Source organism: Acanthopagrus latus, chromosome 17, assembly GCF_904848185.1.
Source record: "Acanthopagrus latus isolate v.2019 chromosome 17, fAcaLat1.1, whole genome shotgun sequence".
In the NCBI taxonomy this organism is placed as follows: Eukaryota; Metazoa; Chordata; class Actinopteri; order Spariformes; family Sparidae; genus Acanthopagrus; species Acanthopagrus latus.
This window is the reverse complement of record NC_051055.1, coordinates 1,452,384-1,596,562: the sequence shown is the minus strand read 5'-3', so window position 1 is coordinate 1,596,562 and position 144,179 is coordinate 1,452,384. Positions and strand designations below refer to the sequence as shown.

Here is a 144,179-nt window from a genome sequence, read left to right as displayed (position 1 = left end):
CTTGCATGAATTTTTTTTTCCAAGAGGAACCACAGAGATGAGCAGGCAGTGGTGCATGTTTTGGTGTTTAAATGCTGTAAAACTATGCATTCAGTGGCCACCTCTGTGTTCACAAAAATGTATACATGTAAATTGGTTGGCATCATTGGTTTAGTTTTCAATGCTTGACTCACACTGTTAGCACACACAGACACACACAACTGTTTTTTTCTTTTTGGTGGCAACTAGAGCAGAGTGCTGTGTCCTATTCCCTTTAGAAGCCAGGTGCACCAGGACGTGGCACATATTTAAGGATGCCAGTCGTCTTCGCCGAGGGACATGAATGTTGCTGGATGCTCTGCTCTGCCATTTCACTATCATCTGTCCCAACAACAAATCTGCATATAAAATTTTATACGTCAAAAGGTCATACACACAGTCAAGATTCATACAGTAAAATAATGATAAATCCTTCCTAGACATTCATTTTAGAAGCTTTAAGTTTAAATCTGTGGCCTTTGGAGAGTTTAGAACTACAGCATTTAGCTTTGTTGATAAATGTACCACGGTATGTGTTATTGTGACATCACTGCGTGCATGTAAATGTTTAAAATAACTGAAATAGCTCTAAAATCAGAATGTATGCATGGTGTTCCCACCTGTGTAGGCGCATCTTACTATCTTAATAACACATACTTTAAATATCAGGAAACAGGCTGCACCTGTTACTTCAGACCAGCTTTGTGTTTGTAGTGCATCACTTTCTGCTGCCTCAAGATAGCCATCAGTGGGCTTGACCATACCTGACTTTAGGACCAACATGCCCAGGGGCACACAGGTGTGCACAAGTGCATTTTACATTAGCAAAATGTGGGTGCTGGGCGTGAAAATGACAACTGTGTTGGTCTAACTAGAAATAGCGCTTGCGCTGTGCACTGCTCTACGCCAAGCCTAAGATAGAGCTCCTTATTTGACAATTGCTGTTATTCCTTTTATTCCCATTACATAATAATGTGGAAATCTCCTTTTTCAGAGGTAGAAAGAAATATATTTGGCAAGTTAAAGGTGTAAGCAAAGCTCACTGTGCATTCAGACCGAAAGCACACAAAGAGGGAAATCTGCCTTGTCCACCCTGTCCACGCCACCCAAGCTGCTTATGTTGCTTTTGTCACCCTGTTCGTTCTTGCTTCTAAATTTAAAGGGCCCGCATGCCACTGGTATTAAACACCACCACGCAACTACTCTATCTACCGACATCGTTGATCACGGAGAGTTACTTGATGGAAAGTTACTTGATTTTATTTACGGAATGATCAACCCAAATAAACACTGATTTTGCTGAATGTATGACGAAATTGTGTGAGTTGCAACGTTGCAACTCACACTAGTATGCAATAATTTCTCTCCTTTCTTACAAACATATTACACAATTAAAAGCTCACCAGGGAAACCAACGTGTAGAGTGACCTTCTTCCATGCATCAGCCGTCTTTAATTGATTCCTATACGTGAACAGGGTCAAATCGCACAGGACCGGCTGTTCTGCTACGACAGCAATCAACATTTCCAGTGCCATCTCAGAACAAATGTTGGACTCAAAATTATGCAGTTGTTCTCTGGGACCGTCCTGACCGAGGGACGACAGCAGAACGAGACATCCCCATTGGTTATTGCATGGCTTTTCCACCTGGACATGTCATAGCTCATTACATAAAGTTGGAGTTTTACCTTTTTTTCTCCTCCTAATCCACCTATTCCACCCACCTCCACCTTTTCCACTTTTCCTTCCTTCTCCACCTGGCTCCCAATATAAAGTGAATGACTTCTGGGATCATTTTCCTTTTTATGCGCCTTTGATCTGAACGCACAGTTATAGGACACTTACCTTTACACGACTCATACATAAAACATATGAATTTTGCTATGTTAATTATTGTGTGCACAGTATGCAGCTAGCAGTTGTTTCCCACTGTTGGTTGGAGTGAGGCTGTTGATTTTTACAAAGTCAGTAAGTTGGTCACAGCCCTTGTGATGTATTACCATAACATATGGGATGCTTCAGGGTTGTGATTATCCGATGACCATGACTTTTCTTGCTAATGACTTCCATTTATATTTATTAGCTTGTTTAACTAAAATATGGATTTTTAATTTTTACATCACAGTTATAATACTGGATTTTTCCTCAATTTTGAATCAGTAAAAATCCCAATTAACAGTGTCAACCCTAGCATACAGGAGTAACTCAGTTCAGTTCAGTTAACAGTTCTGTCATGTGTGAGATGGTCCGGTGGAATGCAAGTGCAGCTCTGTTAATCTGAATGTTGAAAATGGTTAAATAGCAAAAACTGGAGCCCGACCACCATATTGTTTGGCAAATATTATCTGCTGATTAGAACAAACACAGATACATTGATAATGTGTGTATAAGTTGTCCGATATGCACCAATATAAGCCATGTTTTTTAAGAGATCATACTGTAGAAAACAAAGCTTGGGCTTTCCAATAAAGTTGTTGTTGTTGTTTCGGTGCACTGATATCAGCAGATGTATCAGTATGGGCCTTATTCACTCCCTAATATCAGTATTGCCATGAGCCCCAAAAATCTGTCATCGGCAAGGGTGCATCTAAAACTACATTTGTTATCTTGCATCACAACCTGCTGGACAGGCCTGACCTGTGTGTTCTGGTGTGCGGTGGTGTTGGGTTTTCTTTTTTTTTTTTTGGTGGAACCTTAACAGCAGCACGCCTCCAACACTTTGTTGTCTACCTTGTGTTTGCCAGAGCAATTGCTGGAATATGTCCCTCCTCTGTTGTGTCTTCATTTCTGATTCTGATCAATTACAAGTTGGGACTAATACTTAAGTAATGAAATTTCATGGAAGGATAAATCCATCTCAACTCTGTGCATCAGTGTAATGCGGTTTGCAGTTGCCTGTTGATGGCAGTGTTTTGGCAGGGAACCTGCAAGGACCCTATTGTATTTCAAATGATTATTTGGGCCCGAGCAGGGAACCTGCAAGGACCCTATTGTTTTTCAAAGGATTCTTTATTTTTGTTTTGTTTTGTTTGTTTCTTTCCTTCGGACAAAATGATTGCATTTTTCACTGCCTGAACATACCCCAAAACTCACCAAACTTGGAATATAAGTCACACCTGGCGAAATTTTCACCACTAGGTGGCACTGTTATTAAGGAACGTGCGTTTTGGCTAATAACTCCCATATACTTTGTCGCACATTCAAAAAACGTATATCCACGCATTCAGTGAATTGTGCTGAGTCTCATGGTATAGGCCACGCCCTTTTCCGCCTACCGTTTTTTTTTTCACTACATCGTGCAATGAAACTTGGCACACAGCATCTGTGGACCCTCCTGACAAAAAGTTATTAAAAGAATTTCGATAGGCCAAACAATACACAAGTTATTAAATAACAACTTTCTGCAGATTTCCTTCCAAACAGGAAGTGTTGCATAGCTCCACAACGGTGTGTTCAAATGGCATGAAACTTAAGATAATACTTTGAAATGCGTTCCTGAGGATGTGTCCAAAAGTTTAGGCGATGACCACAAGGTGGTGCTCTTTAAATACAAATAGTTTATATCTCCACATGGGTTGGGCGGATTGACACGAAACTTGGTAAAATCATTGCCACTGCCCTCTTGAGGATATCCGACAAAGGACTTATCAATCGGCCACTAGGTGGTGCTCTGGTGCCAGTTAAAAATTATATTTGGCCCTGTGCCCACACCATAACACTTACGGAAATGAAATTCATAGGGGTGGTATAGACTAGCCCCTGCAACTTACACACCAAAAATGACTAGCAGGTGGTGCTTTTTTCCACGTGAAAGCGTTTTTGGCCCATAATTCACACATAATGTGTCACACATTGTTAAACCTTATATCTACATGTTCCCTCCATTCAGCTGAATTATTTGGTTTAGGCCACACCCACTTTCGAGTTAACTTTCCATTCGCAAAATTGCAACAAATGCAAAACCTACTTTTTCGAACTCCTCCTAAGCAATTTGACCAATTTGCACTAAACTTTGCGTGAAGCATCTGTGGAACCTCCTGACCAAAAGTTATCAAAAGAACTTTGATAGTCCATAAAACGGCCGAAATTTAAAACAACAAATTACTGCATATTGTGTTGAAAGCAGACAATCTTGTCCATCTTAATCTTAACAAAATACTGTCTGATTATCACGTAAATGTTCATAATTGTGTTCCATGGACTGATGAGGCTTTGTGTAAAATTTGGTGCAAATCGGCCAATAGCTGACGATTTGGTCGCAGTCTAATTGGTTTGAATGGAAAGTAAATGGGAAAATCTTAAAATCCTCCTCAAAACTCATCAGCTTTCAACCTCTTGTTGTGCTTCATGCTTTGAGCTACAGATTCCATTCCACCCTTTAAAGAGTCAGAAGACCTTGAACTGTTTTCAAACCATTACAGTTTTGGTTTTAAGGATTTTTAGGCCGTTTTGTGATTTTATAATGGGTGTGTATTGCATGAGCTAGAGTGCGTGACATCATCGCAAGAGTGTAGAGCAGCTGCAAGAACTGGAGAAAAAATTCTCTTCAGCTACTGGACGATGATACTTTCAGCTTCTTCCTTAAACCATTTCATCGAATTATGCCTCATGTGGACATTTTCGTCAGCCAGCTCCAGAAGCGGAGTCTTTGTCTGGGGAATCATGCAGCAGTACACACACTTTTTCTGACTTCAGCGTATATTACTTAATACCAGTGGGAGCAGGCCACCAAATTATACAGAAACAGCTTCTTCAGGGCGTTGCATGCGGAAGCCCTGACGGCAGCATGCCCCGAGGTGCGTGGACTGCGAGGGCCGTCCAACGCTGCTTGCAGCTTTTATTTCCTTTTGTATTTTGTTTTGAGTTAGTAAACATAGAGCTGCAGCAGTTCATTAATCAACTGGCAGATTAACAGAGAATTAAGTTCTGATAATCAGTTAATTGTTGAAATACCATTTGTCAGTTCCAGCTTCTCAGTTGTGAAGATGTTTCTCCTTGTCATATCTGAGAATGTTGTACTGTTGCTTGAACTGTGGGCTGTGGGGAATTATAACAGCCATTTTCAGTATAATCTTCACAATTACACAAAAGTAAAAAAAGAAATTGTGAAAATAATCGGCAGAAGAATCAATTGGAGTCATCTAATTCAGCTACCTTCCAACCATTTATCTTGTGCCGTGGTGTTGGAGGTGTGAACTATTTTTCAGTTGCTGTAAACTGGAGCTGTGGACACAGGATTCGGATTGTCTGAATTGGAGACATCTAGCACTCTTTCGTGGCCATGGTACCCCTGTTTGGAATTGTCTGTAACTCTGTTAATTTTTTCCCCTGTGTCTATGTACAATATGCTTTGTATTTGTACATGTCCCTGATCCAACTGTTTTCTTTCAGAGCCCTGGAGACCAACAAATACAACCACATTACAGCTACATACTACCTGCTAGCAGAGAGGATCTTGAGGGAGAAGCAGGAGAAGGACGTCCAGACGCGCTCGTCTAGCCCCAGCAATATCAAGGCACAGTTCAGGTAAAGAACAGTATAACCTTGCAAATCACTGTCACTGCAATAACAAAATGCAATGGCAGAGCCTGACTATTATAGCTGGACAGGGACAGACCTTTTCTGTGTTTTGGTCTGTGCGGATTTTTTTTTTTTTATAATGATGACCAAGTAAAAGACTCGAGGAAGAAATGTCATTGCTCATCATCATAATAACTATTTGAGTCGTAGTATGAGCTCAGGAAAGGGTAATTGACCTGTCTCAGTCCACCATCTCACGCAGCAGCTTGACTGGCGCCACTGTGCTGAGCCCAGACACACTCACTTAAGAATGGGTTAGATCTTCAAATTTTTGTTTTCATCTCAATTTTCAGTTTCATTTCCATTTCTGGGTTCACTGGGCCTCCACCTCCTGGGCCAAGGGGAAATGGAGCAAAGGGAAATGTTTGAACTATCAGCCAATTCAGTCTTTTCAATCTGGGTCTGTCTCGAATTTCCATCATTGTTCCAAAACACTCTAGTGCTTGACATTCCTCCCATTTCCATCTAAGGTAAGTGATGAAAGTGGCACTCCAGTCTGTCATCATCATAATAAAAACTACAAATATATATTATAGTTTCTCCCTTAAGCTATCTTTCGTCTTTGCTTCCTTGCCAACATTGTTTCTCTTCAAAGAAAGAGGAGAGGTGAATACATGAATTCCTTTTGTTGAAGAAATGTGTTTTTTGCTTATTGCCAGATTTAAAAAAAAAAAAGTAAAGTATTAAAATGTTGTACATTATTTTTATCAAAAATAAACCTCTCGTCTCGTCCAACTGGGCCTCGCACTGTATTTTGCTGCCCAGTTGCATTAATGCGTAGGGATACAGAGGTTCAACGGTTGAGAAAATTTAGTGCCAAAAGAAAGGGCGGTCTGACGGCAATGTAAATCGGTTTGAATTTTCTCTATACAACGTACACTTGAATTGATGTAGATTTTTTAGGTGAGCCTTGTTTTAGGTGGTTAAATTTCGCTTTTAGTCTGGACCCCGTTCACTGCAGTACAAAGCTGAGCGTCTGGGCTGGAGCGGCTCACTACTTCTCCAAACTGAGGCTGCACTGATCGGTGATTACGGTAGGGAACAGATCAACTCTAGATATTTACTTCATATGACCCCATTTTAAGCAAATTAATTTAAGCAAATTACTTAGACCAACACAATTGCTTAATGCAGAAAGAAAGTCATTAAATTATGTGGAAATACTCTTTACGATATTATTAATTCCAATCTAAGAATTATTTTTTGATGTAAGGTCAAATTGTCTTCTGATGTCTGAAGAATTGAGGGCTATGATTATGGCCACCTCCTCTATGTCTTACAGAGTGCTTCTTCGAACACCCGTTCATTTACATTACAGTGCAACTGTGTGTATAAAGGCTTATATACACTGATCATGACCACCTGCCTAATGTTGTGTTAGTACCACTTTTGCTGCCAAAACAGCCTAGACCCATCAAGGCATGGACTCCACTAGACCCCTGAAAGTGTGCTGTGGTATCTGGCACCAAGATGTTGGCAGCAAGTCCTGTAAGTTGCGAGGTGGGGCCTCCATGGATTGGACTTGTTTGTCCAGCACATCCCACAGATGCTAGATTGAATTGAGATCTGGGGAATTTGGAGGCCAAGTCAGCACCTCAAACTCGTTGTGCTCCTCAAACCATTCCTGAACCATTGTTGCTGTGTGGCACGGCACATCATCCTGGTGAAAGAGGCCACAGCCATCAGGGAATACCGTTTTCATGAAGGGTGTATATGGTCTGCAACAATGCTTAGGTAGGTGGTACCTGTTAAAGTAACATCCACGTGAATGGCAGGACCCAATGTTCCCCAGCAGAGCATTGCCCAAAGCATCACACTGCCTGCGCCGGTTTGCCTTCCTACCATAGTGCATCCTGATGCCATGTGTTCCCCAGGTAAGTGACATACACGCACCTGGCCATCCACGTGATGTAAAAGAAAATGTGATTCATCAGACCAGGCCACCTTCCATTGCTCCATGGTCCAGTTCTGATGTTAATGTTCCCATTGCTGGCGTTTTCAGTGGTGGACAGGGGTCAGCATGGGCATCCTGACTGGTCACAGCTATGCAGCCCCATACGCAACAAACTGCGTTGCACTGTGTATTCTGACACCTTTCTATCAGAACCAGCATTAACTTCTTGAGTAATTTGAGCAACAGTAGCTCATCTGTTGGATCGGACCAAGCGAGCCAGCCTTCGCGCCCCACATGCATAAATGAGCCTTGGTCGCCCATGACCCTGATGCCACTTCACCACTGTTCCTTCCTTGGACCTCTTTTGATAGATACTGACCATTGCAGACCGGGAACACCCCACAAGAGCGGCAGTTTTGGAGATGCTCTGACCCAGTCGTCTGGCCATCACAATTTTGCCTGTGTCAGACTCGCTCAAATTCCATTTTCCTTTGCTTCTAACATATCAACTTTGAGGACAACATGTTCACTTGCTGTCTAATCTATCCCACCCACTAAAAAGTGCCATGCTGAAGAGATAATCAGTTTTATTCACTTCACCTGGCAGTGGTCATAATGTTATAGCTGATCGGTTTATGTACGTGGTTGTCAGGCCTTGTCCAAGATACAAAGGCTGGATTTAAACTAATCCTCAGTCCACATTACACAAAAAGTTTGAATTGTCCACATTACTCAATTGAACTTGAAAACAAGGTATTTCAGGGTGGATGTAGTCTTTCACTGTAGTATATATGGCTGCTGTTGATGCACAGCTGATGTAGACTTTTTGCTCCCCTTTAATTTAGAACTTTAGTACAGCCAATTACACAGCGCAGGTGTTATCATTCATCTATATGTTCGTGGTTAAGTGGTTGGATGACGTTGCAGCATAGAAGATAATCAGATGTTTCCCTGCTACAGCTTCTGTTTCCATCCTTGTCTTCATTGCTGTAATGCATAATTCAGTTATTTGTTAATTTGTGACAGATGATGAAGTATAGTTTTGGTCTATTTCAGATTTGTTTTATCATTTCTGCACAGATATACTAAATATGTTGCAAGCAACCAGAAAACCAGGCATAAATGAAACCGTTTATTCAGATTTGTCCGTATTAATGTGGATGTCTGTTTGTGAGATGTGCTTTCTATGTAAATATGAGCTTGAGTAAGAGAGAGGACATTTGTTTGTGTTAAGCTGTTTGCTATGCCTTTTGTAGGATTCATCTTTTTTTTCAGGCCCTGCTGTGCAGTGGATCACTCGATCTCATTAGCCCCATTCACACTGCAGTTTAGATGTGGGGATCCTGTGCCAATTTTCCGCCTCTGTGTGAATGTCGCAGAGGTGGCGAGGGTTGAAATTTCATCCCGGATAAGGAATGGATGAGGCAGCTGCACGTGTCCTGGGCGTGTCGGTGTGACAGGCTGATAACTACTCAGGTCCCTCACACAACAACAAAAAGAGAAAAGTCCCACAAAGCAACATTATATGACCAAACAACAGTAACTGTCTTTGGCAACTTTTATGAGGAAAAAATTACAGTAGTTAAACGTGGAGAAGTGTCTGTCCTCCTGTCTGTCCTCCCGCCTGTCCTACCAAATCCTCATCACATTTCTGCCCGAACAACAACATCTGTCAGGGGCAAAAAACTTAAATTCACCAAGTGTTTGTGTTGGAAAAAAATTCACAGCAACAGTCAGCCCTCCCAACCGAGACTTAAGTGAACTTTCCCCCAGAAAACAGCCTCCCTTCCTGGAGTCAAACAGTGTTGTTTACTGATGGCAGTTATGTAATTATATAATTTAGAGTGAAAAACGTAATGTTGACACTTTCCAGGATGTTTGGTGAAAAAATAAAAATAAAATAAACTGTCCGTGGTTTTAGATTGACAGGAAGACATTGGGGAAACACCTTGAAAACACAGACGTCATCATCATGACATGTACTGCCATGCCTCTTTAGAAGCCACAGCGTGAGAGCCTGCTTGTCTCTGTGAATGACCAAAAGCGGAGAATTGGTGAACCACCCCTGCGGCAATAATGCGGCTTCTCTGTATGAAAGGGGCTACAGTTTGTTCTTGTTCTCTTTCTCTTTCCTCTCAACACAATTCCAGGAGTCTGCCAAGCTGTAGAATTGTTTTTGTCATATCGAGTACATTGGTTAATTACATTTTGATATGGATATCATTGGATGCCATCATTATACATGCTCTTCAGTACTGAGACCAAAAGCACTTTTGCCAACATCTTACTGCACTGAAAATACTGATGTTTCTTTCGTTTCACAGCCAAACTAAAATGTATGCATTTTCTTAGGAGGGATGCAAAAATACACATGACAGTTTGTAGAAAAAAGAAAGGACACTCAATTCAGCTTGGCATGTATTGGTAGCTTAATGCTGCCACAATGTGTCAGTGTCAGTCTATATGTTACATGAAAGGATGTGTTTGAGGTAATTTAGAAACAGTGTCCACATTACATTGCTGGTCTACTTGAAACATTGAATATGCAAGCTCATCAAAATTTCAGTCTAGAAACCTGTCCATCCTAAGGACAAAACACCCAGACATTCACAGAGTGATGTAGTTTATGCTGTTCAATGCAGCCAGGACTGCGCAGATTTGTACATTGAAGAGTGAAAACAATCTCTCAATAAACAACAATCTCTCAATAAACAAACGGCAAAACAAAATCCTCAGGTCAAGACCCTGCTGTCCAATTACATCTGAAGGAGAAAATCATTCCTTTCAGGACAACAATGGGAACATATTGTCCAGAGAAGACAAATCGTTTGAAAGAGGAGTAAAATAATCAATCTATGTTAAACTGGAACAACCGTCTTTGAACAGAGGAGGTGGACTAAGACATCACTTATCACCCACCTACAATGCTTACCGAGTTCTCTTCCAGACAACTTAACAACCATTCACACCTGGGCTCATCTAGCCTCAGCAACCCACATGAAGGCCAATTGGGTCAATGATCCACAAGTGGCCTGACTGACTATGTATGGACACTCCCACACAGAGTTTAAAAGCCTGCAGCTCCTCCAGTTAGTTAGAACTGAAGAGGCCTCTTGGATGAGTGCTGAAACGTCTTCATAAACTGAAGCAAGTCTAGTTGCCTATGATATAGCGCTTAGAATTACCATGACCTGGATGACTGAGAACCTTTATCAACACTGTACCAGTGCATTGCCCGTAGGAAGCATGTATTCCTATAGAAATTTCATGGATGGCCAAATGAGGCTGTGTTTGAAGGTGGGACATCAGGGATATAATTGGCTTTTTTTGACTACTTTTGATTTTAGCATTATATTTCACCTTAAAATTATTTACCTTGCCTTGTTTGGTGTCATTATTTTCAGCACAACCTCACATGTGGGACTGTACAGTTATTTTTTCATTTTGACATACTGTATTAACACAATGGACCTAAAATCTCTAAATAACATAAATCAGAGCAGGAAAAGGTTAGATTTTTTATTGTGAAAACCACAAATGTGTTTAACAAACCAATTGTATTAGTTACAATGCAAATATAAATTGTTGTTTGCTAAATTTGTGCCTAAGTTTTTGAAATTTACAAAGTTATATGTAACTATTTACATTCAAATGCAGGCAACGCCTCAGGCTCAGGGCTCCTCAGCTCATTCCTGCCTGTTCCACATTCAGCAGTCTCCTCCTTGTTTAGACTCACAACACAAAAAAACTACATTACACACTAAACACACTACACTAAACACTATATAACTTACTAACTATACACTCCAAACACGCTATATGTCACAAATCTCTCAACTCTCAAAACTCGCCATCTCTGTCGCTGTCTGTATCACTGCCGGTGTCCCTCACACAACTTCCTGTTCCTCAGCAACCAAACCTGCTGCTTGCGGACACTTTCGTGACAAAAGCCCATATTTACCGTTTCTTTCTGCACCAAACACAAAGCAAATGTGATGACAATGTTGGCAAAAAAGCGTGGCGGACATTATTTATCACAAGTGCCGGCGCATCCGTCAACTCAGGAGGTGGGCTGTGGGGGTGGGCTAGCAGCTAGCTACACACCAACATCCACAGATTCTGATTCCAGTTTGTTGTCCTCGAGTATTTGGATCTCCTCAGACCCGAACAGACTCCACAAGTTAGTTTAGATGCACAGAACAGGATCAAACTGCCGGCATTATCCCGGTCCCGCTTGCACCACTGCAGGTGTAAATCCACTTGTTTCTTAACATGTGTCGTGGAAGTGAGCTCTGCAGTGATTGGCTCTGGTGCGCACGTGACTATGGTGGCTACGGTTGACAATGCTAGCGGAATTCGTAAAGCATTTATGAAATAATGTATTAACGGTATCATTGTAGTCCAAACAAATGCGACGTTGCACACCCTTGAACCAAGCAGCAGCCATGTTGAATTCTCAGGTCAGTCTGATCCTGATCTGCAGAGATATTTGAGGCACACATACACAGACAGAGATTCCTTGCTTTTATAGAGAGATGTGTAGTAATAATGTGATGATGATCCTCTTATAAACTCGAACACTTTGTGTAGTGAGGTACTTGAATGTAACACGCTGGAGTGGACGTATGTATGACATCACTGAGGTGAGACGAGGAGTAGTGAGAAAAACAACGTTGTGTGGAGACGTGTTCAGGTACGGCTGTTAAGCTAAGCGAAGCTAACTAAATAAAGACTGTGTTAATACCAAGTAACACTGGCTGGTGATTAATGTGACACTTTGTGAACTACTTTCATTTATCAGGATGACACTAGTTTCATTAACTCACTAACTGGCTTTACAAATTCTATTCCTTCTTTCTTCCAAAGTCTAGGCACACTGTTTTCAATTTGTGCATCACTGTCAGTTAGTGAATTGAGTAGGTGCAGTTTAACTAACAATAAACACATCTACTGAGTATGGCTCCATTAGACAATGACAGACACTGAACAAAGCACAGACATAAATTACCTGTAATCAGACTCACCTCTGTTGGACTGATTAGGTCATGAGTCCTGATTTCCGTCTAAGAAAATGGATGGCGATGATTGTGGTGCATGTTTTTACGGAGGATGGAGTTATTTTTCTCACTTGGGTCAGAGAAAATGTTGTAACATTTGATATTTGAGTGGAACAACTTACACACTGCATCTTTTGAAGTTGTGTGCAATCTCCCTCCAATATCTGCTCCCTTGTAAATTGTCTATATTTGTCTGTATAATCTACCATAACTAACTGAGAGAAGGTCTTTACTTGCTGATAACTTCAAAAGATACTTGAGGTTGGAATAAATAGAAAGTAAATCTGTGTTCAAAGTCTCCTGCCAGAACCGATAGAAGCCTTTTAATCACCAGAGACCTAAGAAAACTTAAAAATGCATGAAACTCCAAATGGACTCTCCTCTGTCTTATCCGTACAGGCAGTCATGGCCCACCAGAGTTGACATGCACCAAGACATAGAGGACAGCCTGGCAGCTTCCTCCATCTCCCATGCTGGAGGCCCTCAGTCCCCAGCCCGCAGCACAGAAAACCTGCTCAACGGACATCGCTCAAAAGGCATGATGGAGCTGGGCCGACGAGAGGAAACAGCAGTGACTGACTCTCCAGGACCACCAGCACAGGTACACTCATCATCAGCACCCTTTTCAATTTCCAGTGGGGAAAAAGAAAAAAAAAAAAATTAAATGAGTTTAGCTATATGTGGCTCAGTTTGTTTCAAGGATGGCTAAAGTCTATTCATGCATGATTTTGAGTTCTGCTTCTAAATTAATACACTTGATACTAATCACCATCTTTTAATTTATTTTAATGCATGTGGCTGGTCTCATGTTTTTTTCCATTTCATTCCAGGGAGCCTGTGCTGCCCCCTCGGGCCAAGCTCCTGGGTCTGCTTCTGGAACCATCAGGGCACAGACTCCATCCACCTCAGCAGCAGCCAAGCAGCGAACCTGCCTGTTCAGGTCTGACAAATATGGATTAAGTCTTTGGAACTGTAGTTGTTTTTTTTGTGTGTGTGTTGTTTTTAGAAAAACATTATTTTCATTATCACTGAATGAAAAATAAGTAACTGACACAACTTTGGAACCAGAATAGGCATCAAATGTAAATAAATAGTCTATTTTTTTAAAATAGTTAGTCAATTTTTTGAGGAAACAAGCTTCTCAGACGCAAAGATTTGCTTAGTTTCTGTTTTATATCATCTGATCTGAATACATCTGGGGTTTTGAACTTTGACTTAGATAAAATAAATTTCAGTCCTATGAACTATGATTTACTTTCCACAAAGTTTTCGGTTATTTTAAGGCCCAGGCAATCCAGCGATTATCAGGGGAAGAAGTGGAAGTCAACTGTTGCAGCCTGCTTGACCAGATACCATTGTTTTAAGAGCTGCAATTAAGGATTATTTTCATTGTTGATTTTTTTTCTCTATTGAGCAATTGTTTGTTCTATAAAATGTCAGAAAATGTTGATCAGTGATCAACAATTGATTAATTGCTGCAGCTGCTGCCTATCTGGTATGTAATGTCAAATCAACCGTATTCTTTCAGGGTGGAGGAAGATGAGGAGGAGGAAGAAGAGCAGGACCCATCTCCCTTACCAACCCAGGTGATTCTGCGCCGTAAGCCCCCCTCGATCACCAATCGCCTCACCTCCAGGAAGAGCGCCCCAGTGCTCAACCAGATCTTTGAGGAGGAGGGTGAGTCAGATGATGACTTTGACATGGATGAGGGCCTGCCACCCAAACTCAGCCGTCTCAAGATGAACATGGCTGGAAATACTGGCAACCTGAGCTCCGGGGCTGGCTCCTCTTCGTCCCCGGGCTCCACGCAGAAGCGCTACCATCGGCGCAAGAGCCAGGGGAGGGGTTCGTCATGTTCCAGCTCTGAGACGAGTGATGATGACTCAGAGAGCCACCGGAGACGTCTGGATAAAGATTCTGGCTTTGGTTACGGCTGGAACAGAAGGGACAGCAGCGAGGGGCCACCTGGAAGCTCTGGGGGCAATGGGGGAGGCAGCAGCTCAGGACAGAGTAAACCTCCAGGAGAGGGAGGGGGAACCTCTGGGCCAGACAAGGGGAGTCCTCCTGGAGGGGGTGAGAACAGAGATGGAGGGGATGGAGCGGGTGGAGGGGGTGGTGGGGGTGGAGGAGGGGGGAACAAAGGACAAGACAGCCCATCCAGTTGTTGCAACAACAGTAGCACTACTAGCCCCACCCTCAGCTCTCTGTCCCGCTCCTCTCGCTCGACCAGCCACTCCACTGAGCTGGTAGAGAGCCTAAAGCTAATGAGTCTTTGCCTCAGCTCCCAGCTGCAGCACCACCGTGGGCGGGGGGGTAGAGGTGGAGGTGGTGGTGGAGGAGGAGGAGGAAAGTTCATCATAGACCCGTGCAGCCTCTCAGGAGGGAGCGTGAAAATCCAGGAGAAATCAACCTGGAGGATGTGTATAGGCTCCACCGGGAGTCTGGACACCATCACTCTCCCCACCACGGCTACCACCCTCCCTCGCACCCACGTTGTGCAGCACCAACACCGTAAAACAACGCCTCACAGCCTCCTGGGCAGCAGGGACGCTCACAGCAACCTGAGCGCATTGAAAAATGGCATGCTTCAACTACCTCTGTGTGAGAAGACCATCTCTGTCAACATACAGCGGGGCAGAGGCTCCAGGGATGGCCTGCTCTGTACCTCAGCTCCAGCCAGCTGCTGCCAGGTCATCTGAAGCCCCCTGACCCTCTGTGGACCATCAGTCCCCACCCACCACAACCAGCTAAAAAAAAAAACAAAAAAAAAACAGGCTTCTCCCTCCATGTTGACCTCTCCACCTTTTCTCTGTCCCTCTGCACACTCCTCCTCATTTTAACTTCATCTTGTGTTTTGCTGTAGCAAACTGAACTGCTGCTTTGGTGTCAGTGGTTTGTGGCTCCGATGGATCTCACTGTCATTTTGTATGATGTGTCCTGTGCTCTGCTCACTATTCATATGGCTGAAGTATGTCATTACATTTATCATTGTGTTTAGTACGTTTTTCATTTTGTTTTTTATTTCAGCCTTAGTTTATGTCCCCCTTACAGCCCTTCAGATTAGCCCCGACTCATCTCTTACAATCTAAATACAAACACAGTGGTAGAATTTTTTTTTAAAGAATAGAGTACTGTGTAGAAAAAAAAAACAACCAAAAATCTCAATATTTTGAGAAAATGTTTTGATGTTTTGAGCATCAAGTCAAAATTATCCAAAAATAAGTTGTACCAACTAGTAGTAATTAAATCAGACAAAGTCTACGCAATGTAAGAATGAGTAATTAAAAAAGACTAAAGTTTTAACATTTTAAAGTTGTAACTTCCCCAAAAAAGCTTTAATGGTTTAAATTAACATAAGTTCTTAATAACAAGTTACAAGTAAGAAATACACATTTATTATTAAGTTTAATGTTAAAATAAGTCATGTATGACTTTTTAGTACAATTCTGACTTAACTTTTAAAATGTGACCTTTTAAAGTCAAGGTTTGTGATGTTATATAACTTTTTTCCCCAAACACTATGGTTTTCTCAACACATTTTGGTTCTGGAAATGTCTTTTTTTTTTTTTTAGCCAGAACACTGTGTTGTACTTGGCTTTGTGCAGAGTGCAGATGAGTTAAAAACTGGAGCACTTGAACTCAGATGATGAGGATAGTTGCAGTGTTGCACTGTAGCAGCAGCTGACATGAGGAGGACACAGTAACTTTCCTGCCAACACCATCCTTCCCTCCTTCACCTCACCCTCTGAGTGTTAGGTTGTAGCAGTGAATCACGTACAGTGGCTTTAGAAAGTGTTCAGACCTTTTAACTTTTGCACGCTTTGTTTTGTAGATTTAATTTAAATTGATAGAATTACCATTTTGCCCATCAGTCTACATTCATTATCCCATAATGAAGTGAAAACATGTTTGTGGCAATGTTGACACATTTCTTCAAAATCATTTTACATAAGCATTCAGACCCTGAATTTAGCAATTTGTAGAAGACAATTTGGCAGCAATTACGACTCCCAGTATTTTTGTATGTATTTGTAAGTATTTATAAGCTTCACACACCTTGATATGGGATGTTTATCCTTTAAGCTATGTCAGTATGGATGGGAAATGTTCCAAGATCTCCACAGATGTTCTGTGGGGTGAAAGTTAGTTCAATCCCCTCAGTCAAGGGGATTGAACTGGAGACCACAGGCTCACTTCTCTAACCTTTATGTTTGAGAAGCAAGCTTCTAAAAAACAAAAAAAAGTTTTCACTTTGCCATTATGGTTTATTGAGGGCAGATTGACTGACACAAATGCAGTTTTATCCATTTAGAGATAAGCCTACAACAAAATAAATTGTTCAACAGGTGAATGGGTCCAAATAGTTTGTGAAGCCACCATGCGGGTATCTTTGACCACTTCTGTCACTGATTTTATTTAGACTCCAGGCTGGACTCCATATTGTAGTCAGACAATCGTTTTATGTTGCTTTTATGAAAAGAAAAGATATTCATTAGAATCAGTTCAGCTCCATACATTCACAACTGCAACAAATACTCTGTCAGAACCCCCTTTAAATCTGGACGAGTATCTCTTGAGGCAGCGTGTTTTGGCTGAATAAATGGGACTGTAAGAAATGGTTTGTTAAAGCGTGTGCACTCCATTGTGGTAGCAAACAGGTGTTCTATTGATTCTGTAGCAAGACAATGCTAAACACCGACATTTGAAATGTTACTGCTGACCATATATTTCAAATAAGATTCTTATTTATTTTATTTGTATTTTTTTTTCGATGTGTTGCTGATAGAGAACATTACAATAGTTGTGTGTGGCTCTCTGGAAAAACACTACCAATACCCAAGTAGTCTGATCTGTTTTGACCTCTGGTTTCTTGACGTCCCATCTGCACCCACATGTCACCCAAAGTGCACTGTACATGTGGGTGCAGCATGTTGAGTCATGTATTGAGTATGTATATACATTATGATGAAAAGTAAAGTTTATTTTTAAAACTTGTACATTTATTTTGAGCAATCTGCTGTTTGAAAATGTGGACAAAGGCCTTGTGAAGTCTCACTAGTTGAAAGGAAGTGTGTGTGTGTGTGCACCAGGTAAATCAGTGTGACCTCACCTGCGCACAAGAAAAAGCTTGTGACTTGTGACAGCCCTAACGGAGCTGGCCAAGAGATGAACAAACGAAAGAAAGGAAAGGGTACATGGGGAAATTCTTTAAGGGCATTGGCAATAAGCTATACTGTGTGTCGCAGCTATCTGTACAGAAACATTTCATTAGTTGTTTTGTTTTTTTAAATTCCAGACATGTGCAGCCTTACAACGGCCACTTGTACTGAAAAGAAAAATGGAAAGCTATGAGTTAAATATTTTTCCTCTCTTTGGTTGTTGTCTGAGTTTTCTTTTGAATAACCAAATGTGCATAGAGTTGTAAATATGGTGCTCTTTATCTAGAACAGCAGAGTGAACTTTTTGGTGCATAGCTGTACAGTAATCTAGCCTTATGATAATAGTAATACTGTATGGGTGTCTCAGCTAAAAATAAAAGCCGTGTGAGAAAAACAACACAATTCAATACTGTCAGGTCTCTTGACTGTTGTCTTACTCAGCTGTATCCAGGTGAATGACGTGCATGTGTTTCAATGTTTGACATTCAGTGACACAGGGCAGCCACAGAAATGTTACTGGACCAAAACATAAAATAGGAAGAAAAAGGAAATAAAGATGAGCTGGAACTGACAGAAATATTCAGTGTATTATTCTGTAGTTGATACCTGTTGTCAAAATTTACATATAGCTATGGTAATATCCAAAATAAAATGTGGAATACTGTCTCATACCTGTGGTCTATTGGGTCTTTATTTCAAAAACTGATTTGTAGGCAGGTTAGCAGTGTGGCTTGATGGATAGTTATTTATCATTTATTCAACATACAGTTGGAAACCACTAGTCAACATATTTTGCATTTGTTTCAAAGTATCACTATTTTTTATTATTACAAATGATGGTATCTTAATTTTGAGTGAAAAGTTGAATCATTATCCTGCTGCAGAATGAATCATTCCCCACAAAGATGCGAACCAGAGTGTGTAGCAAGTCTCTAAAGAATGAAGTTGTGCTTGGTCGGGGTGGAGTCACATCTATACTGGTGTCTAAATCCGGTAAGCAAAACTTCCAAAGTCTTGAATATTCACACCACATTTCACTGTGGGTTTGAAACGCTGTTCTTTCCCCTGTTCATCTCCTTACATACACCCTTCTGTTACTGCCATTGATCTATAAACTGGATTCATCAATAAACAGTACTTTTTCCTCCAGAAGTGGTTTAGAAACTGCTATTTGTCCTGTGAGACAGCCTTATCTTGACAACACTTGCTGATTGGAGTCTTGTGTTGTTTATTAAGCAAATTGCATATCTGTGATGCTTTTCTATCTGACAGGGAACTAAGCCTAATCTTCTGATGGTGTGGACACTTGGATTCTGCCCGATTGTGGTTTGGACACAATTGGTCCAGCTTATGTAAAATGTTTAGTTCCATGCACTGCTCCCTTATTAAAAACCTTGAGTTTAGCATTTATTTAACGCTGATAAAGAATAACAATTGGACGCAGACTGTTGGACCCACTGTATCTATATCAAGTTTTGGATGGAGAAGTTAAGCTCGAAATTTGGTGTAGACATTCATTCCCCCCTTAGGATAAATTCTAATTGCTTTCGTTTGGCTTTTCTGTCTGTCGTTTCCTTCAGGGGATTTCTTACAGTTCGGTCACAGACATCTGCTGTATCTCAATTCAGGCTCTGCATCCCTCTTTGGAGGCGAGTCCTTTGGAGGGACCTTGTTAACCTTATCAGCCATTGTTAAATGGGACGGTCTAGCCTTTGTATGGAATTAGATTTGTGCCAAAAGAAACAAACAAAACTTTTTAAATGTCAAACGAAAGCAGGAATTTGACAGAACATATAACTCATTTCAAAAATAAAACTTAGAACTTGCAATTAAATAATTTGTCAAATAGTGTAAAATACTGGTCTTTTACTTTTCTAATAATGCATTATTTTGTTCCCTCTGCTGGTCTCTCTCCGCTCAGACTTCTGCGCTGACTCGCAGCTTTGCAGTCTCTCTCTAGCTCTTTCCTGTTTGTGCTCACTGACTTTTTGTTTGCAGTTTTGGCACAAACCTATCGGGTAGGTGGGCCTTTTCAGCAGAACGTCCCCATTGGCTAATTAGATTTTGACTGACACAGCTCAGTATCTATGTGTAGATAGCTAGCTAAACGACGCTAAACGACCCCATGTTTTCGTTTGACATTTAAGAAGCTTTGTTTGTTTCTTTTGGCACAAATCTAATTCCACACCTTTGGAGCATTTTCTGGTTGCGTCACCAGATGTTTTACCCTTATGTAATGATTTCTGCTGACCAGGCCCGTGAAAGTGACGATCTACGATCTAATTGAGACACAGCAACTGGCTTCAGTTTCCGCCCATGTGTTCCTCATTTGTTTTTTTGTACATTTTCTATTGAAGATATTTCCCTTTCAGTTTTCCATCTTGACACTTTGATGTACAATGGCCCTGAAGTGCAAATCACAATGGCAAATCAGAAAACACAACAACATTAACCAAACCATAAAAGGTAGGTACCCTACATGAACCATCGCGGATTGTACTGGTCCATCCATGTAAACCATGTCTTTCTGGCTCAAAGGACGGTCCAGTCCAATTTGCTGTTGTGTTTTCTGTTTTGTTGTTGTGTTTTCTGATTTGCCATTGTGTTTCCTGATTTGGGCCTGAGCAGGTCTTGACCTGCAAGGTCCCTATTGTTTTTGGAAACAAAATGATCGCATTTTTCACTGCCTGAATATACCCCAAAACTCACCAAACTTGGAACATACGTCACACCTGCCGATTTAAAAAAAAAAAAATCTATTGTTGTCCTCGAATTCCACCACTAGGTAGCGCTATAATCCCCTGGAATATTAAAGGTCCCATATTATATTGTTTTTTATCAATTTCACACAGCTGTCAGAGGTCCAACAGCTCTGTATTCGATATGCATTACCCCAAACCTATCCGTGGTCCTGAATTTCAGCTGTCTAAAAGTCGCTCTACAGAGCTCTATTCAGAGCAGTCTGTTTCTGTGCCTGCACCTTTAAATGCAAATGAGCTCCATCTGTCTATGCCCACTTGGAGAGCCCTGCCTGCTACCTCACTCTGAGGGAGGGGAAGCCCCGTGCGTTAGCAGTAGCATGCGCTAATGTTTATGGTGGATGTATATATGTATCGCTATGGCTCGCGGAGATTTTTTTTGTTCAGCTGAACCAGTTTGACCCAGAATGGGACCCAGAAGGAGAGGCTCCTGAAGAAGAAGAGACTCTGTGGCTGCAGCAGGACGTTCCAGGGTGGTTAGTGTGCCTGTATGATGTTAGTTTGTTCGTATGTGTTGTTACAGTTAATACCATAGACATAATATGGGTAGACGCCTCATAGTGTGCTAGAACATAATCCTGCGTCGCCGCCATCTTGGTTGGGCCTCCTCACTGTAGGCTAGCACCAGAGTCAATCGGAACCAACGGAGAACGAGCAACTATGACCGTATTTTGTCCAGTTTATCGTTTCAATAACCGGCACGGTGTTGTTACCAGATAGTGGGAGATTACCTTTCACAAGTAAAATTTTTTTTTGTAATAATTTTTATGACAGCACCATGTATCATAACTAAATCTCTGCTCTGCTGAAACTCCAGTAAAAATTAGGGGGATTACGATTATTGTAGTTGTAGATACACCTTCCTCAGTAGAAATAAATGCAAGTGGGTCACATTGGAGACCCATCCAAGATGGCAGCCACACTGATAGGTTAGCTCCAATAGGCAGCGTCAGTCTATGAGGCGTCTACATATATTATGTCTAATGGCTAACAGCTAAAGAAAACTGTGTTTGTTTCCAACTCAGTCTCCAAACTCTTGGACACTGTTCACATCGTCTCTGTCTCCAGTCTGCACGTTTCCAGACTTTTTACTGTGACAACCAAGCTCTATCGTACGGAGCCCCCCCCCCGGTGACATAATGCGTGGCCACGCATTATTTTTTTCAAAGTAAAGGATGACGTGAGGGAAGAAAAAAAAATCCGAATACACCAATAATAACATATACATATACTTTTAAATAATCTTATAAATCTATCACTGTGAAATCATTAGCTTTTATTAATAAGGATTTCACTACACTGCAGTGTGAATTTTGAATGACTTTTTCATCCAGTGTACATTAAACTTGCTTCAAATGCCATTGCATAGCGGACTGAAGCAGAGCTAATTAGTTAGCCAGTTTCCAGCTAACTTCACCATACTTGTAGGCAGCTGTAAATACTATCAAACCGTGGTGACACTTACCTGTGGCTCGGGTGCAGTTGCTGGGTCGGATATGGTTGGGACTGATCCTTTTACAAGGGTCAGCGTCGAGGCAAAGCCAGCTTTGTACTGACCCTCGTTACTGAAGCAGTCCAATGTGAAGCGATTAGCACACACACACACAAGCTCACCGTAGCCGGCACATTGTTGTTAAAAATGAAACACAACCCTGTCCCAATTCAAAGTGTGCTCCAAATGCTCCGTACGAATGCCTCCTTCTTGTGCCTGCTCCTGGAGGACACGCCGCTACTATCCTTCGTGGCTAAAAATTGCCCAAGATTCATTGACGTAACACAAACATCTTTTACACTTCATTGTGTTTTAGGGAGCAAACAGAGAGCTTCATCTGTCCGAGGTCAGAACAACAGTAGTTCACAGGGCAAAACATTCCGCGGCTGGATGGAAGAAAAGCAATAATATATAATAATAATAAATAGCCGATTCATCAGTCCTGATGTCACTTTCTGTAAATCTTTGCATGCCTGTGTTAATGTGATCTTGTGTTGACCCTTTCTCTTGCTTCGAGGAGGAGGGAGGATGAAGGAGTACATGAGGCTGCAGAGAGGATGGAGAGGCTCTTCTCTGCTCCAGAGGACAATCTTTACATTATTTCTGTTATTTAATTAATGTATGGGTTCTTTTTAAATTATTTGTTAATAATTGTTCATTTTATATCATTCATGAAATAAAATATGGTTTTATTGTTACACGTTGTCTATTCCATTCTCTATTTACAACTTAAGTACAATTTATAACAGCAAATGGCATCAAGTGCTACTTTTCAGGGACAACAAGGGATTGGATGTTTTCTTTTATTGTTAAGGTCTTAACATTTACAACTATTGACAAAATTACAGCATAAATAACTATTTGCAGATTATTATTCACTATTAATAAAAACAATTATTATTAAAAACAGTATTAAAACAGTTACAGATGATGTACAGTAACAGGCTGAGCAGGAGTCCCTGCAGTGCTGCTGGGCTGGATGGTGTCAGTGGGACATCATCTGGGTCGGTACTCAGGGTGTTTGGGGGTCCAGTCTCCTCTGTCCACCACATCGTCCATCAACTGGGTCTGCAGTTCTGACTCCATCCACAGCTGCCATGTCACTAAGAATGTTTTAAGAGGCAAGAATGATAATTTAATAATAATAATAATAATAATAATAATAATAATAATAATAATAATAATAATAAATTACAACAAACAAAACTATCTACCAAACCTTTTCAATACTATGCCTTTAAAATGAAAATAAAATCATATGTGGCGATCAGCAGTTTATGTCAGCATTAACGTAATGTATCGGTATGTTAATTACCCCAAACTGTTAGCTAGCTTATAATGATAATATTGATAACATTACTGTGGGATCAATAAGAGGTTTACCTCTCCACGGTCCTCTCAGCCCGAGATAAACCAGCTGCTTCTCCTCTTTCTCCACAAGCAGGAGGATTAAAAAGGAAATCAGGAATTCCTGTAGCTCAAACAGATCTGACAGTCAAACTTTACTCTTGTCACTTTCACGGACCTGGGCTGCAGAAATAGTGATGTGCGGGTAGGGGCGGGAACAGTTGGTGACGCAACCAGGAAATGCTTCGAATGCTAGACTGTCCCATTTCACAACCGGCTGATGCGGCCTGCAGGTCTCTCTTCCCTCCTCTCGGAAGGACCCTGCCTTTGCTGGCGGCGAAGGATGCACTTCAGGGGCCACCATATTGATGTCTTTCTCGGTCTACCACTATGCTTCCCCTTTACAACCTTCCTATTTTCTTTGTAGTCGGTCCAGATTTTAGACACAGCTTTCTCTTGTTGGAGCCACAATTCATGTCAATCCAGCTCTCCAAGCTGTGAGCTCTCAGTTCTAACTGCAGGCTAATTAGCAGATGTAATCTGATGCAGGTGTTTGTTTTCAAAACTGCAAATTACAGCTCCATAATACTTTCCTCAGAATCCAGTGATTCCATAATTGTTTTCACTACTTGATCTAAAAGAGCAATTGTGACCAACTACAACAATTTTCCTTCTTTTTTTTAATGTTTCTTAAAGCCTGAAGGTTGTGATTTTGAATAAAGATAGTTTTGTGGCATGTCTGTGATTTGTGACTTTTTTTCTACATTTTTTAAGTTAACCAATTGAATGAGAGTCCTCCAAGAGTGGTGATTCCATCATTTTTGCCAGCGATAGTATTATTTGCTGAGCATCTGGCATAGTCCGTTTCTGTCACTTCAGCAAAAACAAGCTGCAAACACTAGTTGATATGTTACCAGTGGCCATTCATGCGCTTCTTTTTTGGTCCATAACAAGTGAAAATAAAATAATCTGGCTTCATGTTCACCAGCTAGTTACTAACTGTGTCTGCTGTTCAGTGCTCAGAATGTAGTATACTGCTGTTATAATATCTGCTGCCTGATGCTCCTGGACAACGCTGTGCAGTGTCAGGAAGTACATACTCTGCCTTTAAGGGTCACTGCAGTATGGAGCAACAGATTTCTACCCAATGGCCACTAAATTCAGCTTGCAACAATTTGATTGAGATACAGTCAGCCATGTGGGTTAAAGACTGTGATCCAGGTCATTGAAGGTGTTGAAATGCAGTCAGTGATGTGCTACATGACACGTTACTCAAGTAACCTGGAAGCTCCCAGAACAGATGGCACACTGCAAGTCTATTCAGAGCTGATCTTTCTATGAACTTTAGCCCTTTATTTCACAAACACTGTGAAGCTTCACCCATGAATGGTTTAAACTGATACTAAATTACAAACATAAAGCTGGACACATTTTAATTCCTTCTTTATACATTTATTTTAGATGCAAAGAGCCTCTAAGGGTTCCATCCACTGTATTGACCACAACAGATTCAATACATCAGACAGATACCAGAGGACTGTGTGTGCAGAGCATAGAAAAACAAATATTCAGATAGGCATTGCATTTCAAGGCACCATGGGGTATTATAAGAGTGCATGGTTTGACTTCAAGTCAGTTAACAGACTCATATTATTACTAACTGATACTAATTAGATGACTAATAAGATGATACGTCACATGCTAGGACAGGACAGCCCAACAAAATCAATACTTGTCATGATCTCATGTCTCTGGAGGTAAAAATAGAACACATCATTTGAATGTTGGAAGCAACTCAATTTTCATTACTGATTTCATCACATACTGAATACTTAATGCTGAAATGTAAAGATTTAATATGTAAGATTTTAAGTTTGAAACACAAAGAAAACAACCTAAAATTATCAGGAAAATATGTGAAAATGTGTTTAAGTTTTGTGTTGGAGACATTTCTACTGAGGTTAGCATTCCAACCAGCTCACACTCTGCCCTCTTGCTGGTCCAAAGCTCCCACCAACTATCTTCTGTTGTTCCAAGCTGGGAGTTCAGTTCGCTAGCTACATTGCTAAATGAGCCAAATAAATAAGAGCAATAAAAGTTAGCAGCAGTTAGTGACTACTCTTGTGATAGCTTTTGTTTGAAGTGTGAATTTGAAAGGTGGCCAACCTTTAATATCAGTACATGTAGGACATTTCACACTTTACTTTGAAAACCATCCATACGAGTGAAGAAAAGGTGATTTTATGTTTTGCTAAGTCAGATATAGCTCGGGTACAAAAGTGTCCTGGTTTACAGCCACTTGGACTGATAGAATGGAACCTGATTGGACAGAGGACTGATGGTTCACTAAGGCTGAAGTACTTTTTATTGGTAACCTCCTTCAAGTTTTATGTGTTAATCTTGAGTTTTGATTTAGATAACTTGATTTTCTTGTTTGGGTTTGAGTAGTATTTAGTTGTGAATGAAAATTACAATTCTGTGTCTCGAAATTTAAATATGAGTACTGAACTCAAATTCAGAATACAGTAAAACAATCAACTTGAATACTGAAAGATAGTGATCATGAGTTAGTGACATTTAAGCAAGTAAGTTATTAGCGGTAGAAGCTTGTTGACTGCTTACACCATTACCCTGCCAGTATATAACTCAACCTTTCAAGTGTAGTTTTGGGATTCCAAAACCATAGTACTGATTAAACCCAACCCAGACCATCAGGAATATCAAATCAATCTTGGCCACAGAATAATATGTCATAATACAGCATGGTTCTGTGATTTGAACACCTGGATTACCACATTTGTTCTATTTATCCCACTACCCCTGTATAAAACCTCAGTACAGTATGTCTCATCTATAGTGCAGTACATTTAACAACCAACATAACACACCCAAGACACACCAGTGTATCTAAAACTGTGGTCTCAGGCTCAGCCCCTTCAGTGATGCAGTGAAGACATATAGCACACATAAACTCCAAAATAACATGTTGTTTTGTATCAATACATACATGTGACTGTGTGTAAACAAGAGTGTGATCTGTTAAAGCTGCAGTCCATCAGTATCTGTAGGCCTTCCTCTGCTCCTCACTCCAAGGTCTTTCTGAGGTTCGAGGTTTCAAGCATTTTCTGAAACATGGAGCAGAAACAGAAACACCTTTATGTGAATATTCCACTGCATAAATGTGTGCGTGTGTGCGTGAGGAAGACAGTATTATGTATTATCCATCTTTCAAATCCCATTAAAATGTTTCAAAACTTTCAACTTTCTTTGAAGCTGAGTCATATCTTAATTGTAATGGAAGTCAGTTAGAAATCTCTTAAAACCCACTCATTTCCCAAATCTTCTTACTCCATACATTCACAACAAAACTCCATTCAAACTTTTAAATGTTCACACAGAGTAGACTTTCTCATGTTCAGCTTTTTCATAGCATATGTACTTTCAGCACAGTCTCAGTTCTAACTCAGCTCTAACATTTCATGACCCTTGTCTTTAACGCACTCTTGATGCCACAATCTTCCCCTCACCTTTACTGAAACACCTGCTTGTAGGAAGAATCAAGCCTGTCGCAACAATATGACTGCAGCAATCAGACCAAAACTTTGTGCTTAGTGGGCATTTAAATGACAGGATTGTGATGTTAGGAATCGATATTATTGATTATTAATTAATATATTATTAATTAATTAAAATTATTATAGTTGATTAATGAAACCTAGGTTACTATGAGTCATTAATGAATATGGGGAACCGCCCTGAAATCAGGGATCAATAATCGAATGATTTACCTTTTAGTCTCAAAGCCTGAAAATTAGTCAAATTGTCAATTTTATAAAAATATCAATAATTTGACAAGAGGGAAGGTGTGAATCTGAGCACTGACCATCTCAATCAGCAGTTATTACTATATGAGATTGTGGAAAATAATCACAGATGCTGATGAAAATCAACAGTGTTTATTAAAGCTTCCTTCCAAAACACAAACCGCTGGACACACTGAACTTCACCTCAGGGATGAACGTCCCCTCTCAGATATCTCCTATCACCGTGCAGAGGAGGCCGGCCTATGATAATGACTCCTTTCGTTACATAACGACAGGAGTTGAATCTGAACAGCCTGTAGGAGCGCTGTGTTACCAGTGGGTGGGCTGCAGAGACCATGCAGGAATCGCTTGTTTTCCTCATTCTGGGAGTTGGCAGGCTCAGGGAGGACCAGCTTATATATGTAGAGACCAGAGAAAACATGTTTCTCATAATATGGGACCATTAAGTGATAGCAGTTACTGACTTTCAGGGAGAAGCATAATAATTTGAGGTGAGCCTCATATCATTGTTGTACTAATCAAGAATGATATAGGCAGACTTCAGAGGTACTCAATACAGACCTACAACATGCATCATTTAATGTTGAACCACAATGTATAATTATTATTACTGTTATTATACTATTGTTGTTATATTTACATGAATGAATGGGAAAAAAGTAGTGTGACATAAGGGGCTTTTTAAACAATCCTGCAGAACTTTCAGTAAGATAAACGATTTCATCTCATAGTGATTTGTTGCACGTCAAGCAAACTCATGGAAGCAGAAGCAAATATCCAAATGTCATTATCCTAGCTAGTTCTACACAATGTTGTGATGCTAACCATGTAACTTTATCAGTCTTGGCTGTTGCATTTCACTGAAGACACCATGTGGTCAAATGAAGTCTTTGTCTAGATTTTAATCAGCATGTCACGCAGCCGACCCACAGCAGGGGGCGCACCCTGGACCTGGTCATAACCTACGGCCTGTCCATTGGTGCACCCTCTGTTGTGGACCTGGCTGTGTCTGACCACTTGTGTGTTTTTTACAGTCACCAGTTTTAACCAGCGGGAGACCCCAGTGAGAACAGTGAGGAAACACTACCTAACTTCTGAAGTGGCTGCAAATTTTATCCAGATTTTACAGAGCACTCCTGCAGAAATTTTACCAGCACCATGTGATTTTATTGTTGACAGTTTTAACCATGAAATAAAATCAGCGCTGGACTCAGTGGCACCACTTTTAATAAAAAACATTAATACAAGACCTATTAATACAAGAGAAACTGCAGGAGTGCTGAGAGGAGATGGAGAAAAACAAAGTTAACCGTTCACCATGAAATTTTATGTGGACACCTCAAAACCTACAATAACGCAGTCAAACAGTCAAGAATCTCTCATTTCCAAAAATTAATCGACCAACATAAAAACAACCAAAAATTCCTCTTCTCCACAATTGACTTTTTAACAAACACAAATTTTAATAGATCCTCCAAAACACCAACTGACGCCCTTTGCGAGGACTTTGCAGACCAATTAGAAGTAAAATCAATGACACAAGGACACTTGGTCAAGTTTTCTCCCAAGTAAAGCCCACGACCTGCCTATTAAACCCAATTCCCACACCGTTTTTAAAACACTTTGTGGATTTTTTGAGGATCAGCTGTTATATATGGTGAATTGCTCTCTTCAGACGGGTGTCTTCCCCGCCCCCTTTAAAACTGCGGTGGTGGTGAAGCCCCTTCTGAAGAAGAGCAACCTAGATCCCGACACTTCTATGTAAGTATGGATACATGTTCCTCAGAAACCCACAAAATAAAGTGTGGGGTTCCCCAAGGGTCAATTTTAGGTCCAACTCAACTTTTTTTTTTTTTTTTTTTTTTTCAGGCCTTTTCTGGCTTTATTGACAGGACAGCTGAAGAGTGTGACAGGAAACAGGGTAAGAGAGGGGGAGTGACATGCAGCAAAGGGACGCAGGCCGGGAGTTGAACCTGGGTCCGCTGCAGAGACTTGGCACATGGGTCGTGCACACTACCAACCGAGCCCCTGGTCCAACTCTTTTTATTCTTTACATGCTTCCCCTTGGGGACGTCATCGGGAGTGACAGCATCAGCTATCAAAGTTATGCTGATGATACGCAACTGTACATCGCCTCGTCTCCTGATGACACAGGGCCTATTGATGTCTTTTTTAACTGCATTTTAGATATCAAGACATGGATGGCACAGAGGTTTTACTCATTGGTCCTGAAGGCCAGAAAAAGAAACTTGTACCAAAGTTAAAGGATTTTAAACCATCACAATCTGTATGTGATTTTTGACTCTGAGCTCAGTTTTATTCCACACATCAAAAATATAACAAAGACAGGTTTTTACCATCTTAAGAATATAGCCAGAGTCCGCCCGTTTCTCTCTCAGGCCAGCACGGAGGTGCTGATGCGTGCTTTTATCTCTTGTTGCTTAGACTACTGTAATGCCCTGCTCTCTGGCCTTCCAAAAAGAGTATTTTGAATCTACAATTATTACAAAACTCAGCTGCACGAGTGCTGACGAGGACCAGAGGGCGGGAGCACATTACACCGGTTTTAAAGTCGCTTCATTGGCCCTCTGTGCGTTTCAGGATTGATTTTAAGGTTCTTTTACTAGTTTTTAAATGTCTTAACGGTTTTGGGCCTTCTTAGTTATCTGACCTGCTTTTAGTCTATCAGCCCCCGCGGACCCTGAGGTCCTCCGGCACCGGCCTTTTAACCACCACAGGTTAGTTCAAAAAAGCACGGGGAGGCGGCTTTCAGTTGTTATGGGCCCTGACTGTGGAGCAGCCTGCCAGAGAGCCTCAGGGTCGCAGAGACCCACCTTTTTAACCAGGCTTTTAATTGAAGTTTAAATTATGCCGTGTTAATCAGAGCACTTGTATTTATTTATTATCTTTTATCCTTTTTTTACTGTTTTAATCTCTCAAGTTTTAGCCTTATTTTACTGTTTTAGTCTGTCAGTTTTTAATCTCCAGTGTTTCCTCATGGGGGCCTGCCGGGCTGGGGGTGGTCTCTGGTGTGGCTGTGGGGGGTGCTGTCCCATGGACGGCTGTGGCCCGGGTGACCAGAGGGCTCTGCACCTTGGTGTGGGGCCTCCTGTCTGCCTGGGTTGGGGTGGTCTCTGTGGTGGTGCTCCCTGCAGCCTTGGACCAGGATCTCTCCCGGTGTGGCTGACTCCCCAAAGGTAGCTTCTTCCATGCACCAGGTCTTACTGCCCGGCCATGTCTCTTTAGTGACAGCTACTGTATGGATGAGTGTGAGTGTGTGTGTGTCTGCGTGTGTATGTGTGAGTGTGTGTATGAGTGTGTATGTCTCTGTGCAGTCTGAGGGGGTGGGAGGGTTGGGTTCTTTTAACTATCTTCTCTTGACTTTATTTTGCTGTTTCTCTTTTTCTGCTGTTGTTTGTTTATTTCTGTGAGGCACTTTGAGATACTTTTTTCTGTATGAAAAGCGCCATATAAATAAAGATTGATTTGATTTGATTTGATTTGATCAGCTGTCAAAGCATCTGACCAAAAACACAGCCCTATCAGAATCATGGAGAAGCTGTAGGGATGACTGATGATATTAAATATTTAGGCCTCACTTGAGACAGTAACCTCTGCTTCACCTCCAACAAAACAAACATAAACTAAAAGACTCAAAAACATCCTACAACCTCCCCTCCTCCTCTGACAACAAGTCCTGCATTAAAGGCACATTTAGTAAAATCTGGATATTACTGAAGTTTAAAACATAAAAAAAATGAACTGACCATATCAACAGAGTGTGAAGAAAGCATAGTTCTGGTTTTATATCCAAGATACCTATGTACTGCATTGCAGAGATGTCCACTGCTAAGCAGCTGAAGCAGCCAGGACGGTCCGTCCCTTCTGTAATACATTCTGCTATAATATCTCTGGCCGGAGAGGCGATAGCGAGTCACTGTAGCTTTTAGTGTGCCGCAGGAGAGGATAGAAAAGTTGAGCCACCCGGTGGAAATTGCTACATAGAAGTTTACAATCTCAATTAGTTATTTAGTAAAAACAAAGACGCACAAGCCCCAGAAAAATTACTTTCATCATCATCGCACACAACAGCTCCTGAAAAGAAACCACATCCACAGCAGAGACAAGAAGTGACATAAAAAGAAGCTAGACAAGAGTACATTTTGCCAGAGCTGTCCAATGCTGGAGACAGCTATGGGAGTAAAAAGAACTTGAAATGTTGCTTTAAACTGGTAAGTAACATCTAATGTTGGCCTTTTATAGAAACATATCTTTAATAACAGCAAAAACTATAACAGTGTAATGTGAATTCGATTACCGAATGCAGGAGAGTTCCACAACTCCAGGATGAAAATGTATGATTATTACTCCATGGAACTGCAATCAAAGTTCATTCAGGGAAAAGAACAGAATTGAGCATTTCAAACTGTCAAGACAAACTGTAATGAACAGCCTAATACTAAAGTAAAATCGCCAGCACACAACAATTAAAGTGGGTGGAACCGATACGCCTGCCAAGTTCCACCCAGGGCTTTAGAAGGGCAAACAGCACCAGAAGCGAGGAACAACAGAAGTTGACGTACAGATAAAAACACGGTCGGCAGCGACATACTCTGTTTAACCCTTAAATGTCAGGACGTGTGTAAATGTGTGCAAAATACTACTGGTGTTGGCTTACGAAAAAGAAAGGGTGATGGTAGTGTTTGTTATCTGTGTAAAGTCCATCATGCTTCAGTGTGGCAGAATTCATAGTTTTTCACCTGCTAAAAGACTAACCTGCTAAAAACCTTAAGACCCACCAAATCCAAATGCCTTCAAAGAAATGGAATAAAGTCGAACTGCCAAAATCAAAGGAGGAAAAATGGAAAAAGAAGTGCCTTGGTAATAAAAAAACATAGGTGGCTTGACACTAACTGCACTTGGTAATCGACTTGTCAGGGCTTCCCCACAATGAGCAAGCTGCTGCAGGAGAGTGATGAGCTGTGTTCTCTATTCAGGAGAAATCCGGCAAAGCTAGCAGATGTTTGATGCCTTGAACTATGTGCTGCGACCCTATTTGTCCTGTTGCTGAAGTTTGGTGCTGTTCTGAGCATTATTTGAAGCTATGAGTGGATTTTTGATGGCGGTTTCTTGGTTTGACGCATAGACTGCAGTCTATTGTTATCGTGCAGTCTCTTCTGAGGTTGCTAAACCTACATAAGCTAGTAGTCGGAAAACTTGATCTCTTGAGGGGGGGGGTCTTACTCGGTGTCATGGTGTGTTAGACCATGGATTAAATTTACACCAGAATATCCCTGTATTAGTTCTTTTTTTTTTTTTTTTTGAAACAAAGTATATTCTTTGATATGACTCGTACAGGCAGCGGAAGTGTGTGAGACGCAGCCCACGCTTGGCACCTCCATGTCATCCACTGCTTTTTTCATATTCCTTACGCTGTCATGTAAAATGACGTGGACGTGTTGCTTGTCTATTTCACACGCGCACAGCATCTCCTCGATTGCCTGTTTTACATGCTCTGCTGTATGAGACCCACAAAACTAGTGTGCATACGGCACGTTGTAACTGAAGAAAACCCTGATCCTCTACCACTGAGATGAGCTGGTTATCCAGAGTGGTGAATTCAGTTGCCTTCTGTGATATATTTTTGGCCATGTCGCTGTCTCGAGGATATTTCTCTTTCCTTTTGAGGTTGTGAGCAGTGTTTGCTGCTTTGGTGCATTTGTCTACATAACTTGAGTGAACTCATTGTATAATTTTGAGTTTTTTGTTTTTTATGTTTTGAGTATTAAATGCAGCTCTTTTGATATGCCCTTGTGAAACAGTTGTACTGCAGATGTTACATGTCGCCGTCGGTCTGCTTTCACTTTCTAATTTAACTAATTTACAAACTGCAGACATTTTATCCACAGGTTTGCCAGAGTAACGTTACGCACACGACTGCATTCTGCCACAAATTGTGCTCTTACGTAAAAAATAATCAGGTTTGATTTAAAATTGCCGATCCTGATCAGTGAAACAATGCTCATATCGCCTCTGATCCTGATCCTGCAGATCTCTTCACAATAGTAGTATTGGGATGTCTAATTTGATCAATTACTCACGTTTTGATGGTCTTTCTGTCAACCATGCACCCGCCTTCAGACTACTCCATGTTACGCATCTCGGTCTTTATGCTGCACATATGTGGAAATGATCACGCCGTAAAAACGAAAACAGTAAAGAGCGATAAGAGAGAGAAGAGCAGGGGTTAATTTGTGCCGGATCCTGTTCCATAAGAATCCGGCACAATTTAACCCCTGCTGGTTCTGGCTTGCCTGTGTTTCGAGACTTATTTGGGCAGATCCGGTACCTTTTGAACAGAAAAAAAAATAATGTAAAAAAAAAAGTTTTTAAAAAATGTATAAAATTAAAAATAATAATATTCATAGTTTAACTTACAGAACAAATCCCAAGAATTTTGTGTTGTTTAAGATTTAATGTCATTTGAAAGAGTCAGAGATCTGTTGATGCACTGAAAAGCTTACTAGGTCATCAAACTCTGCCTCTGACACAAAAAAAACTTTTGAAATTTGCCGCATCTGGGAAGCAAGTACAGGTGGATTTCATTGTTGGATGTTGATATTCAGTTCCCATCGGCCAAGTTTGGCTGGAAGAATCGTTTATGTCGTTTGTTCGTTCATTTGTTCAGTTGCGCTTCCGGTACAACGTTGTTTAGCGGTGAATCATGTAATGCACAGTTCTCAGCTCCTCGTTCTCAAGCCATTGTGCTAACGGTCAACGTAACACTGTAATTCAAGGCAAATACATAGCTACAACTTCATGATTACGTGTAGCCTACTTTTAGACAACATATGTAAGAAATTACACAGTCTTTCTGTCAGTAATCAAATGTGCAGTAAGGACAGGAGGAGGAAGGGAGAATGTCATGTTGCTTGAGGTGTCAGAAGAGCCACAGGTGGGGGCCCATCCCCCACATGGGAAGATACAGAAATGCAGATAAGAGGACATTTGCTGTCCAATCTGTTGCATTAAAGAGTCACTGTCCTGGGAGGGCCAGGATACACTCAAACATCAAAGAGTCATTATCATGTAAAGAAAATATATGATCTTTATTGCTGTTGTAAATGAAGGTGCCCTCCTCTCTGTTTCTATACTTAAGGGGTAACATTTTAGAGTTTGGGAGAGAACTCTTTTGCCTTCCCTTCACGCTGCGTGTTATTAAAGAGATCTGATTCATACGCGGAATTCTGAAGTTCTTCGGGGAGACTTAGCAACTCTCTACCTCACAGAGGAGAATTTCTGCGACACACAACAGTTAACAGCTAAAGCCTGCTAGCCAAGAACAAGTGACTGACTGAACGAGAACGCCAAGAAAGGAATCAGTGAACAAACGGGAACGATTAGCTATTAATGAAATGAAATGTTTTTTTTGTTGTTTTTTTTCATGGAAACGGTTGCTATGCTTTTCTGTTTCTCAATGGCTAAAATTCAGTGTCCTAGACTCAGCATACATTTGGCTGGCTCTCATTCCTCCTCACCACTCTGATAACCTAACAGTGAACAAATCAGCGACTGGTCTGTGAAAACGAACGAGAGCAAAGTGAAACAGGGAATCACCTCAGTTTGTTTGCGTTACAAAGTCGTTCCTTCGAACTGATTCACTGGTGACCGACACATCACTGGGAGCAAGCAGAGAGGAACAAAGTTACTATTTCAGCGCAAACATGTTGCATGATGCTTCAAAAGGAGTCAGAAAAGCCTCGACAAGCGGCAACGAGGGCAGTTGCAGCGGTCATGTTGACGTGCAAAACCGGCTGCAGCAGGAGGCTAGCGCCGCAACAGCTAGCCAGGTTCACCAAGAGGTAGCCAAGCTGGAGCAGGAGGCAGGTACCGTGGCAACAGCTGGTCAGGTTCACCGCTAGCCGGAGCCAGAGCCAGCTACAGTGCTAGCATTCAGCCAGGTGGCCCACCAACAGCTGGAGCAACAGGCGGGTACCCTGGCATCAGCTAGCCCGATACAACAGCTGGAGCAACAGGCAGGTACCCTGGCATCAGCTAGCCTGAAACAACAGCTGGAGCAACAGGCGGGTACCCTGGCATCAGCTAGCCCGATACAACAGCTGGAGCAACAGGCGGGTACCCTGGCATCAGCTAGCCCGATACAACAGCTGGAGCAACAGGCAGGTACCCTGGCATCAGCTAGCCTGAAACAACAGCTGGAGCAACAGGCGGGTACCCTGGCATCAGCTAGCCTGAAACAACAGCTGGAGCAACAGGCGGGTACCCTGGCATCAGCTAGCCTGAAACAACAGCTGGAGCAACAGGCGGGTACCCTGGCATCAGCTAGCCCGATACAACAGCTGGAGCAACAGGCGGGTACCCTGGCATCAGCTAGCCTGAAACAACAGCTGGAGCAACAGGCGGGTACCCTGGCATCAGCTAGCCTGAAACAACAGCTGGAGCAACAGGCGGGTACCCTGGCATCAGCTAGCCCGATACAACAGCTGGAGCAACAGGCAAGTACCCTGGCATCAGCTAGCCTGATACAACAGCTGGAGCAACAGGCAGGTACCCTGGCATCAGCTAGCCTGAAACAACAGCTGGAGCAACAGGCAGGTACCCTGGCATCAGCTAGCCCGATACAACAGCCAGAGCAAGAGGCAGGATTTACTGGCTTGATATTACAGCAGGATGATTCAGAAATCAGTGTACTTGAGGCCATGTTGGATCGGCCAGGGTGCTACACTGAACTGAGTTTGAGGGGAATTGAGGAAAACTCTCTCCATGGTGTCTCACTGAATGGAGGAAAATCAAGAAACACTCGACCTGAGGCAGGTTTTCCTAACTGTGGCTAAGAGCTTGGAGGACCGTATGTTACCTCAAGTGGGCCAGTTGCCAGATAAAACTGGATATAACAAGTTCTTTGAGGAGTTGAATGTGCTTTATGCACAGTACTGGCCTGAGGACGCAGGTGCGCTGTATGGAGAGACTGAGGTTGAGTTACTGTGTCAGCGCTATAACATTGCCAACCCATGCGCAGTCATACGGGCCTACAGAAAGTACAGACACCCAGATGGAAAAGACATCCCCCATGAACTGATGGAGTTACTTGTTGCTGTCAACAGAATTCCTGTTGCAAGTGCTGAATGTGAGCACGGATTTTCTAAAATAAACTTGATTTGCACATGCCTCTCTGCTCACATCCACCATATCATCTTTACTCTTCCTAAATCTTGTTGGACCCCCCGGCTGAATTCAATCCAGTCCCGAATGTGAGGTCGTGGGCGGCCAAAGGACACAGAACTGCCAGAAACACACGCAGTAAAACAGAGAGCAGGAGGAGGTGAATCCGGACATGGGAGTGATGTGGGGTGTTTTGGACAACTAAATATGGTAAGCATACTGTCTATTAATAGGCCGCCGTGCATGTTTGTTATGTTCTACAAGTTAGACCTGTTGAGAAATGAATTGCTGACTGTGTACTTTAAGTCTCACCTGTGCTGATGTGGGCATTTGCCTATGCTGTGCATAGTATAGCCAAATCATTGTAAATTATTGTCATAACATTTACACCATGGATATTATTATAAACTGAGGCTTGTAGGTCCCACAGCATGGTAGGTGGACATGTTGTTCAGAACCGTTTCCTGTATGCGTTCCAGGACCTGTGCCCGTCTCCTCATCCCTGCACTGTCTTATGTACTTTGCGTTCCGGCCCCTTGTGATTTACAAATTAAGCACTGGAGAAGAGATGAAGTGAGAGAAATTAAGTGAATATACGAAAGCAGGAGTTTATTTCAAAGCTGCCAAAAGCTATCAAGCCTGTTTACAGGAATTGTGGTAGCAGCGGGACTGTTGGAGGAACGAGAGCAGCGGTCTACACTGTTTGCTTGCACCAGTAACGTTACAGCTGAATCTGTCACAGATGACAGTATCGCTCCTGTCAATCCAAATAGCTCCAAAACCTCTTTTCAGCATTTTAGAAATACTAGTGCATTGCCCGTAGGAAGTATGTATTCCTATAGAAAAGTGGGAGGTTAAGTAGTTTTTTCATGGATGGCCAAATGAGGGTGTGTTCGAAGGTGGGACATCAGGGATATAATTGGCTGTTTTTGACTACTTTTGATTTTACCATTATATTTCACCTTAAAATCTATTTACCCTGCCTTGCTTAGTGTCATTATTTTCAGCACAAGCTGACATGTGACTGTACAGTTATTTTTTAATTTTGACATACTATATTAACACTATGGACCTAAAATCACAAAATCACATAAAATCTGAGTAGAAAAAAGTTAGATTTTTTACTGTGAAAACCACAAATATGTACAAACCATTTTTATTACTTACAATGCAAATATAAATTGTTGTTTGCTAAATTTGAGTTTTTTAGATTTACAAAGTTATATGTAACTATTTACATTTAAATGCAGGCAATGCCTCAGGCTCAGGCCTCCCTCGGCTCTCCTGCCTGCTCAACATTCAGCAGTCTCCTCCTTGTTTTGACTCACAAAACAAAAATGACTTCATTACACACTAAACACACTACACTAAACACTATATAACACACTAACTATACACTCCAAAGACGCTATATGTCACAAATCTCTCAACTCTCAAAACTCACTACCTCTGTCGCTGTCTGTATCACTGCTGGCAACTCTCACACAACTTCCTGTTCCTCAGCAACCAAATCACGTGGTTTGCCATACAATTTTGTAATTGGTTGGTGTGGTGCCTTTTTCCACCAATAGGAACATATTTTGTTGCTTGCAAACACTTCCTTCTTGCGGACACAAAGCAAACACATGACAGCAATGTTCACGAAAAAGCGTGGCAGACATTATTTATCATAAATCTGGTTTTGGGACATCCTTCGATTCCAGCTTGTTGTCTGTGGTTAACAATGCTAGCGGAATTATTAAATCATTTATGAAATCATTTATTAACGGTACCATTGTAGTCCAAACAAATCCAATGTTGCACACCCTTAAACCACGCAGCAGCCATTTTGAAAATCTCAGGTCAGTCTGATCCTGATCTGCCGAGATATTGAGGCACAGGCACACACACACACAGACACACACACACACACACACACACACACACACACACACACACACACAGACACACAGACAGACAGACAGACAGACAGACAGAGATCCCTTGCGTTTATAGAGAGATGTTCATACACGTTCAGTTAAATATTACATTACTGTAAATAATGGTCATTTCCTTGTGTAGTGCATATCATGCATGGCCCTTTATGAAATAATTAATAGTTGCATGAAAGCTAAGGAAAATATTTGCTTCTTGTGAGCTGGTAGATGTCTTGAAGAAGGTGCATTTGGATTGCTCAAGCATATCTTTACTAGTATATAGCTCTATACCACCGGATAAATCAGTCTGCAAGGTATAAACTGCAAGTAAGGAGACAGTCCTTGTGTTTTTCAATCTCTTTTCTTTTTTTCTTATTTAACCCTGGAATGTCAAGTCTTTACTAATATTGTATAACCAAGGTCATATGAATCTTTGTTAAGAGTTGAAGAGGCAAGATTATCTTGTCAGGGAGAACATGCATTAGTCAGGGATTGAAGAAGGTCAGGAAAACTAAAGTTGAAACAAATTCGTCATCCATGCCTTAGGACAATATGAGAGTTTGCAATATTTATAGAAAATGATGTTTAATCCAATATGGATTACACTGGCCGAGTATGATGGAAGAAAGGAAGGATAGTGACTTTTGTTCATCCCTTGTATGGAGGATCTCATTATGCGATATAAGGAACATTAGACCTGTAGATGCAGGGGCCCCCAAATGAACTAAGGATTTAACAGGAAGGAAAAAACTGTGTGTGCAGCACTCATCTGAGTGTCTGACTTTATCTTCAGTGGTACTGGGACAAACTAGAATAGTGTAAGAGCTATTTAGGGTCTGGGCAGCTACGCTGCCAGGATTGTGGCATCACAGCAAGCCTCTAAATTAAATAAAAACAAAAAGCTTGGAATGGACCATGGGTGAAAGCTAACCAAATTTTGCACACAGGTCCAGCCTCATGCCAGATTACCTCAGCTGTAAACCCAAGCCAACAGTTCTGATGGTGGCACTACAGCAAGCATCTAAAGTTCAAAACATTGAAAATTCATAACAAATCAACCCGCTAGAACTTCACACTTTCATCAAACTGTAGCCCCAATACTAAAGAAACTTTTGTACATTTAAACATATTAAAAATTATGAGGTCCATCACTCTGTTTTTTTTTTAAACTGTAAAATCCTATCTCCTCCCACAATTTTTGCCTACAGTGCATGAACATGTTTGACTGTGAACACTACTGTAAACGAATACCTGCAAATTGATAAATAAATCTTCAATGTTCATGAAAAAATTGAACATTTTTTAGAGTCATGGTAGATGATGTTTGACAAATATCAGAATTTTACCTAAAAAACTGAATTTTTGAGAACATTTTGAATTCTGCTCTCATGTAAATAATTGCAGTCAATGCAAGCACCATTTTTAAACATCAGTTATTCACTTATGGAGCAAATCAATCATTTTTAAAAACAAATGACCAACATCTCCATGCTGCAATATGTGTATTTTCAGATTTTTGTCTTGATAACTGAATTTTTTACAATGGTTTCAAATCTGCCTGCACAACAGTGAATGGCTTACTCAATTTGTGAAGCCACTGTTGTATTGCCACTTGCCAATTAGCTCAGAGCGATAGGTGACAGTCGTTGGTTCCAGAAGGTGTGAGTTCGAGCCTCAAGTGGTCACAAACGAACATTGCTGTCAAGTCGCTTGTCTTCCTATTCTCCTGTTTGTTACTCAGAATTGCCTAAATTTGTGAAAAATAGCCCAGACCCGACCCATCGCTGATAAAAACTGTCCTGTAGAAAAAATTAAGAGGAAACTGAAATATGCTGATCATCCTTGGATCACAAAGGATCCAAGGAATTCTAACTCCGAAGGCGTAGAACTCTTCTAAAATTGTACTGGTTTTTTATTATTATTATTATTATTATTATTATTATTATTATTATTATTATTATTATTATTATTATTATCATCATTATTATTATTTGTTGTCTGCTGCTTGAGCTCAAATTCCCCTGAGATGGAATGGGCAAGAAACTTGAAACTTCCCAATGATTGGAAATGATGTGCATCAACTTTTATTAAAATATAAGCCCAGTCAGCCAGACAGATGGTGGCGCTGTAATTAAGGCTTGAAAATGCATTTTTGGGAAGGCCACGCCCCTCACACCATAAGGCTGATTGACTTGAAATTTGACACACAAGTCCAGCTCCATGTGCTCCACAAAAAACCATGGGGACCATGAAGCTCCGCCGAACCTATGTTTTGCTAATAAGCATAATGTGAAAAACAGTAAAATGAACAGAACTTTTGAAAGATTGACTCTATCAACACTAAATTTGGTATTTTTGGGAGATGAAAAGACAAATTTCTACTATAAATGAGCCAGATTGGTCAAAAAACATGGCCGCCACGGACCAATGTATTTTCACAATGGGAGGGGCGTAGAACTGATTGGTCATAACTCCCACACCGTTTGCCCTATCATCACAAAACCTAGTGGGTAAGTTGACAACGAGACTGGGAATCTGCCTACCAAAGCATGTTGAGCTCAACCTATAGGGGGCACTATAAATGCCATTTGCATGTAGCTGAAAACCCAATTTGGAGAAATCTGGGGCTTACCATGGCTATGTGTTGCACAAATCTTTAAGGAACATGGCAGCCGATGTCATCGACTGCGGGGTTCAGAGTCAGGGTGGCCGGTTTGGGGAGAAAAACGATTAGAATCTGCGGATTGCCCCTTGCGGCTATATTTATTATTATTATAATTTGTTGTCTGCCGCTTAAGCTCAAATTCCTGTGAGCTGGAATGGGCCAGAAACTTGAAACTTGGCCCAATGATTGGAAATGATGTGCATCAACTTTTATTAAAATATGAGCCCAGTCAGTCAGCCAGATGGTGGCACTGTAACTAAGGCTTGAAAATGCATTTTTGGGAAGGCCACGCCCCTCACACGCAAGTCTGATTGACTTCAAATTTGACACACAAGTTCAGCTCCATGCACTCTACAAAAAAAGCTTCTTGGATCATAATGCTCCGCCCACTTCGATTTTTTTGCTAATTAGCAAATTGTGAAAAACAGTAAAATGAATAGAACTTTTGAAAGATTGACTCTATCAACACCAAATTTTATATACAGCTTCGGGGGATGAAAAGACACATATCACTTCAAATGAGCCAGATGGACCAATGTATTTTTGCAATGGGCGGGGCTTAGAAATGATTGGCTATAACTCCCGCATCCTTTGTCCTATTATCACAAAACTTGGTGGGTAGGTTCAAAACAGGACTGGGAATCTGCCTAACAGATGCCATTAGCAGGTAGCTGAAAAAACAATTTGGAGAAATCTGGGGCTTATCATGGCGATGTGTTGCAAAGAACGCAGCGGCCGATGTCATCGACTGCAGGAAATGAGGGTCAGGATGGCCGGTTTGGGGCAAAAGAGGTTAGAACCTGCAGAATGCCGCTTGCGGCTATATTTTCTTGTTTGTTATTATACTTATATAATGTAATTTCACATTCTGTTAGATTACTGCTAGACCATGCCATCAGGTGCATGCTGAAATCCAAGAGCAAACTTATTTTTTGCTCCAGTGAAAATGTTATTTTTGAAAGGCTTTAATTCCAACAAATATGGATTGAAGCAGAATATTCTAGTAAAAAATGTTGTGGATTTTGGAAATTATAACATGGGTTTATTTTTTTCAATATATTACATTACATGCTGCCTGTACCCACTCTTTCTCTGTCTAATGAAGTCAGGGTTACAGTCTGAAGTGATCTTTTGCTGTGATTGATCTGCTCAGATGGCAGGAGAAAAATTCCCTCTCCACTCTATCCTCCTGTGTCTGCATGTCGGTGTACACTTTATTCAGCTACATAAGACATAATAATATTCTATAGTACGATGTGGGGGAAAAGGTGAGTTTGTTGCTTTTTAATCAAACACTCCAGTCTATTTTTTAAATGTGATGAAGAGAGAATGGTAACTCAAAGTGTCACTGAATGACGGATCGTTTGGCTGTTTATCAGTTCAGGGAGTTGGAGAGCACAGAGCGATTTGGTGAACAAATCTTTTGAAAGAATAATTTGAATGAATGGATTCTAGAGATTCAGTACAGTAAAAAGAAATGCCATTCCCATCGCTACTGTGAACACCACAAAAAAGGAAATTATTAATCAAAACAGCCCAAAGACAAAACTGCCAAACATTTCTGTTCAATTGTGTTATTTTAGTTTCAGAATATTCTCCAACCATCTGAACTACATGTCTGTCGACTTTAATCAAGACATTTTTATGTTTTGCTTTGGGAGGCATTCTAATGACCTTGATTCAGCGCTAACTCAGTCTTAATGCTTTTCTGTCTGATTGCCTGAGGTCAAGACGACTGATGGGAAAAAAAGGAAAACATTTAGGAACAAAGATACTTAATCTTCAGGAAGTTAAAAAGTATGTATGGTGTAATGAGGCCAGCATTTATGCTAGAAACTGGTTTTAATCTTGATTATGGCTATGGAAAAGCTGATCTTGCAAAATATCCAAACTTTTAAACAGAACCAGTGTCAGGTCAAAGTCACAAACAAACCATCCGAGTGAGGAGATTAGATGTAAGTTAACACTGTCAATCAACCCCATAATGTCACTCCAGTCTACAAATCAGTATCACCCAAACTCACAGAGCTACTCACCCTCCAAGGAGCTGTCTCTGCAGAACCAAGAGACAACAGAACAGCACAAATCAAACCAAATATCATTCACTGATAAAATAGAAAACAAAAGAACACACCAGTCCAGGGCGAGCACCTCATTAGGACTGCAGCCTTTGCATTAAGGTCAACAAACTGTAAGCATGTGTGGTACACTCAAAATGTGCAATAGTTTTTAGTTTAGATAGTTTATTCCGAATATGTAAAAAAACAAAAACAAAATTATCATACCCTAATGGGCAGTCATAAAGGAAAAAAGAGAGAAAAATTAAAATAACAATTTGAAAATAACAAATTATAACAAAGTAAACATAAACTAAAAAATTATACATTCTGTTTACATATCCGAAAGGAGTGGGAAGAAGTATAAACTTATTTTATTCCACCCCCTTTTGATATATAATACCACTGAAATATTTTGCCTTCTATCAATATAATAATAATAACAATAATATTAACTATTCATTTCTATAACTTCCATTTCTATTCTATTTTCTTCTATAATATATAATATACACACATACTGAAGATAACACAGAGTACAATATATTCATATACAAACATAAATACACACAGACCTACACACACACACACACACACACACACACACACACACACACACACATACACATATACATACATACATACATACATACGTACATACATACATACATACATACATATGACATACACACACATACTGAAGATAACACAAAGATACATAAATGACAAAATAAATAAACAATATACACCCAGTGATAATCATCCACCCTCCTCATTTCTGTACCTTGTAAAAATCATCTCCTTATATATTTTTTTTAACTGGTTTATGTTTGGACATTCCCTGAGCGTCCCCTCCAGACTGTCCCATTATTTAACCCCACAAATAGAAATACAAAATGTTTTTCCTGTTGTGCGTGCCTTCAGTATTTTGAATTAAAATTTTCCCCTTAATTTATAACCCCCTTCCCTTCCAGTGAATAGTGTCTGAATGTTTTCTGGTAGCAGATTATTTTTTGTTTTGAATAGTATTTGTGCTGTATGAAAATCCACCATATCTTTGAATTTTATTAGTTTTGACTGTAAGAATAGTGAGTTTGTGTGATCCCTGTATCCTGCCCCATGAACGATCCGTATTGCTTTCTTTTGTAAAATTAGAAGTGGATGTATTGTAGTCATGTAGTTATTGCCCCGAACTTCTACACAGTAAATAAGATATGGCAGAACTAATGTACAATATAGAGTACGTAGTGATTTATAATCTAGTGCATGTTTTGCTTTATTTAATACTGAAATGCATCTTGATATTTTTGTTTGTACATGTTTAATTTGTGATTTCCAACTAATCTTCTCATCTATGATCACCTCTAAAAATTTGATTTCATTTATTCTTTCAATACTTACCCCATCTAGTTGTACATTAGTTCTGTGTTTGCCAAAAAGTATCAGTCTTGTTTTGCTCAGGTTTAATGATTTTTTTAATTTTTGTCCAACCATGCTTTTAATTTATTCAATTCAGTATTAATCACTTCTGTTATAATTTGTAGATTACTACCAGAACAAAACATATTTGTGTCATTTGATATATATTGATATCATTGATATAAAGTATAAAGAGTTTGGGGCCCAACACTGACCCCTGAGGGACGCCACAGGTAATGTCCAAACACTTTGAACAAGCGTCACCCAATTTCACAAACTGCTTCCTATTTGTTAAGTAGCTCTTTATCCACTCTAATGCGTTTCCCCTGATGCCATACCGGTCTAGTTTCTTGAATAATATATCATGGTTCATTGTGTCAAAAGCTTTTTTTAGGTCTATGAATATACCAGCTGTATACTCTTTTTGATCTATTGAATTTGTAATTTCCTCAACTGAATCGATTAATGCCAGTGATGTTGTTCTGTTGGATCTAAATCCATACTGACTTTCAGTGAGTAAGTGGTGTTTATTTATGAAACTGTCCAGTCGGTTATTGAAAAGTTTTTCTAGAATTTTAGAGAATTGAGATAGTAATGACACAGGTCTGTAGTTTGTGAATTGGTGTTTGTTCCCAGTTTTGTATAGAGGTATAACCTTTGCTATTTTTTTTATTTTGTCTGGAAAAGTGCCTTTTTGAAATTATAGGTTACAGATGTATGTTAATGGTTTTGAAATCCCCTCAATCACTATTTTCACAACACTCATGTCAATATCATCATAGTCCTCAGATGTCTTATTTGCACATTTGGTTACAGTATTTATAATTTCTTTCTCATCCACTGCTGTGAGGAACATTGAGCTCAGATTCTGGTCTATTAAACTGTTACTCTGCTCCTCAGATGTTACTGGATCTGGGATTTGTTCTGCTAGGTCAGGTCCAACACTAACAAAGAATTTATTAAAGCTTTCAACCAGCTTTGAACCTTGATTCATATCATGCTTGTCAGTGTTATTGATAATAAAATACTTAGGATAACTTAATTGTTTAGAGCTATTTTTATTACAGTGTTCAGTATGTTCTTATAGTATTCTTTCCTAGCTATTCTTATAATGTTAGTCAACTTGTTCTTATATTTTTTTATATTTATTTTCCTCCTCCTTGGTTCTCTGTCTTATACATTCTCTGTACAGTGTGTTTTTCTTTTTGCAGGCATTCTGCAAACCCTTTGTGATCCAAGGATGATCAGCATATTTCAGTTTCCTCTTAATTTTTTCTACAGGACAGTTTTTATCATATAGTATTTTAAATGTTTTTAAGAAATCATCATATGCACTATTTATATTATGCTATTGTATAAAATATCCCAGTTTTGCTCCATTAGGTTATTTTTGAATGCTGTTATTGATACTTCTGTTCTCACTCTCCTATATACAGTTTTATTGTCAGGTAGAATAGTCTTGTAGTCATTGTCATATATTGTAAAAACTGGCAGATGGTCACTGATGTCACTGATGAGTGGCCCGCTTATTGTATTGTGAACAATGTCATCTGTGAATATATTGTCTATCAGAGTTGCACAGTGGGAAGCTATCTTGCTGGGTCTGGTGATTTTTGGGTACAGGCTAATACTATATACTGTGTTAATAAAATCATCAGTCATTTTGTGTTTATTTGGATTAAGGAGATCAATATTGAAGTCTCCACAGATAAAAATAGTTTTATGACTCTTATTTGTGAACATTTCCTCCATCCATTCCTTGAACAGATCAATATTTGAGCCCGGTGTCCTATATATACAACTAATGATTAATGATTAATGAATATGTTTTTGTATTATTCTTTATTGATATTAACATTAAGTCTTTACTTTTCACTATTTATAAAAACACAAAACTTAAGCCTAAAAACTAAAATGTTTCTTTCTATCTACTATCTATGGGAGAGAAAGCCCTAGTTCATGAGAAAAAATACAAGTGGAACTATAAGCATAGGTGGTGTTGGACAAAAGGGTAACGTTCATTTAAGATTTTGGTGAAACTGAGGAAAACGAGATAAAAGCCTTGGCACATTCCTTCATCCCTCTCAACTTTCACCTGTGTTTTCTTTTTAAATTCTATAGATGTTCTATTAACATGGAACAATGACCTTCAGTGGTAAAAAATGATTTTAGTAATTCATGTATGTGTAATCTGTATTAGAAGGACAACATCTAGTGCAGCACCAGAACAACAAAAACTCACAAGAGAGAAATGATGAACCAAAAGACAGAAAGCTCATTAGAGAAGCACTCAGCCCTGTCAGTCCACGTCTAACAGAAGGCTGTGGTGCAAAGCAATCTAATGCTTTATTGAGGAGCCATATCAGTACTATAAACATAACACACACCATTTCTCTTCAGCAAAGTGGTCTGGGACAGGCTAATGAACATATACAAGAGATCTCCACTCTGTCCACAATGTGTGGACTTAAAATGTGTGGATTTAAAAGAGGATACTGAGTTTGCCTGCCTGACATCTCGAGGCAAGGAGTTTGGTGCCCAAACAGCAAAGGCCTGGTCACCTTTAGAGACAAGTTGAGACTTTGGAACCATTAGGAGGGCCCTGCTGGAGAATCTCAGGCGGTGATCAGGTTCATAAGGAGTCAGCAGATCACAGATATAGGCAGCCTGACTCATTCAAGGCTTTAAAAACAAGCAGTAAAATCTTAAAATCAATTCTAAAACTCACAGGTAACCAGTGAAGGGCAGCAAGGATTGGTGTAATGTGGTCACATCTCTTAGTACGTGATAAAAACCTAGGAGCAGCATTTTGTATCAGCTGCAGTCTTTGAATGTTTTGCCTGCTGATACCAGAATAAAGTGCACTGCAGTCGGCCAGTCTGGAGGAGATAAAAGCATGGGTGACTTTTTCTAAGTCTGCAGAGGACAAGAATGACCTGATCTTCTTTAGCTGTCTCAGTTGGGCAAAGCAGGACTGCACCACTTTAGTCACTTGAGCATTAAAAGATAATTCTGAGTCAAAAATTACACCAAGATTGTGGGCCTCTTCTCAAACATTGTTAGATAAGGTGCCAAGTCTAGAGGAGAGATTGTTAATGCTACTAGTGCTGGGGCCAGAGGGGCTCATTATAAGAATGTCTGATTTGGAGTCATTCAACGGCAGAACATTTTCAAAATTTTTCATTTTTTTAAAAAAACTCAGCAAGGCAAGACATAATACAACAAACATCCGTTTTACTTGGCTGTAGTGGGGTATACAACTGTGTATCATCTGCATAGCAATGGAAATCAGTGTTGTGTCTACGCATGATTTGCCCAGGGGCATCATGGGGGATTAAGACATCATGGTCCACTGTGTCAAATGCCGAGGTCAAGGAGAATTAATATTGAATACTGTGTTGGCTGCAAGTAGGAAGTCATTGGTGACCTTGACCAGTGCAGTCTCAGTGCTGTGCAGGGAGTGGAAACCAAAATTAAATTTTTGGAAAATATGATTGTTGTTCATAAAAGAAAATCAGTTGAGTGGAAATGTTTTTTTCTAAAATCTTGGATAAAAAAGGCAGCTTTGAGATTCGTCTAAAATGACTTAAAAGAGAGGGATCTAGAGGGGGTTTCTGTGAAAGACGGTAAACGGTGGCATGTTTAAAATAGGAGGGGAAAATACCAGCAGACAAAGAGCAGCTAATAATGGCTATGATGTCTGGACCAACTGTCTGAAATACAGCTTTTAAAAAACCAAGTGGGAATGCAATTTGAAAGGCAGGTGGAGGATTTTGAAAGTGCAATAGTACGTTCCAGGGTAGATGGAAAGATTTCACTGAAGTGGATTAACAATGAGACTGGGCAGGAATCAACTACCATCTCTCTGAAATCAGTGTTAAAAAGCTGCCGAATCTCCAGAAGAAGAAATTCTTCACATTTGTCAGGGGATTCAGCTGGCTGGCTGGGTCATCATGGCAATAACGTCATCTCATGTCATTGTCTGTAACCACTTATCCCTTTCCATGGTCGCGGGGAGCCAATCCCAGCTTTGTCTCAGGGTGAGGGTACAAGTCACCAGCTAATTGCAGGGCCCTCACTGATGAGCAATGTGGGGTTCAGTGTCTCGCTCAAGGACACTTCAATATGCCCTGCCCAGAGCCGGGATTTGAACCAGCAACCTTCCGATCACTAGTCAACCTGCTCTACCCTGTTTGGCTCAGAAAAATAGTTGTTTCTCTGCTTCTCTTGCTTCTCTGATTGTAAACTGATAGGTGAACATTAGTTCTTTTAGAGAAACAAGGGAGACACTGAGTTCATTTTTCCATTTTCTCCCTGCGTTCTGCATTGTCTCTTTAAAAAAACGTAGTTCTTCGTTTAGCCATGGCAGAGAATGAGGTTTCAGCTTTTTCAGTCTGACTGGAGCTATAGATTAATTATCATATTTTTTATATAATTAATTATTATAAATTATTTGTGCAAGAGCTGTTAAAACCACTGACAAGTTCATCTATGGTGAGGTTATGTTGTTCACCTGTATAAAGTACTGTGCTTGAGGACATAAAAACTTGGCAGAAGCAAGAAGACAGTGAATTTAGGGGGCGGGAGTGAATCAGTGTGGGGGGTTTGGGGTCAGGATAGAAGAGCTGAACCCAGAAAAGCACTGCATTGTGATCGGAGATGGCAAAATCAACCAAGTTTGAAAAAGTATAATTTTCTTATGGGTTATGTATGCGGTTTATGGGGGAGTTGTTGGAGTGCTTGTTGCTCTGGGGCTTCTACAGGCAAAAGTTCTACATCCTACATCTGAAATAAGACCATCAGCTAAAAGCCGACAGGATGTCCTACATTTCAACGTATATATTGTCTATGTGAAGTAAAAGATATGGGATCCAAATCAAGTTAAAGAGAATTTTTTGTCATCTTTTTCCAGCTGCTCTACACTCTAGCGATGATGTCATGCACTCTAGCTCACGCAATACACACCCATTATAAAATCAGAAGATGGCCTAGAAATCCTTAAAACTAAAACTGTGATGATTTCAAAACTGTTTAAAATTTTAAAAAGCTGAATACATGCCCTATAGTTCAAAGTCTTGTTACTTCTTCAAAGATGGAATGGTGTCTCCAGCTTAACGTATGAAGGACAAGAGGAGGTTGAAAGTTGATGAGATTTGAAGAGGATTTTAAGATCAAATTCAAAAAGTTCAAAAACTATGGACACCTGTAGCTTTGCTATAGGTGTCCATAGGTGTCCATAGTTATAGTGTTATATAGTGTTTGTGTAGTGTGTTTAGTGTGTAGTAGAGTGTTTTTTTGTTTAATGAGTCAAAACGAGGAGACTGCTGAATGGTGAGCAGGCAGGAAAGAGCTGAGGAGCCCTGAGCCTGAGGCATTGCCTGCATTTAAATGTAAATAGTTACATATAACTTTGTAAATTTCAAAAACTGATGCACAGATTTAGCAAACAACAATTTATATTTGCATTTCAAGTAATAACAATGGTTCGTTAAACATATTTGTGGTTTTCACAGTAAAAAAATCTAACTTTTTCCAACTCTGATTTGATGTTTTTTTTGTGACTTTAGGTCCATTGTGTTAATACAGTATGTCAAAATGAAAAAATAACTGTACAGTCACACATGTGAGGTTGTGCTGAAAATAATGACACCAAACAAGGCAAAGTAAATAGTTTTTAAGGTGAAATATAATGGTAAAATCAAAAGTAGTCAAAAACAGCCAAACACTACATCCCTGATGTCCCACCTTCAAACACAACCTCATTTGACCATCCATGAAAAAGCTCCTTAACCTCCCACTTTTCTATAGGAATACATGCTTCCTACGGGCAGTGCACTAGTATTTTAAATGTATTGTCTCTGTTGAAACTGAATACCTACAATCTGTACCTGTTGACAAGTTAGAGCAGTTTTGGCTGCACAATACTAAGCAGGGGGTTTTAATGGTGTAGCTGATCACAGTGTTTGTGTGTGTGTGTGTGTGTGTATAAAGTAATTGACAATGTGATAAAAATGTGTGATAAAAGATAAATCTAATTAATAATGCAATTGGGTCAGACAATATATTCTATTTACATTAGGATCGCTATGTGTGCATATGCAGTATTTATATAGCTACTTATAGATTAAAGGATTAAATGTAACAACACACCTTAGCAAATCAGGCCTAGTCATCATGACATAAGCCATTTATATAGTGTAGTATGTGTACTACAAGCTGATTTTAAAGGTTGCACCTGAGAACCTTGGTTAACATGAGCAAACACAAATGATTATGCTAATTACCAACCTGAAAGCAAACAAAACAGCAGCAATAATAGAGGTGTGTGCAATATTGCAACCAGTTTTTCTTATGATTAGTTTTCCCCCAATGTTAAACACTTCTTCCGCTGTGGAAGTAATGTCCCTCACACAGGACAGAGATACTCTGTGTAGAGTGACTTCATCATTAACTGGATAATTCATCCTGTTTTAAACAATGGATCAAGGACATCATGATGTTTCTTCAAAATGAAAAACTAAGATTCACTTTCATTAGAGCTATCCTTTCCAGCAACCTGATTCATAAGTAGACATTATGACTATTTTAACTTATTTATTATCTATTAACGGATATACTGATTTATCTATATAGTCTTTATATTTATCATTGCTTTGATCCTTCAATCTAATGAGTCCACTCCAATATAAAAGGCTTGTCTTGTCATCACAATATATGAATGGACTCAGAAACTCTAAACACGATGAGTTTTGCAATTGTCTAATCATGTTTTTTTCTTTTTGTCATTGCTGTTAGAATGGTTATCACTGTCTTGTTGAATAAATAAATGATATAGTGTTCAGAGTGTCTTTCTGTTCAAGCTTGCCTCTGCCCATACAGATATGTGGTCAGGGTTTACCTTTTTCTTGAGGGCCTCCAGTGATTCAAACTCCAGGCGGGCCAGTTTGATCTGGATGTGTTTGGGAACATCTGGGATGAGGAACGTCAGGATGAACTTGAAGGCCAGCAGCATGTGCTGAAATTAGATGACAGCAAACATATTTAGTGTAAGTTATCTTCAGGTTTTATTGGCATCATTTACAGAAAATATAGTATGGATGCAAACAGGCTTTGGGAAAGAGATTGGAATAAGTTGATTATGATATAATGGGATGATGTCTTCATGAGATACTGAGTTTGAGGACAGAAGAGGACAAGGGGGACAACATGGTGAGACAAACAGTATCACAAGAATTGAAACCATTTGGTTAAACAAAACAGTCAGTCTGTACTCTGTAATGAAACAATGACGGTGCATATTCAATTTGGGTCAGTGTCTGTGGCTGTCTGCTGATGTTTCTGGCTTGAAGAAAATGCAGACGCTTACATCATACCCTGGTGATGCTTCTTGTCTGAATTACACTTGTGAAATGTGAAATATAGTGGAATTATGACTGGAATAGTATTGAATGATGCAAGTATATAAACTGCAGTTGCAACGATATGAGATTTTTCTCATCTTCATACGCATATCAGAAAATACCACAGTTTCAAAGCATATGGTATTACAGTTATTATCAGTTAAAATCACACTTGCAGGAATGAAAACAGTATGTATTTATTTCAACCAGAAGGGTGCTTAACATACAGTGTGCATTATAAAGCAGAATCAGCAAAGTGTTTTCCCATGAAAATGGCATGACACATATGCTTACACTTCCATGGCCGCTGAGAAAACAAAGTTCTCAACTGGCCACAAACACACACACACTTTACCTCATCCTAGTAATGGACTTGTGTTCTAAAGTAGATGGAACAAATGATGTTGGACTGAGAGCTGACAAGAGGACAAACTGATCCACAGAAATGGATGTCATCCTTTTTGAATTAATTGATTTGAGTGACAGGGATGATTAAGATCTTCAGGTAGACATTTTTCAGGGGCCGTATTCACAAAGGATCTTAAGGCTAAAAGTAGCTCCAAACAGGTGAATTTAGGAGCAACTCCTAAAATAAAGGGCGTGTCAGTCGTAACTTTAGGACTCCTAATTTTTGAAGTAGTCCAGAGGACTCCTAACTCGCTAAGACCTAGTCACAGCCGAATGTGTTGGAGATGCTAAATGAAAGGGAATGACTAAAACGATGTCGGATGGACGGCGAAGGGATTGAAGTTGTGGTTGAGTTGGTGAGGGACGCAATAACGTCCCCAACCAACTGAAACAATCCTATAAATGCTTAAAATGTGTGGCTAAATGGAAAATGTAGCTCTTCACATGGGACTAGTATTACCTGGGGACCTCAAGTGATTTAGAAATGATCCCACCACGTCTCTGTTTGTGTGGCGCATTTGCACAGGATAAGCAAAGTCTGTGTTTTAACTCGAATTTACTGACATTATCCCCCGAGTTGATCACACTGGAGCCCTTGCTGGAGCAGCACAATGGTTAGATATGGATATTTTTAATATAATAACTGGTGAGCCTGTTGATAGATGGAAAAATGTTCCTTACCGCATGCTGCTATGCATGTAATCCATCTAATCATCTTTAGAGATTTCGCTCTTCTGATGAGCCTCCTTAATTTGCACCCAAAAAAACTGTCAAAACTTTATAATTCCCAACGCAGCCTCCATAATTCTCGACCGGGAAAAGGGCGTGGAAAACACAAAAAACCTTTAGAAAAACAACAAACGACCCCAAATCACAGCGATGCCAATTTGCACAGGACTAATATTATCAAATGACCCCTGTGTTTGGTGAAATATGGTAGGTAATTTGCAGTGGAATTTTTACTTTACAAATTACAGACATGGCAGATTCACACGGGATTAAGATCACAGACGACCTCCACAATTATTACAAATTACTGGAGGTCCCCTGGTTATACTAGTCCCGTGCGAATAGGGCTTTTCGGAAAAAGTTGCATTCCATCAATACACAAATTGTCTTTGACGCATGTTACAATATACTGGATATTGTTGTGAAATGGCCCGGATCAACACATGATTCCCAAATTTTGGGAAGTGGTTTGGAGAGTGGTTTAACGCAGGTTTTCGAGCAAATGCCGCTTTTATTGGCAATTCACGTTTTTTATCGCAGTCTTATAATTTGTCATTTTTGTCCCAAGCGTTTTTGTTTGGGGGGGCACTTAATTCTCTTCATAAATACATTTCTTTATCCAATATCTTTTTGTCATGGGCTTGTAGGCAACTTCCTTATTTTCACTTCATGCATTGCATAGCCTAAATGACTTTTCAATGGGCTGCCCTGTCACTTAACAACCAATCACTGTTGTCACCGCTTCTAAGTGCATCCTTATAAAATGATGTCATGCATAGCAACAGAGAGTTACTTCTAGTTTAGGAGTTCAATGTTTTCATAACTAAAAGTAGGTCTTAGTGGCTTTGTGAATTACCTTTATGAAACAACTCCTACATAAAAACTTTTAGTCCAATTTAGGAGTACTCCTAATGTTAAGATAAAAGTCTTTCATACCCTTTTCTTTTTTATATCACTCAGCAGATTATATTTCCTCTACATGGGTGTTTCTGTCTTTGTTTTAGCCATGATGTTACATATTATTTGGGCCATGGTAACACTCAATGAGGTTTCTGTGAAATCTGTGAAACAAGTCACTCTAGTCAGCACAGCAGCTTCACTAATTAACAAGGAGAACAAGCAAAGAAATCCATGATCTTGCTTCCTTGTCATATTGATTAAGAGTGCACAGTAAACAACCCAGCTCTTAGTTGATTGCTTATGCCATTCCAAGCTAATTTATATTTATGAATGTTCAGCAGCTCAAGGTTTGGCTGAGAGTGGATGCAAGGTTAGGACTGGAAGGAGAATGTGATGTTCAAAATCCTGGTACTCTTTTCAAGGTCTGACAATAAATTCTGTTTTGCATGACATAAAGGAACTGGGTATGGTCATTGTTACTGTAATTGCTACAATACACTAAGCAGAGGGAACCTTATTTGACTGATCTTCTTCACCTATATCAGACATGTCAAATTAAAGGCCTGCTGGTACAATTATAGCTGGTCCGCGATAAAATATCATATGCCCATCATATCTGGCCCACTGGTATACAAGACTGTTGACAATACAAGTCCCAGAATGCACTGCAACAACAACATGCCCAGACCAGCAAGCCCACCTGCACCTTCCCTCCACTTAACTGTCCATCTGAGGTCAGTAGTCAACTGCGCTCATCACTTTTAAATGCAATCAAACAAGCCTCTCAAAAGAAATGGCCAAACGAAAGAGGACAATGAAAACAGGGGCTTTCAAATTGGGAGGCAGAGTATCTGTTTACAGACATTAGCAGTAAAGCAGTTTGCCCAGTTTGTGGAGCTGACGTGGCTATAATTAAATTATATAAAATAAGATGGCACTATGAGACAAAACACCAGGATAAATACAAGCATGTGACAGACAGCAGAAGGCAAAGTAGTTAAAAAGGACTCTAGTGTCACAGCGGACCATGTTCACATAGCGCAAGTAAGTCAGTTGTGGCCGAAGAAATTGTTAAGTCAACCCGGCCTTTTACTGAGGGGGAGTTTGTGAAGCAGTGCATGATTAGAGTGTGCAACGTCATGTGTCCAGACAAAAAGCAAGCATTTTCACATATAAGCTTAAGCAGAAATACTGTTGCTGATCCTGTATGTGAGCTTACCACCAATTTACAAGAACAGTTGATGGAAAAGGGAAAAGACTTTGCAGAAGAGACATTGCATATTCCCTTTTGCTCTGGATGAGAGTGCTGATATGACTGATACTGCACAGCTCCAGTTAATGCATTACAGAGGAACTTTTGGGAATCAAATCAATGCATGACGCAACCACAGGAAAGATATATATGAGCAAGCATGTGAATGTGTGTATCATACACCAGGAAGCACTGTGTGGAAAAGCTCTCAAAATAGAACATGTAATGAGCACCGTAACACTTATTAACTTTAAAAGAGCTAAAGGCTTAAATCACGGCCCATTTCACTCTTTTCTTGAGGAGACAGATTCTGGACATGGCACTGTGCCCTATCACACAGAGGCGCAATGGCCAAATCCTGCAAAAGTGCTTATTTATGTAGTTGCATGAGGAAGGGAATGCCACCACAGAGCTTCGGGATGAAAGTGGCGACGTGATCTGGCATTTCTTTGGGACATAACGAAACATATGATGCAGTGACAGCTTTCCAGGCAAAGCTGCGCCTGTGGGACACTCAGATGCAGTAAGGAAACTTCAGTCACTTTATACTGACAAGACATTTTTTCAATTTGACCTGTGCAGCTATCCATCTGCAGTTGATGTAGAAAGAGCCCCTATAAATCTCCAAATGCAGCTAATAGATGTCAGTGTAATAATACACTCAAAGCAGAGTATGCCAATGTGGGCGCTGCACAGTTTCCAAGCTTCATCCCTGCAACGGTGCCTCAACTCTGTCTACATGCTGCTCAAATGCACTACATGCTTGGAAGCAACTATGTGAGCGGCTTTTCTGTGGTGAAGATGAACAAAAACCCACAAAGGAGTCGTCTCACTGATGCTCACCTTCACTCCATCTCGAGGGTTTCCACCCCAAACACTGATGAACTGGCAGCCAAGAAAAGGGGCCAAGCATCTGGCTTTAGCACATAAATGTGTGTCTGTTATGATGATGTGATATGATGAAAAGTTTATTCTTTATTTTTGACAGGTGACTCTGCAGTCCTGACATTGGTTGATAGTTCATTCCACCACTGAGGCACCAGAAGACAGAAGAGTCATGATTTTGCTTATTTGCTCTAAGCGATGCTGGTACCAGCCGGCCAGCTGATGTAGTGGAGCAAAGTGCTCACATTGCTGCATATGGTCAGTGGAGGTAGATGGGTGCAGTTCTGTTGATGGCCTTGAAGGCCAGTGGAGGTCACAGAGCAGGTCACAGAGGGGGGTCACATAGCAGATTATGGGTATACTGAATATGTGGCGCGCTGCAGTGTTCTGGATACGCTGTAATCTTACTCTATTCTTAAACTGCTCAAGCTCTGTCAGGTTGCATCGGGTTGGGGGCTTGAACGGCCCATTTCAAATTCAGCCACAAATGAAGACTGATGAAGAACCCGAGCAACAGTTGCTGTATGCAGTCTCTCTCCCATCTCAGCTGTTGAAGCTTTTAACTCCTTCAGAGTAGTCATGGGTGTCTTGGTGGTCCCCCTCACTAGTTGTCTCCTTGCAGGGTCACTCAGTTTGTGAGGACGCTCTGCTCTAGGCAGATTCACGCACACAGATAAAGACCACACACTTTTATTAAATATTTGTGAGAATACAAGCACCAATTTGCTGGACCTCTGTTGAATTAGGTCAGTCACTTTAAAGGGGGTGAATATTTATGCAATCACTTATTTTACATTAAATATTTTCGATTAATTTACATTACTTTGAGGATTTTTTTTTTTTTTTGTAAATTCTTGTGCAAAAAAGAACTTACTTAGCAAAGAGTAAAAGAGCGACAACAATCCTCTTTCTTACATGGCAAGTTTTTCCTCACTCATATGGAGGGTCTAAGGACAGAGGGTGTCATTCACTGTATGGACTGAAAGCCCACTGAGGCAATGCACTGTAAAAGCAAATAGTATACCATATTAGAAATAACAAAGTAAGTTTACTAGAGTTTAACCAAAATGTTGAGTTTATTATCAGTGGCTATGTGTTGTGAACATAAAGGTGGCACTAGCTCACAGAAATGGTATTATAACCCTAACCCTTAAGTTAACTTACTCAAGAGAGTCTGAGTTGAGAGTCTAATGAACAGTAGGTGGTGATAATGCCCCTCATGGAGGTAAATCGCAGTTAAAGAAGGTGCAGAAGAAAGAGCTTTGTCTTCATGTTTGGCTACAGCACTGCACAGGTTGTTCACATATGCAACTGTTTACACATATGGATATGTTAAACTCTTGTCAAAGTTCAAGGTTGTACTTTGTGACTGCTTTCCCACTGAAAGTTGAAGCAAATTGTGGCTACTTATTCTAACATATTCAGTTTACTTGAAAAAAGTTGGGAAACTGATTGCCTCACTTCATCAAAGTAACCATAGCTTGTCTTCAGCAAAATAAATGAAGGTCTAAGATTAAACTTAATTGCAGTCATTCAGTAATCTTACTTGAAATCTAAGAGTAAACTTACTTGCACTCATTCAGTAATTAGGGTTTTAACCCCAAAGGGGTAACCCTATTGAATTTGTGCCGGTTTACTAGGTTAGAACCCTTCTAAAATTGTGCCGTATTATTATTATTATTATCATTATTATTATTATTATTATTAGTCTGCCACTTGAGCTCAAATTCCTGTGAGCTGGAATGGGCCAGCAACTTGAAACTTGGCCCAATGATTGGAAATGATGTGCATCGGCTTTTATTCAAATATGAGCCCAGATGGTGGCGCTGTAACTAAGGCTTGAAGGCTTTGGGGGGACCTACAAATGATTGGCTATAATTCCCACACCCTTTGCCCTATCATCACAAAACTCGGTGGGTAGTTTCACAACTGTACTGGGAATCTGCCTACAAAAGCATGTTGAGCTCAACCTATAGGGGGCGCTATAAATGCTACACATGTGTATCTCAAAGACCATTAAACAGAACTTCACCAAAATTGGTATGCATGCTCTAGGGATGCGTATTGACTAATATCTTGAGTGCCATGTTAATAGGTGAAAGTGGGCGTGCCCTATTTGTCATTAACCATCATTGTTTGCATTTTATCATTTATGGCAAGCTGGAAGGGCCCAGAGACACAAAACTTGATATGTTGAGTGTAATTGACGTCCAAATGCTTTTCCAAAAATTTGATCCCAATCCGTCAGATGGGGCGCTATAACATAGGATGTAAACTTCAAAAAGGCTCTCCCTGCCAAGCCAAGTGCTATTGACTTGAGATGTTTCATACACGTCCTCCTGATAGTCCTCTACAAAAAAGCCTCTTGCACCACGAAAGCTGCTATTACGTATTTTTTGCTAATTTGCATAACTTTAAAAACAGTAAAATTAATAGAACTTTTGAAAGATTGATTCTATCAACACCAAATCTGCTATACGTCTTCAGGGGATTAAAAGACAAATTTCCAAGAAAGAACCCTTCTAAAATTGTGCCGGTTTATTTACCTGCGAGGTCCCTATTGTTTTTCCAGTGATTATTATTAGGGCCCAAGCAGGGAATCTGCAAGGACCCTATTGTTTTTCTAAGAATTCTTTTTTTTTATCCATTTCTTTATTTTTTCTCCAAAATGATAGCATTTTTCACTGCCTGAACATACCCCAAAACCCCCAATATCCCTTTTACGAACTCCTCCCAGGCAATTTCACCGATTTGCATGAAACTTGCCACAGAGCATCTGTGGACCCTCCTGACAAAAAGTTATTAAAATAATTTCAATAGGCCAAACAATACTAAAGTTATTAAATAACAATTTCATGCAGATTTCATTCCAAATAGGAAGTGTTGCATATCTCCACATTGGTAATTGACATGAAACTCAATTTACTACTTTCCCATAGACCCCTGAGGCCCTGTGCAAAATGTTAGGTGATGACCACAAGGTGGCGCTCTTTAAATTTAAGTAATTTATATCTCCACATTGGTTCATCGGATTAATGTGAACCTTTGTACAATTATTCTCAGTGCCCTCCTGAGGACAGCTGATGAAGTGTTTACTGAGCCACCACTAGGTGGCGCTCTGATGGCCGTCTAATTTAATATTTGTCACTGTGCCTGCACCATAACACTTATGGACTAAAAACGATTTTGCATTGAAAATAGTGCCACCTGCTGGTCATTTTTGGTGTGTGAGTCACAGGGGCCATTCTACAGCACCTCTAAGAATTCCATTTCCATAACTCCAACATAATATGTTGCACATTGTTAAAGATTATATCTCCGTGTTCCCTGAATTCAGCTGAATTGCTTGGTGTAGGCCACGCCCATGTTCGAGCTAACTTTCCATTCGCAAAATCGTGACAAATGAAAAACTTAATTTTTCAAACTCCTCGCAATTTGAAATTTGAGTGATCTGCACCAAACTTTGTGTGAAGCATCTGTGGACCCTCCTGACAAAAATTATCTTTTGATAACCCCTAAAACACCCAAAATATAAAACAACAAATTCCTGCATATTGTGATGAAAGCAGACAATCTTACACATCTTTACAAAATACTGTCTGATTATCACGTAAATGTTCACAATTGTGTTCCATGGACTGATGAGGCTTTGTGTAAAATTTGGTGCAAATCGGCCAATAGGTGGCAATCTGGTTGCATACAAAGAAATGTAGGACATATTGTTGGCTTTCAGCTGATGGTCCTATTTCAGATGTAGGATTACACTTTTGTTTTGTCTCTCGCTCTGCCGCCGTCATTTTTCACTCTCCAGAAATAAAAATGACATCACAGATTTCGGCAATGTCTCCTGTTACTCAATATATAAACATGTTGGCGATAACCATTACATTTTTTTCCAAACTGTTCACCTTTTAAGCTCTTTCAGCCCTCTTACTTTTTAGCTTTCATCATGCAGCACACCCCATTAATTAATCAGTTCTTCTATGATCTGGCTGGATTCTCTGGATTTTTTTCAAGATCTCCCAATAGCACCAGTGTGCTTGATAGAGTGGTGGCACACAGACTCCCAAGAGCAAGCACAGAAAGATGGAACTTCCATATCTGTGCCATGAACACTGTGTTTGAGCACGAATGTGACATCATCCAGTGTTTTGAAACCATCAGGGGAGTGTGAGCCTACCACTCAGTGGGAAGCTTGAGGGTTTGTGCGGTTACTGGACGATGATACTTTCAGCTTTTTCCTGAAACTATTTCATTGCATTATTCCTCGTGTGGACATTTTCTTCAGCCAACTCCAGAAGCAGCCCATCAACTCAGTCTTTGTCCGGGGAATCATGCAGCAGTACACACAGTTTTTTTCACTTCAGCGAACATTATTCAGCACCAGCGGGAGCATGCTACCAAATTATAAAGGAACAGCTTCCTCATCGGAAGATGTTGTGTGTAGAAGCCCCAACAGCAGCATGCCCCAACACGTGTGGACTGCGAGGGCCCGTTCATTGCTGCTTGCAGCTTAAATTTAAATTTTTATTACTGAAAGCTACTTTATGACTTTTGAAGACTTTTTGGCTCCATGCATCCCAATTTTGCAGCCTGTCAATGAACACAACACTTGGCACTACATTCAGCTTGTGTGTTGAAATTGTATATTTCTCCAAATCCAAAATTTAAAATTCAGAATTTTGTGGTTATGGCTTTGTCTGATTAAAAAAAAAAATAAACAAAACACCCGCTTGTCATACACTTCAACTTCACACATAAAAGTCACAAATTTGTCACTCTGAGTGGCAATTCTGTAGCACTGACATGAGTATAGTAGATTATAACAGACAAACCTGCGACTCTGAAAGAAAGTCGAAGTCTGTTTCTGTCGCCGACTGGCCCATTGCCTGGTTACTGCTCACTGATGTGTGTAAGCCCTAAACAGTAACCATCCCGGTATCGTAGCACCGCTGCAAGACAGCGACAAGGCGCTGCTCTCCCTCCCTCCTACCCCAATCCCATAACCAAGATAAAAACTGGTAAGTATCTGACTTTGCTACAAAAATGTTAAACTGTGGTCTGCCTGAAGCCCAGAAATAAGATAAAGATAAATAAGGTTAGAGGTTCTATTCTGGTCGGAGGTGGCCATGCTTAAAAATGCATACTCTTGCAGGTCTTTTGATGGCATTAGAAAAGTGACATCCAATGGCAATATATTGGATGTTGTGTCAATAAGTGACATCTCTGTGTATAGCTCCCTCTTGGTACAGTAAATATTGAAAGCTGGCTCATTATTCTTGTTTTCCCATATCTTTAATAGCCTGCTTGCTCTATTCTGGGAAGGCTGGATGGTAACTGGAGGAACATGCTTAGATGTACAATCAACTAGGGACTTTTCACGGACAGGTCTAATGTATAGAGTGTTGTCATGTGCAGGATGCCACAGCAGGATGGATCGCTGAAGTATACAGCCACGCAGAAAAAAAAAGAGTAATAGCCTAACACATGCTGTGAGTTGCCCTAATTTTTTTTCGGTGTTCACCAGAGCAACACCACCTCCTCTCCTTATTCAGGTGAGGGGGCAGAGTAGAAGTCAAACAGAGAACATCATCTCCAGGCCCATCATGCACTCTATTGCTATAAAAAGTCATGTTTACTTCTACACAGGCCAGGACACAGTTTGAAGGAGCTGGGGGATGGATTAGAGGTGGTTGGCTTCCTGTGAGTACCAGAGTGGGGGATTTTCCAACCATCTTCTTTTTAATCAACAAGACTAAAGCTGTCCTAGCAGAGTGTGGACATTAAACCCAAATCAAACAATACATACATTTGGACATAACAATCAACATTCAGCTGATTTTGTTATCTTTAGAGCCTTACCAGCAGAAGTTAAAAATGTAATGTTTGCCTTGAGTATCAGCACTAAAGGTCATGGTTTCATTTACATGATGAAAATGTTTCTCGTTCAGCAAATGTCACTGCAACAGGCTTGTTGATTCTGTTGGCTGAAGGTGGAGCTGGAGGAGAAGGTCTGCGGCTCACCAAAAACAAGAGTTCATCCTCTTATGTGAACATCAGTTTCTTCACCATTTTCTTCACCATTCTGATTTTAGTGTTGATGAATGTGAATAAATGTATATACATATGAGCCAATGAAAATGTATTTTTTTAGTAATTCCAATTGAATCTATCATATCTGAAATGTAGTCTTATTTGTAGGACCAAATTTGTGGACCAAATGTGGCTATATTTGGTCCAGACTCAAATTCAGATGAACTATGGTAAACAGAGGGTAAATCCTGATGACTTCAGTAACTTTTCCCTAGCACTAAGATGAGGTTTACATTTGCTGATTTAAGTGAAATATCAGAAAAAATATTGGATGAATAATAATGACTTTTTTTTTTGCAGAGATTCATTCTCCCTGCAGGATGAGCTATAACAAGTTTGGTAATTACTCTTTTAATCTAGTGACCATCATGATCAGATCACCATTTTAATTTGTCCAACACTTGGTTAATAACCTAATTCCTGCTAATTAATAACTAACTAATGCCATCTAATGACATTCCCATCAGCCTCAGCTGTACTTGATGTTAAGTGCTGAGTAGCAAATGTTAACATGCTAAGACATTAAACTGAGACAATTAACTTCATTATTAACTTATATCAAACCTACCTAACTTTTAGGCACCTAACAAACAAAATAATATTTTATGAAGGAATATGGAGAAGCTAAATATTTTCCCCAGTTTTCCACCCTCTTTTATACTTATTAGATCAGGGCGGAATTAGAAAATGTAGTTTTTTATTTCGGCCCTTGTACTAAATCTGGGGAAGTCATGTGTAAATAGTTTAGACAATGTGAATTGAATTTACAGTGAGCAAGTAGGCGTGTAAAAGACTTATTAATCTTCCATGTTACTGCAGATTTAATGAGCTGTAATGAATTATTATAATAATCAACACGAGGACATGCAAAAATGGTGTATAAACTGTTCATCATCAAAGTTCAGCAAAACATCTTGGGCAGGATATTCCGATTCTCCAACGAAGTAAGAAGACTGTTATGCCTGGGCTGCTATCATTAGAGCACAAGGACACTGTTGTCAGACCTGTGGCTCTCACAAGTCTGATGACAGCCTGTAGACTTTCTTTCATAAAGGCCTCTGGGTAGTCTGCAGTAAATAAGGATCATGTTAATTCACTTGTCTGTTCACATTTAGCAATACAAGAGCAAAGTTTAAACTCAAACAATTCATCTTTCATATAGCGCAAAGAGTCAATACTACAACACTAACACAGATACAAGTCTGTCGAAATGGGAGTTCCTGACACTGGAAACTCATCTGGTGCTGTGAAGCCAAGGCATCCTGGGTGAAAGAACAAGGCTAAAACAACTCTGTTACGGCCCCAAATTGAAAACAAACAAAGACTCGAACAAAAAGAGGCCAGTAACATATAAAGGACGCCGACTCAACACAGTCAATTTTAAATGTTTTTATTTAACAAAAGAAAAGGGCAAGAGTTTCTGGCCAAACTGAAAAAAAAAGAGAGAAGAGACCCCAGACCAGCCATGACCGTCGCATCTGGGGAATCCTCCCAACTAAAGCTGCCTAATCAAAACTACTAACCTACTAAGAGAAAGAAAACAAAAGATACGAAAACAGGACTACCAGGAACTCAAACCCAAATTAAAACAACAAAGCCCTGGCACTCTAACAGGCCAGGGAACTGAACCCAAACTCAAATCAACAACAAAGTATGACGTGTTGGCCAGGACACTGTCTCGCCCCTTTCAAAGAGTTCTCTTACAATAGGAATCGGGTAAAGCAGAACAGGGCGGAGACAGAGAACACACACACACACACACACACACACACAGCACACTGACCTGGCCACACGTAACAAACTCTATCACTCCCGTAAAAGGAAGCTTTAATCAAACACCAGGTTATCCTGACAGCTGCTGAGGAAGATAAAACACACACAGTGAACAACTTTGCCATAAAGAGTCGAGTTTATCATCAGCTCTGTGTGTGTACAGACGACACATTCAGTCATGCAGAAGATCAATATGACCCAGTTTCTGCCTCAGTACCAGCAGCGAGCTGCTGTACAGCAAATTACAATATGACTTTACAGTGGGTTTGACCGGCATCCCCCTGCATATGTGTGTGTTTGTCAGTATTTTAGCTGCCTGAATGGAACACAGAGAAAAGAGGAGTGGGCTGACTTTCATGTTAATATGTTTGGAGTGTGAACGCTGGACTAAATACACACACACACACACACACACACACACACGTACGCACACACACAAAAGCCCAAACAATGCCAGGCTGACAGGAAACCACACAGAGCAAAAACATATGCACATGAAAATCTCTCTCCTCCCTCAGACTATCTCACCCACCCACATGTAGTTTGGACTCTGGCTCCATCTAGTGAGCAAAATATTTAATTAGTCAGTCTACCCCTGTTGTGTGGCTGAGGATATACTGACTGCATATACATTGATATGCATCAACCATAAAGCCAATTGGCAAATGAAACCAACTTTGACTACATTGTAGCCGTGTAATATTCTGCAGGGAAATGCTGGATTCCTTGCATTCATGTGGGTACCACTTGGCAGCCATCATTCACTAAACAACCACCCGGGCACTCCTGGTAGATCCATATAGTCCTGGGGGTTGCAAGTGATCTCTCTATTGGTGGGACCCAATGTGGATTAAAATCTACAGTGCCTGTAAAAAAATACACAACCCCTTTGATATTTCCCCCCTTGTTTTGCTTTTATACATGGAGTCATAGTCAGTATAATTTTAATGTAAAAATAACATTCTCTATTGTATTGAGGTATGGGCTTTGACTCTGCCACTCCAGAACATTCACCTTGTTGTCTAAACTACTTCTGTGTAGCTTTCGCTGGATATTTCAGGTCGTTGTTTTGCTTTCTGATCCTTCCAGGGCCTGCTGCCAAGAAGCATTCCCACATGATGCTGCCACCACCAAGACTCACTACGGGGATGGTGTGTTTGTGGTTTTCTAGTCTGATGGCCAAAGGCTCCATTTTGGTCTCATCAAACCAAAGAACCTCCTTCCAGTTGACCTTGGAGTCTCCCACATGCCTTTGTGTGAACACTAGTAAAGATTTAATGAGCTTTCTTCAACAGTGGCTTTCTCTTTGTCACTCTCCCATAAGGCTTTGACTGGTGAAGAACATGAGCATGAATGTTACTCCTTGTATTATTAAGTGGTTTTATTCTTTTTTAACAGATAGAACCCAAAATGTCAGGATTAACCACTCACTTTCGGAATCCAGATGCATCAGTACAGGTGCACCTCAGGGCTCACCCTTTACACAAACGACTGCACCAATAGTCTCCCAGGCAACCTGTTCTTTAAATTTTCTGACGACACTGCCATTCTCAGCCTTCTTTACCAGAACTTAGACCCATCATTGTACTTCACGGAGATGAATACATTTGTTCAGTGGTGTGATGAGAACTACCTCATCATTAACATTAGAAAAAAAACTGAGGAGATGATTTGACCCTCGGTCAGTGGGGGATCATATTCTACTATCCATACACAGGGAGGAGATCAAACAGGTCACATCCTATAGGTATCTGGCTATCCACCTAGATAACTTCTTCAGCTGGAGTGATCATGTAGATTATGTATGTTCCATTTACAGCAAAAGCTGTATTTTTTACGCAGACTGAGTGTGTTTGGTGTCAGCCAGAACATCATGTTTTTATTTTATCAGGCAGTGATGCAGAGTATCATCAGGTATGGGATGACGGCGTGGTTCGGCAATCTCTCCACACAGTCCAAATCTAAATTGCAGCACCTGGTACAGACTGCTATAAAGGTGATGGGGAGGACCGACAAGCTCTCACAGTCCATCTATGAGCAGTCTGTACTCAGGCAGGCGCGAAGGGTATTGTCGGACCCGTCCCACATCCTTCAAATGGAATACAAGCTCTTGCCTTCTGGCAGAAGGCACGGAATCCCCCAATGCAAACTGAACCATTTTAAATACTCTTTTATTACCAACCCCATAAAAATTTTAAATGGATCTGTATGCCGAGGCCTGGGAAATGTGCAATAACTTGGCGTTCTGTTTGTTTGTTTGTTTTTTTTATTTGTTTTAATCTTTGTGTGTATTTTTTGTGGTTTTTTTGTCTGTTAGTGCGTGCTACGCCTATGCACTACGCCTTTGAGTCCATGACAAATTTCCCCTAGGAGACAATATGTTCTATCTACATTCTATTCAATTCAACAGTTGCTGTATGCAGACCCTCTCCCATCTCAGCTGCTGAATCTTTTAACTTGTTCAGAGTAGTCATAGGTGTCTTGGTGGCCCCCCTCACTAGTCTCCTTCTTGCAGGGTCACTCAGTTTGTGAGGATGGTCTGCTCTAGGCAGATTTACACATGTGCATATTACTTCCATTTTTTAATGAGGGATGTTCAGTGACTTGGAAATGTTTTTGTATCCATCACCTGACATATCATTTTCAATAACCTTTTTTCAGAATAGCTTGGAGTGTCCTTCTTTCTCTTTTAGCCAGGAACAGTGATTAATCAGTGGCTGGTGCTTCCACCGACATCTTTATACTACAATCACTTGAGACACATTCACTGAACTCAGGTGATCTCAATTTCACTAACTGTGAGACTAAAGGCACCAACTGGCTGGACCACTTTTGAATTAGGTCAGTCAGTTCAAATCGGGTGAATAATTGCGCAATCATTTATTCTAAATTATGTATTTTTGATTTACTGACATTACTTTGCAGAAATCTGTTTTCACTTTGAAAGGAGGTATTTTTGTAATTGTTTTGTCAAAAAAGCCAAATAATGTGTTTCCATTTCTAAAGCAATAAAAAGGAGTGAATACTTTTTATAGCCACTGCAGGAAATTCAGAGGGTAGGCCAAGTCTTTAGCTCTTTGTCACATTCCTTGGGCCATTCCTGTGCAGAACAGCACATTGTAACAAGATGACCAATGCTGTTTCCCTGAACTGTCACTGGTTTTATGGCTGAGAGCTTAGGCCTTATTAAACCTTGCATGCCAACAAAAGGGCTAAAAAATGTGTACCCCACTTTCCAAGCATAAATTATCATTGTCGTTGTAGAAATCAAAGATTACATCAAATTAAAAAAATGAATATTGTACCTTTATCACTATGTATGTGTTTTGGTCTTTCATGGCTTTACTCACAGGACAGCTTGAAAGATGACAGGAAACAGGATGAGACAGAGGGGGGATGACACACCGCAAGTTAGACTGAGCCACTGCAGTAAGGACAGAGCCTCTGTACATGGGGTGCACACTCTACCAACTGAACTACTGGGGCACCCCTTACCATGTATGATCTTAGTTTTCATATACTGGTTGTGTGTAAAATTGCTGCAGTGAAAAAGACTGTGAGGCACACAGAGCACACTGGAGACAGTGCAGTGGCTGGCACACACACTGCCTTCTCTTAATCTCCTCCACATACGTATAGTATGAATTATCAAAGCCTGGAAATAAAGCCATTTAAAGCTCTCACACAATCTTTATATTTCATATCCTCATTGGGTGTCTTAATTATAATACAGGCCAAGTTCACGGTTATACAACAGAATAAATAAATTGTGTTCATGTGTCAAACCTCCATTTTCCAATGAAATTTCAGGGTGGGGCAACACTGTCACAATCATTTTGATAAGTGGAATAGTTAGTGTTGTTGGTGAAAAGATTCAAGACATTTATTGTCACTCTGGTTAGACAAGTACATTTGGGAGGAAAACATTTGCTTTGAGACTCCACTAAAGAAATGGTAAATAGTATATAAACATGTAAATTTACAACTACAACAACCATCATCATAATAACAATTGGTGTGTGTGTTGCGTGTCTCAGGGTAGTGTATCTCTTCCTTGAGGGCAGCACAGAGGTTGTTGTGAGGATGAGTGGGGTCCTTAATGACCCTCAGGGACTTCCTGAGGCACCACTGGTCAAAAAGTTTCAGCAGGCTGGGCAGCTTACACCCTGAGATGTGCTGGGCTGTTCAGTCCATGTCCTTGCTGAGGCCTGAGCTGCCATACAAGGTGATGGAGCTGCATGTCAGCAGGTTTCTCTATGGTGCCCCGGGAGAAGTCCCTGTGGATTTGGGGTCTCAGGACAAATTAGGCACTTGAGACTGGGCGAAAGGGGGTCCGGACTAAGAAAATCCTATCTGTGGCGAGTGTTTGCCTTCTTGATGTCTAAAAGTGTTTCTCTGTTGAAAGTGATCTTGTTGTTGTTGATGCTGTGACAATTTCACATTTCAAGACCCCGAAAGTCACAACAAAGCAGCAATATTCAAGTGATTTAGTCTCCTCTGACTGAAACGCCACCGAAATATGTCAACGTATGCAACCAGAAAGAATGTGAAAGACCAGGGTGCTAAGGTCCACAACCTTCTTTGCACTATATCATGTAAATATGTATATACGTCAGTTTAATTCTATTTTCTTTCCTTTTTAATTATATTGTATATTTTATATTGTCTATTTGCTATTGCTCTTGTTCTTGTAACATTCTGACGCGGCTGTGACAAACAAATTTCCCCGTCTGTGAGACATTAAAGAATTTCTGATTCCGATTCTGATGGAAGTTTTGGGTAAAGGCTTCCTGGAATCACCGCCAGAATGTGACAGAGCTCATTGTACGCTATCTGAAAAACCAAAGCAGGGGCAGAGAGCACAGCCCATCATTATCAGGCTGCACAGGTACCAGGTGAAGGAGAGGATCATACATGAGGCCCGAGCCAGGAGGGGCAAGCTACAGTACCAAGGCTCCCCCATCTCCATTTGTGAGGACTACGCTCCCGAGGTGGTAGAACAATGCCAGAAATACCAGGAGGTGATGTCGGAGCTTTACAACTTGGGCTTCAAACCTGCATTGCTATTCCCTACCAGGCTTGTCATCGTGATGAAGGATGGAGGTGGGAAGAGACTCTCCTCGGTCCTAGAGGCTAAAGGCTTCATATCATCCATCTGCATGGAAGAGACCTGACGGGCATGGGCGACTATTAATCCCACCGTGGATGAGCCATTGTCATGCTAACTGGATAACTGTGAGTTAATGTAATGCTAACTGTATAACTGTGTCTTTACCAGTCCTGGACGGGCCCGGGGTTAATTTGCAGACTGTGTCCTTTGTAGTCGCAGTCATTACTGACTAGTATGAGAGCTGGTATATTGACTGTGCAGACTCTTGAACAGAAATCACTGGCTGGACATTTTAACATTACTAGCACGCTGTCTCGGCATCAGGTGTTTGCTAATATTTTTAATTCCTTCTCTTTCATCTCTCTTTATTCCCAGTTACACTAATATGAGAATTAATCCACTCTCGTTCTCACTACAGGAAGCTTGTGCACATGCAGTTTGCAGTTGGTTGCAACTGTATATTTTCTTTATCGCTTTTTAAAAAGGAGAAGAAAAAAAATCTCTTTTTCTCATTCTCTCACTGCCGCAGGCTTATCTGAAGTATTCTTGCCTTCTGTTACTCGTTTAGTCGAAGGGTTTCATTAAAGTCTGACACTTTTCATAAACTGATGTATTATCAGTGCATCAGCACAACCTGATCGTTCTAACTCATGATAGACGTCATACATGCAGGCGTTTTGTTTATCTTAATTGATGATGATAGGAATACTTTCATGGCCTGTCTCCTTTAAGATGTCTGGTGCCCTGTGTTGGCTCATAATAACTTTCATTATTACACTCTCCACGCGTGTTTACATCGTTTAACTAGTTCTACCTCATAATTGATGTTATTGTTATACTTGCAGGATGTTCTGCTGTTTTTAGACATTTTATAGAGCTAAAGATATGCAAATCTTACTCAGTAAGCTATTTGCCTCTGCTCACCTTTTTAAATTATTTGCACACCTGGTCTAGAACACAGTACTTTCTTTTTCTGTTTACTTAAGTTTTTCTCTGTGACTTGTAGGGTCAATCATTGTTACCATAAAGGAAGAGACCCCGGAAGCTTAACTCAGCTGTTGGCTGTGAGCCGGAGAGCTCAGATGATGTTCCTTGTTTTGGGTGTAGCGCTCGGAGTGGTCACGAATGTTGTCATTGTTTTGTCTTTTTTATTTTAGTTAATTAATTTATTTATTTATTTATTTTACCCTCCTCCCCCACTCTCTCATCCCCTCCATGACAGTACAGAATCCATGGGACCATGCAATGCCAATCTATTTATCTATTTATTGTTCCTACAGATGACTAATGCCGTGAAGACAGGTAGTGGAGTGTGTCTAATTTCCTGGAATACGAAGGGCACGAACAATGCAATTAAAATTGGTAAAGTCTTGACACAGTTACAGCACCTTAAAGGGAACGTGATGTTTCTACAAGAAACACATCTTAAAAGATCTGACATGCCACGTATTATGAGGACAATTATGATACAATGAACTTGGCCTCATATACGATTTGAACTCACAATGAGGATATGGAGTGTAACCATTGTGCGACCCACGTCAGTGATTTTACACACAAGAGCTATTTGAAAACTAAAATCATACTTGGTGATAGACATGCAGTTCATTCTTGAATGCTGCCTGGTGCAATCTTGGATTAACAACCAACAATGATAATTTCAGCAATTAGTTAATAAACAGTCCGGCCCTCTCTGCTGCACTCTGGGGGAAATGTGATGGTGAGAAAGCGCTAATCAAATATTGAGTATGGATTTGAATACATCTTTTACAACTGAAAGGTGTTTATGAAATTGCTATGCTTCACTACACAACTACAAACAACTGCTAGTTTGAATGTTTATGATAATGTGGATCTATAATTAATATTTGATATCAAGTGAAATCAAAGGTAAGTTGCATCATTATAGGTAGTACAATTTGTAATTTCTACAATCAGGCTTCTATTCACCACCTCACCATCAGCTCTGCCAGTTCTCCTTGCCACCAAAATGTACGTATGCATAGGGATGTAATGGTTACCGGTGTCACAGTAAACCATGGTAAAATTACCGATGATGGGATTAACCAAGTCCACTGACAATAGATGAGCAGGCACACAGAGAGACAGACAAGACAGCCAATATATATCCAGCCAGTAATATCAGAAATATGTAACACTTGTGGATTATTTGTAGAATAGACTATATGTAAGGGATAATGCCCGACGAAGTGTCCATAAACAGGAGTTAACGGACTATGCGGAGGCCTAAGAATCATTCGACACACAGCAGAGTTAAAGGACACCTCGAAGGGCATTATCCCGCTTATACCATGGTCATTTGCCAAAGAAAATAAATTAAGACCATTAATTTATACTTCCATGCGTTTTACAATCAAAATACAAAGTTTTTCACAAGCCATAACTAAGTTTCCCTGGTAACACCTGAGGGTTTGACTAAAACCTGGAACAATCAATTCCCTCCCTTAAGGTTCTTATGCAATGGAAGCGGTGTTCACTCCTCCAGTAAATAGGAAGGACCATAGATACGACTTGGCAACAGGAGATATTCTAGTCTGCTGAGCGATGAGCCAGAAAGCTAACGCTATGCTAGCAAGATTCAAAGTCAATAACATTGCAAACTACTTAGTAGATGTCCATATATCAGGGGTTAATGGACACCCTGAAGCCAATCAGAATCGACTATTCCTTCAGACCATGGTATACATAAAGAATAATATAAAATGGTGAATATAGCAAGTGTTTAGATAGAGATAAGAGACAAAATAGAGTATTCATAATTAATTTAACAATAATCCTTTTTGTTTTGATCTAAAAAAGTATCCAACCCGTTTCTAACAAAAGTGATATGATCTTAATTGTGAGTGTATATAATTGTGTATTCTGTTAGTTGCACCCTTAGTATTAAGTAACTATGACAGTAATAATTAATAATAACATTTGACTAGTTTGGTCTAGCTACCGGAAGACACGGATTTCAACAAACCGGTATGTAGCTCCTTGCACAAACACACTGTTTTAACTACTTTTTTATTCATTTTGAGTCATACACGCTACAGTGCTGTGTTGTAAGCTGTCTGCTGATGTTTCTTGACTTTTGGGGTGAGATGTGGAGCATGTTAAGAAGCTTAAAACACAGTGTAAGTTCTGACCCCATGCTATTAGCTGTCAATGCTAACTCTCCGTTCACGGAGCCCTGTAAGGGTTGGACCAAATGTGTTTGTGTCTTCGGTACTGGCAAGTCAAGGGTAGCTTGAGCAATGAAGTTGCATGATTAAATCGACTGAAGTTCTCCTTTAAAGAAGTTATTAGAATTAGAAGTTAAGTTAAATAAGTTGTTAAGTGAAATTAGTTATCAGTTGAATAAGTTGATCTGCAACTAAGCACTAGAAGGCAAAACATTAGTGTGTTTACTGTAGGACTTTTGGATGTTAACTGGCTGTTGGGATGAAGCTATACTCAATATACTTTACTAATTATGATTTCTTTAAGTTTTTTAAGTTAAGAATCTGTCACTTTCTCTCACTTTGTTTTGACTGTAGACTTTCCCAAGAAGGAGTATTTCAATTTCCTTGAAACTTTTTATGTGAACGTGTCAATATTCATTGCAAACATATTAACAACTCTGCACTCTGCTGCAGAGGGCCACATATACTGGACCAAAAAAAGACAGTAAGAGAAATTTTGCAAAAGCGTAAGAGATCACAGATGTTCTAATAGGAATGAATGGAATTAATGGACTTTGGGCTGTTTTGCATACTTACACAGAGCTATATGGAAACAAGGCATTTAAGCCTTAGAAGAACACTGTTGCACCAAGCCTTGAAGGATGGAAGTTTTCACAATTGACATTTCGGTGTGCATCTTTCAGGGTCCTGGTGTCATGTATGTTTGTACCCTGTCATAGTTTACTGATACACAAAGGGAACTGAGCCATTACTAACAACATGAGTTTGACCTTTGCCTCCTTTGTTATGAGTAATTCAAAATGTCTGCTGTGAAAAAGGTCCCCACTGTCTAGTTTCTTAACTACTCTAATTAATGATTTAATCTTGTAAATAACATGTCCTAATTTAATATTCACATTTTCCTACATTATAGAGAAACACATAACACAAAATCTAGAGTGAGGCAACATTTAAATAAGTAAAGTCAAATGCAAAACAAAAAAAATGAAAAAATAGCCAGAAACACAGCTCACCTTGTAGTGTCCCATACCATGGGAAAGATTAGTAATTTCTATACAGTACTGATCTAATTAAAAACCTTTGCCTGGATCATGCAGATTGGCTCTGGACATCCTCTGACTTCTCCCTGCTGATTTTAAGCTGTTTGTTCTTCTGCTGTTCTGACATATGACAAGCTAAGCCTTGATTCATTGTAATTCCCGCCAAAGTAATTACAGTAGACACCACAGATATATCCAAACGACAGCACAGCTGCTGTGTGACCAACCACACTGCTGTTAATATACAGGTAAAGACTGTATGGGATTGCATAGGAGTGTCTTTGTGTATGCATGTGTTTAAGAATTACCTCAATGGCCACTGTCCACAGGATAAGCTGTGTCTCTGATTCGGGGAAGTAAGCCTTGACTTGTGGAGACATGCCAATCAGCGCACAGTTAGTGACAATGGCGATCACACTCATGGCTTCAAAGGCAAGCTGGACACAGGGACAGCAATAGAGCAACAGTAAGTGTCAACAGTCAGAGGTCTCTTGTGCCCACTGGGCGCAGTGCAGAGCTACTATTGTCGTTTTAATCACCTGGTATTGTCGAGATTGGAAGAACAAGTTAGAATATAAGATAAGACAATATTTTGTCCCTGGAGCAACATAATATTCTTGCAGATAGTTTGGTCAGAAAACATTTTAAACAGAAGTGGAATACGGGAAACGTTGTGAGGATGTGTGTGTGTGTGTGTGAGTTATTGGTCGTGTGCTATTAGCCAAGGCTATTGTCAGCATGATATTATAGCAACTCAATAATATTTTAATAATAATAATAATAATAATAATAATAATAATAATAATAATAATAATAATAATAATAATAATAATATTTGCTTTGGTCTGTACAGTACATTTCAAACAAATCCACAAGTGTTGCTAAAGCAAACTGACATAGTCTTTGCCTGTCTCACCTGCCAGACTCCTATGTTGGCTGCTGGGTCGGAGAAGGGTCGCTTGAACACACAACACATCTTGAAGGCATCAGAGTAAACCTCTGTGACATTGTTCAGCACCACCAGGACAGCAGCCAGAGGGTAGGTGCAGGAGAACAGGCTGACGTAACCAAACAGCAGGAACAGCTCCAGGTAGTCATCAAATGTACCCTGAGAGTGAGGATGAAACATGGACACAACCACACAGATGGAAACATACTTTTTTCTTTTTGTCTATTCACTAAATTTGTGAAAATGAAAATCATAACAACAAAGTTCTTATCCAAATCTGAGTCAAGACCATGTGCACCAACCAGATATGTACTCATGTCGGCCTCCAACCGGACCTGCTCGGCCAGAGGAAGCTTTTTGTCTTTCACAGTTCTTCTCTTCTGGACTTTGCGAATCATTTTCTTGTTGCGTCTTCTCTGGAGCCAGTAGGGCAGAAAGGCCTCCATGAACTGATTCAGGATCTGACTGGTGATCAACAAGGTGGCCAGACTCTGGATATAGAAAAGAGAGCAGACGATGGAAAAACAAACAAGGTGGGGTAAGAGGAGGAAGGATGGCAAGACGGAAGGAAACAAATACATAATGGAAGAAGTGGGATGAAGGGAAAATAAGTACAAAAGTAACACAAAAACAGTGATGATAGGAATTACAGAAGGAAACAGTGGTGGAAGGAAGGACAAATGGAAGGTGAGAAAGCAGAATGGTATAGAAAATAAAAACAAAGAAATAAAAAAAAGGGTTGGAGGGAAGAGAGAAAGAAGTGATGACACGTGTCTCAGTGTGAAATTAAAAAAAAACACACAAGTAAACTTAGATGAAAATAGAAAACAAACAAAATACGAAAATAAATGAAAAATGGAGGGATGAAGGAAATGAGAAAGAAAAAAGAAACTAAAAAGAGTACAGGAAGGATGGAGGGAAGATGGGCCTACCTGTCTGAGCAGCACCATGTCCTGCATGACAAAGGCAATGTAGAACAGCGAGGCAAAACAGTTGAAGAAGTTGAACTACGAGGGAAACAGTCAAGACAGCGATTGTAAGTCAAACGACAGAAAAGCTGCTGTCTGATCCCTGAAGGATGAAATTGGCAATGTTGGAAAAGAAAAAAGCGTGATTCATACTCACTACTAATACTTTGAGGACCAAGTGGTTCTGATATGAAGACTCTAGCCTGTGATTTTCTAAACAGGCCAAGAGGAAAACACATTTAGAGCATGTCAGAAATTAACTGCAGAGATCCTTAGCTCTCTTATATTACATCACGTCTCCTCACCCCACCAACAGAAATACATATAAGCATTCAGCCTATCACAGCCCAATCTGCATCATTTTGTAGCAGACTTTCTATAAACACATTTTCAGACTCCTAGCCCAACTGAGATACCCTCAGAATTTCACTACGATGATAAACCTTAAAATATGCATCTCTCATACTGAAAAAGACTGTGAATGGCATTATGAGGATAGAGGTCTTGACTTTGGAGAGTGTGTACATGCTCACACAGTACTTAGATGAGATAAAAAACAAAAGAAAACCACACAGACTTGCATTTAACTAGGGGTGTGCAACTATGAAGAGTAGAAGTCTTTCAAATTGTTACTTGATAAATACTTTTGCAGAGTTGGACTTCAGTAACATCAACTTAAAGTGAAACTCTCACCAAAAAGCAACCTAGGCTTTATTTGTGAACGTATATGAGTCAAACCTTCATGTAAAAGCATAATTACAATTAAAGAGGCACTTTTAAGATTTATCGTAGTTTCGTTTCCGGGCAATCTAATTTTCAATGGAGTGGAGGGGCACTCTTACACTAGCATCAAAATCTCTATTTTTAAAACAGTAAGAAGGCTCGACACAACATGAAACTTTGCTCATAGTGTCACCAGGGACTCTACACATGAACACGCGCATTGAGGAGATTGTTTGCACACAGTTTAGTAAAAAGAGAGTTTTTTTAACAACTCACATTCGCGGGTGTATCTTCGTCATGGCAGACAAAAAGTGTCGATCCCCGAGTGCGACCTAACAGGAAGGCTTGAAGAGCGGTCCACCATTACTCTCCTTCCTCTTAGGTCGCATCGACACTTTTTGTCTGCCATGACAGCGGCGCACCAAAGATACAGCTGCTAATGTGAGTTGTGTGTAGAGTCCCTGGTGATTCTATGAACACATTTTCATGTTGTGTCGAGCCTTCTTAGTGTTTTAAAAATAGCATTTTCATTGAAAATTAGCTTGCCCGAAAACGAAACTACGCTAAATCTTAAAAGTGCCTCTTTCATCGTAATTATGCTTTTACATGAAGGTTTGACTCATATACATTCACAAATAAAGCCTAGGTTGCTTTTTGGCAAGAGTTTCATTTTGAATTAGGTTAGATTTTTCCAAAAGGGACAGTTCAACCCAAAAATCTAAAATAAATACTTTAACATACTCAAGCAAATTGACAGACCTTGTTGTGAGTGATTTAATAAAGTAACTTTTTTCCTTTCTGCCAAACTTAATTTGAACATCAAGTCACCACACAGAAGGTAGTGCCTGACCACCCCTTTAAGGACAGAAAGAAACATTTTTTTGTAATTGTGCCAAAATGTCTCAATATAAGTTACTTTGGAACATATTATCTACAAATCAAATATATTTGCCTAACTCTAACTAAACTTTGTTTTACCAGTGAAATTGTTTTTATCATTAATCTATCAATACTGTGCAATATTTTGTTGAATTTTTGAGAAGACAAAAATGACAAAACACAAGACAGAAAATCACAGACCATGCAGAATTTAAAAAAGAAAAGAAAAAAAAAAAAAAGCCGAACACCAACATCACACGCAGAACATACAGTGCTGCTTAAAAGTTTGTGAACCCTCCGGGTTCCAGACTTTGACTGGGCCAATGCAGAGTACGAATCCTCTTTCTCTGAAGCCATTCCTTTGTAGTTTTGCTGTAATGCTTTGGGTCATTGTCTTGTTGCATAATCCATTTTTGTCCCAGCTTCAACTCCCTGACTGATGGGAGGAGATTCTGGTCAAGAATTTGTTGATATGCCAGAGAATTTCATGGTTCCTCCATGTCCAGAAACAGAAAAGCAGCCCCACACCTTCACATTTCCATCACCATGCTTCACTGTTGGGAGGAAGTTCTTTTCTCCAAACATGGTGGTTTTGATTGTGACCAAATAATTCTATTCGGACTCGTCTGTCCAGAGAATGTCCCACATGCCACTAGAGAGGTCTGCAACTCTCTAGAGGTGATGTGTGGGTTGGCCTTTACCTGATTTATTATTTTTCTGGTGCTTCTTGGTGGTAGTTTTGATGGGCGTCCACTTCAAGGCAGAGTTACTGTCATGTTGAAGCCCTCCATTTGTAAATTATTCGTCTTACAGTGGATGGATGGAGCTGGAATCTTTTAGAGATGGTCTTATAGCCCTCCCCAGACTGATGGGCTGTCACCACCCTCTTCTTCATGTCCTCGGATATCTCCTTTGCTCTCGGCATTGTTGATTTGTATGGGACCACAGTGGTTTGGTTGGTTTCCTCTCTCTTTTAATTGGTGCAGGCCAAACCCTTTCCCAAGGATGTCTCATTTCATTGGCCTGCTTAAATGATTAATTAAGCACCCAAATGTGTTTCACCTGAGTCTGTTACCTGCTTGACTTAACCAAGGCAGCTGGAGGTTTACTTGCACATACACTAATTCCATGTTTCATGTAGTTTTTGGGCTACTTAAATAAGTCCCAATACATGCAATTGATGAACATATATCTGACATTTCATTCATAAAAACTGGTGATGATAAAATAAGAAAATCACAGTAAAACAACAAACATCTAAACTGCTCAAGGGGTTCACATACTTTCAAGCAGCACTGTACATGTTACAACACTACATGGGACATGATGTGGACATTTCATAGCGCTTAGATATGTCACATGGATCAGGGAAAACAGCAGTAAGGCAGAGCATAAGGATATCCTGGAGGGAGTATTAGGCATTCACAGGGGCACCGGAGGGTTGCCAGTCCACACTGTAATGCCCCCTGCGTACAAGGTCTGCTGTGCAGTCTGAGAAACTGGTTAAGAAAGCGCACCCACAACTTATCAAAAACCCTCTTATCCCTCTTCAAAACTGAGCTCAACTTAGAAGATTTCTCCCTACCACTGGCTAACAGCTGGAGGTCTGGGCTTAATCCATTGAAATCAAATGTCTCTCTTTGCTCATAGAAGACACTTTTCTTGCACTTGACATAGAGGGGAGAGTCCAGTATAGACACTATGAAGGGATTGAGGTGTGTGCAGCCTACTGCACAAAAAGATTTTTTCCAACTGACTCCACTGCATCGGACCATGCCTCCTCTCCACACTTGGTCCCCCAGAAGTCTCCCTAGTTTGTTAGCAGATTCAAATAGTCACTGTTTTTTGGGTGAGAAGATTATTAAAAATTAAAGGGCAGAAAAAGTTGCATTAAGCTTCAGCAATACCAATTTCAAAAGGGAGTGTTTAAACTCCTTCTCCATGTTGGAGAGCTGGCATTAGAGCTCTAAGTGTCCTCTGAGCACTTCTTCTTATTTAGCCAAGATGTAAGACATAGTCATTCTTCTCATCCTTTGCAGCCTACCATAGTGTTGATGCTGAAAAAACATCAGCGTATCAATCAAAAAAAGGGCATCAAATGTTCCACAAAGAGAGTTAAAAAGATGGGACTACTAAGCAGGGAAGGGTTTACCTCCCAGGGACAAACAGAGGGGGTCATGATAAGGAGGTGTGAGTTCCAGTCTTATAAGTGAGTGATCAGAGAATGCCATTGATTTTATACCACTATGCTCAAATCATGTCCAAAGCTTGCCTTGAAGGGAAATCTGTAAAATCTTCTGTTATTTGGGCGGTAAAAGTCCTTCACTTTTGAGTTCAATATCCTCCAAGTGTCAAATAAATTCAGACCAATACAGAGCTCCCTAGGAGTCATGGCCATTTTGGATGAGCGTGTGGACTTGAGGGGGCTCAACTCTGGTTCAAAAAAGGAGTTTATGTCCCCACCCAGAATTACAAGGGGTGAAATCTAAGGGGATAAATATGCAAGAAAGCTGCAATTTGAAATAGAAAAAACTCAAATGTATTGGTAGAGTAAGCCTTTCCCCATGTGTGCTGCAGGTTGCACCTGTGCCTGGCTCTGCAGCTGATTTAAGTCTGCTGGTTCAGGTCCTCACTCTCTCTTCCTCACCCTGCTGCTGTTTTGTTTTGTTCTGCATCGGACAACATGCACCTCACATTTTGACATTGCATACAAGCACGCTCCCACACCACTGACATACACCTCCACACTCCATTGTGCATTCAATTTGTGTTATAGCCGATAAACATTAACTGCCTTGTTTCATCACGCGTCAACTATCCATGTTTTGTTGCGGCCTCTGAGCCAGTTGTAACAATTATCAAAACAATGAGACTACTTGTTTCAGATGTGCATGCACTGTGCACTGTGGGTACTGTGCACTAAACAACACCTACTTACCCCACTCGGTGAGGAACTCAGCAGCATATCTGTAAATGAGGTTCATTATCTCTATGACCACAGCGTAGATAATACTGGGAATGAACAACAGTACTCCTGTCCAGAAGGTGGGCTCCTCATCATGGAATGACAGAACCCATCCCTCCATCTGAAAGTAGATCATCATGATGTAGAGGGACAGGTAAAGGCAGAGCAGGACGAAGGGCAAGGACACAAGGTAGACACGCAGCTGCCTCTTGTGATTGGGATAGAGAGGCTCCTGGCGGCCAGTCACAGGGTTAAACCCGAGGGTGCCGTGAAAACCAGGACGAGGTTCTTCAAAGGCCTTCTTCCTGCTCAGTGTGCCCCAGCGGTAGGCTAGCGAGGAGCTGAAACGCTTCCATAACTGGAGGAGGAAACAGTTAGCAAATAGATTACCAGGTTTCACTAGACTGTTATTCATTCAAGCTACAATAAATTATGCCTAAAGTAATGTATCTGGTTGCATTAGACCTTCATTCGTTTTTTTAGAAATTGTTTAATGGTCTCATATTCTAAGTACTTCAGACTAATTCCTCCTCAGCTGACTCAGGGTTATATGTAGGCACAATCACTGTGCATACCTCCAGGATAACAGTGCACCAGACCAAGTTAAACACAGCAAAGATGACATATTTGTCGTAGTCCTCCCAGTCAAACAGGTAGTAGGGAACTCCGATGAGAGCCATAGGCAGCAGGGCAAACGTAAAGTACTCCAAGAAGCCAAAGTAGAGGGCCTGACCCTCACCATAGTAGTGTCTGATGTCATCTGGGGATAAAGAATGGAGAAGACAGTTATGGCTAGAAACATTACTTAGACTGAGAAAATGAAAACATTAGAGAATGATTATAAAATGAAGAGAAATACAGCATCTACAAAGTTAAAGAACGTTGCAGCTGGAAGTTAAATGGAGAATTATGATGATCACTGCAAAGGTACTGAAGCATATTGAAGGATTAACTTTAGCCCTCTTTAGATATAAAAAGCAGCACATTTGCTCCAAGGTAAAGGCGGCAATGTGCCCCCGTCTTTCTAATACTGAGGCATAATATTCCTCCTTTTCCAAAAAACGCCACTGGGGTAGGTGCAAACATGTGACGTGTGTGAAGCATGAATTTGGGCAGTGAACAGTGACAAAGAACTTGTCTTCAAAATAAGAGCTTTACATTGCACCCCATTGGAGTTTAAAACTGGGTTCTTAGTGGGGGGGTAGGGGTGTGCAAAGCAGCCGGTATTTGTATCTGTATTTGTATTTGTTGAGGGGGGAAAAGTATTTGTATTTGTATTTGTATTCGAGTAAAATTCAAAATAGGCATAAAAATCCAGGTATTTTGCGTTACACTTCTAATTTATGTTATAGTGCAAGTATTGTTTAATTATCCATTATAACAATTATGGATATGCAATATTGGTTGATGTTTTCCCATAAATCCAGCATGGGTTATGGTTAAACCAACAACTAATAAAATACCATTGTGAACATTATGAACCCCACCACCACCCGTCCTTGTTGGAGGACGCTGAACAGACAGAATAAAAACAAATAATACTAAGAACTGTTCTTTCTAATGCACAGAATTCCAAGAACTAAACTTTATCAACCCCTGACTGGGAGATCTGGGAGAACAAAAGTTGTATTCTATATAATGCTGTTATAAACTAAAAGATACAGCCCTGCTATTGTCAACTGTCATTATGTATCTTAAATCTTTTTATATTCTTCTTTTTCTTTCTCTTTCTCACAAAATTACAGAGCCCCGTACAAAATGTCTTCATCAAAACAGTGATCAGTGATTCAGTGCCGTCCTCAGCTAAGTAGCTCTCAACTATCTTGAGGGAGGTCATAGCACCAGATGAGGCAGATTTGGCTTTTGATTTTGCAAGATTGTGCATTGCCCCCCAAAAGAGGCTTTTTTGCCCACTGGTCTCACTCTCAACTGAGGATGAACTGGCAGCTTCAGGTACCCCAGAAACATCATCCGCTTGGAGTTCTGCATCTACCTCTGCAGCCACATCTGCCTTGAGCCTGTCAAACTCTGACATGGGCAAGCTCTGAAATCGGGGATCCAGTAGGCTGGCTTTAAAGTAATGACCCGAGGAGTCATCAAAGACAGCCTGGAAGCGCTGAGCCAACTGAGACTGCAATGTGGTCACCATTTTAAGTGCCTCTGGAAGAGCCTGTATCCGCATCCATCTTTAAGTTTGTTAATGCAGTCTTGAGAGCCTGCACACAAGGAATAACAGAAGACAGAGAAGCCACATCCTCACACACAGTGCGTGTTGCCTCCTCAAATGGCTGTAGTATTTTCATAGTGGCCTGCACTAGTTCCCATTGATGGTGTGACATTACACCTCCCAGATCCATCTCTGCACTCATGGTAGTCAGTGGTCGTCTCTGCTCCAACAGCCGCTGGAGCATGTGGAAGGAGGAATTCCACCTGGTTAACACATCATGCACCCAAGTGTTCTTGGGAAGGGAAGCTCTTCCTGGATATTGTGAAGTTTGTTCACAGCTTTGTTTGACCGTCAGCCATTGCCTTAACCATGTTAGTGGCATTATCTGTGACAAAATACTCAACAGAAAATTTTGCTCCAACATCATCTTGCCATTGTTTCACAACGGCCTGGAGGTGATGTAGAATGTTGGCTGCTGTGTGATCTTCATTAAGAACCTCCATCTTAGGAAGTGCTGTCACACGTTTATGTTCATCTATTCCTTGTGGACTCTGTTTGCATTCTATCCAGTGGCCAGTGAGAGAAAAATATGTATTTGTGGAAAATTTGCTCGTCCAGATGTCAGACATGCAGTGCACATATTTCCCTTCAATTTATGTGAGAGCTTCTTTCACTTTTGTTTTCGCATTTTGGTAAAGTTGTGGTATAACCGTGCGACAGAAATGCCAACGAGATGGTAGTTGGTATCGAGGTGCAACCCCATTGAGAAGCTTGCACTACTAAGTAGGGCTTCAGGTCAAGGCAAATCATTTCTCCCACTGTTTGTTATTTGCTTTGCAGTGGGGTGGTTGGGTGGATAAGCCTGTTTTGCATTAAATGCAGCTAATATAGGTGATTGAAACTGACTTGCAGGGGCAGAACATGGCTGTGATGATGATTTGGTGCTTGTAGAGGGTTTGGCAGAACATGGCTGTGATGATGAATTGGTGCTAGTGGGGGGATTGGTGCTTGTGGGGGGGGTGGCAGACAGTAGCAGGAGAGGATGATTTAAGTGCATGTGATTATGCATAGCAGATGTTTGATATCTCTGCCTCTGCTGATTTGACTTTTGCACACATTACTTTATTACTTTTATCACTTTGGTTTTATCTGTAGCACTGACTGTAAAATGTTCCCACACAGAACTTGAGCAAGTTTTTTTTGGCTGTTTGACTGTTTTCTATTTGGTTGCCCAAATCCATGTTGGGAGTTTCAGCTAAGTTAATGAGTGACGGAAAGCTATGCTAAGGTTAACTAGCCTATAGCCTACATCTTGCTGTCTGCAAAAGACAGAGTAATTTAAACGTACCAAATAACTCCCATAAGTGCATACAATTCAACACAACTACACAAGCCTTGTTTTAACCTATTTAACCGAACGTTAATGTTACTCTGTCAACAGCCTATTGTCTAAATTACCGAGCTAACAGAGCTACGTAAACAGAGCGAACATGAGAGCACCCGACTGCAAGCGTCAATACTAATGCAGCATAATGGAATAATCTCCTGATCAAACTCCGCTTCCCGGAAGTTATAAACTGCCTCCGGAAGTCAGTTAAGGTACAAAAATCTATTCAACAAAAATAGTGATGCAGTTAAGTCTTTTTCCGCTCAGCCGAGCCTTCTCTGTTGCTGTGTGGAGCAGCCTGCGTCAGTCACCTCTTTTACTCCCCCCGACTCGTGAACGTCACTCACTCACTCATCCGGGCATGCACTGCGGTCTCATGAGGAAATGCAGCTTTTTGATATAATGTTTTTCTTGTTCCCGAATACAAATATTTAGTAGTATTTGTTTGAAACTAGTATTCATAAAAACACGTTATTTGTGCCTTTCCGAATACCGTATTCGGGTTCGGCTCCAGCCCTAGTGGGGGGCTTATAATTTGAAAGTAGTGACCGTTCATAGCTTGCCGCTACAACAACAAGCGGACAACGAAGACAGGTACCGAGACCGAGGAGACACTAACATCTCTGCAGCTGTCCAGTTGCTCATCTTGACGTCTGCGGATGAAGTGATGGACTGACTGCTGTGATCAGCTGTTCCCTGGTTTTAAAACTCCCCGACTGTGGGTCGCACAACAGTGCACGTCATTGACATCTCACGCAGTGGTCGGCACATTGACACCTGATTTCTAGATAGCAAGGGAGGCAGAAATAGGCGCACCCGCCGAGGTGGCAATTTGGCGGCCCAAAACAGACCCCCAATTTACTGGCCTCTGTTTAAACCGCGGACTGAGCTGCAAAAAGACGGCCAAATTGGCGGCTTGCTGCCCAGTATAAAAACGGCTAATGAAAGACCTCTAAATAGATTATATATGTACACCAAGAAAATCATTCCTTCTGGATAATGTTGATTATGTGCTTTTCTCACAGAAAAGACTATGGGAGATAGCTTTTTTCCACTTACCAAGAGGCTGAAAGGACAACTTCACCTTCTTGTACCATGAGAAAGACAGTCTCTTGAGTTCCTCCTGTCCATGGAGAGGAAAGATTTGGATCAGGATCCCCTTGGACTGCAGTCTGCGAACTAAGATATACAAAAGAACAGCATATCACTTCATGTGTCGTCACAACATAATATCATACAGTTCTACTCTATGTCATGGTTAAAAAAAGTCTTGTGTATACAGTGGGTAGGTTGGGTCTGATCAAAATTTGAATCATCTGAACGATATTTTATGGACTTTTGAGTAACATGAAAACATCCTTGCTGCATCTTAAAGGACAACTTCGGTCAATTTCAACATGCAGCTTTATCGCTCAAGCTACCCTTGACTTGCCAGTACTGAAGACGCAAACACTTGAGGTAGCAGTGACAGCTAACAGCATGGGGTCAGAATTTTACACTGTGTTTTAAGCATCTTAACATGCTCCAAATCTCACCCCAAAAGTCATGCAACATCAGCAGACACCTTACATTTTCTCCATGTAAGGTGTGATTTTTAGAATATACTTTTTTATCTTTCTGGGGGAAATTTGTTTAAATGTGCAGTCTGTGATTAGAAGGTCCATGTTATTGCACTTGTCCTCAGCAAGATGTCACAATATTTACCATCCCAAAAAACTTTACAATTGAAAATATATCTAATAAAAAAGAAGGGGTACAAATATAAAAACAATGCATGAAGTGAACGTCAAACAATATTTTCCATAACAATTTGCCTAACAAAGTTGTGTCCTCAGCTTCTGTCAACTCCGTCAGATTTTTTCACAAGACTCATTAAATCAGGAAATAGCACAATCAGCTATATCCCTGAGGACCCCTTTTCATCTCCCTGCCTGTGGTGAATGCAACACTACCACACATGCTCTAGTACGTTTTCCATTTTTTTGATATTTTAGACAAACAATGTCAATATTCCTATGGTCACAGCTGGACCATGTCAATACCATCTTTCTGTTAAGATACTTTTTTTTTTTTTAAACTGTAGTGTACTGAATTTAAGCATTTTCGTGAGATTATTGGGATAGTTAGCAACTGAGGAAAAAAAAACCTGTAAGCTGACAGAGTTGACAAATCCACCAATAACCTCTAAATGTGCTAATATGATATTATTTGTGAATATAGTTAAGGGTTAAAACTATATTTCAGGGTTGTATTTACACATAAATGTACATACATAGCATGCATTACATTATTTAACCATACACATCTGACTAGTAGAGAATGAGCAGGCAGTGGTCTGCTTACTACTGTGTAACGTGTAACTTTCCCAGCACTTTAATATATATATATATATATATATATATATATATATATATATATATATATATATATATATATATATATATATATATATATATATATAGACAGATATAGAGTGAGACACACCTTATCTTGACGATTTTACATCCACCCATCAATCAGTCAACCATGTCAAGTAAATAAAAATCTGATTTTGTCATCTTATTCAAGTACATTTTTCATTATTTCAATTTGTATTTGGAAAGCATGGCTAGACAGAAATTGTCATTTGAGGAGCAAAGGAGAAGAAGTAGTGAGTACCAATGAAAGAGAAAAGAAAAATTAAACAGTGGCACAGAGAGCAATCATGCTATGCAAAAGAAGGAAAGACAGGTGGAAGAAGAGAGTTAAAAACAAAAAAGTAATACAAATAAACGAGATGGGAGACAGGGCAAAGAGGAATTGCAGAAAGTGTTGGACAGAGGCACAGAAAAGGTCCAGATAGAAAAGATCTAATGAAATATGGCAAAGAAGAAAGGCTACAAATAAAACACCACTTGACTCCCCAGGCACAGAAACAAAGAAGATGCTATCAGGAGGCAAAATTAGGAATCCAAAAATTAAGGAAGCCCTTCTATTCCACAATATCCTCAGAAGAGAGCTGAAGAAAAACAAACTCCTGGGCCACGGCATCAGGACTAAGTGTGTCATCAGGCAAATTTCTCAAAAAATCGTCTCCTTCACCAAATACACCAGTTTGGGATAACTCACAAGTTTATGAGAGGAAAGAAACAGACAAAGAAAAAGCCAACATTTCTGTACTCTGAAGCCATTCTATATTACAGCACCAAAAGCATCTGATCGGAAGGCATGCTCAAGGTCCTTAGAACGTCTATTGTTGTGAAGTCAAATGAACTGGATGACAGTTTTCAATTAGTTTGCTGCTCTCCAGCAAGTGAGGCCTGCCTTCTTTGCACCTGCTTACGATGTCTAAACAGAGGTACAGTTACAACCCAAGAGCAAGACATGTTCAGTGGAAGCAGTGGGAGAGAGTTCAAGAAGACAAAGTCAGTGGAATCCACATCAACACTAAACTTCAAAGTAAGAATAGAAGTAAGGATAGTACCTCAGAGGAACAATTTCTTTCAATAATACAAAAATAAAGTGGATATTGTAAACAGTACTTCAAGTAAGAGAGGTTTTCTATAAGGCAAATGGCAAAAACTGTGAAAAGGTTCTGTGATCCAAAATAGTGCAAAAGTTACCAAACATTGAATTTTCCACATTTTAAAGAACACAAAAATAAAAAAAAGATATTCTAAAGTCTAAAGTATACAGAACAGGCTTTTGTTCTGGTGTGCAAAAGTGTCACTGAACATTGATTTTTTCAAGTTGCAGCTGCAGATATTTTTAAAGAGAAACACTTAAACTTAGCAAATCTTCTGTAAAAAACAAACAAAAAGCAGCATATATCAAATTAAAATCAAGCTGCAAACACTGAACTTTGTTTGCCAACAATAAGGGTTTTTTCTGTAATCCAAAACTGCAAAAGTTACCAAACAAATTTTCCACATCTTAAAGAACACAAAAATAAAATTCTAAATAACACTACTTCAAGTACACAGAACAGACTTTTGTTCTGTAGCGCAAGTGTCACTGAACAATACATTGTTTTGAGAGAGAAACACTTACAGTACACTTAGCATCTTTTCAGTAAAAAAAAAACAACAAAAAGCAGCATATTTCAAATTAAACTCACAAGCTGCAAACACAAACACTTAACTTCAGTGTTTACTCCAGTCTCCAGTTTACTTGCTTCCCAAGTTCACATCCTCTTATAGGTTGTTAGCCAGGAACACAAGCTTGTCCACGCTCTCTGGCTTTGATGCAGACCTATGGCATGTGACAATGTTGCCACCAGTGCTAAATGCCCTCTCTGATGGGGCACTGGTGGCAGGAATGCAAAAAGATTTCTTTGCAAGGTTTGCCAACCTTGAAAAATCTGTCTGGTGCAGCCTCCACCACTCTAATGGGTTAGCTTCTCCATCAACCTCCACTGACTGCAGGTAGCTTTTTATCTCAACTTCAATGGCATCTCTGTCGAAGAGAGCAGCCGGGCCAGCCTGAGTGGATGCTTTTTTGAAAAAACTGCCTAGACTTCGTTTCACCTTCTTAGCTTCTCTCTCCACAGCTCCACCAGCAGCTGCAGTGCTTGTTCGTGGGGGTGACTCTGTGGCAGGTACAGCTTCAGCTTGCATCACAAGCAGTGCTTGAATTTCTGCTGCTGCTCTGGTCTTGATGTAGTCCTTTCTGTCTTCAACTATGTATTAGTCTTTAAAGCATGGATCAGCAAAGGTGTTTTGTGAGGTCTGTGTCATCCTCACAATGAGCAAGAACTGTATTGTTCAGCAGATTAAGTACAGGTTTGAGGTATGACACAATGATGTACTCCTCCCCAGACAGTACATCTGTGAATTCGTGTTCACAAATTCCCAAACTTCAGTGTCCAACTGCTTGCTCCACATGAGGATCTTTCACACTTCTCTCTGTTAACAAAGATAAAACTTATTACATTAGTTTAATCCACAGAGCATCAGACATCTCTTCCAACAAAACATAAAATTAGTATACAGTTATCTGATAACAGATTAAATAAATGAATCAGAATAATTTTACACCATAGAGGTGTGAAACTTAAAATGATCTTTATCAGTGTCCATATCATCAGGGTATATGTACTGGTAATTCCATTTCTTTAAACATCACTAAAAGCAGGTACAAAGAATTGTCCTGTAATTAAGTAATGTGAATCACCCTAGGAGGCTGATAAACACAAACATTTTGGAAATGCAAATTATAGTGTATAATGTTACACTTTTAACCTACCAATGGCGAGATGCAACCTGTGCCCGAAGCACTGCAGTCTTCTCCAGTCATTCAGCGTCACTGCCTTCACCACATTTGTGCCATTGTCGGTGGTAATACACACTTGGGACACACATGACTCCAGCGCGTCCTTTAATCCTCCTGCTATTGCCTCACCCAGGGAAATACAAAGTCTGCAAGCACCTGCTGGCCAATTTCCACTCATCAGTAATGTAATGAATCGTGAGGCTGATATAAGGCTCCATGGTGCGACTCGACCACAAGTCCATAGTAGTTGCGTAGTATTTTAATTCACGGAGGTCATTCTCAACTCTCTCTCGGAGCTGGCCATACAGTTTGTGCATTTCTTTCTCTGTAAAATACTTGCGGCTTGGAGGTTCGTATCGTGGATCAAGGGTTTTAATCATGTCTTTAAACCCGCTGCGATCCACTGTTTGGAAAGGGACCATATCTTTGCACAAGTGTGTTGTGATGGCTCTTGTTATGTCATTCCATCACTTGCTCTTTCTGTCATACGGAATACTCTTGGAAAGGTTCCGCAATGGAGGGCTGCTGTTGGGTAGTGGGCGAAACGTTTTTGTTTCCCCCTGCGTTGGCAGCTGTTTGAGCCGAGTGCAGCCTCTGGCTCTCTGTATACTCAAGCACATGCTTTGACTTCAGATGGGAAAACAAATTGCTCATATTACCTTTGTTGGCGGTCACAGTTACATCCAACTTTTTAAAGCCAAACCACGTTCCAATCATTGACGTGGCACCGTTTTGTTTTGTTTTTTTACCAGCTCCTCCTTCTCCGCTGTCTCTGTGCTTGCAGCCAATTTCACTCTGAGGCAGGTGCGATGATGTTATCAACGGTAGGACGGTCCTGCACAAATCTCTACCGTGGGCCAAATTTTCTAGCATCTACTGCAAATACCGCGCAGCCCTACATACACCACAGACAACTATCCTGCTTTTGCAGCAAGATGTTGGTTTGCCAGTGCTTCTGCCCAGCTACCTTCTATTTCCATGGCTACCCACAAAAACAACAGAGTGATACAAGGAGGGCAGGGAAGAAAAGACCTTTGGTCATGTTGTGGGAGGAGATGTAAAAAGAGATGGGATGGGAGATGGAAGAGGATATGGATATGGAAGATGTGATGGAGTAGGAGTTGGATGAGGAGCCTCTGAAAGGTCCTGAGGGTACTGTGACAGTAACAATTGTTAGCAGCCTTAATAATGGAGACTGGCTATCAGTAGTATATGATGACCACTGGTGGCTAGCCAAGACCACTGCTGTGGATACTGAGCATCAAGTTGTGAAAGTGGAGTTTCTGCATCCCCATGGTCTAACAGCAAAGTATCAGCCTAAGCTTCTCACAAAGGATGTCTGTTTCTGCCCAGCTGAAGACATCATAGTGAAACTAATGGGAAATGCATCACCAGTCCAATTAAGAACACAAGAGATCTAGAGCATAGCCCCTGATGTGATGGACTTCATAGAACAGGGTTCCCCAATTAGTTCTCACAGAGGGCCAAATTGGCCCAAATTGTGCTAACCACTTCACATCGGACTGCTTCAGTAATGAGGGTCAGTACAAAGCTGGCTTTGCCTGGAAACTGACACTCGTAAAAGGATCAGTCCCACCCATACGGGACTCAGCAGCTGCAACCAAGCCACCGAAAAGGGTCGCTGCAGTTTGATGGTATTTACAGTTGCCTACGCGTATGGTGAAGTCAGCTGTAAATTGGCTAACTAGTTAGCTCCGCATCAGTCCACTATGCAATGATGTTTGAAGCGAGTTTGATGTTAATATTACGATGGAGCTTGGTTGTCACTGTAAAATGTCTGGAAAGGTAGTAATGGTAACAACACATACGAACAAAGTAACATTATTCAGACACACTAACCATTCTGAAACGTCCTGTTGCAGCCAAAGAGTCTGTACTTCTTCAGGAGCCTCTCCTTCTGGGTCCGATTCTGGGTCAAACTGGTATGGCTGAACGAAAAAATCTCTGCGAGCCATAGCCTTATATCCACCGTAAACACTAGCGCATGCTACTGCTAAAGCAAGGGGAATCCTCTCCCTGAGAGTGATGTAGCAGGAAGGGCTCTCCAAGTAGGCATCTGTCGACGCCTACTTGGAGACTACTACTAGCCCTTCCAAGGCATTTAACATTTAAAGGTGCAGGCACAGTAACAGACTGCTCTGAATAGAGCTCTGTAGCGCCACTTTCAGACAGCTGAAATTCAGGACCATGCATGGGTTTGGGGCAATGCATATCGAATACAGTGTTTTGGACCTCTGGCAGCTGTGTGAAATTGATGAAAAACAGTATAATATGGGACCTTAGAATATGAGCCCGGTCAGCCAGATGGTGGCGCTGTAATTACATTGTGGGAAGGTTCACAACAGGACTAGGCATCTGCCTACCAAAGCATGTTGAGCTCAACCTATAGGGGGCGCCATAAATGCTACACATGCGTATCTCAAAGACCACTGGACAGAATTTCACCAAATTTGGTATGCATGCTCCGGGGGCAAGATTTATCTAATATCTTGAGTGCCATGTTGACTGGTGAAAGTGTGCGTGGCCTATTCTTCATTAACCATCATTGTATTTTATTAATTTATGGTGAGCTGGAAGGACCTAGAGACACTGAACTTGGTATGTGTATAAATGACGTCCAAATGCTGCCCCAAAAATTTGATCCCAATCTGTTAGATGGGGCGCTATAACATAGAGTGTAAACTTCGAAAGGCTATCCCCGCCAAGCCATAAGGGCTATTGACGTGAAATTTTTCATACACACCCTCCTGATAGTCCTCTACAAAAAAGCCTCTGCACCATGAATACTGCTATTACAGATTTTTTGCTGATTTGCATAATTATCTCCACATTTCTCCCAAAATTATCATGATCATGGAACTGTGGTTACTCAAACATAATACTACCTATTGAAACTTTGAAAGACACATCAGTAGGTAATATCTGAATTTATGTTTTAATGTTCAAATAAGCCAGATGCTGGCGCTGTAATTAAGGCTTGAAAATGCGTTTTTGGGAAGGCCATGCCCCTCACACCGTAAGTCTGATTGACTTGAAATTTGACAAACAAGTTCAGCTCCAAGTGCTCTATAAAAAAGCCTCTTGGACCATGAAGCTCCATCTACCTAGATTTTTTGCTAATTTGCATAATGTGAAAAACACTAAAATGAATAGAACTTTTGAAAGATTGACTCTATCAACACCAAATTTGCTATACGGCTTCGGGGGATGAAAAGACAAATTTAACTATAAATGAGCCAGATTGGTCAAAAAACATGGCCGCCATGGACCAATGTATTTTCACAATGGGCGGGGCTTAGAAATGACATAACTCCCACATCCTTTGCCCCATCATCACAAAACCTAATAGGTAAGTTGTCAACGGGCCTGGGAATCTGCCTACCAAAGCACATTGAGCTCAACCTATAGGGGCTGCTATATATGCAATTAGCATGTAGCTGAAAAACCAATTAGGAAAAATCTGGGGCTCATCATGGGTATGTTTTGCACAGATCTTTAAGGAACATAGGTGAAAATTAAGTTTACTCACCAATCAGTAAGAGCAGTGAGAGCAACAGGCAATCTTTCTGATTTTGGGCTTGTATTCTGTTGTCACAATCCTGAGGCACTGTCTAAGACGTGTGTTCGATAGTCTGTTTCTGTCCTGACTCTTGATAGTGTTCATTGAAGAAAATGATGACTCACATATATATGTGGAGAGGAACATTGTGAGTAAGAGCATTGCAACAGCTCTTGTGTTTTTGAATCGAGCTTGTGGAATGTTGATGTTGATCTAAAAGTCACTCACCAAAAAGTCCTTGTGCTGTGCTTTGAGCAAATCCGATGTTACTATCTCTAAGACCTCCATCTGAAGAGCTGCCTCACCAATAGAGGGCAACAGTGTTTTGGCCTCTGCAGTCCACTAGCCATAACTAGCCACTAGCCTTCTTAGTTTCAGTCAGGGTCCATGAAACTTGCAGTGATGCAGCTGTAGCGCTCTCTTGTGCCGATGCTAACTTATTCATAGTATAAACGGACTGCTTGTATGACGTATCATGTTTGCTATTTTGCGTTTATGCTGATCTGATTTTGTTGGGTAGTTGGCATTGAAACTGACAGCATGCATAGTGTTGACGTGCCGCTTTAGATTGTCATGCTGACAGCAACAGTTTGCATGCATATTAAGCATGTTGGTTTTACATTGGCATGGTCCGGTAAAAAAAAACAAAAGTCCTCTGTCCAGTCAGATTTGCACTTACGGTTCTCCTGGTCAACCTTGTCCTTCTTAACAGAGGCCATGTTGTTCATTATTTATTGTGACTTACTGGTAATATTTCACTTTGCTAAGGCGATCAGCGAGCTGGTGACTGACAGAGTCGAGGATGAAGCGTGCGCATGTCTTCCGTGTACATGCACAAAAGGGCAATATAGGTCAAGTGTACGGTGTGGAATGAGGTCAAAATATAACCAAACACAATTCATTTCACCTTATGGCAGTTTATTACATAATGTCACTGGGTCTGCATGGGCCAGACACTTAACTCTCCCCGCTAATTGGGGATGGCTGTCATAAAGCGTGAGCACGTCTGACGCCCATAGCTGTAAGCTGATTGAACCTGATTCTAAGCTACATTGTTGTTAAGGTAGGTCAATTTAAGATCACACTCAGTATGAAATAGGCAGTGCAGGGCAATCGCACACCCACCCACACACAACTAACAACACACGCGCGCACACACGCACAGTCACGTGTTGTTTTTGTAATAAAGGATCATCTGATCTACATCCTCTTATGTCTTATCTATTTAAGGAATTTGTTTTTACAACATCGAAATTAAAAACAAAGTTTGAAAATGCAAATATTTAGAAATCTGGGTTTTCAGAATAATGTTAAATCACAACTTAAGTTTATATATTGTATTTGATTACATATCAGAGTAACTAAACACTATTACTACATACTTCAGAACTTTAGATTCTTGTTGGATTGGAAGAATTAAAATTGTATACTTTTTAGTGTCTGACGGATTTGACAAAAATCCAGTTCTGAAGGGAAACATGTTTGTTGAAAATGTGTTTTTATTTATAACCTGTTCCTTTACATGTATAAATAGCTAAGACCTTTCTCTGCAGAAACATATAACTCTAATTAATATAGTGTGCATTTTTAAAAAAAAGTTTTTTAAAATGTGTTTTGTCCCAACTCTCAAGAATCAGTCACTACCAATTTGATGGCGGTTGATGAGCATTGCAGAGACATATGAAATCCACAAACTATTTTTTTTTTTTAGTGGTTGTTTTCGGCAGTTACTGTAAAGTTTAAAGGTAACATAGTAAAACATTGTGGTCCAGCATATCTGACGTCTCTGGTGTGTTTATTTTATGTATTGTGTTGCTTTAATAGTATATAAGATATCTACCCAACAGCAACATCTTGGGTTTACTGCTAGTTTTGGATAAACCAAGCCATCACTTCAGGCTCCAAACAGGAACATTTTTTCTCCAACCTAATGTGAGTGAAAGTGTTGCTATTATCAACCAATCAACCAATCAATCAATCAGTGTAGTGACAGTTGAAAACAAAAGTGATGTTTCTTACACTTTCTGAATTGAGGTCAATACCAAGCTCCTTGATTCAATTATTTATGAAGAGAGACCCACAATTTTCCCTGTGAGCAAACACCGACAGTGGCAAGTGCCTTTTAACAGATAGACACCTCACAGCAGAACCACACTCAGTGGTGGGCAGTACTGATGTGTGGGTCAACCTGCAACCCATGCGACCTGGGATCACACCTGTGGGTCGACCGCGTTTGGGTCAACATTGAAACAGTTCACATTACAATGTGATGAATGCTTTGTTCATGTGTGAGATAAAGTTCAGGTTCAAAGTTTAAACTTGTTGAAATGTCTAGACCTCTTTCACTCCTGTATTCAATGATAAATACCAAAGTATGGAACAATAATTTTTCATTAACTTTATATAGCCCAGATCCTCTCTGCAGGTGACAAAGAGGAAAAGAGACACAGCCCTGTATTGGTCTCCTCTGTTTCCAGCAGCAGAATCAACACCATGGACAGCTGCTGCTTTCTGTCTCATTCATCAGTCTAGTGCTCATATGATACATCACGTTTTTTGCGAGTTTGGATGGGGACAGGTTGTTGTTTAATGTATATTTTAATGGGGTGAGCAGGGAGGGTTGTCTCTCATAGTAAACTGGGTGGGTGCAGGCATTAAAAAAATACATGACCATCACTAGTTGGTGGCAATCTGCCAAGAGAGGTTGGGCGTAGGACTAGACTGGTTAGGATGAGAAATGAAAACATCAAACTTATATTTTAGATGAATGATATGTATACTTAAATTTTAAAAAATAGGTAAATTGTATATAAGCAAATGCGTGATGCAGCTGTTTTCTACCTGGAAGTTATTGTAAATGAACTGTGATTGTGATTGATATATTGGCCAATATTTGAGATATATGCTATGCTATATGCTACACCGTACACATTATTTGTAATGATACTTCTAATGTAGTATCAAACACTTGTGACAAAGATACACTATGTAATGTAATGTAATGTAATATTTTTCAGTTAAACAATTAACTTGTTAAATTACACCATACTAGGGAAACGGTAAACCATAGGATTTGGTCCCAAAATCCCAAAACAAAACTTAAGACTTAACAATTATCATAAATAACAAAGAAAGCAGCAAATCTTTAAAAAGCTGGAACGATTAAATGTTTGACATTTTTGTTTGAGAGATGATTTAAATGATTCATCGATTATCAAAATCACTTTACTAATTGTTGCAGCTGTGGCAGTAAGTTAATACAGACCAGTTAAATTACAGACACATCAAAGAAATGTCACTAAACTGATCTGACTAATTGAATTTCAAAGTGACAGAGTGAGAGATGGATAGACACTTACTAATAGATTTCCCAGGGTAGAGCTTGACCTGGGTGTGTCCTGGTACATGAGTCTCATCTTTGGCCCTTAATGTGTCCAGCTCATGTTTTATGATGTACTGGCACTCAGCCATATTGAGGAAGCTGTCCCCATCCCCTAGAGACAAAGAGCAGAGCAGACACAGTGACATTCACAAGAAAGGCATGTTAACCAGCTCAGAGGCTGTGAGACAGTTGATTTAGAACCATGACCAATGCTGCACTCAATTAAATCAACAATAGTCTGTTCTGACATTACAATTCATTTTCTGCTGTCTTTTGATTTTGGAGCAAATTGAAAGACATGGAGTTGTGATAGACCCAGATACATGCTGAAACAGTCTCAGTGTTGATTTGTGTCTCTCTGTGCATGCTATTTGGTTGTCAGCCACTGTTAACTCAGTTTCATTTGACACATTTTGTTATAAAAACAACTCACAAAACAAACAGCAGCACAGTTTTCTTCTAGACCTTACCTTCAAAGTCTTTGAAGTTGTGCTTGTTGGCACAGGTGAAGCCTCTCATGGATCCATCATTGCATTCTTTGAAGAGGCCCACCTCCTCAGCACCAGAGAGCAGTCTCTGCCTAGTAGCCCCCACCAGGAACATGTTGGGGTTTTCCTTCTCCTGAGCCCCAACTCCAGGGCCCAGTTGCTCCACCAGCAGCTCAGCACCTGGGAAAAATGCCAGGATTAATAACACTGAATGGTAAAACACACAGTCGAAAGAAATCTTTGGTTTGAGTGGATCAACTCCAACATGCTCACCTCCTTTCTGCTGTTGGTCTCTTATCCTGCTCAGTAGCCATGCAATGGCTTCCTCCTTGGTATCTGAGGCCAGCTCCACCACCACCAGAGGAGTGAACCTGGGGCCACTGCTGTCTAATGAACCCTGCAGCATCTTCCCCTCTCCCAGGGCACCTGCACCACAGATGAAAGAAATGTTGATGCTTGAGTTAATTAGGGTCCGAGCAGGGAACCTGTAAGGTTCCTATTGTTTTTTGAATGATTATTAGGGCCTGAGCAGGTCTCTACCTGCGAGGTCCCTGTTGTTTTTTGAATGATTATTAGGGCCTGAGCAGCAGATTTGGACGAAACTTGGCACACAGCATCTATGGACCCTCCTGACAAAAAGTTATTAAAAGAATTCTGATAGGCAAAACAATACTGAACTTATTAAATAACAACTTCGTGCAGATTTCATTCAAAACAGAAAGAGTTGGTGTGGTCTAACGACATGTAACTCAGGTTACAACTTCCACATGAGACCCTGAGGCCCTGTGCAAAATTTTAGGCGATGACCACAAAGTGGTGCTCTTTAAATTGAAATATTTTATATCTCCACAACAGTTCATCGGACTAAGACGAAACTTTGTACATGTATTGTCAGTGCCCTCCTGAAGACATCTGACAAAGGGTTTACCAATCCGCCACTAGGTGGCACTCTGGTGGCCGTCTAATTTAATATCTGGCATTGTGCCCGCACCATAACACTTGGAAATGAAATTCATAGAGGTGCTATAGAATGGCCCCTGTGACTCACGCACCAAAAATGACCAGCAGGTGGTGCTGTTTTCAACGCAAAAGAGTTTTTCGCTTATAACTCCCACTTAATATGTTGCACATTATTAAATACCTCATACCTATGTGTTCCCTGAATTCAGCTGAATTGTTTGGTGTAGGCCTCGTGCTTACTTTCTATTTACAAAATTGTCACAAATGAAAAACTTACTTTTTCGAACTCTTCCTAGGCAATTTGAGCGATTTGCACCAAACTTTGCGTGAAGCATCTGTGAACCCTCCTGACAAAATGCTATCAAAAGAATTGTGATAGACCGAAAGACACCGAAAATATAACAACAAATTCCTGCACATTGTGTTCAAAACAGACAATCGTTTGTATTTTCACCAAGTACATTTTGACCACAGCATTTTTGCCAATTATGTTCCATGGCTTGATGAGGGTTTGTGCAAAATTTGGGGCAAATCAGCCAGTAGGTGGCGCTCTGGTGGCAGTCTGATTAGGGTCAATGGAATTAAATGGGGAAATCCTCGAACCTCAACCTCTTCTTGACCCTCATACTTTGAGCTACAGACACCATTTCAACTTTTAGAGAGTCAGAAGACTTTGAACTAATGGGCATGCATTCAGTTCTTAAAAATCTTGGGATTTTGTCCGATCTACATGAAACTTGGCACGTACATTCTTCAGCTGGACCATAGCAGTCAAAGTGTTTGTGTTTTATTGGACACGAAGCAAGTTCGGCCAAGCTAGCTAGCAGGAGCTAGGCTAGCAAGAGCTAGGCTAGCAGGAGCTGAGCTAACGACACGGTTATTGTCGAGAGGAGGCCTGCGCTGACGGGAGGAGCTTTGCTGGTTGGCCACGGAGGGTGTGAGCTGTGAGCATTGTGTTTTCACAGACTAACCTCGCCTCACAGCAACGTGACCTCCCATCAGCTCAGAGCTATGCCTGTAAGTCAAGATTTACATGATGCCGATAATGACGCCATTGTGTGTAAGTAACTGTTACTGTTTTCTCCCTCGTTTAATTTTACTCTTTACTTACGTTTCTTTATTCATTCCACTCTCTTTCAATTGTTTTCCAGTTGTCTGTAAGACATTACGAGACAGTACGCAGGACAACAAACAACCAGATTTTGCATCGCAGGCAGAAGCTGTGAAGAGTTCAGCTCGGAGTCGATCGAGAACAAAGAGGGTAAGACTTATTAGATTAGATCCATTGTTGGTCAATGTGACTATTATTCGGGGGCATTAATAGATGTGTTGTGTCCATACGCAGTGCATCAGTACTGATCGTCTTTATTGATTGTTTTTACAGCTGCTGGAAGTGAGACAGAGTGCTAGCTGAGGATGAGGTGGACCTTTGGAAGTGTGCCACCATAGACCTGATGTCTGAAGAGGAAGACGGCACAAGATGGCGGGGTGTCTGGATGGATTATGTGACCTCCGTCCTTTCGCAGCTGGGAGCTCACCGAGCTCTGCACCACGCTGCAGATGCATGAGAGGCCATTCCGAAATACAGGGCAACACACCACAGACGTCTGCAAAAACAGACACTTTGCGGTGCTGTAGGATTATGGGCTTCTCATGAGCTTCCTGTTTGTTGTGTGGGCAGATTATGCTCTGTACATGCTGTGTGTTTGTGCTAATAAAGCTCTTTCTTTGAATAAACAACACCTTACTCATTCATGTCTTTGACAGAAGTGATCATCTTTAGCCCCTCCAAAACCAAAAAACCTATCTTTACTGACCTAGGTAGTCTAACCCCATTTACAAAACTTTCTGCAAGAATTTGGGAGTCACCTTTGATTCAGAGCTATGCTTTAATAAGCAAATCTCCTCTGTAGTTAAGAACAGCTTCTACCGGCTCAGAATTACCTCTAAAATAAAACACTCCCTATCGTACCATGATCTGGAAAAAGTTATCCATGCCTTCATAACATCACGGCTGGACTACTGCAACTCCCTCTACCTTGGTCTCCCCCAGTCCCTCATAGCACACCTTCAAATGGTTCAGAATGCAGCAAGACTGTTGACTGGGGCAAAAAAGTGGGAGCACATCACACCCGTTCTTGCATCCCTTCACTGGCTCCCAGTACAACGAAGGATCCATTTCAAGACAGTTCTAATGGTGTTCAAAGCCCTCAACGATCAGGCCTGGGAGTATTTTGGTTATTATAAGAATGCTAAGGGACAACTGGCCAAGGATGGCAGCCCTGTCTGCAGGAGCTGCAAGAAGAAAGTTGTTGCGAGGGGCGGCAGCACATCCAATTTACTTACTCATTTACACGACCATCACCATCAACTGTTAAGCGACTGAGATGACTGACTTTCATCTCAGCTCACCGGAGCAGCGTCTACCTGTGGCTCAGCAGCCATCTGACCAGTCAGATTGACCGAGTCCACTGACAACAAACGAGCAGGCACACAGAGAGACAGACAGCCTATACATATAAGTAATATCAGAAATATATATTACTTATGGATTATTTGTAGAATAGACTGTGTAAAGAACAATATAAAATGGTGAATATAACAAGTGTCTAGATAGAGATAAGAACCAAAACAGAGTATTCATAGTTAACAGTAATCCTTTTTGTTTTGATCAAAAAAATGATCCAACCTGTTTCTCACAAAAGTGATATGATCTAAATTGTGAGTTTTGTGATCTGTTGGTTGCACCCTTAGTATTAAGTAACAATGACAGTAATGATTAATAATGACATTTTCTTCACAGAGAGGGTCTGCTGGCCAGTCGAGTGCTACTGCCAGTACATCTCATTCTACCTCTATGACGCAGACATTAAAGGACAAGCTGCCTCATCACAAAAAGCCAATAACCTGTTTTACACAGTTTTGATACATTCTTTTATACCTATACTTAATGTTGATTTTGCAGTGTTTGTTAAGGTTTTGGATTTGGACTATTTCAACATGTAATAAATCTATTTAAATATAAATCTTGGTGAAATTATTTCAATTTATCAGTGTATCAGTGTTTTTTCAACATTTTGAAGACATTTTAAAAATACCGCGGTATACCAATAACCATGGTAATTTTGGTCACTATTAATGCGGTGTGAAATATTCATACTGTTACATCCCTACTACTGACAGAAACACCTGACACACACAGATGGACGGACAGACAGACAGACAGACAGACAGTAAAGTAGTTGTGTGTATCAGGGCAGCCTGGTCACACAGTACTCACCCCGATCCATGTGTGTAGGAAACAGCTCTGTTCCAGTCTTGGGGTTGGAAGCCCGCCTGTCGTGCTGATCTGTGAATGGCCAGATTAAATTTGAATAGACAGATCTATGAAGGCTGACAGATGAGGCAGACAGATGGCTGTTGCACCTGTTAGACTGGAGTTATGCTCCATGTCACCAAGCAGCATAGCGAACTCCAGTTGTCACACCCACCAATCTTACAGTCCTATTCCGTCACTGCTGTGGACATGACTCACTGCTGCCTCATGACTCCTATTACTTTAGCAACGATGCCAGCTAGACTTAATGACATTTTTGTTCATATGTCGTTCCACAAATATCCCCAAATAGGGTCACTGCCTTTAAGAGACTAATGACTGTATTTTAAAAGTGCACTTTGTAGTTTTGGGGAAGAACTTTTAATCAGAAGAGGAAGGGTGTGTTACACGCTCCCCCCCTGCTGGAGGTGAGATGTAGGACCAGAGCTTCTAATGCCCTTTGTTTCGTGCTTCCTCTCAGATGGGCATAATTTGATTCAGGGGGAGGACCTATAAAGAGGGAGAAATGTCACATGGCCCGTCTCTCTGACTTCTCCTGCTGCCAGGCTCAGCTTCAACTGTTTAGTTCTCATGTCTGGTCTAAAATGTGTCAGCTTAACCCTGTTACTTTTTGGATTGTTTGGTGAGCGCGGTAACTCTCTTTTTCACGGCTTTATTTCAGAGTTTTAGCTTGGGTGGATCTAGGTTAGAGGGGTCCTATGGCCCATTGTGGGTTGGCTTAGGTGTCTCCCCTTTCTTTTGTTTCCTTTTTGGCCGGCTCACCAGCTTTCTGTTACTAAATGCTGCTTGTGGTAAATAAATGGATTGATTATTGTGATCTTGTTGACTACTTGATTATATTGGGCCTTCTGGGGACAAGATACGTTTAGAGGGTCGTAACAGGGTGTCACTAGCCCCATTCACACTGCCCTTTGACTGCAAGGATCCTGCGCCAATTCTCCCAAACCTCCTCAGTGTGACAGTGTCAGATGGTCACTGATGTCTGTCATCCTGTCTGTCCTGCCAACTTTTCTTCACATTTCTGCCCGAAAAAACAGTGTCTGTACCCGACAGGAAAATTTTAACCTATCAAGTGTCTGTCTCCTTTCACTTTTGTGTTGTTGTAGTTACTGTTGTCACAGTGATGGACAGTCCTCCTGACCAAGACTTCAGTGAACCTTCCCCAGAAAACAGCCCCCCTCCCCGCGGGAGATGGAGTCAGACAGCATTCTGTTGACTGATAGCGATTGCGTAATTATGTAATTTAAGGTAAAAAACAAAAACTGTCACCTTCCAGGATGTTTGGTGGGTCAAGATCTCAATCACAACATATTATAACAGCATCTATGAACTTTCAAACTGTCAGCAGGTTCATGTTATTTTTTATAGGAGGACACTGGGGGGAAAAAGGTGAAAAAACCCACAAATGTCATCATCATGACGTGTACAGTCACACCTCTTTTGGATTCACGGTGCCAGCTTTCTGTGTTGATTTCACGCACTAGTTTATCTTAAGGCAGGAACACACCAGCCCAACCATTTGACATCTGGAGCGTTTGGAGAGTCTCGGACGAGGTCGGAAACAAATATGTTTGCTGTGTTCAGCTGCATTGGAAGCTTTCGGAGCCGCGCGGATGTTGTCTGCTCCAACTGAACATGCGAAGTCTGAGGAGGTGGGCCATCGGACGTCTGAGCCATTGAGTTCTCTGATTGGCGGTGTGCTAGCGAATCAGCGCGATGTGTGGGAGGGTTGGAATACTGTGTGTGCATTGGTTTTCTACGCACTCCGTTCCGTCATTCCCTGTTGTCATGCTTTGCAGTACTGGCACAAGACCAGATGGTATGTCCGTTCAGGACGAATTAATTGTGTTCGCTTGGTAATGCTTCACTGCATGTTTAGTATGCAGCTGTTTTTATCTGAAATAGTTAAGTTTCGTTTTGATCGAAAGTAAAGAGTCGCGTGCAAAAATAAGCCTCGTTTACAACTCACAACACAAGCGCCACCCGCTTATTGCTTCTCGTGCAAGCGCAGAACGTACGCTAATATGCAGTAGGCAGCACATTGAAGCGATGTGTTTCAATTCAACTTTTCTGTCAAACGGGTCAGAAAAGAGGCAACAGAGTGGTTGTGAATTGATTTGCAAGAATCCACCGCTCCCAGCTCAATACATCCAATGAGAGCCAAGGGGAGTGTCTGAGGAGTGTCAATCATTCTCATGCATAAGCTGTTGGCAGCCCCCCTCATGCAGTGCGTACCTCGCAGGTGCAGTGCCTGCTCTTCCCTGGTCAGATACGTTCATGCCCAAACTGTTAACAATGGTGGATAACAGACGACAACAACAACAGAGCTGAAAAAATGCCCCACCATTGCCCATGTCAAAGAGAAGAAATAAGAAGACTGACAAAGAAAAGCAGTGTAAAAAGAAATAACTGGACCGAGCCAGAGAGAAAACAAGGATAAATAACAGAGCGTCATTTCAGAGGTGGAGGGAGCTGCAGGATTTGTAAGGACTCAAAAGCGATGCAGAGTTAGTGGCTTTTCTGCTGGACAAGTAAGGACTCCTGCTTGACATGTTTAATTCTATGTTTTAACCACAGGGCTATGGTGGCGCCGCTTACAGTAATACTCACAATAGCGCATATCACCATAGATGTTGCAGTTAAGCTTCGTAGCTTGCTGCTTAATCTAGCTTGTTAGCTTGTATGCCAACTACAGTGTTTAGCTCTGTCTTTATGGCTATTGGTTAGCTCAAATGTCTTTCAAGTGACCAGGCAGTTATAACGTTAGTTTGTGTTCAGAATACTCTGAGAAATAACATTGCTCATGCTTCAGGATGGCAGCACAATGATGATGATTAGCTGAATGATTAAATGGTAACTCCTTCTACCGCGATGTGAGGAATATTGATTGTTACTGGGATTACTACAGTGATTCACATGAGGTACTCATCATCAATATCAGAAGTAGAACAATCAGGGCTTATATTGTTGTTGTTATTTTGAATGTGGCATCTTGGTTATCTGGCGTCTTCTGTTACCATGGTTACAACCTGTTCGTGCAGGGAAGGCTCCTCCGTGGGGAGGGGCTTTGAAGGCACAGCAGAGAGGAAGAAGGAGGGAGCACTTTTTTCTCAAAACTCCAGAATGCAGCTTTAAACTCAATCATTCATTTTATAGTGTTGTGTACCACTATATTCCTTAAGGCCCTCCACATCAATAGTCTAGTCTGCATCATCAAAGACCTGAGAAAACTTCCTTTCATCATTCTCAACATAGCTTGTTCCTTGATAATGACATGAGCTCTACAGAAAACACAGAGACAATTAAACCAAGATGTCATATCTTCAAGAAGTAATATTATCACTGGCTTCATGAATTCATTAAGATGTTTTCAACTTAAATGCGAAAATTGCAATACACCAATATCGTATTTATCGCAAATAATTACCTATACATTGTATAGGTTTTAGGCTGACAGCCAGGCCTTGTAACTCTTTTACTCACACATGTTTAAACTGAAAAGTGGAGTAACGCTTTTGTTTTTCAAATGCCACAAATGATTTTATAATATTAACATTTAGCTGATTGAACGTGGTAAAGTCATTTATTAGCTAGAAGACATGCTAAGTAACTTTAGGGGTTTTAATCAAACACTTCTACAATGTAACATGTTTTAATGCCCTGCTGCTATGACTCATGGGACAGCGTTTCTGTTCTGTTCTGTTTTTAGTTTATACCTAAAGCTGTCAGCGCAAACAAAATAAGTTTGTGGAACGTCTAATATGCGCAAAATAATTGCAAAGGAGAGTTATTAGTGTCATTGAGCTACTTACCACAGCTCCCAGCTCCTCTACCAGGCAGCAGTGTTTAGATATTTGACAGAAAAGCTACTTCCGCTGTGACGCGTGGTGACGCGCTCCGTCAGCGGGCGGCACTTGTTTCGTGTCACCAAGGCTGGACGAAGCTTCACTGACGGTCTTTACACAGTGCAATGTTAACACAAATTGCGACAGACAGATGGGACGAGACTACGTTATGATCACAGACCATACTTATATTGGCGGAGTGACAGCCTTTAGCTTCATTATAGCTTCATCATGCTCCTACCGAGCGGTGTCGCACATGATTTTATTCAATGACAATAAAAATGTTTTTCATATCAAATGAACAACCTGTCATTCATTTTTGAAATGTTCTGCTGGTGCATGGATTATAAAGTAATGCAAGAGAAAAAAAAAAGCATAAATAAATAAATGAATAAAGTAATGCAACAGCATATAGTAATGACCGTTACATGATGTGCAGCTGATAGACTATAACGTACAATGTCTGTTTTGCCGTTCTGCTCTCAATAATTAGAAATATCACTGGCATATGGCATGTGGCAATGGGAAGTAGTTGCAAGAAATGACCAGCAGGTGTCGCACTATGTGATCCTTTTTTAAAAACCTTTTTAATTGTCATTGACGGTCATAAAATCACCCACTAGGTAGAAGCATAATGAAGCTATAATAAAGTTAAAGGCTGTCATAGCCGCCAATATAAGTATGGTCTGCGATCATAATAACATAGTCTCCTCGTCTGTCTGTCGCAATTTGTGTTAACATTGCACTGTCTAAAGGCCGGGACTTACCCGAGAACCTTTATTTAGAAGAGCACAGCACAAATATAACTGATAGAGCACACTAGCCAATCAGAGGCAATGGAGTGCGAAGGCCCACCAATGGATACGAAATATTGAGTGGTACATTTGTTTTATCAATACGAACAAAAAAAACAGGAAATGGAGCCGAATAGGTGATTCCTGTTTTTTACCCAAAATTAGAAAAACGAAAAAAAAAAAAACCGATTTGTTTGTGGTTTCTGAATGTGTCATTTATACCAAAAACCAAACGGTTAAAACGTACCTTGGTCCATGTGATCTAAGGTTTCTTCTGCCATATTACAAAAGGAACAAGGGTCTACTATAAATTTGAACCGTCTTTTAAGAAATTCTGCAACCGGTAATAACTTATGAATGATCTCAATATGATTGTCTTTCACCTTGAAATTGAATAAATTTCGATTGTGCCTTTTCCACAGAAGTTTTCATACAAGAACCCGTACATACAGCCCTCTATTATAATCATGAAACAATTTGGATTGAGAAGTTATGGGTAAATATCATTTTCAAAACTAATGAATGTGTCTGTAGAAATTTGACATCTTAATGGGAATATTACTTATCTAAAAATCGCATTGTAAGAGAAAATCGAGCCCTCCTACTTTTTTAAATAAGGACCTCAGTATGTGAAAACACATCGAATTTGGCGGTGACAAGTACACTTTTAACCATTTAATCTTAAAAGATACGACCACTGATTCAAAGTCTAAAGCTTTAATGCCACCCACATCATATTCTTTGACAAACTGTGATCTTTTCATATAGTGGGCTTTATTTCTCCGTAAGAATTTAAAAACTCCTGAGTTGACCTTTTTAATGGCACTGGAAGAGACACGAAGCTTCGCTGACGTGCCTGCTTAAGTCTTCTCTGATGACACCGCCCGCTGAAGCTATCCAAAACAACAAATCAAACGTCCACAGATATATTGAACATACGTCATCGTCTCCACGTGACAGTTAGCAGTCTCTGAAGGGACAGTAACGGATCCGTGGTTTAGCTGCGTTCTTTTTAAACTGTTGTCTTTTTCACGAGAAGTTAAACAGGTGTTGGACAGGGTGTCGCAGTATGGCCGAGCAGGTAATAGCGAACGAAGGGTGAGTATTCACACCAACCAGCTTCACCAGTCTGTGTGCGTATGTACACAGGGGCACACACGATATCCAATACGTTGTTTTTGTTGCATTACAACGTGACAGTGTATAATTCTGTATAATACCTGAGACTACCTGCATTATGTCGTCATTAACTGAACATACAGTGTGTTAAACATCAAAGAGTCAAACACTATCGTGAAGTTAAGTAATCACACACATCCACATGATGTGTGTACATGACAGTGAGGGGAAGCATGATGTCAGAACAGGTTTCTGTTGCACAGGTACCTGGTGTAACAAACTGTGTGCAACAGAGAACAGCAGCTCTGTTCAGTGTCCGTTGCCGTAATTTCCTCATCACCCACTTTTCTTTTTCCATTTTGTTCCTGCTTCAGGTTTGTTCAGAGGCTGCTGTCTGTTGTCGGTGTTCACAGTCTGGTCAGCAGTGTGTGGGGCTACATGGACACCACAATAAGGTGAGTGTGCTCTGACCTGCAGCAGAGACCTGTATACCTGTGGAGTGACCCACACTGTAATCAGCACTGTCCAACATGCTGGCCTGTTTCACATAGCCTTAATCTGAAATTCTCGTTGCTCACAGATGTTTGAGCTTCACTGTTCAGAATGGTTAATGTACAGAGCTTAACATTTGAAGGCTGTTTTCTCATTCAACTGCAGAGGGGGGATGTTGCTCTGTGCTAAGTTGAACTCTTGTACATATGAGTAGGATTTTGGGCGGTAAACTGTTTTAAATTTCATAATGTTTTTGATACAATATACTACATACTACATAGTATACTACATACATTATTAGTATGTGCCAATAACATAAAAACAGACGAATATGACACATGAAACAACTTTACTCAATATTGCACCTGGCAACATATTTTAGTCTGCACAAAACAATATATTGCACTGTGTAGAAGCATTGGATAGAATTATATATAACATGCAAACAAATTTGCTCTTTTATAGATGATGTGTTTATTTGTGGGAGCAAAAACAAACAGAAATTAGTATCATACGTCAAACATTTAGGCAGTAATAAGGCAGTAATAAGGGGAAAACTTATAATGTGGTCTTCAATTAAAAAGAGGGAAAAGCAGAAACGAATAAACTACTTATTAAAGGAACTAAAAGATCTAGAAATTAAACACATGGAACGTAATGACCCCAAATTATTAGATCAGATAAAACTCACTAAACAAAACTTAAACAAACTATATGACAGTTATGAGGAGATGAAGGCAAAGTACATCAAGCAAAGGTACTATGATAATGGACCAAGGGCTAAAAAATTGTTAGCTTGGAGGATAAGAAAGCAGCAAGAGGAAAGGTCCATTCATAAAATTAAGGACACACAATCTGAAAAGATGTGTCATAATCTAAAAGAAATACAAAAGTCCTTTGAAAATTACTACAAAGACCTGTACACTCAACCAAAGGGAGCTGATTCTTTGAGTATTACACATTTCCTTAACTCGCTGGATCTTCCATCCATTGGACTAGAACAGAATAAAATAATGACGAATGAAATAACACAAAAAGAGCTGGATAACGCGATCTCCAGACTCAAAACAAATAAAATGCCAGGTGAGGATGGATATTCCGCCGAATGGTATAAAACATTTAGAGAGTTACTATCTCCATCACTATTGAAATGTTTTAATTTTACACTTAATGGGGGAGAAATTCCAGTCTCTTGGAGACGTGCTATCATTTCTGTAATTCCTAAGGTGGGTAAAGATAAATCTGAGTGTGGTTCTTACAGACCGATATCGATTTTAAACCTAGATTATAAATTATATGCCTCAATAATTGCAAAAAGATTAGAAAATATTATTCCGGACATAATAGATGAAGACCAGACAGGTTTTCTTAAGAATAGACAGACACAAGATAATGTAAGACGGGTATTACATTTGATGGAGCACATGAGTAAAAATGAAGATGAGTTTGTTGTTCTTAGCCTTGATGCTGAAAAAGCATTCGATTCAGTTAGTTGGGAATACCTACATTTGACATTGCAAAGATTTGGTTTCGATATTAAAGTTATCTTATATTTAAAAAACCTATATCATTCGCCTTCTGCCAGAATCAAAGTAAACGGTAGTCTGACTGACCCAGTGCCACTTGAAAGAGGCTGTCGGCAGGGATGTCCCTTAAGTCCGACTCTGTTTGCTCTATTTATTGAGCCTTTGGCCCAGGCTATTAGAGAAGATGAAAACATTAGGGGAATCTGGTCTAAAGGCACTGAGTATAAGACCTGTCTTTATGCAGATGATGTATTAATCACTCTTTCCCAACCAGATTTGAGTTTACCAGCATTAATGTCTTCCCTGAAAACATTTGGTCATTACTCGGGTTATAAGTTAAACATACATAAAACACAAGTTGTCTCATTTAACTATATTCCCCCACCTCAAATAAATAACTTGTGCAATTTTAGATGGGAAAATAGTATCATTAAATACTTAGGAATAAAAATCCCAAAGGATTTATCTACCATCTATACAACAAATTATCCTTCAATTACAACAGAGATAAAGGCAGATTTAAACAGATGGAGTTTATTACCACTGGACTTGCATAACAGAATAGATATAGTTAAAATGAATGTCTTGCCACGATTGCTTTTCCTTTTTTTATCAATACCAATAGAAATACCGCAAAAACAATTAATAGAATGGAAGAGAATGATATCTGGGTTCATCTGGAGAGGCCTCAAACCAAGGATTAGGTACAAAACATTGCAACTGTCTAAAGAAAAAGGTGGTTTGGCCTTGCCGAACATAGAGAACTACTACAAATCTGCACAGCTCAGATATTTGATCTATTTATGCGACCCAATCTACAACGCCAAGTGGAAAAATCTGGAATTAAGCCAACTGGACATTCCCCTCCAGAGCTTGCTTGGTGACAGAAATCTATACCTACAGTACAAACAAAACTTAAGCGGTTGGACAAGAACCCCCCTAAATATCTGGTTTGGTGAATGCCGAAAAAACAAACTGGAAAACCACATGAAAATATTACGATGGGTAACACATGATAAGGATTTTAAACCTGCCCAGATGGATGGACGTTTCAAACAGTGGCTCTCCAAGGGCATCACAACATACTGTCTCATTTCTGACAAAGGGACACTACACTGTTTTCAAAAACTTAAGGATAAACACGACCTAGAAAACCAAGATTTTTTTAGATACCTTCAAGTTAGAGCGCACTTTAACTGTGATCTGAGCACAACAGAGGAAGGTAGTTCTGAATTAATAAATATTTTGATCGAGGCATATAAATCTAAATTAAACCGAAAATTGATTTCTAAAATCTATACCTGCTTGCAGTCACTTAGTGGTACCTCTACTCTTTATGTTAAATCCAAATGGGAAAAAGAAGCCAAAATAACCATTTCAGAAAATGACTGGTGGAACATCTGTAAAACTCAAATGAGCACTTCTAGCTCTGGGTATTGGAGAGAATTTTCGTGGAAGAATATAACTCGATTTTTTATCACCCCCAAAATCAAACAGCTTCAGAAAGGTCAGACAAGTTATGGAAAGTGTTGGAGAGAGTGTGGAAACACACAGGCGGATCATTTCCATGTCTTCTGGGACTGTCCAATTATATACTCTTTCTGGCAAGATATAGTGGTGAAAATTAATTTAATATTGGGTTTTGAGATTAAATTTGATTTTTGTACAATTTATCTTGGTGATATTTCCCCCACAATCAACGTTACTGACAATTATTTGATAAAAATAATGTTGGTTGCAAGTAAAAAAGCTATTACGAGAAGATGGCTGTCGAAAGAGTCTCCATCTAAAGAGGAGTGGATTGCAATTGTGAAACAAATATATGATATGGAAAAACTGACTTTTTCCTTGAACTTGAACATGGACAAATTCACCGCACTATGGAGGAAATGGACAGCTCATTTTGAATAAGTGACAGTATCCAAATTGTGTTCTGTTTTATCTTTTTATTTTTCTATTTATTTATTTATTTTTTGCTGGGGTTCGGTGCCCCCTACTGTCCTATTTGATGCACTCTCTCCGTCTTGCTGTACTCTGGCGTGTGAATGGTTTAGTCCTGTTCTGATAAGAAGAGTAGACTGGATAAATAGAACAAATCTAATCGAAGTAACTTTAACCCCTGGTCCAACAAAATATACTTATTGTTATATCTTTCCCAGTGTAACAAGGTATCTGTGTAAATTTTCCGTCTGTGCACTCTGTTCCTTTTTTTTTCTTTTCTCCATTATACTGTAAATTGAAAAACTTAATAAAAATAAAAATTTAAAAAAAAAGAAAGAAAAAAAAAACAAACATTTATTTTTATAATTCTTGTATATCTATAGTGGAACTTTTAATAAAAAATATATACAATATTAACCTACAGTTTTAAAGTTATAAACTATGTTCAGTTTTTATTGAAACTATGGTTAATTTGGAGGAGGTGGTGCTGTCAGATTCTACTGTGTCATGCTAAAAGGTGAATCTGATATTTCGTTCCTCATTATTATGAAGGAGGGTAATAAGTGTAACTAGAAAAATTGCACTCACTGCGAAAATACAGTGTGAATGCTGACGGCTGAAGTGAGTTCGGAAATCTGCTGAATGTACTGCTGAAAATGCATAAAACTATTAAGAATGTATGGTCAATAATTTGCGGAAAATGACAGAACATTTTGATAGCGAGCTCTCTAGCTTAACATAAAGCTGAATGTATGAAAAGTTGAATATTTGAAAAAGCAGAAAGCTGAATGTTTGAAAAAGCTGAAAACAGTTTCTCTAGCTGCACATATGCTGGAGCAGGAGCAGAACCAAGGATGAAAATGACCCCTCAAGAATGAATGGGAAAACTCCTCCCAAACTCATGCGAGTTTTGAAAAAAGTGTAATGGTTATCGCCAAAATTATTGAGTAACAAGACACATTGCTGAACTGTGTGATGTCTTTTTATTTCTTTAGAGTGAAAAATGAGGGCACCAGAGCTATAAAAAAAAAAAAAAAACAGGTACCGTCTGCTTTCCTCCAGAAATTTAGGCTCAAAATTAACATTGCGGCTCATGGGGAAGCTGCTGGAGTGCTTGTAGCTCTTGGGCTCCTGCAGCTGGAAGTGTCTACATCTGAAATAAGACCATCAGCTGAAAGCCAATAGGATTTCCTACATTTTCATGTATATATTGTCTATGTGAAGTAAAAGATGTCAAATCTAAATCAAGCTGAGTAATAATTTTTTCTCCACTTTTGCCAGCTGATCTCCACTCTAGTAATGATGTCACGCACTCAAGCTCATGCGATACACACCCGTTCTAAAATCAGAAGACGAGCTAAAAATCCTTAAAACTAAAACTTTGATGATGATTTGATGATTTGTTGGTAAATCTAAAACACAGACACAATTCCATACAAAAAACAATTATCTTGTAGGTGTCAAGTAATGATTACAACAGTCATCCAACTAACAATAAAGGATCATTTGGCTAAACTTTTCTCTCTTTTTTTCTTCTTTTTTTTATTCAAGCATCTGTTCAAAGGTTTTCTATTGCTTTCTCAGTAATGGTACATGTGGGTTAGGTGATGTAGTTGAAACTAACCTGTCATCAGTAATGCAGATCCACCAATCATCTTGGAGAACTGATATAATGATTAGGAGGATATGGGTGTGTATCAGTCCCATTGTTTGAGACTTGCTATCTTTCTTTGTTTTGGGTTGATTTTCCAAAATCCCTCAAGATTATTTGCAGGGGATTCAGATCCCTGTGCAGGATGGGGAGACTGACTCCTGATTGTGGAGCGAAAGCATCTTGGGGCATTTCCATTCCAGTCGATCATGGTGTGACAACGCTCTTTTTGTGAAGGCTTAAAAGAGGCGGGGAATGGCACCAAGGTTGCTCTCATCCTGACACCTATTCTGAATCTGTACCTGAATCACTGAGAACCTCATTTCTCCCTTAGATTGCCAGCCAGAAAGTCTGTTTAGGCCCTTAGTGTTTCTTGGATGCCCACATCATTCTGCGTTTATGCAGGAACCCCTTGAAACCCAAGCCCCGTTACACTTTCCCTTTGCCAATTCATTTCACTGGGGCTTGTAGGTGTACATTTGTTTATTATAATTGGAAGAGGCATTTGTTTATTGTTTATTGTTTTTACATTGGGCATTCCCCCTAGATTTACATATTTTTGTTTATATTTTTATGTAGGTTGGGCTGGCCTGTAAGCATTTTACTGCCAGGACCGCCCACATGTGTCTGAAAGTTGCAATAAGAATTTATAAAGCTTGGACTGAATAAGGAATACCACGTACCACTTTTGCTATTTATTCATTTGTTTCCTCTGTAAAGACTTTATGTTGACATCTCTACACATCGTCAGCCAGGAGTTTCATAATTCTGCAGCCTGATGATCTTAAGAAGCACACTCTCAAGCACACTCAAGTATTTTAATTTAATTACTTCCTCAAATAGAGATTACACAAACTAACCAAGTGTGATCATCAGCGTTTTTGTTATAGTTTTTAATGTTGTTGTTTAATGTTTCATAGGGGTTGCAAATTAGTCTGGACTAGAAACCTGCATGTATTTTTATATATATATATATATATATATATATATATATATATATATATATATATATATATATATATATATATATATATATATAGATATATATATATACACTATATTACCAAAAGTATTCGCTCACCTGCCTTTACTCATTCTATGAACTGAAGTGCCATCCCATTCCTAACTCATAGAATTCAATATGATGTCGGTCCACCTTTTGCAGCTATTACAGCTTCAACTCTTCTGGGAAGACTGTCCACAAGGTTGAGGAGAGTGTTTATAGGAATTTTTGACCATTCTTCCAAAAGCGCATTGGTGAGGTCACACACTGATGTTGGTCGAGAAGGCCTGGCTCTCAGTCTCCGCTCTAATTCATCCCAAAGGTGTTCTATCGGGTTCAGGTCAGGACTCTGTGCAGGCCAGTCAAGTTCATCCACACCAGACTCTGTCATCCACGTCTTTATGGACCTTGCTTTGTGCACTGGTGCACAGTCATGTTGGAAGAGGAAGGGGCCCGCTCCAAACTGTTCCCACAAGGTTGGGAGCATGGAATTGTCCAAAATGTTTTGGTATCCTGAAGCATTCAATGTTCCTTTCACTGGAACTAAGGGGCCAAGCCCAGCTCCTGAAAAACAACCCCATACCATAATTCCTCCTCCACCAAATTTCACAGTTGGCACAATGCAATCTGAAATGTACCGTTCTCCTGGCAACCTCCAAACCCAGACTCGTCCATCAGATTGCCAGATGGAAAAGCGTGATTCATCACTCCAGAGAACGCGTCTCCACTGCTCTAGAGGCCAGTGACGGCGTGCCTTACACCATTGCATCCGACGCCTTGCATTGCACTTGGTGATGTGTGGCTTGGCTGCAGCTGCTCGGCCATGGAAACCCATTCCATGAAGCTCTCTGCGTACTGTACTTGGGCTAATCTGAAGGTCACATGAAGTTTGTAGCTCTCTAGCAATTGACTGTGCAGAAAGTCGGCGACCTCTTTGCACTATGCGCTTCAGCATCCGCTGACCCCTCTCCGTCACTTTACGTGGCCTACCACTTCGTGGCTGAGTTGCTGTTGTTCCCAAATGCTTCCATTTTGTTATAATAGAGCTGACAGTTGACTGTGGAATATTTAGGAGCGAGGAAATTTCACGACTGGATTTGTTGCACAAGTGGCATCCTATGACAGTTCCACGCTGGAATTCACTGAGCTCCTGAGAGCGGCCCATTCTTTCACAAATGTCTTGTTTCACAGTCTGCATGCCTGAGTGCTTGAATTTATACACCTGGGGCCAGGCCAAGTGATTAGAACACCTGATTCTGATCATTTGAATGGGTGAGCGAATACTTTTGGTAATATAGTGTATATATATATATATATATATATATATATATATATATATATATATATATATATCTATATATATATATATATATATATATATATATATATATATATATATATATATATATATATATATATATATATATATATATATATATTTTCCACATGAAAAACTTTTTCAACTTTTTCAAACTCTTCCTAGGCAGTTTGAGCGAGAAACATCTTTGGACCCTGCTGACAAAAATTATCAAAAGAATTTTGGACTCAAAATTTTAATTTTGAGTCCATAAAACGCCTGAAATATAAAACAACAGATTCCTGCATATTGTGTTGAAAGCAGACAATCTTGCACATCTTTACAAAATACTGTCTGATTATCACGTAAATGTTCGTAATTGTGTTCCATGGACTGTTGAGGTTTTGTGTAAAATTTGGTGCAAATCAGCCAATAGGTGGCGATCTGGTAGCAGTCCAATTCCATTAGTCTACTGGAAAGTCAATGGGAAAATCTTAAAATCCTCATCAAAACTCATCCACTTTCAACCTCTTCTTGTGCTTCATGCATGAGCTACAGATACCATTCCACCTTTTAAAGATGGAAGGCCCTGAAGACAGCATGCCCCAAAGTGCGTGGACTGCGAGGGCCCGTTCAACGCTGCTTGCAGCTTTAATTTTATTATACTCAAACTAAAAAACAAAAAACAAACACAGTGCGTTAACAGAGCCTGCCTTTGTATTGTACTGTATTTATACACAGTGAACCACACTAAGCAGTTGATGCAGAGTTAACGAGACATGCTGCTGTGAGACAAAATGCTAACATCCAGTCCTGATGCTGCCATAGGCTAACATACTTTTTAACTTGTGCAGTTTTATTTATCTGACTCTCAATCTATAAGCAGCCTACAGCCTACATTACAGTGACACCATGTCCCCTCTGCAGTTCAAGCTTAAGCCAGAACTCATAAACATGGTAAATGCAGAGCTCTTTTGTTGGTGTAGGTGGGCCTGGATCCCCAGCTGGCTGCCATCATGGTGTCCCACCTCTCAGATCCTGCTGCAGACTGCAGAAGACAACATGCTGCGATGTAAGGAACACCCCTGCTACTTTTCGTTTCCACATACTGTGTGGCTGATCACAGATAGTTCATTTCTGCTGTATACTATTTTTTTGTCACAGTCCAGTCAGTGTGATTCTACAGAGGGCACCCTGCCACATAATTTGGCCTGCTGCCCCTAAGCTCAGTATCCTTGGCTGGCCCAAAAAGACACTAAACATACAGTATCTGACAGAAATGAGTACAACCCTCGCATTTCTAGAAATATTTCATTATATTTTTTCATGGGACAACACTGAAGATATTGCACTTTGATACAATGTAAAGTAATGAGTGTACAGCTTGTTTAACAGTGTACATTTGCTTTCCCCTCAAAATAACTCAACACACGGCCATTAATGTCTAAACCGCTGGCAACAAAAGTAAGTACACCCCTAAGTGAAAATGTCCAAATTGAGCCGAAAGTATCAATATTTTGTGTGGCCACCATTATTTTCCAGCACTGCCTTAACCCTCTTGGTCATGGAGTTCACCAGAGTTTCACAGGTTGCCACTGGAATCATCTTCCAGTCCTCCATCACGACATCACAGAGCTGGTGGATGTTGGAGACCTTGTGCTCCTCTACCTTCCATTTGAAGATGAGCCACAGATGCTCAGTATGGTTTAGGTCTGGAGACATGCTTGGCCAGTCCATCACCTTTACCCTCAGCTTCTTTAGCAAGGCAGTGGTCATCTTGGAAGTGTGTTTGGGGTCATTCTCATGTTGGAATACTTCCCTGTGGCCCACTTTCCAGAGGGGGGTGATCCTGTTAAACCGCTGTATGGCCACCATACTGCAGCTCAGTTTCAGGGTGTTGGCAATCTTCTTACAGCCTAGGCCATCTTTATGTTGAGAAACAATTCTTTTTTTCGTATCCTTAGAGAGTTCCATGAGGTGCCATGTTAAACTTCCAGTGACAAGTATGAGAGAGTGTGAGAGCGATAATACCAAATTTAACACACCTGATCCCTGTTCACACCTGAGACCTTGTAAGACTGATGAGTCACATGACCCCTGGGAGGGAAAATGGCTAATTTGGCCCAGTTTGGACATTTTCACTTAGGGGTGTGCTCACTTTTGTTGCCAGCAGTTTAGACATTAATGGCTGTGGGTTGAGTTATTTTCAGAGGACAGTAAATTTACACTGTTGGACAAGCTGTACACTGACAACTTTACATTGTAGCAAAGTGTCATTTCTTAAGTGTTGTCCCATGAAAAGATATAATAAAGTATTTACAAAAATGTGAGGGGTGTACTCACTTTTGTGAGATACTGTATTAAGAACTGCCTTGAGATAATCCACTCCCTATGGCAGTGGTTTCCAATCATTTTCTGTAAGGCCTCCCTTTTGTAGATCACAACATTTTCAAGCCCTCCACATACGCATGTTTTACTGGCAAAATCATATACAAATGTTTTTTAAATATTTTCTGTAATTGTAATAGTTTTAGTAGTTGTGACATGTTGGGTAGATACATCATCTCTGTTATATTTAGTGAGGATTCCTGTCACAAAGTTGTCCATACATGTCCTAGCAGTGTCGAACTGTTCCTTCCTTATTACAGAGGCATCACTATTAAATTGAGACTGTTTCTTAACCAGTTGTAGCTCATTTACAAGAAATAATCACAACATTCTTCCTTTGATTCTCTACATTTATGTGTTTCTTTGCACTTCCATTTTATTTCAGGTGTAAACAGCACTTTCCTCAAACAGTATGTCCCCATTTCCAATGGCAACCAGTTGTGGACCCTGACCTTCTGCAGGGAACATGTCAAAGCCAAAACCCCCTTGGTTCTGCTCCATGGGTTTGGAGGCGGTGTGGGCCTTTGGGCCCAGAACCTAGATGCTCTCTCCCAGCATCGGCCCGTTTTTGCCAAAGACCTTCTAGGCTTCGGACAGAGCAGCAGGCCTCAATTTTACACAGATGCTCAGAAGGCAGAGAACCAGTTTGTGGAGTCTATAGAGCAGTGGAGGGCTAAAATGGGTTTGGAGTCCATGATACTGCTGGGACACAACCTGGGGGGATACCTGGCTGTGTCATACTCTCTTAAATACCCAGGCAGGTGAGTGCAGATTATGGCGTTTCTCTCATCTTACTGTGGGGTTGTGTTGTTTTAATTTCAAAGGGTTCTTTTATCCTTTGGTGCTGATCTTGATGATATGAGCTTTATTTAGCATGATATACCAAGGGCACAGAAACAGTCATGAAATGCAGATTTTGTTCTGTATGAAATATTCAGCAATTAAGACCTTTTACTGACCCTGAGAGATTGAAGATGATGGATGTGCAGTCATGGTTAAAAGTGTACATCCACTTGTAAAGAACATACCATGGCAGTCTTCAGTTCCAGTGATTTCTACAGCTCTCATGTTTCTGTGAAGAATGAGTGAAAAACAAACTACTTTGTCATGAAAAACATTCATAAAGTTTGGTTTGACCATTAATTTATTATGGGTATTCTGAAAATGTGAACAAATCTGCTAGGTCAAAATATGTATACGGCAGCTTGAACAATCAATTTTGGTGATTACGGAATGTTGTTTCAATCAAATGTTCTTTGTAGCATGGCCTCTTAACTTCTGAGTGATTCTGAATGACAACGGCTGATGACTTTTCTGGGTCCATTTTAATATGACTTGTTTGATAAGCAATTAGACTCCCCCACAAACACTACAATAGAAAAGTCTAAGTAGTTCAGAATTGATCTGAAAGAGCAGTCACTTGGAGCCATTTAATTTTTTTGGCATTAAAGTATTTATTTATTTATTTTTCATCAAATAATACAGATAACTTACAAAACACAACAACAAAAAAAACACAAAAAGGCAGTTGAAACTAAACTTAAGGGTCAACACCCCTCTACAAACCTCTATACCACTGTATTCTTTGTGATTACATCAACTGTGATGTGTTTCAACATACGCTTAACGTAGCAAGCCCTAATATATAAAAACTAATAGTCCCATACTAAATGGAACTTCCCTTTAACCCTCTGGGGCTGACTGACGTGCAGGTGCATCAAAATCATGTGTCAAATTTAAGATTTAAGATGACATTGCAGCAAGATGCAGCCTCACTGAGTCTCGGTTACAATGTGTTTGTGTTAGTGCAGCCTTCAAACTATATACCAGTTTTTAAATTGTGTTGATAGGCCAAGTAAAACCGGACTTATGATGAATAATGTCAGCGAAGCTTTTTCACGAATATTGCCATCACGTTTGGAGTGCGTTTGGTGCAGGAAGGGACGATAAAAAATGGGCGATTCTCAGGGAAAGTGCTCGCAAGCAGGAAGTGCTTGCAACCAAAAAAAACCACACAAGCTCGTGACACCCCATTGCCTACTGGTGGAAAAATACACTACCTAAACCAATCGAAACACATGGCAACACATGGCATTTTGTTGCTGAGGAAGTGAGGAAAGTTGAGTGACAGTGATAGTGCACATGATAGTGATATTTGTGATATTTAGCGTGTTTGAAGTGTATAATTAGTGAGTAGTGTAAATGTGTAGGGTAGTGTGTTGAGTGTGTTGAGTGTGTAGTGTAGTCATCTTTTAGTTTTATGTCCCAAAACAATGAGGTGACTCCTGAATGTGGAGCGGGCAGTGCAGCTCTTCTTTGAGCTGGATGGAGCTGAGGGAGATGCTGAGCCAGAGTCTGTTCAACGTATGTTTTGGATGAGGAGAGAGAGGAAGAGGAGCCTCCAATGTCCACACAGGGTGTTCCTCGCAGGTCTGCACAGAGGATGGGACGAGGCCCAGATCTCCGCTAGCTCGGGCAGCAGAGACATGCTCTAGCTCTGAGCCCTGGAATAGAGCAGAGGATGATGACACTGCCCCAGCAGTAAGCAGGTTCCAGCCGCGAAGAACACCAGGAGTCCAATTAGAGACACTTTCCCCCTACAGTCCAAAAGACCTGTTCCTGTTGTTTTTTGTCACTGACACAGTCAGGACAATCTGCAGCAACACAAACAAAAAGGCTGCAGAAAAAAAATCAATTAGGCAATAAATATAAAGATGGAAGATTTGTACAAGTTTTTTGGTCTTCTGATCTACATGTCGTTGGTGTCTCTGCTAAGTCTCCAAGACTACTGGAGACAAAATCACATTTTTTCTGTGCCCCTGCCAGCCAAAGTTATGACCATAGACAGGTTCCGATCTATATTATGGAACATCCACCTCAGTGAACCTGAGGAAGATGCTCAGAGTGAGAGTAAGAAGGGGACACTAGGCCATGACAGACAGGCCTCTTTATGACAACATCCTCAGCGCCTGCCAGGCTTATTACCACCCGAGGAGAGAGCTTGCAGTGGATTAAAGGATGGTGGTGACTAAGGCAAAAACAGGCATGACACAATATATGAAAGACAAGCTGACTAAATAGGGAATGAAGCTTTTTGTGTTGACTCAGATTCCAGATATACACTTGAAAAACAAATACAGCAAGTGAGCATGGGCTGTCTTATGATGTGGTCATGAACCTTGTTCAGCCATCCTGTCTTGGTACTGGGTACCATATTTACATGGACAATTTTTACAGCAGTCCCAAACTGTTCATGGACCTGGCCGGGATGAAGTTTGGAGCATGCGGCACCTACAGGGAGAGCCGAAAGGGATGCCCAAGAGGGAGGGCAAATGCTCTCACCAAGAAATGTGAATGAGAATCTGTGAGATGGATCAGAGAGGGCTGACTTGTTTTTGTGAAGTGGATGGACACACAAGCGGTGTCTGTGTGCTCCACCATCTATCCTACGTTTTCAGGTGACGGCATAGAGCTGGACACTGGGTTGTTAGAGACATTCCCTGTCCGACACCAATCATAGCCTATAACAAGAACATGGGTGGGGTTGACCTGTTGGACCAGCTCTTCCAATACTACTCCACCTGCAGAAAAACTGTGTGCTTGCACAAGACAGTGATGCTGCATTTCCTGGACATTTGCCAGGAAGAACAATCAAGTATTAGTAAGATGCAATCTCCGTCATCAGTTGAGTCCAATCTGCGAGCCCCGGCGTACATGTGCTCTTCCAGTTCCTCAGTATCAGCCCTGCTGCAGTGATGAGGCCTGCAGTTATTAGCACATGCTGTCCTTGTGTTGACTCCTTGTGTTGTGTTGACTCCTTGTTGTAGCCCCCAGGGACCACATGAGTAGCCCTCAAGCCTGTTCTAAAAATGAAAATTGTATATTAATATTATCTGTTTCCCACCTTGTTACGTCATTGTTGATAATTATTATGAGAAATCATTAATGTGATCTGTGTCTTCACATAGATGAGTATCATTAATCATTAATAATCATATGTAACTAAAGGCAAACTCAGCAAATTTGTTATTTCAGAAGAGTGTATCAAACTGGTAGCCCTTCGTATGACTCAGTACCCATAAAGTAGATCTCAGTTTCAAAAAGGTTGGTGACCCCTGGTCTAGATTATGAAAGTTATAAAAACATTGCATAAATAGCATTTGTTGTTGAGGGATCTGATATTTAAAAGACTAACATTTATACTGTTACAGCTAAGAGCAGTAGGGGACAGAGTTTGGAGGGTGTCTTGAATTAGGTTATTATGATTGGCAGCAGATGGGTGTGGTCTTGAATGTGCTGCAGACGGTCTATGATAAGGAATGATGGTGGTTATGAAGCAAGGTGTATCAGTCCTGTTAGGGAGTGCAGAGTGGGCTACAGGTGATGATGCAGTATGCTGAGGTAGTCAGGGTAAGGGAGTGTTCAAGGCTGAGTAAAACAAGTTGTCAGTTAAAGTGTGTGAGCCCAGGTCATTGGGGGGAATGCCATCACCCTGGAAGAAAGCTGGGCGTTTCCAGAAGAGATTAAAATTGTCAACAAAAGCTACATTGCGGGCAGCACAGGTTACCTGCAGCCAGGGATGGAAACTGAGGGCGTGGCTGTAGTGACCTATGCTGCAGCTGAGGTGGGGGGAGGGGGCCGGAGATGAAGAACTATTTGCTGTGGACAGGGAAGGCGTGAATGAGCTTGATGAAGTCCTGTTTTGGTATTTCAGTGGACTGTTTGAAGATGTTGTTGCAACCAACATGGAGAACAACGTTTTTAATGAGTGGGTGGTCAGCCAGGATCATCTGATTGCTTGTGTTGCTAGCTCTAATGGATACTGTTGGAAAGTTTGGTTAAACAAAGACTTCCCAGATTTTATCACTGACATTGTTGTGTGAAATGTAATCATAACTTAATGAGTCATCACCTAAAATATGCAAACAAGACCCAAGTTGCAAAACACACACACACACACAAAACATAAACAACTTTAAGGGACAGTTGTGATGTAAGATATATTTTCAGGTAAGCATTAAGTAGCAAATAAAAAAATCTGAATTAAACTAATCCAGTATTTGAAGGAGTAGGTAATTGCTTTGGGAAATGCATTTTTGCTTTCCTGCTGACAGTTAGTTGAAAAGATTGATACCACACTCATGTCTGATAATAATGAAGCTGGAGCCAGGACACTATTATTGTAACTGTTTTTAATTTACTGTGTGTTCCATCTACCTGGCCAAGGACTACGGATGGAAAGTAGCAACTTGTTAAAACCTGGTGCAATGCATCTCTCCTTGTTATACAGGGTTAATGTTTTATTGTGCACTGTCTCTGTTCAAATAAAAGAAATACTACTACTACTACTACTACTACTACTACTACTACTACTACGAAGGAGAAGCAGAAGCAGAAGAAGAAGAAGAGTGATGATAATAAGCCACCAATAAGTCACTGGACCTAGTACAGAAGTCCATCCCCATAACCCTGTGGAAAAACCACAAATTGTCATTGTACACTTTAATGTTTGTATCAATTAAACAAAACAGATATGATGTTGTCATTTTTCAACCTTTGGAGGTATTGGTAGGGAGATTGTGTTATCTTTGGACAGAGCCAAGTTAGCTGAATCTCCCTTACCTGCATACTTCATGGAAGTAGAATTGACATTAGAGGGGTATCCATGGTCTGAGCTAACTCTCAGCATGAAAAAAACTAAACACATTTTCCAAATTGTTAAATATTCCTTTATATCACGTTCAGACATAATTGTCAGTCTGTATAATCCTTATGACTAAACAAAACCATGAATAACCCACATTGCATCTGAATGTGTATTTAATTTCTTGGTCTCTGACCTGCAGAGTAAAGCACATAGTGCTGGTGGAGCCCTGGGGTTTCCCTGAGCGTCCAGACACCGTAGAGGCAGACCGCCCCATTCCGGTATGGATCAAAGCCCTCGGTGCCATGTTCAGTCCCTTCAATCCCCTGGCTGGCCTGAGACTGGTCGGACCTCTGGGTAAGTCTTGGGTAAGAAGTTGGTAAAACATGGCACATTTTCACCCATTTTCTTTCCACTGAATCCCGTTGTACTGCAGCAACCACCCAAGTTTCATCTAATGTAACTGATGACAACAAAATCGGAGGCTTTTCTGCCACCACACTTTGGCCTTGATGCCCCGTGAAGAAAAAATAATCATACAGACACAGTGGCCTTTGTGGCCCTGTCCAGGTTCCATGTAAAAAGCGCCAGTGCAGTGTAGTGAGCTTGCCTTGAATTATAGCCACTTGAGTGCACAGTAGTCACCCACAGTAACTTCAGTGAGTTCGCGGTTCGTGCAAGTGATGTGTCATCATCATAGCGATGATCTCACGTGAAAGCCTGAGCCTCTCAAAACGGAAGAATGACACTTACAGCACAGGTAAACAAGCGAGCCAGTGCCCCCGTAACTCTGAGTCCGGACCCCCCTGTGGCCCCCCGGCAGGAAGTCTGCATCAATAATACAATGATTGATTTCCTGCTTTCCTTGATTTTGTACTGAAGGGAAAGGCGGAAATAAAATGTCTGAGAAGTTCACTACCCAATCAAAATTGTTGAAATTGTAAGTACTCTTTTAAGTCCAATTTATCCCGTGTCTGAATGAGGGATTTGGGTTTTTTTTCCCAGGTTATGTTTGCCCCCCCCCCCCCCCAAAAAAAAAAAAAACTGGCCCCAACCTGGCCCATTTATTATAACGGGTCTAGAACCGCCACTAGTGTCACCAAAATCACCTAACCCTACTTTTTAAAAAAAAAAGTTTTCTAATGTAACATTAACTTGATATTGGTATTAAAATATTTTTTAATACATAATCCTTGTCTTATTGAATTTAGGATGTTATGGTATCAATCTGAAAGGTAAATCATCAAATTTTACTCAATGGCCTTTGTGCCCTGTCATGTGGCTTTGGTGCCCCTTAAAAAAAAAAAAAAGGAAAGTGAAGGCCTAATGGCCTTGCCCCTAAAATGACAAAATTCCAACCCTGCTTGATACACTAATTCAATCCATAGCGTTTTTCCAATAGCACCTTTTGCCACAGCAAGTCTTACCGAGCCGCAGCCATGTGCTTTTTCTTCACTAGTTTTACACTGTCAAGTTTAGTCTAGCTACGCCTGTGATGGACCTCCTCCGGAGAAGGGCCTGCCCTGCCTCAGAGTGGGCTCCAGTGACATCTCGCAATTGTGGCCAAACAGTAACAAATAACCAACCCCCCAACCCCCCCCCAAAGACACACCTTCAGACAGGAAGCTGAGTTGTGGTGGAAATGCAAATCCCTTCTGCACCAAAGTACATTGAGGAAGGCCAGGCTGGCAGCACATGAGAGCACACACTCAAAGTCCACTGAAGCTTATCTCTAATGTTTTGGTTCAAACTTTGTAGAGAACTTGATTTTGACACTTGAGTTTCTCCTCTGTGGCACCTGCAGGCCCCACTCTGGTCCAGACTCTGAGACCTGACTTCAAGAGGAAGTTCTCATCCATGTTCAGTGACAATACTGTGTCAGAGTACATCTACCACCTGAACGTGCAAAGCCCCAGGTCTGTCTCTGTTTCCCCGTCAAGCCTCATTACTGCAGGTTCTTAATTACTTAAAAGATAGTGATTTCTTCATTACCTCTGTTGCGGAGAGGTTTTGAGAGGTTTACTTCCTTATGTAAAGCCTTGTTATCAGCATTTGCCTCCCTGTGTTTTTCTGTATTGTCACAGTGGGGAAACTGCTTTCAAGAATTTGACTATTCCCTACGGCTGGGCCAAAAGACCAATGTTACAGAGGATGGACCGGCTTCACCCTGAGATCCCCATTACCATCATCTATGGATCACGCTCCAGCATAGACAGCAACTCAGGCAGTGCTATCAAAGAGATGAGGCCAAACTCTCATGTGGAAATCATAGTAAGTTAATGACCTAGAGAGCTGCCAGTGACTAAAATAGCTAAACCATGCATGAACCACTATGCGTATGCTCTACAACTAATGTTAAGTGGAGTTTTTCAGCTTTTCAGTGGTGTCACACGTCTTGTCTGGTCATTTAGGGGCTCTGTAGTGAATGTAATTCAGCCATCATTTTCTGAAGACTTGATCTGTCAAAGACACCTACATAGTGACTTCCTCTGGGCCAAGAGGCAATGGCTGTAGCAAAGCTGTCTTTGTTGTTCATGTTCAGTGGATTAGACCAAACTTTCTGGTTAGTCTCTGAACTGTATTTCAATCCCTGACATACAGTATCTACATGGTCAATACATTATATGTATTAAATACAGTGTATTTAATTTAATTTTACTGATGAAAAAGGCCAACTTTAACAGCAAGGTTGGGGTTATAACCAACTCATTAATCAATTGATTAATCAATTGAAATGTATCAGATATTCCTTTGTACTTCTTTTCATACAAGGTATTGTATAGATGAAGGTAAGACTTCTCCAAACCTCATTAATGCTTCCATAAAACTCTTCTAGATACCATGTAGTAAGTCTGCAAATTGTCAATGTAACAGTTGTAACATGAACTTTTTACATACCGTAGTTTATTCCAAATACATTCTTGCTTTATTGAATAATGAATAATAATAAAACACACAAAAATGACTCCAGTTTTTCCTCCCTGCCACTGAAATCATGATATGCTTGGCATGGTGTTGATGTGTAGGCAGTGATGTTTAAAAGCAAATCTTATTTTACTAATATGTGACATAACATAAGAATTTACATTCTGTTAAGTTATTTACTATAATCATGTCCTCACCTTTTTATAATGAAGTAGATGGTGTATAATTATTCTTTGCAGAAAACAAACTTTTCTAATCTTTTGTGATACATACTTCATAATTCTTCATCGTTTAGTAATTTATTTTTATGCTTGTAAATGCTGTGTGATTTATACACAGTCTCACTGGGGTGAAAAATAATTATGAGGTCATAAAAACTAACAGGTTTTCTCTGTCCTGATGTGTGATAACATAACTTTTTCCTAGAAATGGTTTAAAATTGAATATTTCTTTCATTTTTGTTTTACAAAAGCAATAAACCAAACACACAGTTCTCTTCATTATAAACTCTACTTTTTTTATGGCTTCTCTTTCTTTATTGCCAATTGTTTTTAATCACCCACTTCCCTCCCTATTGTGCAGACAATCCATGGAGCTGGACATTATGTATATGCTGACCAGCCAGAGGACTTCAACCACAGCATTTTGCAAGTGTGTGATAAAGTGGACTGAAGCAGAGAAGAGTCTGGTTACTGAGCTCTGGAGAAAACGGGGAGCACAATAGCAGACATCACTACAGCAGCCGGTGTGGAGACACAGGATCTGTCCTGGCAGCAGGGACAAGCACTGTTTGAACATGTGTTTAAAAAAAGTGTTTAAAAAGATCAGTTTTAGTCATACTTTTTAAACATGCGTCATGGCCGACTGCACTTTCAGACATTATGTCACCTGACCAATAATTCAGTGAAATATTCGTAGAAGTTGATAAATACATGCTCTGAGCTTACAACTACTATAGCTATTTACCACCATTTCTACAATAATCAAATATAATGCCCTTTGGCCTTCATCACATGCTGCTCTTACATTTATACTGCAGTATACACATACAGGGGGTTATACTGCAGCCTCTGGGTCGCTTGATTGAAGCATTAGTTATACTGTATTTTCTGAGAGTTGCCTTCCAAGGGCATTGAAGAAAGGAGGTATTTTGTTTTCAGAAATCATGAATGAAACTGAAAACACGACGCAAAGCCTCATTGTAAGTGATGTTACATTATTGTCTTTAAAGCTACAGCTAATAGCTTACAGTAGCTATAGTGGTCCAATACAAAATATATCAAAGTGTTTCATATGAATTTAATTACATTTTAGAAGAGTAATTTCAAACAGGATGTAATGATATATGATTTAACCAACCAGCCTTAATGATGTAAATCTGAAATAACATAAATGTGACTGCTCAGTTACATTGGCATGTTTTAGGTATTTCCTATGCTGTCCCTGGCCTGTTGTTTGTTGTTTTACCACATGATACTGATACAGACCAGGGGCGTCATTTACAATTGTTGTGTACATGCTAATCAGGAAATGTACATACCCCATAAAACATTTTGATTCATAAAACCTGGAGTACGCCCACCAGTGTGCAATTTCCTTTTATAAATGAAAGAAATGTGCACACGTGGATCAGCCTCTTATCCTGCCCTCTCCACTCCCACATTCAACCATAGGTGGTCAGTGTATAGAGAATTATGAATCATAATCCATAGAAATGAGCTGCTGATCAGTGGTTCCTTACTGTGAATCATGGCCATAACTGAGACGAAGACGGGGAAAATGATTTGACATGGAAAGCGAGGTGTTTGTGGGTGAAGTGCAGCTAAAAAAAACAAATGTAATTATTTTTTTCAATCACCAGTCCTTTCGCAGTACAAAGATGGTAAAAAGACTGTGCATCCATCATGCAGCATTGTTGTATTGTTTGTACTTGCACTTTTAGTGAACCATTTCATAAAAACCTGTCAGTTGGAAAAGATAAAAGCCAGCTTGAATCTAAATCAGTAATTGATCAGCACTGTCTCACCATCACATTTACCACCCCTGCAGCACATCAGAGTGGACCAGACTCTTTGTTGACTAACTGATCTAATGATCATCACCAGCATAGAAATTCAAGATTATATCAAATAGCATTAAAGAATGAACACTGTTCATGTACCACCAAGTATGATTTTAGTGTTCATATCCACCTTATTCCTGATTTCACGAGTGTACCCATGGTTCATAGCTGTAGTCGATTATGCTCTTCCAGTTGAACTGGCTAGCTATCATTCTCGCTCTAAAAACCATCTTTTAACGAGAAAGAAGAAAGACAGCAACAGAATGCACAAAATTTGGAGGTGGATACACAGTATGGATGTTTTAAAAAGTTGAGGACAGTTCTATAACAGTGCCTCACCTGTCAGTTCTCACAGAGTGGGTAGATGATATGAAGCAATGGCCCGATGTTAGCTTCTTCGACATAAATTATCTTGTATTTTCTGAAGGCGTTGACAGCAAAGAATTACACAATTATAAAAGCACAGAAGCATACAACTACTTGCACAGTAACAAAATATGGAAAGTACTGTTGAAGAAACACGTTGGGTTTATATTTCTGAAGGCAGCAGTAAAGTTAGTGCCCAGCCACAGCGTCAATCAAGCTAAACACACAGTGTGGATAATGCTGAAGGAAAGTGGAGTCGTAGAGACAGGAGGCTGCTTGTGCGTGCTGGGTTAGAGAAGACATGTAGTCATGCAGCAGTTATTCTGTGGAGGATATTCATGAACCCAAATATATATTTTAGTCTCATAGCAGCAAACCACACTAGTCTCCATTCCTCCTTCCTCGGCATGGGATGCAGGGCACAGACATACTTGTCAAAGTTGTTGATGTTCTACTCAAGAAGTTTCTGAAAAAAACGTACATTTTCTTGAATTGTTGTGGCAACCAACAACGGCACATGTTGTACCTGAGCTCATTTTAAAAACAATTTAGCATTTATGACATAACGCTAGTTGTTTTGGGCTAGCTTGGCGGCAGAGGTCAGTCATGCAGTTGCAGGCAACCAGAAACAGAAAACCATCGGCAGAAGTAGTTATCTGTCATGGCAGCGCCCATAGGCCTCTGAAGAAATGGGTGAATATTTGTGTGTAAAATGGCTGCAGTGAATACAACTGTATTGTGCTGCAGTCTGAACATATGTATCAATACTGTGGTGACACTTGTGTGTGTACACGCACACATACACACACAATATTTCCTGTGGATGTCATCTGGATTACCTCAGCTTGGGTTTGTAGACCACAAATTAAGAGCAGAGGCAAACTGAGGTGTGGCGTTTGCTTAAGATGTAGACAGCTATGTCACTGAGTGCAGGATCCACACATTTGGGAATTTGACCCCTCTAGAGACAAAACATTAGGAATTCTTGGCCTCTGCTGCATTGAACTGCAGGTTGTTCTATGTATATTCAAAATAATTTCATTTGAGAGTAAATGAGTGGAAAATCTGCAAAGATCGAATGAATAGAATCCCTCTACCTCTTGTGATGCTTATTTAGAAAAAATGTATATAGTCTTTTCAAATTCTTAACCATTTTTTTAATTGAAATGCTGTAATGTTAACTGTATAATATGAAAGGCAGAAAGTCACATGTGTTTAACTGAAGTGTTTCACAGATGTATTCAGTGGACAGTTACTGCACAGCAGAAGTGATGTTGCAGCTCATTTGTAACAGAGAAACATGCTTTTGTACGGCCCCCTGTAGCCCCCTACTGTTAATGGCAAGACTACTTTTGCGTAACCTTGTAATATATTTTGCTTTCCCTCAAAATAATCTGATAATGATAACGAAAAGCTTTTTCATTCCCTTGCAAAGCATTTAATTCCCTCACAATATGTTTTGGGTTTCCTCTTTTATTCCTTCCAGTCCTTCTTAGATATTATAGACCAAGTGGGCTGATGTTACCAGGGCAGTGCATTATTTCCTGATTGTCCATTCAGTGATTTTTGGATAATGGGCTTAGCTGTCACATCATTAAACACACTGACTGAGATTTTTTTGGCCTAAATGTTCAGTGGTTGTCTGGTGTTGATGGGTTATGCTTGTGGTTTTTTCTCATGCATAGCCATTGCCCCACTGTCAAACACCTGGCTCATTTGGTCGAGCATGGATGGCAGCCAAATGTTAACAGAATGCCAGCCTGTCCCCCCTATCTAAAGAGCCCAGAGACACTCTGACCACTCTGATCCATAAAAAGATGGTGTTACGTCCACTTGGTGAAACCACCAGATGAACGTGAACATGACAACCAAACAACCAGACAAGTTTCAGTGGAAGTGAATAAATTGGATTTATTGTGGAACAAAACAAAATATCACAACGAGGTGGGGGAGGATGGGACAACGTGATTGTGCCAAAGTAAATGAAATTAATATAACAAAAAGAGGCCTGTCTAAACTGCAGCTGAATAAAATCAAACAAACAAAATGCCTCACTAGCTTATCTAACAAAATGGCTTCTCAGAACAATACAGGGGTGGCACAACCAATAAACCTAATGAAATAACAGTGACCACCTACGTGCGTGTAAAAATGTACAGGGTACCCCAACTTACCCCAACTCAGCAAAAAAAACCTCCCACCATACATTTAACGAAAAATTCAAGTTACGAAGGCACTTAACGGCAATATTTTTGCCCGTGGTACGGCAAAATGCCTGCATAAAGAAATCCCACAAATACAGGAAAATTCACGTTACATAATTTCAAATTTCCCGCGCGACCGCCATTTCCCTCGCCCGTGGCATGCATCTCTCGTCTCCCCGGGCAGCATCCCCGCGTCTGGCTGTTCCTATGAGAGGCCCCACCCACCACCAAAGACGTATTGTTGTTGCAGTGCGCTATTTCATGTGCTTTTCATTTGCAATTAGCCTATCGTTCATTCATAATGGGGCCGAAAAAACGTTCTGCAAGTGATTCGAGTGAAAAGAAGAAGCGTAAAGTGCTCTCGATGGAAACAAAGAGAGAAATTATTGATAAATATGAGCGAGGTGTGAAACTTAGTGATATTGCACGTGAGTATGGCCGAAATCCTTCGACCATAGGAACAATTCTAAAACAAAAAGAAGTCATCAAAGCAGCTAAACCTTCAATGGGCACCACCGTCATGTCCAAAAGGAGGACCCCCATACACGACGAGATGGAAAGGCTTCTCCTTGTTTGGATTAAAGACAAGGAAAGGACTGGTGATACCCTCACAAAGACGATCATTTGCGAGAGGGCGTCCTCAATTTATAATGATTTAGTAAGTAAGGCAGCTTCCGATGAGCAGCCAACGGCATCGACGTCCTCGCAGGAGGCACCCCCAACCCCCCCAGAGTTCAGGGCATCGCATGGGTGGTTTGATTGGTTCAAGAAGAGGACTGGCATCCACTCCATTGTGCGTCACGGCGAGGCAGCAAGTTCCGATCAGAAGGCGGCCGAAGAATTTGTTAAAAAATTCAAGGAACTCATAAATCAAGAAGGCTACATCCTCCAGCAGGTATTCAACTGTGACGAGACCGGCCTCTTCTGGAAAAAAATGCCGCGGCGTACGTACATCACCGCGGAGGAAAAAAAAAGATGCCAGGCCACAAGCCCATGAAGGACCGTCTTACCCTCGCCCTGTGTGCTAATGCCAGTGGGGAATGTAAGGTCAAGCCACTCCTAGTCTACCACTCAGAAAATCTGCGTGCCTTCAAGCAACACAAAATTTTAAAGTAGAGGCTCGAGGTTATGTGGAGGTCCAACCCCAAGGCCTGGGTGACCCGACAGTTCTTTGTCGAATGGGTCAACTTGGTCTTTGGCCCTGCTGTCAAGAAGTTCCTCGAGGAGAACGATCTCCCCATGATGTGCCTGCTGATCATCGATAACGCCCCCGCCCACCCCTCTGGCCTCAAGGACGACATCCTGGAGGAGTTCTCGTTCATCAAGGTTCTCTTCCTCCCTCCCAACACGACCCCTCTCCTCCAGCCCATGGAGCAGCAAGTGATCTCTAATTTTAAGAAACTGTACACAAAACACATGTTCAAACGGTGTTCCGACATAACAGAGAGTACGCAGCTGACCCTCAGGGTGTTTTGGAAAAATCATTTCGACATCGTTGCATGCCTCAAGTTGATTTCTTTGGTATGGCAGGAGGTGAGTCGTCGAGCACTAAATTCTGCTTGGAGGAAGCTGTGGCCTGATGCTGTTGCCCCTCGAGATTTTGAAGGTTTTGAGGAAGGGGGGGAGGAGGAGGAGGGGGAACCTCAACCTGAAGTCGAGGTTGAGGAGATCGTAAATCTTGGCACCGCCCTGGGACTGGAGGCCAACGACCTTGTGCATGAACATCAACAGGAGCTGTCAACGGCAGAGCTGCAAGAGTTGGAGGCGATGCAGCACTCATCAGTACAGCAACAATTCAGCGAGGAGGAGGAGGCCGTCATACCATCGGCCACTATCAAGGACATTCTCCGCGATTTTCAGAGGGTGGCCGATTTTGTTGATAAAAATCACCCTGAAAAGAACTTTACTGCTCGTGCTATAGAGCATTTTAGTGACGTCTGCCTCTCCCACTTCAGATCCATTCTGAAAAGTAGACAGAGACAGACGTCTTTAGATAGATTTTTCACAAAGAGGCCAGCAACAAGTCAACCTTCAGGTGAAAGTGCGCCTATGAAGGCGAAAAGCGATGAAAGTAGCAGTAGTGATTAGTTAAAAAAAAACATAAAAATGCACAAAAAAAAATATGAAATTAAAAAAAAAATTATAAAATAGAAAATTTTAAAAAATTATAAGTTTAAAAAATGTTAAAAAATATCATTGCACAGTGTACGTACATACAGTAATTAATGTAAATGTAAGTTTTAGTTTTAATGTTTAGAATTCAATTCCATAATGTCATGTACAGTACATGTACACGTACGTATGTATGCATGCATACGTATTCTTTCTTCAGCCTCCGCCACCTCCGCCACCTCCTCCTCCACCAAGAACTTCGTCTTCAGCCAGCATCGCCTCACTCAAAAGGTACATACATAATTTATTGTATTGATATTTATTAATACATTTATCATTTATAAATTATTTTCTTCATTTCAGATTGTATTTTGGAATATTCTTAGTGTTTTTTTCAAATATTAAGTCATATTTGTAGAAGAAATACAGGACTGGTAGGGGGCCTGGAACGAATTAGGCTATTTATAGGGAAAAATGTGCTTCGACTTACGAAAATTTTGACTTATGAAAGACCCTCTGGAACAAATTCACTTCGTAAGTCTTGGTTCCACTGTATTATTATTATTATTATTATTATTATTATTATTATTATTATTATAAGTGTTAAAATAAAATGTTTCAGAATCAAATGAGTTATTTTTAATTGTTAAATTTCTTGTTCTGAGTTTTCTCTATTAAAATCGTGTGTAAACATATGCAGTAATTACGGTTTACTGATATGAATATTGATAAATGTATGATTAAGCGTGTTAAAATACACATATTGGTGTTATTTTGTTTTTTTTTTAAATCTCATGACACAATGAATGCATTCGTCACTCAGCTGGGTATTTACACGAGATTATAGAGTTGAATATCCAGCAGTCACAATGATCACTTATGGCCATTCTGGTAGTGTTGGAGTTCAGGCCCTTCTAGTGTTAAAAAGAAGCATTTTGCTCATGCAAAAAAGAAAAATCTGTGTAAACTAGATACATATCGGGGTTTGTGTCGTTTTGGTTCTGCATCGTTTCTTTGTTTGCAGCATTTTGTTGTTGCTTCTGTTTTGTGTGTCTTTGGTTCTGCATGGTTTATGTAGGCCTATTTGCAACGTTTGGCCGTTGCAGCGCGTTTGCCCTTGCGGGCCACCGTACTGCGCGACCTCTGTATGAAACTGATTTTTCCCAATACCGTTCAGTGTGATGACTTTTGTACTGATACCGTTCAGTGTGATGACTTTTGTACTGATACCATTCAGTGTGATGACTTTTGTACTGATACCGTTCGGTGTGATGACTTTTGTACTGATACCGTTCAGTGTGAGAACTTTTGTGCTGATGCCATACAGTGTGACATTTTTTTTCCATGATCAGTCTGACAATTTATTCCTGATGCCATTCAGTGTGACAACTTAGTTTCTGATGCCGTTCAGTCTGACATTTTTTTTTTCCTGAGGCTGTTCAGTGTGATAATTTTTTTCCTGAGACCATTCAGCATAACAACTTAGTTACTGATGCATTCAGTGTGACAGTTATTATCCTGAGGCAGTTCAGTGTGACAATTTTTTTTTTGAAAATGGACACTAAAATGGCATTTGTCAACACCATTAGAAAAAGCGTCAACACCATCAGACACAAATTTTGATGGTGTTGATGTCTGATGGTGTCAAAAAAGCACATTTCTCCTTATATCACACAGGATTGTCACAGGAGCCATCTTGTTTTATTGCAGAAAATTGTACTTTACGCATAATGTTGACTTTTAGTCATTTTGGAGTTGATACACTATGGTTGTGACATGTGCATTTTAGTAAATAGATATGAAATACAAAGTATTGTCAAAACTTACCAGAGCTAAAATGTTCTCATGTCACCTGGAAGACCAAGGAGGAAGGAAAGGGGTCCTCTGAGTTGTAGCTCAGTAGTTATTATTCATGATTTTTTTCCTAGTTTAAAAAAGTCTGATAGTGTTGACACTTTTTCAATTGACAAGAAAGAACATTAAAAACATTTCAAAATTATTATTTTTCAATGTTTGTGAAATAAATACTACTTAATTTACACATAATATTGATGAAGTTCAATTTCACATTGCTTTTTGGACTTTTTAAAGCATTGGATTGTGATGAGACCTGCTTCTGGACATGGGTTTTTGTAGGCACTGGTCACATATCATATCATTTAGAATAAAAACAAAATGAACAAAATCAAAACACACTTTGGGGTGCTACCCTTGTCCTGTTTATGATTTTGGTTAGGTTTTTTAAAATATATTTTGCACATTTTAAGCTAAAAGCTGTGATTTGTGTCACAGACATGTTTTGTCCAATGTCTCAAGAATCACTGATAGACAAGCAACGTGTCCACATCATTTTTCGTGACAGCGTAAGAAATATGAAAAAAGAAATCAATGATATGGAGGTACGAAGTGTCGGCTGCGTCTCACACACTTCAGATGGCTGTACATGAGGGCCTGCTGTCACAGTGCAGCGTCACAGACTCACCTGCTAACACAAGGAAGGTGGTCGGCCAGTGTTGCAATAGTATATGCAGGATAAGAAAGAGCCATATGAAAGTATATACTTTGTAGGAAGAGCTTGGATTCATGTACTTTTTTCTTAATGCAGCTGTATTATCCAGGAGAATATTAGTTAAGTCTTACTATCAGACTGGGACTCGGTATCGGCAGGTACTAAATATTAAAGGACTCGGATCAGGATCGGGGTGAACAAAAACCTGATCGAGACATCCCTACTATTTATAGGGTAGCGGCCCTTTGAAACTAAACATCAAAGTAAAAAAGGACTTCCCTATTTAGTTATGTTTTTAAAGTAACAGCTATTTTTCTAATGACATTACTGTCTCTTTGTGATCTGCTGACTCCTTATGAGCCTGATCGCTGCCTGAGATCCTCCAGCAGGGCCCTCCTAATGGTTCCAAAATCTCGACTTGTCACTAAAGGTGACCAGGCCTTTGCTGTTCGTGCCCCTCGGCTATGGACCTCCCTGCCTCGAGATCTCAGGCAGGCTAACTCAGTATCCTCTTTTAAATCCCGTCTTAAAACTCACTTTTATCTTATGGCTTTTTCTTAATTGTTGGTATTGTTGTAACTGTTTAAATTATTTTATATGTTTTATCCTTGTTTGGATTTTTAACTCATGTTATCTGTTGTATTGTAAAGCACTTTGTAACTCGTTTTTGAAAAGTGCTATATAAATAAAGTTATTTTTATTATTTATATGTAATCTGGTATTTCCAGCTGAATATATGTCAAGCTGATGTGACAGTGCTCAACACAAATACACATTTTCTTCGCTGTTTTCCTACTGAATAATGGTCAACTAGTTTGATATGAAAGATTGTAATCATCAATGTAATCTGTGGGGACAGGTGAGGAGCATAGAAGCTTACAGGGCACACTGCTGCAAATGACAAGACTCATACAAGAGAGGAGGTAGTCTGTCAGACACAGCGAATCCTCGAAGCTTATCAGGCTGTGAGAGGTGGGGATGCTCCTCAGTATTTTTCAGCAAATACTACTTTACTGTTTCCTGCTTCATGTTACGGTCACTGTAATAGCTGTGAATGGGGTCTAAATGCTTTTAAGATGGGATAAGTGTTCCTAGCAGTAGAAACAAAAACAGACATAACAGGTCATATGAGGAACAAGTGCCCAAGAATAGATTCTTCTTTGGCTCCATGGAACCAGCAGCCCAACACCAACATGTCAATGTAGAGGAGAGATCATCTTCTGTCTATTTCTTTGTTCATTATCATTGTGATGCTTCATGTGCACAGCTGGATTGAAGTGCTGTGAGACTCAAATGAAGCACATGTGACTCAGAATGAAAGAAAAACTCCAGCAAGGCTTTTTCAGAAATGCATATTCTATGACATCGCCATTCCTAGGCGAAGAGAAATGCCTGGGCCTCGAACAAAGCCCTAACAATGCAGTCCACACACCACTGCTTGCTTCAAAGCCAGCAAGTATAAAAGCCTCATTGCCTCCATAACTGTAAGTCCTATCTAAATATGCTGCTGCGCTCACTCTCTTTCTTTCTCTGCCTCTGCATCTCATGGATCTCCTGTCTTTCTCTCACAAATCTTATTCAGAGTTTGCTTTCAGTGATCTGAATGAAGATAAAATGAATATTTGGCTCCTCGTCAAAGCTGTGGGGCCGAGTGAGCTGTGGCAGTGCTGCTGCCGCTGCTGCTGCTGCTGCTGTGCCCATGATTTGCCGCCATTTCACAGCAGCCGCGGCAGCTATTTGGGTGAAATTATGGGGCTATTGATTGTAGAAAGGGAGCAGTTTTACTGAGAGCAGCAGAGCAGAACCAGAGGCAGGCTGGGAGTCCTCCCACTTTATTAGCGTGTAGTGTGTTAGCTATACCGCCTATTTTCGTCTGTAGCCCACGGCTCAGATATTTTCTTTAGCTCACATAAAATTTCACAGTGGCATTATTCCTGCCTTCAATCGCTAAAACATCTCCTTTTCTTTCTTTTCCCTTGAAAAGCCATTATGATTCATTTGAGCCCAGGGACATCAGCTGTGTCTGTGACATTTGACTCTCTGTTGTTCTCACCTCTCCCTCCTGTCATGACTGTAGATTCATGTTTTTTGTGTTATGTTCCGTTATCATGGTTCTGTGTCTTGTGTTGTGTTTTTTTTTTTTCATGCCCTCTTGTGCCTCTCGTCCCTCTGTCTGTAGTTTTAGGTGAGTTCAAGATCACGCAGCACTACGCAGCGCAGCGCTGCCTAAATCATGATGCATGCTGGTTAAAATGTGTCCACGATGACCTCCTGGATGGGAGTGGTTTCTTCTCTGCATCCAATGTCACATGACCTTAAGTTATCATGGGAGCAAGGTGGCTGCAGAGCAGTTGCGCAGTTGCTCTCCAGGCACTGCTCGATCCTAGACCCTCCTTCATGACATCAGGACTTTGCCCTAATTGGCTCTCATCTACGCTGACATACATGACGTGTGTTTCCATGAATTTCCATATCCATAAGTGCCTCTTTTCTATTCAAATATCAAATACTTTCAGATAAGTAGCAGCCGTGTAGCTGCATCTATGGGATAGTCAACATGCATAAACCTATAAAATCCTTCATCTAACGCAACAACCCTGAAAGATGTCGTCAATAAACTGCTCAGTTCTGTCAGCTTGTGTTGATGATGGAGGAGTGGTTAACTGCTGTGTCCACTGTTATCTGTACTATCCACTATTATTAAGCCTTTCTGTTCCCGTCGCATTAACAATACAAAGAGTTATCCTTAGCTATTGTGTGATGTCATTTGTTCTGATTATTGTATTTTATTCATTGTGAATAATGTTGCTATAAGAAAATGCATCATCTTATGTGTCTATAGTTATTCTTATTTGTTAAATGTAGTCAGAAAATTCCCCTCAGCTGTGATATAATCATGCACCTAAGCATAGTTATCATAATAATGAATATCTGTTGTAATTATATTGTATTGTTATTGGGCAAGACTTACTATAATGTACCAGACAGACAAAGTTCAAATGTATTTAATGGTGACATTACAAGGAAAACGGATCATGAACATTTACAGTAAGACAACATTTAGCATTTAGGCTATTCATCTACTCTTGATATGTGGCTGTGTGACCGTTTTTGTCAGGGTTGGTTTAAAAAGGGAAGACTATGGAAGGGGAAGGTGGACCCAAACGCAGTTACACACAGGAGGCAAAGATAAAGAGGAACAAAAAGCAAGCTTTAATAAAGCAAAAGCCGAAATGCAAAAAACCAAGGCAGACAAAACAGGACAAAAAGCAAAGTAACAACCGAATCAGCCAGGTAAAGTAACAACTTAAAGGGCAAGACAAAGTAGCGAAAGAAAACAGCTAGACAAAGTACAAATCAAAAAAATCAAAGTTCAACTCAAACATGGAAAACTCAAAACCAAGACATACCAAACTGGACAGGAGCAAACAGAAAACAATGACCAGGCAAAGAGTGAGGGGAACACAGAGACTAAATACACAGACACTAATGACATGACGAGGAACAGGTGAGGAGAGAGGAGGAAGGAAGCCAGGTGAGATAATGAGGAGGAGGAGCACAGAGGAACAGACCAGGAGGGAACTAGACAGCAGACAGAGGGAGCCAGAGGGAAGAACATAGGAGAACTTAAAGGACACATGAGGGCATGGAAAAATCAGAACATGAGACACAAGACAAGGAAAAACAAAACATAACACAAGACATGATACAAAGATGTAAATCAAATACAAGAAACCAAAAACCAGACACAAGTGAAGCAATTACAAAATATCCAAATTTGAAGTTCTTACATTCTGTTGATCTCTCTCTCTCTCTCTCTCTCTCTCTCTATTATATATATATATATATATATATATATATATATATATATATATATATATATATATATATATATATATATATATATATATATATATATATAGAGAGAGAGAGAGAGAGAGAGAGAGAGAGAGAGAGAGAGAGAGATGAATACATTCTCTACAAAAGGTCATCTGCATGCAACACAGCAGCAGTTCCACTGCTCTGTTCCCTCATCCTACATGTTTTGGTTGACTACTATTTTGAATATCTCATACTTAATCATTTCCAAAGGAGACTAATATGAGAAAAAGGCCAGCAAAGTTCCCATAGCATCAGGTAAGAAAACTGATCGCAGTCATTGTTGATTTTCCTCAAACATTAATGGAATTTCAATTTCCTCCACTTCTTCCCGGACGAGAAAGCCAAACACCGCAAGCTCAGCCAAGTCTCGTCACGTCTACGAGAAGAGAGAGTGTCCGACTTCATAGCAGTGTTTGTAGCCCCGCCCCTGCATCCTTTACCGCCAGCAAAAGCAGGGTCCTTCAGAGAGGAGGGAAGAGAGACCTGCAGGCCGCATCAGCCGGTTGTGAAGTGGGACAGCCTTCGAAGCATTTCCTGGTCGCGTCAGCAGATGTTCCCGCCCCTACCCGCACGTCACTATTTATGCAGCAGGTAAGCAGTCACAGACATCCTCTGTCAGTGTCAGATGCTGAAACCCAGTTGTCTGTTTCCTCCCAGATATTACAAAACATGCAGTGAGAGAGCTGGAGCAGCCGCAGTAATTGGCCCATAAACCCTAATGTGTCTAAATCAGCTGGACAGGGAAATGGCTTACTGCACAGAACAAGTAGGTGTACCACTTTATTAGGCCTGCTTCAACCTGAAAACCCACATTATGACATACATAAACCTATCTTTGTTTCATGTGAATTTTTAATTGAGATTATTTCTCCGTATTCAGTCAAACACGTCCTGAAACAGCTGCTCACTGTAGTGTTGGGTGGGTTTTTTTTTGTTTTTTTTTTACCTAATACTACTTAAACAGGACAGTACATTTGTGGGATGCTATTTCCAGAGACAGATTAATACACTGTTGGGACCCACAGAAGAAGTCACTCATTGACTGCTGCCTGCCCCCAAGTTCTCTTCTCCTATGTGAAGAAATTCTGTTCATTATGTAGAGGTTGGCCCCTAAACCAGCTCCAAGGAATTTCATAATTTGTTGACTCTAGCATCTAAAGATCTGATCTGCTTGTATTTTCAATTTCTTTTGGTTGCAAGTGAAAGAAAGAGGCAACATATTTTTAATACTATTTTACTTTATAAACACAGTTGTTTGCAGATGTTTCTTAACTAGTTAAATACTTCTGGGAGTACATTTAAACTGAGTGAGGGTTTGTCATATCACAATATTAATTATAATTTTTATTCTGTTGAGGACCACAAAAAATGAAATCTATCAAACAAAAATGTAAATGTTATCTGATTCTTATATCAAGGAGAAGGCTTCTTTATTATTCTTAAAGATTGTAAATTATTACCTTTGGGTTTTAGACTGTGACCACAATTATGTGACGTTTTATAAGCATCCCAGTATGAACCAAAAAATAATAGCTGTCCTAAGTGAAAAGCTGGTAGTAAAACCTATTTTCCTTCAAGTATTATTGCACTATAAGACACCATTCTAATATTACACAACACACACACACACACACACAAACTTTACCCCTCTAGAAATGTATCCATTTCCTCTTCCCCCTCTCCTCTTAGTCAGGGTGTGTCCATCCATCTCAGCATCTGGCCGGGCTCTTGGCGAGTAGTGGGGGCTTCCCATCGCACTCAGCGGTGGAGCTGTCCAGCCAGCATGCTCCCCCATTATCCCCATGCTTCTTCTTCCTGAAAATGCACTTTTAGAGCACCTTAATTACATTTGGGAGATAACCCCGTGGGTGCAAGACAGGAAGCCTTGGCCATATACAGCTTTAACAGGCTGGATGGGTGGAGTGAGTGTGTGTGTGTGTGTGTGTGTGTGTGTGTGTTGGGGGGGATCGATGGGCCATCCAGATGCTAATGCAGCTCTGGGCAACTCCTCAGGAAGCATTAAGACTATTAGTGCAGGCCTGGCAGGAACTCACACACACACTCACTGAACCAGTGCAGACAGACACACACACCAATGCATTCACATTTTCTGAAGATGCAGAGGAGGTGAAGCATTTTCGATGTTGGTCATAAATGCATTTGCAATATGTGTTCAAGCTTGTTCTTGTGTTATGTTGGTGTGTGTGTGTGTGCAAATATGAATGTCATGTATGTGTATGCAAGACAGTATGTGGGTGTGTTTTTCCAAGTAGAAAACAAGCCAACTCCAGTCCTTATCCAACTTGCAATTAAAGTGAAACTCTCGCCAGAATGCAACCAAGGCTTTTCTTGTGAATGTATATGAGACAAACCTTCGTGTTAAAGCATAATTACGATGAAAGAGACACTTTTAAGATTTACTGTATTTTCATTTTCGGCTCAAACTCATTTCAGTGGAGTGCATGGGACACTTTTACAATGGCATCAAAATCTGTATTTTTAAAACAGTAAGAAGGCTCGACACAACATGAAACTTCGCTCGTAGTATCACCAGGATCTCTACACATGAACACCAGCATTGAGAACTTTCTTTGTGTACAGTTTACTAAAAAGAGAGTTTTTGAACAACTCATGTTAGCAGTAGCTTCTTCCTCTAGCCTTAATCATGGCAGTGCAGATGTACTCGGGGATCGACACGTCTGGGTAGCGTGTATGTGGTTCAGTTGAGCTGTGTGTAGAGACCCTGGTGATACTACGAGCAAAGTTTAATGTTGTGTCGAGCCTTCCTAGCATTTTAAAAGTAGCGATTTTGATGCTAGCATAAACGTGCCCCATGCAATTTCGAGATCAAATGTACAGTTTAAATAATGTGCAAACAAAAAAGTAATTGTCCGTGCTTGAGTCAGGTTACAGAGAGAGGGGTGTCTGACTCTCTAGGGAGGAGTTATAGAGTTTAATGACCACAAGCAGAAATGATTTCCTGTGGCGCTCTGTGGTGCATCTGGGCAAGAGGAGTCTTCCACTGAATGTGCTCCTCTGCTGGGCCAGTGTTATCCAAGATGGACTGAAGCTTGGACAGCATCCTCCTCTCTGCCACAATCGTTAGAGTGTCCAGCTCCTCTCCCACAACTTCACCAGCCCTTCTGATAAGTTTGTGTAGTCTGTTGTTATCTGTGACCTTCAGCCCACTGCCCAAGCATGTGACAGCGAAGAAGATCGCACTGGCCACAACCGACTCGTAGAACATCCACAGCATTGTCCGGCAGATGTTAAATGACCTTAGCCTCCTTAGGAAAAAGAGTCTGCTTTGGCCTTTTTTATAGACCACCTCTGTGTTTCTAATCCAGTCCAACTTATTATTAAAATACACCCCCAGGTACTTACTCCTCAACAGTGTCCACAGGGACCCCATGGATGGAAACAGGGGTCACTGGTGTTTCCGCCCTCCTCAGATCCACCGTGAGATCCTTTGTCTTTGACACGTTGAGCTGCAGGTGATTCAGTTCACACCAAGTGACAAAGTTACCCACAACAGTCCTGTATTCATTCTCAGACACACTTTTGTTTGCCCATGGTGCCAACCAGGCTGGTCATCTTTGCATGTAAGGCAGTGGCCAGTTTTAGGGACGTGAAATTGTTTTTCTGTGGTGATGTTTCTTCCCTTCCCCAGGATTGGATCCATCAGTCTCAGCACCACACTCTCTCCCATGAGCTGACCTGCGCTCCACGTCTCCTCCTTCCCCAAATACGGAGACCCATTCTCCATGTATTTGGAGTCTACATCTGCAGCCAACCAAAACTTGATGCTGAATTTATTGGCCTTATACCCCATATATTGGGTGAACTTACAGCGGGCCATTACAGCTGCTCATCATGATGGCACCGGGTTTTTAGCAGGCTACACTATTAGGTGTAAGTGGCCTGCACCAAGGCAAACTTGTAATCCTGCAGATGCACATGTCACCCTTTCCTTTCAAAGCGCAGGAACCTCATTATGTCCCTGAAGCGATTTCTTTGAGTTCAGCCACTGACCCACAGAAAGGCTGTGAGCACATCCTCAATGTTGTGTTTTGCGTGTGCTGTGGGGTCAGCAGCTTCTGTCAGGACTTTTTGGCTCTGCCTTCTCCCTGGTCCATCTGGCTGAAGGACCATCCCATCCTTCCCCTTTTCCAGCCTCCAGCTGAGATGACACCAATGGCGGGCTAAGCACTCCAGTGGGATCAAGAGCTGGTAAGGGGAGGCCTTCAACAACAATAATAGCACAATAATGGTAATAATAATAATAACAAGAACAAGAACAAGAACAAGAAGAGTAGCAGAATAAGTGAATAACCCAGGTTATAACTTTGCACAGGGCAGCAGAGCTCACCTTGAGCCTTGTGCGCCATAGCTGCCTGGGAAAGCCGTGTCTCCCCCAGACACACAGACACTAATGACAAGACGAGGAACAGGTGAAGAGAGAGAGGAGGGAGGAGGCCAGGTGAGGTAACGAGGGGGAGGAGCACATGAGAAAACATTAAGGGAACAGACAGAGGGGAACATAGGAGAAACTTAAAGGACACAGTGGGGCATGGAAAATCAAAACAAAGACACAACAAGACATGATACAAAGAACATGAATCCAGAGTCATGATAGTGCTACTATTTCTCACATATTCAATGTGTGTCCTTGAAGGAATTTAGATGGTAAAAAATTCCAAGAAGTCATGTGGGTCATGTAACTTCAAATCATCCTGCTTGTAGGTGTATTTTGAGAAACATGAAAAAATCCTCCCTGAATAAACTTGGTCCACTGCATATGATTTATTGGTGTATTTACTCATTACTTTAATACAGTGAAAAAAGACAAGTGTAGGAGGGAGAGATGGAAGATAAAATGGATAAAATGGAATTGTAGACTTAGAAACGTCACAGTTATGGTTAAGGCATTCTGCAGTGTTCTTTGGGAGGTGTACATCTGTTTGTCAGGGCAGGATGATGCTCCCATTGGGCCATCTCCCCTGTTAAAAATTAACAAATCACCTACTGGGTACAGTCCAGCAGAAAGGTCATGGATCCAGGCTCGACATATGCTGGATGCCACCCTCACCTGGGATTTCATATATATATATACACAGTATATTATTTATATATATATAAATATATATATATATATATAAATATATATATATATAAATATATATATATATATATATATATATATATATATATAAATAATATACTCTCTGAGAGTCGCTCTGCCTCTGCTGAGTCCATAACTGACAAGAGAGACAAGACATAAAACACAGAAGAAAAAAAAGACGCTCCCGAAGGAGGAAAACCTACACCATTCTTAATAATAGTGACACAAGAGGAAGGGCAAGTGACCTGAAACAAAAGGAGAGTTACCTTCAGCATGGTCCATGGAAGTCCGTGATGAGGTCAGGGTCCATGATGTGACAGTACCCATTGTCGCTCCTCAGGTCCATATCCTTCCCAGTCGACTAAATACTGCCTGCCCCGGCCACGGTTGTGAACCGAGAGTCGCTTCACTTTGTAGACAGGACCTCCATCAGTGACCTCGGGTGGTGGGGGTGTGCTGGTCGGCACCGTCTTGCTTTCCTTGACCAGTTTAACTTGACTTACGTGAAAGGTTGGGTGCACTCGTATGGACTGGGGCAGGCGCAGTCGAATAGCCGCAGGACCAATAATCCTAGTGATGGGCAAGGGACCCACAAACCGAGGAGCTAACTTCTTGGACGGGACTTTGAAGTTCAAATCCTTAGCTGACAGCCATACTCTCTGACCCTGCTGATAGTTGGATGCAGGACGCTTTCTACGATCTGCTGTCCTCTTTACACGATCTCCCTGATGGATCAGTATCTGTCAAGCGGCTGCCCAGATGCATCAGCAACGTCGAACCATGGCGTAGGTTGAGGGAACCGACACTTCCATTTCATTGTCTGGAAACAGCGGGGCCCCCAGTCTGAAACAAGGTCCTTCGAATCCGTGGACTCAAAATACACTGTTCATTATCATCTCCGCAATCTCCATGGTGGATGGTAATTTAGGCAGAGCGATGAATTTGACCAGCTTGGAGAACCAATCAACCTCTGTGAGGACTGTGGTGTTTCCCTGTGAGACCGGGAGCCTTGTGACAAAGTCAATAGATATGTCTGACCACGGTCTGGAGGGAATGGGGAGTGGTTGAAGAAGTCCCGTACGTGCCTTGGAAGTCGTCTTGTTGCGTGCACAGA

General features: G+C 40.5%; 3 protein-coding genes across 7 annotated transcripts in view; 2 read left to right on the top strand and 1 right to left on the bottom strand.

Moving 5' to 3' along the window:
• Positions 1 to 18,379, top strand: part of snrka (SNF related kinase a) — a 55,122-nt gene extending 36,743 nt beyond the window's left edge. For both annotated transcript variants that reach the window (XM_037074088.1, XM_037074089.1), the window contains exons 6-9: positions 5,410 to 5,544; positions 12,949 to 13,150; positions 13,380 to 13,489; positions 14,078 to 18,379. In XM_037074088.1, coding sequence (XP_036929983.1) covers positions 5,410 to 5,544; positions 12,949 to 13,150; positions 13,380 to 13,489; positions 14,078 to 15,248 — 1,618 coding nt within the window. In that variant the 3' untranslated portion in view covers positions 15,249 to 18,379. The remainder of the gene's footprint in view (positions 1 to 5,409; positions 5,545 to 12,948; positions 13,151 to 13,379; positions 13,490 to 14,077) is intronic.
• Positions 18,380 to 24,737: 6,358 nt separating this feature from the next.
• ano10a (anoctamin 10a) lies at positions 24,738 to 104,086 on the bottom strand. 3 transcript variants are annotated; one of them, XM_037074774.1, is made up of 16 exons: positions 103,996 to 104,086; positions 100,127 to 100,195; positions 96,160 to 96,312; positions 95,869 to 96,066; positions 95,376 to 95,510; positions 84,246 to 84,365; positions 80,208 to 80,392; positions 79,606 to 79,990; positions 75,223 to 75,278; positions 75,030 to 75,104; positions 74,400 to 74,588; positions 74,065 to 74,256; positions 73,457 to 73,585; positions 51,269 to 51,385; positions 42,931 to 42,947; positions 24,738 to 26,431 (listed from the first exon to the last, which is right to left on the bottom strand). In XM_037074774.1, the coding sequence occupies exons 2-16, from the start codon at positions 100,134 to 100,136 to the stop codon at positions 26,362 to 26,364; spliced, it is 2,031 nt and encodes a 676-aa protein (XP_036930669.1). In that variant the 5' UTR covers positions 100,137 to 100,195; positions 103,996 to 104,086; the 3' UTR covers positions 24,738 to 26,361. The 3 variants fall into 3 exon arrangements, with proteins under 3 accessions (XP_036930669.1, XP_036930670.1, XP_036930671.1); XM_037074775.1 differs by lacking the exon at positions 42,931 to 42,947 and having other exon boundaries at positions 103,996 to 104,085; XM_037074776.1 differs by lacking the exons at positions 24,738 to 26,431; positions 42,931 to 42,947; positions 51,269 to 51,385 and adding an exon at positions 62,880 to 63,104.
• Positions 104,087 to 105,763: 1,677 nt separating this feature from the next.
• abhd5a (abhydrolase domain containing 5a) lies at positions 105,764 to 126,438 on the top strand. 2 transcript variants are annotated; one of them, XM_037075249.1, is made up of 8 exons: positions 105,764 to 105,920; positions 106,316 to 106,396; positions 114,838 to 114,923; positions 116,625 to 117,000; positions 122,086 to 122,240; positions 123,688 to 123,799; positions 123,968 to 124,154; positions 125,391 to 126,438. In XM_037075249.1, exons 1-8 carry the CDS (start codon positions 105,892 to 105,894, stop codon positions 125,478 to 125,480), a joined length of 1,116 nt encoding a protein of 371 aa, XP_036931144.1. In that variant the 5' UTR covers positions 105,764 to 105,891; the 3' UTR covers positions 125,481 to 126,438. The 2 variants fall into 2 exon arrangements, with proteins under 2 accessions (XP_036931144.1, XP_036931145.1); XM_037075250.1 differs by having other exon boundaries at positions 105,778 to 105,903.
• Positions 126,439 to 144,179: the final 17,741 nt, after the last annotated feature.

Excerpts from the sequence above, each read along its gene's own strand:
- ano10a (XM_037074774.1), bottom strand. Across the intron at positions 95,511-95,868 it reads CAACTTCAAAGACTTTGAAG|GGGATGGGGACAGCTTCCTC; the intron begins GTAAGGTCTAGA and ends CTTTGTCTCTAG. Across the intron at positions 75,279-79,605 it reads TGAGTTCCTCACCGAGTGGG|AAAATCACAGGCTAGAGTCT; the intron begins GTAAGTAGGTGT and ends TGGCCTGTTTAG.
- abhd5a (XM_037075249.1), top strand. The coding sequence starts at position 105,892 with ATGGCCGAGCAGGTAATAGCGAACGAAGG. Across the intron at positions 106,397-114,837 it reads TACATGGACACCACAATAAG|GTGGGCCTGGATCCCCAGCT; the intron begins GTGAGTGTGCTC and ends TTGTTGGTGTAG. Across the intron at positions 122,241-123,687 it reads GAGACTGGTCGGACCTCTGG|GCCCCACTCTGGTCCAGACT; the intron begins GTAAGTCTTGGG and ends TGGCACCTGCAG.